Source organism: Rhododendron vialii, chromosome 8a, assembly GCF_030253575.1.
Source record: "Rhododendron vialii isolate Sample 1 chromosome 8a, ASM3025357v1".
Taxonomy (NCBI): Eukaryota; Viridiplantae; Streptophyta; class Magnoliopsida; order Ericales; family Ericaceae; genus Rhododendron; species Rhododendron vialii.
Window position 1 is genome coordinate 6185870 of NC_080564.1, and position 143482 is coordinate 6329351.

General features: G+C 37.3%; 9 protein-coding genes, 1 long non-coding RNA gene, 3 other non-coding genes and 1 pseudogene across 16 annotated transcripts; 8 read left to right on the forward strand and 6 right to left on the reverse strand.

The window, feature by feature from the left end:
- The first annotated feature begins 2817 nt into the window (after window positions 1-2817).
- On the forward strand, window positions 2818-11760 carry LOC131336039 (ABC transporter B family member 15-like). The gene is made up of 8 exons (XM_058371656.1): window positions 2818-3194; window positions 3608-3662; window positions 3810-3988; window positions 4772-5229; window positions 5572-6112; window positions 7958-8203; window positions 8433-9086; window positions 10223-11760. The coding sequence occupies exons 1-8, from the start codon at window positions 2988-2990 to the stop codon at window positions 11606-11608; spliced, it is 3726 nt and encodes a 1241-aa protein (XP_058227639.1). The 5' UTR covers window positions 2818-2987; the 3' UTR covers window positions 11609-11760.
- Window positions 11761-15654: 3894 nt separating this feature from the next.
- Window positions 15655-17064, forward strand: LOC131336041 (uncharacterized). The gene is made up of 2 exons (XR_009202738.1): window positions 15655-16405; window positions 16436-17064. It is a non-coding gene; the product is annotated as an uncharacterized LOC131336041 (long non-coding RNA).
- Window positions 17065-21569: 4505 nt separating this feature from the next.
- Window positions 21570-29710, forward strand: LOC131298512 (ABC transporter B family member 15-like; annotated as a pseudogene).
- Window positions 29711-30673: 963 nt separating this feature from the next.
- On the reverse strand, window positions 30674-34373 carry LOC131336040 (type IV inositol polyphosphate 5-phosphatase 7-like). 2 transcript variants are annotated; one of them, XM_058371657.1, is made up of 7 exons: window positions 34058-34373; window positions 33090-33180; window positions 32882-33010; window positions 32223-32795; window positions 31749-32012; window positions 31052-31240; window positions 30674-30919 (listed from the first exon to the last, which is right to left on the reverse strand). In XM_058371657.1, exons 1-7 carry the CDS (start codon window positions 34158-34160, stop codon window positions 30856-30858), a joined length of 1413 nt encoding a protein of 470 aa, XP_058227640.1. In that variant the 5' UTR covers window positions 34161-34373; the 3' UTR covers window positions 30674-30855. The 2 variants fall into 2 exon arrangements, with proteins under 2 accessions (XP_058227640.1, XP_058227641.1); XM_058371658.1 differs by having other exon boundaries at window positions 32882-32992; window positions 34058-34372.
- Window positions 34374-41868: 7495 nt separating this feature from the next.
- LOC131336102 (uncharacterized) lies at window positions 41869-46691 on the forward strand. 2 transcript variants are annotated; one of them, XM_058371766.1, is made up of 9 exons: window positions 41869-42230; window positions 43143-43220; window positions 43343-43780; window positions 44048-44183; window positions 44413-44575; window positions 44904-45032; window positions 45209-45403; window positions 45899-46021; window positions 46103-46691. In XM_058371766.1, the coding sequence occupies exons 1-9, from the start codon at window positions 42071-42073 to the stop codon at window positions 46193-46195; spliced, it is 1515 nt and encodes a 504-aa protein (XP_058227749.1). In that variant the 5' UTR covers window positions 41869-42070; the 3' UTR covers window positions 46196-46691. The 2 variants fall into 2 exon arrangements, with proteins under 2 accessions (XP_058227749.1, XP_058227748.1); XM_058371765.1 differs by having other exon boundaries at window positions 41871-42230; window positions 43334-43780.
- Window positions 46692-48263: 1572 nt separating this feature from the next.
- Window positions 48264-54652, reverse strand: LOC131336103 (probable prolyl 4-hydroxylase 7). Its single transcript, XM_058371767.1, has 7 exons — window positions 54518-54652; window positions 54283-54415; window positions 53477-53581; window positions 52390-52447; window positions 52120-52295; window positions 51972-52032; window positions 48264-48839 (listed from the first exon to the last, which is right to left on the reverse strand). The coding sequence occupies exons 1-7, from the start codon at window positions 54628-54630 to the stop codon at window positions 48535-48537; spliced, it is 951 nt and encodes a 316-aa protein (XP_058227750.1). The 5' UTR covers window positions 54631-54652; the 3' UTR covers window positions 48264-48534.
- A 4412-nt stretch (window positions 54653-59064) lies between these two features.
- Window positions 59065-61772, reverse strand: LOC131298985 (serine/threonine-protein kinase D6PK). The gene is made up of 2 exons (XM_058324507.1): window positions 60640-61772; window positions 59065-60008 (listed from the first exon to the last, which is right to left on the reverse strand). Exons 1-2 carry the CDS (start codon window positions 61335-61337, stop codon window positions 59147-59149), a joined length of 1560 nt encoding a protein of 519 aa, XP_058180490.1. The 5' UTR covers window positions 61338-61772; the 3' UTR covers window positions 59065-59146.
- A 2272-nt stretch (window positions 61773-64044) lies between these two features.
- On the forward strand, window positions 64045-64134 carry LOC131299337 (small nucleolar RNA U54). The gene has a single exon (XR_009190721.1). It is a non-coding gene; the product is annotated as a small nucleolar RNA U54 (small nucleolar RNA).
- A 108-nt stretch (window positions 64135-64242) lies between these two features.
- Window positions 64243-64337, forward strand: LOC131299338 (small nucleolar RNA R64/Z200 family). The gene has a single exon (XR_009190722.1). It is a non-coding gene; the product is annotated as a small nucleolar RNA R64/Z200 family (small nucleolar RNA).
- An 8442-nt stretch (window positions 64338-72779) lies between these two features.
- On the reverse strand, window positions 72780-78109 carry LOC131298958 (beta-glucuronosyltransferase GlcAT14B-like). The gene is made up of 4 exons (XM_058324466.1): window positions 77269-78109; window positions 76845-76920; window positions 76635-76750; window positions 72780-73789 (listed from the first exon to the last, which is right to left on the reverse strand). Exons 1-4 carry the CDS (start codon window positions 77840-77842, stop codon window positions 73275-73277), a joined length of 1281 nt encoding a protein of 426 aa, XP_058180449.1. The 5' UTR covers window positions 77843-78109; the 3' UTR covers window positions 72780-73274.
- Window positions 78110-88673: 10564 nt separating this feature from the next.
- LOC131298959 (beta-glucuronosyltransferase GlcAT14B-like) lies at window positions 88674-98025 on the reverse strand. Its single transcript, XM_058324467.1, has 5 exons — window positions 97264-98025; window positions 95787-95862; window positions 95576-95691; window positions 89798-90346; window positions 88674-88706 (listed from the first exon to the last, which is right to left on the reverse strand). The coding sequence occupies exons 1-4, from the start codon at window positions 97832-97834 to the stop codon at window positions 89832-89834; spliced, it is 1278 nt and encodes a 425-aa protein (XP_058180450.1). The 5' UTR covers window positions 97835-98025; the 3' UTR covers window positions 88674-88706; window positions 89798-89831.
- A 7711-nt stretch (window positions 98026-105736) lies between these two features.
- LOC131298513 (F-box protein At2g40925-like) lies at window positions 105737-107203 on the reverse strand. Its single transcript, XM_058323994.1, has 2 exons — window positions 106157-107203; window positions 105737-105825 (listed from the first exon to the last, which is right to left on the reverse strand). Exons 1-2 carry the CDS (start codon window positions 107076-107078, stop codon window positions 105737-105739), a joined length of 1011 nt encoding a protein of 336 aa, XP_058179977.1. The 5' UTR covers window positions 107079-107203.
- Window positions 107204-122225: 15022 nt separating this feature from the next.
- On the forward strand, window positions 122226-130122 carry LOC131298957 (plasma membrane ATPase 1-like). 2 transcript variants are annotated; one of them, XM_058324464.1, is made up of 22 exons: window positions 122226-122370; window positions 122518-122595; window positions 122739-122858; window positions 123217-123315; window positions 123654-123791; window positions 123977-124111; window positions 124214-124393; window positions 124662-124868; window positions 124952-125071; window positions 125177-125296; window positions 125461-125583; window positions 125673-125777; window positions 125866-126010; window positions 126321-126485; window positions 126735-126973; window positions 127498-127530; window positions 127685-127766; window positions 127979-128139; window positions 128696-128881; window positions 129029-129211; window positions 129309-129490; window positions 129725-130122. In XM_058324464.1, exons 2-22 carry the CDS (start codon window positions 122527-122529, stop codon window positions 129819-129821), a joined length of 2889 nt encoding a protein of 962 aa, XP_058180447.1. In that variant the 5' UTR covers window positions 122226-122370; window positions 122518-122526; the 3' UTR covers window positions 129822-130122. The 2 variants fall into 2 exon arrangements, with proteins under 2 accessions (XP_058180447.1, XP_058180448.1); XM_058324465.1 differs by having other exon boundaries at window positions 122236-122370; window positions 122496-122595.
- Window positions 130123-130731: 609 nt separating this feature from the next.
- Window positions 130732-130804, forward strand: TRNAA-AGC (transfer RNA alanine (anticodon AGC)). Its single transcript has one exon. It is a non-coding gene; the product is annotated as a tRNA-Ala (tRNA).
- Window positions 130805-143482: the final 12678 nt, after the last annotated feature.

Genomic DNA, 143482 nt, shown 5'->3' on the forward strand with positions numbered 1-143482 from the left:
CCAATCAATCAAGCAAAAGTAAGGAATTGAAACGAAACAACAATGAACACCGGATATACGTGGAAAACCCTAAATGGAAAAAATCACGGGAATGAATCAAGCACTATAAAAAAATATTGTACTGTTAAAATCGAACTTACTATAATTGAAAATCCTCACAATTGACTCAAAAACAATAGCCGAATTCTCGTTCACCGTACCCCATGCTTGATCCTCGTTCACCGTACCCCATGCTTGATTGCCGCCGCCTTGAATCCTCAACCCTTCCAATTACCCTTCCAGAAATCTATTGGAAGCAACTCAACTATAGAGATATTCGAACTTCAATCCCGATGAATATTGCACGTCAAACAAACCTTCTTTTCGTTTCTTCAATATATATGAGCAAGTACCATTGCTGCCTCTTTTTCTCTCTATTTTAAACTTCCAAAAAGAAAGACTTTATAGTGCTGCGCCTTTTTTTTTTCGTTGCCTTAGCAGACTAGTAAATGTGTATATATATAACACGCACACACCGATCAACTGGAAGATCGAATGGTCGATCCATCGGTTTCCCGCCGCACTAGACTGACCGACGGATCAATCGGTGATCCATCAGTTTACTAGTTTCATTTTGCCTTCATCAAAACACACGCTCAATTACAATAAAAAAGATTTCTTCCACTCTAATTCTATACAGACTCGCTAAGCTAAGAAAAATAAAAAGAAATTACAACTCAATAAATTAAGAATGGGATACAAAAAAAAAATGCGTTTTGTCAATGGAATTGCCAACTAAAAATTAGTGCCACTTTTTGGAGCTAAACAGGTCTTTTTCAAGCGTCACTGAAGGAAATTGGAACAATAACTTCCATAAGCAAAAATAAAACTAGGATAATACTTCATATAATTTTAGAAATCTAACCAAGCGGACGTAATGCGGATGTAAATAAATAAATAAAAACCAATCAGACGTAATGGGTGATGATTTTAATTTATTGCACAGTTGGACCTCTATTTAGTGTCCTGAAAATGTGGGAGGAAAAAATTAGACAACTGAAAAGAAAGAGAACAAAGTATCGTGGCCAACTAGCCTATCTTTGCACTTGGACTCCACTTTTCCCTCAAACTAATTCAGCTTTTGATTCTCTAGCAATAAGTGTAATCCTCTGTTACTAAAAAAAGAAGAAGAAGAAGAAGTGGTGTAATCCACTCCAACAAAAAAAGAAAAGAAAAGATGTTATCATACCGATTTGAACCGATCACTTAAAGCTGTTACGACCAAATTCCGGAGTCTTCGTGTATTGATAATTCCACATGACAAAACATATATTTATATCGAGTCGTAATTTTTTATTTTTTATTTTTTATAGGCTAGTAAGCTTGTATAGAATTATAATGGAGTGAGTCATTATTTGTAATTGAGAGTTTAATTGGTGGTGGCCAAGAGATTCGACGAGCAAATACAAATGTGCAAGTTTCCAAAAAGTGGCTCGAGCCCCTGTCGAGCACTAGTCCAGCCTACGGTTCTATTTAGTGAGGGGCTGGACGATTGGCTTAAGCCTCTCCTGTGGATTTCTGCAGCAGTATATAAAGTGAACAACTAGGTCAAAATAGATTACGTTTTTTGGGAGCAGACATGTACGTAACGTTGGAGGCAAAGGAAATTTTTGAGATAGTTTTGTTCTTTTTGTTTCAACTTCAAGAAGTTTCTACAACCCGATTCAAAGCAGTTTGATTCGCTTCTGATGGATTTCTGGAAGAGTATTGAAAGGTTTGAGAAATATTCGAAACGGCGGCAGTTAAGATCGCATGGGTGTGGTGTATGTGTGACTTGAAAGGTGGTACTTAGAATATTGTGAGGATGTATTTCGTTTGGATAGATATATCATGATTATAGTAATTTGATTTCATCCCGTGACTTTTACCTATTTAGGGATTTTCCATGTATATCTTTGCATTATGAGATTGATAAGTTTTTGCTGATAATACTGTATTACTTAGTGATTCGCATATATACTGTTAAGGTTTTTACAAATTGTTAGGAAACTCTGATTTTTCAAAAGTCATCCATTTAAACCCACAAAAAAACAACAAATCATAGTTGTGCATCTCAATCTCAATTGTCTATTTCAATCTTAAAGCCGGACTTAAAAACCCAAAACAATAATATAAAAAAATAAAAAAAACTGACCTGACCAAACTTCTCCAACTAAATTTCGGTCCATTTTCGGTCGGGGTCGGTTCCAGACTTCATTAACCCGAACCAATCGGTTCAATCCCGAACACCCCAAAAACCGAAGCAAACCGACGGATTTTCACCTCTAACCCGAATGCTACAAAGACAAATGAGGGATACAAATCGTTCTATGCACATGAGTTTCACACGATGCAAGCAAGACGTACACTTCAAACAATTTGGAACAAAAGGGTTGGGTCAAGTGGGCACGAGAATGTAATAAGTGTCTGTTCTCTATAAGATCACATGTTAGAATTCTACAAATGACAAACATTCTCAACCTTAGAGTAACTGGAGGATTTTTCCGATCGTTAACTTCAAGACTCCAGAATTAGCTGAGTCGCGCACAAACTACCAAGGACGGACTTTAGTAAAAAAAAATAATAATAATTTGGTTAGAATGATTTGTTCATATTAAATCTGGGAGATGGCAATTGAGGTAGTCCCAATACAAAGTGGACCCCATGACCCACTATCGTGAGTAATGACGATACATGCATGATAAAAATAGTAAAGTCAAATCTTGATCCCCTCTCCCTAAGCACATGTACACTGAACTCTCCTGATTCCAACACTGCTCTATAAATATGCATACATCTCCCTATATTTCCTCACTAGTTAAGTGACAGCCGCTTTTTGAAGCAACCACCGTTAGCTGCCTGAGCTCCCATCCCTTTCGGAAAATCTCAGTACTATTAATTGTTGCTTTAGAGAGAGAGAGAGAGAGAGAGAGAGAGAGAAGGGGAAGTACTACCGAAGTAAGGAAGGCATGGGGAACCAAAAGAAGAGCAGTGGGTCGATTCGATCCATTTTCATGCATTCAGATGGCATTGATAAGCTGCTTATGGGCTTCGGATTCATTGGGTCGCTCGGTGACGGGCTCTCTATGCCCATCATTTTGCTCTTCACTGGCAAAATTATGAACAATATCGGTGGCGCTTCCATCACCAATAACTTCTCTCACAGCATCAACAAGGTTCCCTTTCTCTAATGCGTATATGCATACATCAATGATGCTTTTCCGAAACCAATTTCTAAGCAACGTTTAAAGATTGTTTTTTTTTTTTTTTTTGCCCAAAATTATAGTAGTAAATAAAAATTGTGTGAAATGCACTGGCACAATTCTCAAGCCGAAACAATTATTCGTTTGGAGTCCCAAAACCCCTGCACACGGTCCCTCATAAATTATCTCTATCAATCTCTTTCCATTCATTACTCTTGAAAACCTTTCTCAAAACCTAAATCGAACAAGGTTAAAAACTCCTGTGGCTCGATTGACATGTTCGTATCATTGACTATATATGTTGATTTATATACATGAGATATGTAGGCATTCATATTGTTTTTTGAATAAACATTGACAAATGGGGTTGTCTTTGTCGATTACAGAATTCAGAATTCCTGTGCTTCGTGGCGCTTATGCAAGGGGTATCTTGTTTTCTTGGTGGGTATTATTAGATCAAATACATTTGATTTCGTTTTTGTCTTTTTACTCCTTTTGTGTTTCCCAAATGGGGAATAAGGTGGGGCCTGATGGGTTTCTTTTGTTTGATTTTGTTGTTTAACTTTGTGGGACATTATTGTTTTGAAGAGGGGTATTGTTGGACAAGAACAGCAGAAAGACAAGCGTCAAGAATGAGATCAAGATATTTGAAGGCAGTGCTAAGGCAAGACGTGGGTTACTTTGATTTGCATGTCACAAGCACCGCCGAAGTCATCACAAGCGTCTCTAGTGACAGTCTTGTTATTCAAGATGTTATTAGTGAAAAGGTTGGTACAAGATTTAACTTTTTTTTTTGAAACTTACCAAATACTTTATGAGACGCTTTTAAAAAATTACGACAATTTATCCTTTTCTGGATTTCTTTTGTTTCTAGTGACTTGTTTCAGTAAATTTTTTTTTTTTTTGGGCATTCTTTTCTGGTAATGATAAATCGGGAAAGTATAATATTTACGACAATTAATAACACACTAAGATAAAGGGTTAAAAAAGTTATATTTCAAGAGTTTCAAACAAAGTGCCATGCACCCATCATCTAGTTGTATGAAAGGAATTAATCTTATTTCATATAGTGATGGAAATTTATTTGACTTTTACATTACTATAGTAATCAACATATCTGTAAGTATTCCCTTTTCGGTAAGTATTATTTACCGGAAAAAAAAAACATATCTGTAAGTATTAAGGTTTTTTTTTTTTCATGGTAGTTAAAAAATATGTGAAGTTAATATATAGTATACTTCCGATTTGTTTATAAAAAAAATTAGGTGGGGCCGAGTCATGCCGGTTGCACGAGTGTTCCGCCCCTGATTTTCATACGTAGAATTTCACAAGGATGACTTTCTTTATGAGAATTTTGTTTCAAAATTATTTTTTATTTTGGTTCCAACAGATTCTTAATTAACAAAATTATTGATGATTCATTTTTGGGAGAAAAAAAAACAATGTTTGAGTTCAAGATTTTACATAAATTTCACTGAGATGAGTTACTGTACGAAAGTCTTTTCTTTCTGAAATGGAATGCTTGATTATTTCTAATATCATCAATACAGGTTCCAGTGTTCTTGACGAACTTATTCACATTCATTGGGGCCTACATAGTGGCATTTGCACTTCTACGGAGGCTAGCAATTGTGGCGTTCCCCTTTGTGATATTTCTTGTAATCCCTGGTTTGATGTATGGAAGGGCATTAATGGGAATAGCTAGAAAAATGAGGGTGGAATACAACAAGGCAGGGATAGTAGCAGAACAAGCACTCTCTTCTATTAGAACTGTTTATGCCTTTGTTGGAGAGAGTAAGACTATGAGAAATTACTCTATTGCCCTTCAAGGGACTGTTGATCTAGGGCTAAAGCAAGGGTTGGCAAAAGGATTAGCCATTGGCAGCAACGGCATAGTGTTTGCACTTTGGTCCTTCATAGCTTACTATGGTAGTAGATTGATTATGTACCATCACACAAGCGGAGGCAATGTTTTTGCGACGGGAGCTGGCATCGCCATCGGTGGGCTGTATGTATCTCTACCCTCTTCACATTCTTTCATTACCACTCTATTTTTTTTTGCATAGGTTCATATTAACGGGGTTTTGTGTTTGGCTTATGAAACCTTAATGGGTATATTTGTTATTGTTAAGAGGGAAAAAAATTTCTTTACTTTTACCGTTTTTATGTAGATCTTTGCAATTTTGTGTTTATTTGTACTTTGATTGGGAAGGGCTAGTTAACTACAGTATAATGGGCCTTGCTTTCTGTTTCTCTTAAAAAAGAAGAAACTGATTTGCTGTACCATAACCATCTCTGTTCCATAATGGATTAGTAATTCTTAAAGAATTATCCAAATTTTCTTGATCAGGTCACTGGGTTCTGCTTTATCAAACCTAAAATACTTCTCCGAAGCATCCGCGGCAGGAGAAAGAATATTGGAACTAATAAAAAGAGTACCCAAAATTGATTCCGACAACATGGACGGCCAAATTCTCGAGAGCATTTTGGGCGAAGTTGAATTCAAAAACGTCAAATTCGCCTACCCATCGCGACCCGACACCCCCATTTTCCAAAACTTCAACCTGAAAATCCCATCAGGATTAACAGTGGCACTAGTCGGCGGGAGCGGGTGCGGAAAATCAACAGTGATCGCGCTTTTGCAACGGTTTTATGATCCAATGGGGGGAGAGATTTGTCTGGATGGAGTGGCCATTGATAAGCTCCAATTGAAGTGGTTGAGATCTCAGATGGGGTTGGTGAGTCAAGAGCCAGCACTATTTGCTACAAGTATTAAAGAGAACATACTATTTGGGAAGGAAGATGGTGATATGGAAGACATCATTGCTGCTTCTAAAGCTTCTAACGCTCATAATTTCATTTCTCAGCTGCCTCAGGGTTATGATACCCAGGTTCGTTTGTTCTCTCCTTGTCCTTTACCTCTCATTTTCCTAATCTCTTTCAATAGGGAAACTCTGCTCCAAGAAATGAAGAACTTGTTTTTTCAGACTAAAATTATACTCTGTATCTACGATTTCAACTCAGAAGGAACCGAACTCTGAGAAACCTAAAAATTCAATATATATACACTATTTTGTGTTCGTACATTGTTTTCTTATGGATTCTTGCAAAAAAAAAATGAGCTCAATCGAATACCGATAGGTAGATAAAATAAAAATCGGATACCGAGAGTCTCTTTCAAAATTAGTGCAAAAATTAGCTCAGTTTTGCTCTGCAAATGTTGACAAAGATCTTACTGGTATCCGATTGAACTAGTTTTTTGTTTTTTTTTTGTAGGAACCCATAAAAAGAATATTTTAAGAATAATAAGCGGTTTGGATCATTTTTTATAATTCGAAATGGACCCTACAAAAATACTACTATATCATATGTTGATGATATGTGGACAATTATTCCAAAGTGGGTTTGGATCATTTTTGTATAATTCGAAATGGACCCTACAAAAATACTACTATATCATATGTTGATGATATGCGCACAATTAGTCCAAAGTGGGCTACGCACAACCGTCGATATAGAATCGGTAAGCGGTGAGTCGGTGGCCGTAGCTTTTTCGAAAAAGGAATTCCATTTCCACATGCATGGACTACATCAGTACCGAAACAACAAGAACAGAGGGAACAGGTTCGTATGCTGTAACTGGGAAAGTGGAAATTAATTATCGTTTTGGGAAGGAACAAGAATAGAGAATAGGTTCAAATCCCGAAACAGCATATTCCTTATCATTTTGGGAAGGGACAGGAATAGGTTCACATCCCGAAACACCATATACTAGAATTGAAAATTCCTTAAGCAGACACAAGCGTAATTTTAAACAATAATGCATCACAGCTTAACTAAAAATCATCTTATAATATATTATCTTTTTTAATTTATTATTACAAGTGGTAAGAGAATATAAGCGTTAAATTCCTTATTTATCGTGGACTTTCTTTATAATTTTTAAAGGTGAGAAATCATTGCCACTCAATTATGGTTCCTTCGTTGAGAAGAAAATTAGGGGTCTTTGCTAGATTTTTTGCGTATGCTAAAATTAATGGTCTAGATACTCTTTGCTTTGGTTTAATTTATTTCTATCAGGATGGGTTGTACAAAATGCAAAATGGTGTTGAGTCTATATACCATGGATATGTTTGTTGGATGTTATCCTTAAAATAGATACGTATGGTCGTTGTATTTACTTGGATTGCGAAACAAGTAGGGGTTGATTCAGTGGTGAAAACTCAGACTTTGTTTGAAGGCCCAGCATTGAGTCCCCATAATCTATTATTGGACTAAACACACTTCCTCCACCTACACATGGTGAGACCTTAATTTCGGTCCCAACAGACGTGTAGTGATATACGATACAGATAGTGGTATGAAAGGGCAATATTTCTTGGTTGAGGTAGCGGAGAACCATATCTGCAATTATTAATTTCATGTAAAAAAAATTACTTCCAATTGCCCACTTTAATATCCGATGCATTGAACGGGTTATTGCTAATAGTGTATCAACAATTGTAATTCCAAAGGAGTTAATTTGACCAAGTGGTTATGAGAAAGCAAAATGTGCACCTTTATGAGGTCATATGTTCCATTCTCACGGAGGCCTAACATTTGGCCATTAGAGGTTTGCCTGGTCTTTTTTTTTTTAGGATCCCAAAATTAGTCGATGTGCGAACAAGTTAGCCCAGACATTCGATTATAAAATAAAATAAAAAATTTGTAACAAAAAGTATTATTGTTTCATTTAGGTGGGTGAGAGAGGAGTTCAAATGTCAGGGGGACAGAAGCAGCGAATTGCAATCGCTCGCGCCATAATCAAGGCACCGCGCATCCTCTTACTTGACGAGGCCACAAGCGCGCTGGACTCGGAATCAGAGCGAGTCGTGCAAGACGCACTCGACAATGCTGCTGTGGGCCGCACAACTGTCATCATTGCTCACCGCCTCTCCACCATCCGAAACGCCAATGTCATTGCCGTCGTCCAAAATGGTCAGGTATGAAGAATTTTGAAACAAACCCTAAAACCCCAAGTCTAATGTCAGATAAGTAGTGGGAAGTTACCTTGAATGGTAATAATGATAAACTTCTCATGTGACAGAGTCTCATTATAACGTCCGGAGTCCTTAAGTATTTTGTTAGTCTGGGGTGTTGAGTCATGCAAAACAATTTAATTGGCAAGATGATTACACATGTTATAATATGCTAATAGATATATGCAATCAGGTAATTGAAACAGGCTCGCACGATGAACTAATCTGCGACGAAAACGGCATGTATGCATCCCTAGTCCGGATGCAACAAAGAGAGAATAAGAGAGAAGTTCCATCAAATGGCGATTCAACTTTGTCGAACAACCCAAAAATGGATTCAAACAACAACAGCAGTCGAAGATTGCCAATTCTAAGTCGATCCAATTCAGCAAACTCGGCTGCCCAAAGTCAGAGACTCGACAATTCTTCTAAGGTGGGACTAGACCAAGATTTTCCTGTTCCCTCATTTCGAAGACTTTTGGCGATGAATTTACCCGAGTGGAGGCAAGCGGTAATGGGGTGCATAGGTGCGGTTCTGTTCGGTGCGATTCAACCGCTTTATGCTTTCGCAATGGGATCGGTGATTTCGGTTTATTTCTTGCCCGATCACAATGAGATCAAGTACAAGATAAGGATTTATTCGTTGTGGTTCGTTGGGTTGGCGATATCGTCCCTGTTGATTAACGTAATTCAGCATTATAATTTTGCTTACATGGGGGAGCATTTGACGAAGCGGATTAGAGAGAGGATGTTGTCCAAGATAATGACGTTTGAAGTCGGTTGGTTTGATCGGGATGAGAATTCTAGTGGTTCTATTTGCTCTCGGCTCGCTAAAGATGCTAATGTGGTATGCTCTCTCTCTCTCATTCATAATCACAATTAGTGAATATTCGGAAGCATGATTTCTGCACAACTAATCAATTCATAAAAACTGTTCTGCATGAATTTGCTCTGTTTTTGGCTTTAGTTTAGTTTATTGGGATGATTGCCTGTATTGGTAGTTACTCTGTCTTTGCATTGTTGAAGGTTTCGATTAGAAAATTGGGTATAAGTTAACGAAGTGACAGCTCAGAAAATATTTTTTTGGGGTAATTAATTCATTTAACCAAAAGCACAAAAAGCTACAAAATCACCGACGCATACCCCTGAAAACCAAAACGCAGAAATACAGCAAAGTGTCTCCTATTTTGATCGATTGTCCTTTAGTTCTTGTGACACAAACGTGATACAACGAAGTCACATTTGGTGTTCCGAGTCCGTCATTTTGTAAGTATGCGTGTTTATCATTTATGCAAAAATTTAAGTTGATCAAACATTGGTATCCATTCGAAGGAGGTATATTTATCACATGCACAAAAAATTAATTGTCCATTTCTTTGCTGTCAATATGATATCGACCAATTTTTACGTATGACCGATCAATACAATTTTTCGATGGACAATAAACAAATTGAACCCTATAGAATGAACATTTCGAATTTTCAAAAGAGACCATGTTGTGTCCCATTTGCATTTCTTGAGGAACCACACGAGGTCATCATATGAATGGATCTCGACTCTTAAAATGTAAGTAGCTTTTCACAAACATTAAATCAAGTCTCCAAGAATCTTGTTAATAGTCTAATGTTATTGTTTGTCACATGCTTGACGCATTCCTTAAATATACAAACGTTGTTAGTACATCCAACATATTGCCATTTGTGACTAGAAGTTGCAATTCTGGGCGGCCCTATCATAAGTTGGTAGCAAAAAAGAATAGACGCTACACAAGTGTGGCGCCCCGTTATCCAGCGTCTTGTTGGATTTGAGTCTTACTATCAGTACTAATCTTAATTGTTTCCCATGGTTTCATTAAGGTGTACTTAGTATTGAAAAACAAATTCTAAAACCATTCATTAGAATACAGACCACCAAAACCGGCGCTACAACGGATATGTTTTTGTTGTGAAATCTGATTCCACTTTGGTGTTCACAATTTTGCAGGTGAGATCTCTGGTGGGCGATAGGATGGCACTCCTTATCCAAACCTTTTCGGCAGTAACCATAGCTTGCACCATGGGCCTGATCATCGCATGGAGGCTCGCATTAGTCATGATAGCAGTTCAACCCCTCGTGGTCGTCTGCTTCTACTTGAAGCGCGTCCTTCTCAAGAACATGTCCAAGAAGGCCTTGAAGGCCCAAGACGAAAGCAGCAAGCTAGCTGCAGAAGCAGTCTCCAACCTTCGGACTGTTACAGCCTTCTCTTCTCAGTCTCGAGTCCTCCAAATGCTCGAAAAGGCCCAAGAAGGCCCACGACGTGAAAGCATCCGACAATCATGGTTCGCTGGTATTGGGCTTGGTACCTCCCAATGCCTCATGGCATGCACTTGGGCTTTAGACTTCTGGTACGGTGGAAAGCTCATCACCAAAGGCTACATTACGTCAAAAGCCCTGTTTGAGACCTTCATGATCTTAGTTAGCACAGGTCGAGTTATTGCCGACGCAGGGACCATGACTAATGACCTGGCGAAAGGATCTGATGCAGTCGGGTCAGTTTTTGCTGTGTTGGACCGATTTACGTGTATTGAGCCCGAAGACCTTGAAGGCTACAAGCCCGACAAAATAACGGGCCATGTGGAGCTACGCGACATCCAATTTGCATACCCGGCTAGGCCCGACGTCATGGTCTTCAACCGATTTTCTATCAACATTGAAGCAGGGAGAGCAACAGCGTTGGTTGGACAAAGTGGGTCCGGGAAATCAACCATCATTGGATTGATCGAGCGATTCTACGACCCACTTAATGGCATTGTGAAAATCGACGGTCGTGACATCAAATCATACCATCTGAGATCACTAAGGAACCACATTGCACTTGTTAGTCAAGAGCCGACTTTGTTTGCGGGGTCTATTCGAGATAACATCACTTACGGTGCATCAGATAAGATTGACGAAGCAGAGGTCATTGAAGTGGCTAAGGCGGCCAATGCTCACGAGTTCATCGCGTGCCTAAAAGACGGGTACGATACGTGGTGTGGGGATAGAGGATTGCAGCTGTCGGGTGGACAGAAGCAACGAATTGCGATAGCCCGTGCTATATTGAAAAACCCAGCAATCCTGTTACTAGACGAGGCCACTAGTGCACTTGATAGCCAATCGGAGAAAGTTGTACAAGACGCGCTCGAGCGCGTGATGGTGGGGAGAACTAGCGTGGTGGTGGCCCACAGGTTGAGTACGATACAAAACTGCGACATGATTGCTGTTTTGGATAAACGGAATGTGGTGGAAAAAGGAACCCACTCTTCTTTGTTGGGTAAGGGTCCTGCTGGAGTGTACTTCTCGCTGGTCAATCTTCAGAGAACGCCTAAGGCACTCGACGGTCAATTTTAATTTGTATTTTGCAAATGATGGGGTTGATGTAAGTTTCTCAGAAACATGAGCAGGGGAAGATGCTCCCTTTGTGATTCCGTAAGTAAATTCTAATAATAGTTTGCAATATGTCAATCCGCAGTGGTGATGAATTGAAAAACTTCGATCTAACATCTTACAGAGTACCATTGTTTTGAAGCTTATATTACGACGTAGATTGATATTGGGCCCGTATAATTGGATTGGATTAAATTTTGAGATCCTGTTATAAAGGGGCTGCACAGCCTGGTCCGGACTTGAGAATTACTCTAGGATCACAACACGTTGAACAACATTTTTTGTGGCCAGACGATAGGATGATAGTAGTTACGTTATTAGTGGTTACAACGGGAGTCAAGTGTCTTCTTCACGAGGACTCAAAAGGAGAATAATGAACCAACATTAGCTGGGGTGTTACACAAGCTAGAAACTTTGTGGTCCTGCAGATACAGAGCATTAGCTACGGCCATTTTATGTTACAATGTGAGTCTGAGTTCTCTTATCATCTTACTACCAACTTTTTTGGTTTTCTGTTTATTTGTCATTTATCTTAATAATTTTGGTTTCATTTGATAAAAAATCAATTATTTTACATTCTCATTTCTCAATTTCTTTCATAAATGAAAAATAAACACGTAACAGTTGAAGTAGCCTAAAGAAAAAATACAAAATGACTGGTATACTTTAACTGCATTAGACTAGAATCATTTCAATATACAAATGTAATGTATTGAAAAACAAAAATATTATGATATAATAAGTATACATTCAGATAAAAACATATACGTCTAGTAAGCCGCCGCAATCCTGGCTCCGCCAATCCTTGGAAACCAGAATTTCAATGCTTTTCCAATTGTGAATCTATATTAAAGTCAAAGTCACGAACGAGGAAAGATTGTAAAATTGTGCTTCACAAGCCTTCCCTATATATAGCAGATAACTAATCTATTGCCGTTTGCAACATGTATCTCCTATTTGATTTACAGCCTTTGCGTGTCACTTGGCACATGCTTTTTATCCTTTGCGCTCCATGAGCACAATGTTGGCGGGCGCCTCTTCTTTAGCCTTGTCCTGTGCCTGCCATTATAACTTAAGAAGTTTATCAACTGTTCACTGATATCGCCATCGACCCCATTGTTACACACTCTATTACGAGAGCACAACTTTTGAATGTCTTAGAGAATCTAGACAGAAGCATAGGGCCGGTGCTTACAGTTTGGTACGTAGGAGTTATGGTGGGAATAAGGGGTTGGACAGGATTAAGCCTTGGATTTGTAGACTCCACAACTTCAATTTGTGTCAGGAAAAGAGCAGATACAGGCCGATGATCGAAGAACTTGCTCTCGCTGCGGAGATAGGAAAGTTGCTTCACACCTTTTTCCATACCACAGAATCCTGTCACATCAGCCACCCCAAACAATGTCATCTTTTGGCTATTTTACTAGAGCTATATAAGCAACCAAGAAGACGAGGAAATACGAGTTCATTCTACCATTTACAGCCTGTGTCATGCATACTACTCGTATGACTTGCGGATTAGGAACCTAATCTAGTCCATATGAGAAGAGTTTTATCTAGAACACAACCTTAAGAAAGTGATAATATAACAATTAGCTGTGTTCCATGGACTGTTCTGTTTGTATGAATTATCTGTGTCTCAATGGTAATGGGATGGGTCCCATATTTTAGTGGGACATTCACTTGGGAAGCATATTGACTATTCGAGTTTACCATGGAACTATGCATAAACACCATTTACCCAAGAAACAAAAAATCTGAAACCATGTCAGAAATTATACCGAAACCGGGACATACTGTACGTCTGTACCAATAGAAAAACGGTACCCTCTACCGGTATTCAAAACCTTGTTGGTCACCATAATATATTTGGTCGAAATCGATATATGCCCCTTAATTTACGGTCAATATGCCAAGATATCAAGCTTTCAAGCAATTACTTTGGTGATAGATATAAGGGAAAAACTAAAGTGGCCCTCATCTAAGGTGTCCATTTATGCCTCCGAATGGTTAACGTTATGATTTCGAGTGGTTATGTATTAATGGCATAACATTAATTCAAGGGGGCACCATAATAATAAAAGTGGACGCTATTCTATTTGTGAAAGGAAATTGATTTCTACACTACCCAAATTGATGCACACACTCCTTTTTTCGTATTTTAACAAATGAATTTATGAAACAATCCCTGCATATATACACTTTTTTCAAAGTTTAGCAGGGATTGTTTTGTAAATTTATCCGCTAAAAGACAAAAAAAAATACGTGTTTGCATCAATTTGGGAGGTATAGAAATCAATTTCTTTTTTTTTTGAAAAGTATTATGCCTAATAATAATAATATTATTATTATTATGTCATTTTTTAAAAAGAATTATGTCTTCAATTGGTTAATGTCATGCCTTAAAGTTGTTATGTTACGGTATCCCCAGACAACAAGAAATACCATAGCATTATCCATAAAACATCCCAAAACTCCAGTGTAGTTTATGGGCAAAATGGAAACATCATAGTGTCGTCCCATCGTGGTAGGAGAGGGGAGGAGAAAGACTGAAAGAGCGACTGGAGGAGAGAGGGAGACTGGAGGAGAGGGGAACTGAGGGGTTAAGTTGCAGGAAGAAAAGACAAAGGGGAAACAAAGTTGATTTTGTGGGCTTTTTCTTAATTATTTTAAAAAATACTTGTGTAAAAGTCATGCTAATTTTTTACTTTTCTGATTCTTTTTGTCAAGACAGACCAATAGTACATAAAAATTTAACACAAAACTAACAAATGTAAAAAAAATTAAATAAAGAGAGAACAAAAAATCTGTGGTCTGCAACTTGTTTCTTTTACAAAAGTGTGGTTCTGTTGCACCTTGTTGTCCCCACAAGAATGCTGTTTATGGAGACAATGGCAAAATGATGGAGAAGTTCACGGCCATTAGAGGGACGACCATTTATCGTATCACTGTTGAGATGTACACCTTTCTCTCTCATAGCACCACATCCATTGCTTTGGTCTTTGAAACCCACACGTACGCTGAACAACTTTTTATTTGTGGTTCGGAGAGCCACGCACCAAAAGGAAAAGAAAGAAAAAGGTAACACATCTTGACCTAAAGTCACACAATACAGAGCTAATTAGTGTCACCTATGACCACCAAGAGAAGGTTGTTAGGCAATGCAACGAGAACGTTTATATCATAAGGTGAGGAGATTGTAAGACTCCAAAATCCCACATCGGTGGATGATGAAAATTGACTCTTATATAAAAGGGAATACGTTGAGCTACTATATAACGTGAGTTTAACCTTTTGAAACATATGATCATACTAACGGTCAGCAGATCAGCTGACGCAAATCATTACGATATTCAATACCACTCGAGAGTGGTATTAGCTAGTCTGGACCAGTTGTGTGGCATGATGACGCAAATCGTTACAATATTCAATACTAGCTAGTCTGGACCAGTTGTGTGGCATGATGACGCAAATCATTACAATATTCAATACCACTCGAGAGTGGTATTAGCTAGTCTGGACCAGTTGTGTGGCATGATGTGCTAATAAAGTTGATATGACCATCCCATTGTCCATAACGCGTTGAACTTATTATGAGTTTCAATGTGTATGGACAGGAAAAATTTTCAGTGCCGGATGCGTATCACAAGGTGTCCTCTAGGCGCATCCAAGCCATCCATTAATTGCGTTTTTGGACAGGTCGGATTTGAAGAAAGAAAAATGAGAGGGAAAGTGTTAGAGTGAAAGGAGAGAGAGAGTTTCAATCTGAGCCATCCAAAAATGTATTGGACGGCCCGAATGTACCGAGCGGATATCACGTGGGATATACCCACCCGGCACCGAAAAATTTCTCGTACAGACGTCTTCACTCTTCACAACTGGGAAATCAGTTCGAATCCACAGTTACAAATTCGATTAAAAACCTAACCAATTGGTTTGGTCCCGTTCTACTATATAACCAACGGTTTGGGCAAGATTGAAATCCCTAGGTCTACACTAGACATGAGAATTAATATGTAATTTCTACCCGTCGATGATTGTGTGAATTCTCTCTTGATTCACAACAATTGGTATCGGTGCATTTGGCGAGAGATCCTAGAGCTGTGGTGTTGTGTGTGCGCTTCTGCTGTGAGAGATTCCGGCTATATAAGGCCGGTTGTGAAAGGATGTCGGAGGATGGTTCACGTGCCTCCAGAAGACGGCGTTAACGGCCATCTTGGCGGACGTGCTGTCATGCATCGTCTCAATTATTCATCCTAGATTTTCAAAGGATCTCGCGAGTTATCGCGATACATTGGAGCTGAGCGTGAGCCGAGAGAGGAGGAGAAGCTGAGATGAAGGAAGCAAAGCGAGAGGAAGAGACGAGCTGCAAGATGATGGTGTTTTAGCCAATCAGTGAGTATTTTTGCAATGTATTCGCGGCACGTAGCGATATATTGACTGATGGTAGATATATTGATGGAAAAGTGGATTTATTCACGGTGAATTCATTTTTTTCATGCAATATATTAGCGGGCTAAGCGAGAAGTTGGCAGTTTAGGAGTTCTCAGACGAGATACCGAAGTTGGAGAGAGTGGGCCCAGTGTGGAGTTTTTTCGGACCATCCCTTTTAAGAGTTCTGCTGCAGAAGAGAGTTAGAAGAGTGAAGAGATAGTGAGAGGAGAGAGAGGGTCCTCAAATGTCTAGACAGAGGCGGAAACAAAAAAAAATGAGAGAAAGTTTCCGAAAGAAGTGGAGGATGTAGAACGCCAGAGCACGGTAGTTCTGCGCAAGAGAGAGAGAGAGAGAGAGAGAGAGAGAGAGAGAGAGAGAGAGAGAACAAACCAACACAAGGTTGTTCGGCGCTCAAAAAAAAAAAAAGGAGGAGAGAAGAAGAGAGAGAAGAGGAGAAGCAGTAGAAGACAACGAGATTGTCGAGCGAGCAGAGAAGAGTTGGGACAAAGGATGGAGTCTCGGACGGTAATAATTAAGTTTAAGGGGAGAGTGTTGGAATATTAAACTTAATTATTATTGGTCATGTGTGAGTGTGCAAGAGAAAGGGACAAATTAATGAGGGAGCTAGCTGGTAAATGAGAGTAGGGTTGGCTTGTGATTTGGCTGTGAGACAAAGAGACAAGATGAGAGTTGGAGATTGAAGAGAGGGGCCTAGCCCATCTATATATTTCGGTGAGTTAAGATGCCAGTTGAGAGAATGAGTGGATGAGAGTGTGCTTTGGTTTCTATATGTACGTGTCTGTGTGTTATGTAGAGTTGTGGGATAAGAGAGAGTTAGAGAACAGAGAAGTGAGAGAGATCGGGAAGCCCCTGAGGGGGTCTCCCCCACCAACAGTGGAGTAAATTGTGTATGTGAGAGTTATGTGTATGTAATTTGTATGTTTTCGTTTGAGAAATAAATAAAAGTAGTTTTATGATTGTGTTAATTCTCTCTTGATTCCCAATATTTTTTTAGATTTGTTGATGTCCAGAGCCAAGGGTTTTTAAGAGAGCGTTTTTTTCAAGTTCCGCCCTTGATTTTGAGATAGATATTTATAAGGTTTCCCCTTAGAGTTTCTTGATTTTGAGATAGATACTTTATAAGGTTTCCCCTTAGAGTTTCTTAAAGAACCAGTGTGGGTCGAGTCTCTAACACTCTGTCATCTGGTTTATTGAGCTCCCATGCGGAGGTGATAGACGAAGAGGTGAAAGAGAGGAATATAACTGGGACCTGTGAAGCTTTTTTCCAAGACCTATGCTAAGAAAAAACCATGGTTCAGAAAATCGATGATTCATTAAACTTGGGGGTCGTATCCCAATCAGTTTGGGTTGGGACCAGTTTGGTCCGGTTAAGACTGATTGTGGGCCTTTTTTGGGTCCACAATAATGATCGGAACCGTTCACTTTTTAGAGCTCGTCGAGAACGTTGACCACACCAAAAATCACGTTGATCAAATATCGTTTGACATGTTTTCGAAATGCATTTATCCTCAAATAATTGTGTCAAATGGGTTGCAACCGGCATTGCACACTTTTATTCTTACAAACTTAATGCATTTCGAAATCATGTCAAACTATATTCGATCAACATGATTTTTGATATTATTAATGTTCTCTACGTGTTTTAAAAAATAAACAGTTCCGATTATTTTTGTCGGTCCAGAAAAGACCCACAATCAGACTTGACTAGACCAAACTAGTCCCAACCAAAACTGATTGGGATACGACCCCTTAAACTTGATGCTTCAGAAAATTGATGCATGTTCTCTAAGTCACGGTTCAGAAAATCATGGTTTCTCTTTCGGAAAGAATTTGGAACAATGAAATCTAAAGGGTAGTCGGGCCAAGTGGGCACAAAAATGTATGAGTTCGCACATTAAAATTTCACGGATATCGAACATTCTAAATCTTCGGGCCACTCAAAGATTTTCCCAAACATTAGTTTCAAGGCAAATGCTATGATTTCCCCTTCCCAAAAGGGGACACCGGTTATGCCTCTCAAATGATTTTTGTGTTATCCCTTCAAGTGGTTATGTTATATCATTTTTATAATAATGCCATAACAAGTGTTATGTCATTTTTAAAAAATATTATGTCTTCGAGTTGTTTGTTATACTATTTTTGAAAAAGTATTATGATTTAATATAATAGTATTAAAAAATATTATGCCATTTTTAAAAATGATCTACACAATGGCATAGCATGTTATGCCATTTTGTAATTTGTTATACCACTAGTGATTACAAGGCACGGCACAATACGCTGATAAAAAAAAAAAGAGACACGACACAACACTTTTTTATTACAACTTAAAAAAAATTATCCTTCCCTTCTAGTAATCTTAAAAAACCCAAATGAAAAATTTTATAATTTATTTTTTAAAATTCTCTTCAAATAGACAAATGGTATAAATTGAACTAATTTCTTCTAAGAATAGTTTCACAACAAATAATACCACACTCGTTGAAAAAGTAAGAGCACATACCCAAATGAAATTTGTAATTAACTTATGCACAACCATTTGTTAACAGCTATCACGATCAACCAATACTTATATCACACCTGTATCTAATATAGTTCAACCAACAACTAATCCAAAAAAAAAATGAATAGTTTTAAAACTCCACTTCCCGTAAGTTAATGAATGCTGTTTTTTTTTTTACATTGAAAATAATTCTTGCAACGGAATGCCACAACTTGAGTTTTTCCGCCCTTCAAATCAAAGGAATGCTATTGGCCTATAACTGAGACAAATTATCAAGCACTACTACTTTCAATCATGCGTCCAAGAAATAGGTGAAACAACTTGTTACCAAAAAAAAATAATAATAAGTTTATTCTTTTGTATGAGTAAAGTTTTTATAATATTTTTCTATTGTTACCTCAGTTGATGGAATAAAGAAATTAAATAGAGTTTTCTAACAGATGAGTGGACAATGCACGACATCCCAATAATAGAGTTAAAGATTGACGATAGGGAAAAGAAAACTTGATAATAAAAGGCTCATTGTTAAATAAAGAAAAAAAATATGTTTGTCGGTAGAAATGACAACATTGCCAAAGAAGTAAGGAAAGAGGGAGGAAAGGAGAGGATAAATTTATTAAAGAAGTTGATTAGATGGCTATAACATATTGAAAATTTAATCTGACGGTTGGAGTGGTACTCTTGTTTGTATGTGTACATAAAAATCGCTATGTTTTATTTGTTATACCATTTATAGCTGGTGTCTCCTTTTGAATGGAGGACATCATAGCATTATCCTATAGTTTCAAGATGCCAAAATGACGCAGCAGAATTAACAAAGAGATTAGCTGCGTACTAATTGAACGAATGATAAACTCGAGTCTATGAGAAAAAGAGACAAAATCTGAATAATATTGATCAAAAGTTGCATAACATTAGGTTACAAACCCTTATATTAACCCGAAACCCTAAAAATAAAGTCGAAAAATAAAGAGTCTTGAAATTTGGGGCTTTTGCTAAAATTGAACATGGGAAAGAAAAACAAGACTTTCCCAAAAAAAACCAACTAAAAAAAAATTACGAATTAAGAGTTATTAATGAAACAAAATTTTCCTAAAACGGCAAAAAACGTAAATTGAAAGCCTAAACGAAGGAATTAGGCCAAAAAATACCAGGTCTCACAACTTTAAGTGGTAAGTGGTGAGCCTTGACCGTAGATATCCAATTTAGGCCCAATCGGAGATCGTCCGAAATTTGCCTAATCGGGTAATTGCAATTAAGCAACGTTTGAGCTTCTGAGGCTTCGATCGGTCCATTTGATCATGAAATTTGGCCTCTACATATTTTACATCACAAAATTAGTCAAGTTTCACACAAACTAACACAGATATCCAGTTATAGTAGAAAAATAAATAAATTGGTTAGAATGATTTGTTCCTACTATATTTTAAATCAGGGAGATGGCAGTTGATCGAGGACTTGAGGTAGTCCCAATACAAAGTGGACCCCGTGAGCCAGCCACTATCGTCAGTAATGACGATACATGACCTCCATAACTCATCCGGGTGGATGGATAAGGTCTTGATGTGACAGGTTTCACAAGATTTGGCCCATTTCTTCTTCCTCCATAGCTCATCCCCGGCCCTCCTTATTTCTCTCTCCTTATCCGGCTTTGGGGGATTATTTTTGGATGGGGTTTGAGGTGGCCATATTTATGGAGGGCTAATCTGGATGAATTTTGACCGTTTTACCCCTCCTCATCCCCCTCCCCAACGGCTCTCTCTCTCAATCGGCTACATTAAAACAAAAACAAAAAAAAAAGAAAAAAGAAGAGCAACAACAACAAAAACATATCACAACCACGTACCACCACCACAAAAACACACGCACAGAAGTATGTACATGTAGAGAGAGAGAGAGAGAGAGAGAGAGAGATGTACCTGATTTTGGGGTGGGTTCTATATAGATCGGAGAGAGACGATCGGTGGGTGCCGCTGCTGCTGCTTCTTCTTCTTCTTCTGTCTCTCTCGTCTCTCCCTCTCTCTCTTTCTCAAATATCGGACAGAGGATGGAAAAGGCGGTCGATATTCCCAAAGTTGGGAAAATTATCGAGTACTCTGCTTCTTGCTACTTATTAGTATGTGGAAACCAACCCAAATCAATGGTGAAGAATAATGGAGAGCAATCCAATGGCCACACAAAATTTTAAAAAATAAATTGAGTTTTGAATTATATAATTAATATATATAACGCATAATTTAACTTGGGAGCGTACAAGGACAAAAAAGTCATTTTATTTCTTTTTACATCATCCACCAACTTTATGCCTCCTCATCCAAACCAAAGTTTTGAATACTGTACCGGACATGGTACTGGTTTTGTTATTGGTACGGTACATATCGGTACCGGTGCAGTACTGGATACCGTTTCGGATTTGCTGTTATTTACAAATATGCATTAAAAATTATATTTCTAGTTATAAAATTAAGTTTTATTTGTATAGCCTAAAAAAAGCAGTAGGCTAAAAACAATTTATTTGTATAAATTTTGCAATTTCAATAAAAGCAGTAGGCTAAAAAAAGACAAGAGATGATCAAATGGTGTGCTCAGAATACACACTATATATGTTCAAACAAAAAAAAATGCACAATATAACTTACTTTTCTTCAAAAGTAAAACTCCAACTGGTTTCACGTGATGTTTATCTTCTCAAAGATTCAAACCAGTCTTTTCGTTCTCTCTTCATCTTCCAAAACCAGGGAAAACCACTGAAAATGGAGCGGGAAACCAAAACACGGTGAAGAAAGATCAACCAAAGGTTCAAGAAGCGTGCAAATTTCAAGGTAGAAGAAGACTTCACCCACAGAGCAACCATTTTTTACAGTTCTCTGCTCCGATCTTCTTTTCCTCTCTATTTCCTCTCTTTTTCCAGCTTTCACTACCGTAATAAAAACACAACACAGCCTTCACTATAAATATGCAGACATCTCCCTCTATCGCCTCACTAGTTAAATGACAGCCGCTTTTTTAAGCAACCACCGTTAGGAAAATCTCAGTACTCCATTATTGTTAGTTTAGAGAGAGAGAAGGGAAAGTACCGAAGTACGTACGTTACTTTCTCAGGAATATAGGGGAGGAAGGAATGGGGAACCAAAAGAAGTGCAGTGGGTCATTCCGATCCATTTTCATGCATTCAGATGGCATTGATAAGCTGCTAATGGGCTTCGGATTCGTCCGGTCGCTCGGCGACGGGCTCTCCATGCCCATCATTCTGCTTTTTACCGGCAAGATTATGAACAATATCGGCGACGCTTCCATCACCGATAACTTCTCTCACAGAATCAACAAGGTTCTCTTTCTCTAATGCATACATGCGTACATCAATGTTGCTTTTCCAAAACTAATTTCCAAGCAATGTTCAAAGATTGCCTTTTCTTCTTCTTTTTTTGCCGAAAATTAGAAATAAAAATTGTGTGAAATGCATTGGCACAATTCTCAAGCTGAAACAATTAATCTTCAAAAACAATCACAAAAACTCCTATGGCTCGATTGACACGTTCGTCGTATCCTTGATATTTATATATGTTGATTTATATACATTATATGTAGGCATTTATATTGTTTGGAAAAAACATTGATAAATGGGGATGGTTTGTTGATTGAATTACAGAATGCGAAGTTCCTGTGCTTCGTGGCGCTTATGCTAGGGGTATCTTGTTTTCTTGGTGGGTATTACTGTATTAGGCCAAATACATTTGATTTCGTTTTTGTCTTTCATTTCTTTTGTGTTTCCCAAATAGGGATTAAGGTGGGGCCTGTTGGGTTTCTTTTGTTTCTATTAATGATTGTTTGATTTTGTTATTTTCTGTTTATTGGGGATATTGTTTTTGAAGAGGGGTATTGTTGGACAAGAACAGCAGAAAGACAAGCATCGAGAATGAGATCAAGGTATTTGAAGGCGGTGCTAAGGCAAGACGTGGGTTACTTTGATTTGCATGTCACATGCACTGCCGAAGTCATCACAAGCATCTCTAGTGACAGTCTTGTTATTCAAGATGTTATTAGTGAAAAGGTTGGTACAAGATTTAAATGTTTTTTTTATAAAAAAAACAAAAAAACAAAACTAACGCTTTTAAAAAATTACAACAACAAATCATAGAAATTTATTCTTTCTGGATTTCGTTTGTTTCTAGTACATTGCTTCAGTATTTTGTCTTCTTCGATCTTTTCTTGTTTTTTTTTTTTTTTTTTTTTTTTTGCATTTTTTTTTCTGCTAATGATAAATCGGGAAAGTATATTATTTACGTACATCATTTAATAACACACTAAGGCTCTATTTGTTTGGATAAAAATGGCTTACTCTTGAATCTTCAGTAAGTTATTTTCTCAAATAAACCCGTCACCTTCTTCAGCAATTCTCAGTGTTTAGTTTTCTCAATCGTGACCCACGTTCAATTCTCTTATTCTCTCTCTCATGAATTGAATTCCACTGTTTAATATCTCTCTCTCTACACTATTTTGTCGATTTTTTAAAATATTTTTCATGTGCCAACCAAAGACCGAAAAATGAAAGTTTGAAGTTTATTTTCTGAAAAAATATTTTACATGATTGTAAAATATTTTATATCGAAACAAACAGAGCCTAAGATAAAATATAAGCTTAGAAAATTGATATTTCAAGAGTTTCAAACGAAGTCCCATGCACCCATCATCTAGTTGTATGAAAGGAATTGATCATGTTTTATATAATGATGGAAAGTAATTTGAATTTTACATTACTATAGTAATCAACATAAAAAATATACATTGCCAGATATTAACGACTTACTCTGTACAAAACTAATCATTATAAAAATAAGTCAAGTTTTCTTTTTCTTTTTTTCTGGTAGTTCAAAATATGTGAAGTTAATCTATGTATACTTCCTATTTGTTTTTAAAAAATTAGGTGGGCCTAGCCCTGCCAGTTGCACGAGTATTCCACCCCTAATTTTGTAGAATGTCACAAGGATGACTTTCTGTATGAAAATTTTGTTCCAAAATTATTATTTTTATTTTGGTTCCAACAGATTCTTAGCAAAATTATTGATGATTCATTTCAGGTGGGATAAAAAAACCCAACGTTTTAATTAGTTCAAGATTTTACATGAATTAATTTCACTTAGATGAGTTTCTGTAAGAAAGTCTTTTCTTTCTATAGTGGAATGTCTGACTATTTCCAATATCATCAATACAGGTCCCAGTGTTCTTGATGAACTTATTCACATTCATTGGGGCCTACATAGTGGCATTTGCTGTTCTATGAAGGCTAGCAATTGTGGCGTTCCCCTTTGTGATATTTCTTGTAGTCCCTGGTTTGATGTATGGAAGGACATTAATGGGAATAGCTAGAAAAATGAGGGTGGAATACAACAAGGCAGGGATTGTAGCAGAGCAAGCACTCTCTTCTATCAGAACTGTTTATGCCTTTGTTGGAGAGAGTAAGACTATGAGAAATTACTCTGTTGCCCTTCAAGGGACTGTCGATCTAGGGCTAAAGCAAGGGTTGGCAAAAGGATTAGCCATTGGCAGCAACGGCATAGTGTTTGCAATTTGGTCCTTCATGTCTTACTATGGTAGCAGATTGATTATGTACCATCACACTAGCGGAGGCAGTGTTTACGTGGCGGGGGCCGCCATCACCAACGGCGGGCTGTATATATTTCTACTTTCTTCACATTCTTTCATTACCACTTCATTTCCTTTTGCAGTTTTGCATAAGTTTATATCAACGGGGTTTTGTGTTTGGCTTATGATCTTTAATGGGTATATTTGTTAGGATGATTTACACTTATACTCCATGTACTATTACCGATTTGAAGATACACTTCTTGTACTTCAAATTTAAGCACTTACATCCCTGTACTTTAAAGTGAAAGAATGAGAATTTGTATTTACATCCCCTGTATTTTTACGTATAGGAAGTGTAAGTGCTTAAATTTGAAGTACAAGAAATGTATCTTTAAATCGGTGATAGTACAGGGAGTGTAAGGGCAAATTCCCCTATTTGTTATTGTTAAGAGAGAACAATATATTTCTTTACTTTACCCCTTTATGTGGATCTTTGCAATTTTGTGTTTATTTGAATATTATGGCATGCTTTATGTTTCAGTGTTTCACCCTTTTTTTTGTTTTCTTACGGGTTCTTGCAAAAAATGAGCTTAATCGTATACTGATAGGTAGATTAAAAAAAATTGGATACCGATAGTCTTTTTAGAATTAGTGCAAAAATTAGCTCAATTTCGCTCTGCAAATGTTAACGAAGACCTTACCGGTATCCGATTGAACAAGTTTTTTTTTGCAAAACCTGTAAAAAAAAAAAAATTACGTTAAGAATAAGAAGCAGTTTGGATCATATTTTGTAATCTGAGGTGGGCCCTAAAAAAATACTCACTCTTTCAATTCTAACAGGATAAAAAATGAGTTATATCTTTAAATTGATAATGAATTTTATATCCATCTTGTTGATAGATCTCAATTAATTCTATAAGACAATATTTTCAAAATTACATAAAACATTATTAATCGGTTAAAAGATGACACAAACTTCCAAAAAAAACTATTAAATCCAGACGGATGGCACTGAAAATTTTCTCCGAAACAACATATAGAATTCCAATCATGCTACCTGCACAAATTCTGCACAGATTTTTGTGCACATATAATGCACATACATTTTTGTGGGACCAATTTCGGGTCTTACAAAAATTATCCAAACCACTCATCTTTTTTAAAATATTTTTTTAAAATATTGTTTCGAGGGTTTCTGTAAAAAAATCTACTCCAATATTAGTAAACTCTTTTTCAGAATTGGTAAGGCAAAATAGAATAATTCGCCCTACAATTTCTAAGAAAGCCCTTACCGATATCCATTGGAGGTAATTTTTTATAAAAACCCTCCAAAAAATATTTTATAAAAGATGAGCGGTTTGGATCATTTTATAGGACCCCGATATGGGCCCCACAAAAATGTATGTGCATTATATGTGCACAAAAATATGTGTAGGAATCATTAGTGTAATCCTATTAAAAGTGGTAGGAGAATTTAAGCGTTAAATTCCTTATTTATTGTTGACTTTCTTTGTAATTTTAAAGGTAAAATACCATTGACGTTTAATTATGGTTTCTTCGCCGATAAGAAAATTAGGGGGGGTCTTAATTTGCTAGGTTTTTTTTTCTGATGCTAAAATTAATGGTCTAGATACTTTTTGCTTTGGTTTAATTTATTTCTATCAGGATGGGTTGTACAAAAATGCAAAATGATGTTGAATCTATATAAAATGGATCTGTTTGTTGGATGTTATCCTTAAAATAGATACTTGTGATCATTGTATTTACTTGGACTGCGAAACAAGTAAGGATTGGTTCAATGGTGAAAACTCAGACTTCGTTCGAAGGCTCAGATTTTCAAACCTTGGGGCCATTAGAGATTTGCCCGGTCATTAACTTCAGGACCCCAAAATTAATCGATGCGCGGACAAACTGGTCCGGACATCCAATTATCAAAAATACGATTGTAACAAAACTCATGTACTATTATTTACAGTGCTATAACGAATTTTATTATCACGCGTGACACCATAACTATTCTTTCATTTTAGGTGGGTGAGAGAGGAGTTCAAATGTCAGGGGGACAGAAGCAGCGAATTGCAATCGCTCGCGCCATGATCAAGGCACCGCGCATCCTCTTACTTGACGAGGCCACAAGCGCACTGGACTCGGAATCAGAGCGAGTCGTGCAAGAAGCACTCGACAATGTTGCTGTGGGCCGCACAACCGTCATCATTGCTCACTGGGATCTATTCGGTGCGATTCAACCGCTTTATGCTTTCTCAATGGGATCGGTGATTTCGGTTTATTTCTTGCCCGATCACAACGAGATCAAGTATAAGATAAGGATTTATTCGCTGTGTTTCGTTGGGTTGGCGAAGTCCTTGTTGATTAACGTAATTCAGCATTATAATTTTGCGTTCATGGGAGAGCATTTGACGAAGAGGATTAGAGAGAGGATGTTGTCCAAGATAATGACGTTTGAAGTTGGTTGGTTTGATCGGGATGAGAATTCAAGTGGTTCTATTTGCTCTCGGCTCGATAAAGATGCCAATGTGGTATGCTTCTCTCTCTCTCTCTCTCTCTCTCTCTCTCTCTCTCTCTCTCTCTCTCTCTCTCTCTCTCTCTCTCTCTCTCTCTCTCTCTCTCTCTCTCTCTCATGAATATTCATTAGCATGATTTCTGCACAACTAATTAATTCATATAAGTAAACCCGACTCTATTGGGATGATTTCCTGTAACAAAACTGCCTCCTATTGTGATGAATCGTCCTGTGGTTCCTGTGACACAAACGTGAAATAACAAAGTCCCATTTGGCATTCCGAGTCCCTCGTTTTGCAAGTATTTGTGTTTATCATTTATGAAAAAAATTAAGTTGATTGGACATTGGTAATCCATTTGAACGAGGAATAATTACACTTGCACATAAAGTTAATTAGTCCATTTCTTTGCTGTCAACATGACATCGACCAATTTTTATGTATGACCATGTTGTGCGCACATCCAGAATCCTCAAACCAAACACACACACCCACGAGATTTCAGAGAAAATTTCACTCTATATAAATCACATGTACAAAGTTACAAAAAACTTTCCGGCCGGGAGCCACATCCGGCTCACCACTGGGAGCCACACCGGCTCCCCACTCTACCTCACCCACTCAGCATTCTACATTGCTAGCACACTAAATCAACTGAGTACACCAGTGAATATATAGGCCAAGAGAACCAATTTGTACGTTCAAATTGGTGATAAGGCACACAACCAAAGGGCTCCTTTAATGCTCTGTTTCCTTCACCTGCAGCCGAAAAACCCACCCTTCAAGAAGCCTTATCTCTCAAATTGTGAGCCAACCCTCACAGACCAATCAATACAATTTTTCGATGGACAATAAACAAATGGAACCCTATAAAATGAATATTTCAAATTTTCAAAAGAGACTGTGTTGAGTCCCATTTGCATTTCAGGAGGAACACAAGGTCATCACATCAGCGGATCTCAACTCTAAAAATGTTGCTTTTCACAAACATTAAATCAAGTCTCCAAGAATCTTGCTAATAGTCTAACGTTACTGCTTGTCACATGCTTGATGCATTCCTTAAATATGCAAACGTTGTTAGTATATCCAACATATTGCCAGTTGTGACTAGAAGTTGCAATTCTGGCTGGCCCTATCATAGTTGGTAGCAAAAAAAAGAATAGATGCTACACAAGTTTGGCGCCCCGTTATCGAGCGTTTTGTTGGATTTTAGTCTTACCATCAGTACTAATCCTCTTTGTTTCCCATGGTTTCATTAAGGTGTACTTAGGGTTGAAAAACAAATTCTAAAACCTTCCATTAATTAGAACACAGACCACCAAAACCGGTGCTGCAACAGATATGTTTTTGTTGCGAAATCTTATTCCACTTTGGTGTTCACAATTTTGCAGTTGAGATCTCTAGTGGGCGATAGGATGGCACTCCTTATCCAAACCTTTTCGGCAGTAACCATAGCTTGCACCATGGGCCTGATCATCGCATGGAGGCTCGCATTAGTCATGATAGCAATTCAACCCCTCGTGGTTGTCTGTTTCTACTTGAAGCGCGTCCTTCTCAAGAACATGTCCAAGAAGGCCTTGAAGGCCCAAGACCAAAGCAGCAAGCTGGCCGCAGAAGCAGTCTCCAACCTTCGGACTATCACAGCCTTCTCTTCTCAGGCTCAAGTCCTCCAAATGCTCGAAAAGGCCCAAGAAGGCCCACGACATGAAAGCATCCGACAATCATGGTTCGCTGGTATTGGGCTTGGTACTTCCCAATGCCTTATGGCATGCACTTGGGCTTTTTACTTCTGGTACGGTGGAAAGCTCATCACCAAAGGCTACATTGCGTCCAAAGCCCTGTTTGAGACCTTCATGATCTTAAATAGCACAGGTCGAGTTATTGCCGACGCAGGGACATTGACTAATGACCTGGCGAAAGGATCGGATGCAGTCGGGTCAGTTTTTGCGGTGTTGGACCGGGTTACATGTATTGAGCCCGACCTTGAAGGCTACAAGCCCGACAAAATAACAGGCCATGTGGAGCTCTGCGATGTCCAATTTGCATACCTGTCTAGGCCAAACGTCATGGTCTTCAACCGCTTTTCTATCAACATTGAAGCAGGGAGATCAACAGCGTTGGTTGGACAAAGTGGGTCTGGGAAATCAACCATCATTGGATTGATCGAGCGATTCTACAACCCACTTAACGGCATGGTGAAAATCGACGGTCGCAATATCAAATCATACCATCTGAGATCACTAAGGAACCACATTGCACTTGTTAGTCAAGAGCCGACTCTGTTCGCGGGGTCTATTCGAGATAACATCACTTACGGTGCATCAAATAAGATTGACGAAGCAGAGATCATTGAAGTGGATAAGGCGGCCAACGCTCACGAGTTCATCGCGTGCCTAAAAGACGGGTACGATACGTGGTGTGGGGATAGAGGACTGCAGCTGTCGGGCGGACAGAAGCAACGCATCGCGATAGCCCGTGCTATATTGAAAAACCCAGCAATCTTGTTGCTAGACGAGGCCACTAGCGCGCTCGATAGCCAATCAGAGAAAGTTGTACAAGACGCGCTAGAGCGCGTGATGGCGGGGAGGACTAGCGTGGTGGTGGCACACAGATTGAGTACGATACAAGACTGCGATATGATTGCTGTTTTGGATAAAGGGAATGTGGTGGAGAAAGGAACCCACTCGTCTCTGTTGGGTAAGGGTCCTGCAGGAGTGTATTTCTCGCTGGTCAGCCTTCAGAGAAGGCCTGACGCACTTGACAGTCAATTTTGATTCGTAGGTGTTTGCGTTTTGGCCCATTTTGCAAATGATGGGGTTGATGTGAGTTTCGCAGAAACGTGAGCAGGGGAAGATGCTCCCTTTGTAATTCCATAAGGAAATTCTAATAATGGTTTGCAATATGTCTAATTTATACAGCTAGTGATGTATGATCTTAACAAAAGGAATTAGTCTTGATCACTTGTTAAATTTTCCAAGTTGGGTGACAAAGTTTGAAGTTGGTGCAAAAAATGAAGTGTTTGCGTTGTAGAAATAACTATCCGCAGTGATGAATTGAACAACTTCGATCTATCTTGTATTTGGCCTTTCCGGGCTTTCCCTCACAAACTTGCCAATGCAGTAGATGCTCAATTTGTCAGTAGAGCCTTAGAGAGTATGAGTACTGACTTGCACCGACGTTGAGGAAAGAGTGCTAAGCAGAAGAAACCATCCATTGGCAGGTTGGTTTGTTGGTCTCTTTGCTTCAAAAAACATTGCTCTGTTACAATTTCCATCTCTTCCTTCCGTTTTTTGAAAACCCATGCCAATTATCTAGTCTGTTCTTTTTGCTGATATCTAGAAAAAAAAATGAGTAGTCTGGAACCAAAGTAGGCTACAAGAAGAGCTAAGTGACTTGGAAAGGAAGGTGTCTCCATTGGAGGCAATTACGGATGAAAGCATGGATTGAAATTTAGATTAGATCCAATCCAACTGAATTGCCACCAGATTAGCGTAATGGAAATTAGACCTTTCGAACAGCATAGATTAGACCTTTTGACCACCCCAGGAAGAGTAGGAAAACGATATGGCCGGTTCTGTAAAATTTTTGTTACAAGGAAGTGTGTATGTCCAAGTTGTGATCTGGATAACGTAGAGGCAACGGGTGAGATTCTTCGTGCTAGTGATTGTAGTTATAATGTAAAAGTAGTCTGCCTGGTATCATTTCATCTGAACTGTGTATCAGACTATGTGTTAATAGTGCAATAGCAGAAATTTTGACCCTCACAGCCAGCTAGAAACTTTGTGGTCCTGCAGAGCTTTAGCTACGGCCATTTTAATGTTACAGCGTGAGTCGGAGGAGTTCTCTTATCTTCTTACTACCAACTTTTTTGGTTTTCTGTTTATTCGTCATTATGCTCATTTCTCCTGGAAACCAGAATTTCAATGCTTGGAAACCAGAATTTCAATGCTTGGACATTTATGATACTTGACGTAATACGTATTTTTCCAATTGTAAATCTATCTTTTAAGTCAAAGTCACGGACAAGGAAAGATTGCAAAATTTGTGCTTCACAAGCCTTCCCTATAGCAGATAACTAATCTATTGCCGTTTGCAACATGTATCTCCTATTTGATTTACAGCCTTTGCATGTCGCTGGCGCATGCTTTTTAATCCTTTGCGCTCCATGAGCACAACGTTGGCGGGCGCCTCTTCTTTAGCCTTGTCCTGTGCCTGCCATTATAACGTAAGAAATTCATCAACTGTTCACTGATATTGCCATCGACCCCATCGTTACACACTCTATTAGGAGAGCACAATTTTTGAATGTCTTAGAGAATCTAGACAGAAGCATAGGGCGCTTACAGTTTGGTTGTAGGAGTTATGGTGGGAATAAGGGGTTGGACAGGATTAAGCCTTGGATTTGTAGACTCCACAACTTCAATTTGTGTCAGGAAAAGAGCAGATACAGGCCGATGATCGGAGAACTTGCTCTCGCTGCGGAAATAGGAAAGTTGCTTCACACCTTTTCCATACCACAGAATCCTGTCACACCTGCCACCCCAAACAATGTCATCTTTTGGCTATTTTACTAGAGCTATATAAGCAACCAAGAAGATGAGGAAATACTAGTTCATTCTACCATTTACAGCCTGTGTCATGCATACTACTCGTATGACTTGCAGATTAGGAACCTAATCTCATCAATACGCGAAGAGTTGTATCTAGAACACAACCTTAAGAAAGTGATAATATAACAATTAGCTGTGTTATATGGACTGTTCTGTTTGTATGAATTATCTGTGTCTCAATGGTAATGGGATCGGTCCCATATTTTAGTGAGACATTCACTTAGGAAGCATATTGACCATTCGAGTTTACCATGGAACTATGCATAAACACCATTTACCCAAGAAACAAAAAAAACTAAGGCATGTATGGTTAACACTCGAATAAGGTGAATCTAACAGTTGGACACATATCGCATCTGATACATTTATCTAAATCTGTGTACCTCATGGAATTAGCATCATTCACAAAGGTCATTGTTGAGAAACCATACCATGCTGGAGTCCGTTGCTTCTCTCCAGCTCTGCTTGGAAGACCACCTGAATACCGATTGCAATTTGATGAAGAATACTTGTATGTAGGAGCAAACTTAATGTTACCCTCTTTCCAGCCTTGGAATACTCCACCATCTTGTATTTCCCTCTCCAGCTGATCAAACTCTTGAAGTGCTCTCCAATCTTGCTTCTTTATCAGTTGCCTTGCTAAGTTGTCATCTACATATAGCCTGTAGTTGAGATCCCCAAACCAGAATATCTGACTGTTGCACCACATATTAAACTATTAAAGTCCATCAGCGAAGGAGGATATTACGTTCACTTTGGTTAAGTTTATACTTCTTGTATGTTGTCTTTAGTCAATCTAGTCTCCATCCTTTTATCAAATGATTCGAAATCTACACTGCTAGGGAGTTTTGTGTTCGCTCTTAGTTTCACATGTATAATGTATAGAGGTTGCAAGGAAAACTTACTCATGTCCTAATATGGTTAGAGGATGTGGACTACCACCATCTTGAGCTAATCGAGGGAAAGAAGTCCGTCTAAAAATCTCAGAGACTTGGTTATTCCTTCGCCCTTCATCCCCAATCTTCTCACCAGAAGCCAAGTGAGCTGCAATGAAGCAAAAACTAGTTCCTTCAATTGACATGCTCACCGAAACTGATCCTTTGTTTCCCAAATACCCCATGATACCACAAGCCACGGAACAAACCTTCACAGCCGACACTGAATACCGCCTGAGCAATTCCCTCTTCATCCACACACTTATGAAGACTCCAACCATCTTCTTACTAGCCATGAGCTTGTACCTACTGCCCCTATCCGGTTGATCTCCTATTGGAGTGGCAATTCTGCTGCAAACACTGACTCTTCTTTCAGGGTCAGAAACTCTAGCATATTGGTAATTGTCATTCGTGATTGGTTTCAAGGGGCACCCGTATTTGTCGTTCAGTGTTTTTCCAATAAGTAGGTTCCAGTTTTTTGCTTCTGTTGGGTCTTCAGCTCCTATTACTGTTGTAGCTTTTAGAGGAACAATCTCTTGGAATCTGCAAAATGACTTAAGTTCTCCTGTTAACATATCTTGGATTCAGCTAGTACAACAAAATGTTTTGTTGACCAAAATTTTACTTACCCAAGAACATAAATGTCAGCAGCGTCCTTCAGATTTAGCCATTCATCCACATCTACAGCCAAACTTCCCACAGGAGATCTTCCAGCAACATTCCAAGTACCCACAAAGACTCTGGAATACGTTACAAAGCTATGGTAATTATTCAGAAACCACCATAATTTTACTGATTACCTAACTCTCTTTTTGACAATATACGGTAAGCCCTCACCTTAATTCATTGGTGAATTCGCATCTATCATTCTCCATGGACCGAACACAACTATTGTCTGGGCAATTGTCACCTTCGTCCCCACCCCAATCTGTGAGCAACCAAATTATACCAGAAAAACCACATAAGAAGATTCTCCGCATCTATGTATATATATATCAGTTGGGGAGTTGATGAATTATACTTCTAGAAATGATCAATCAATTCAATTGATTTTTATAGCCAGACATGTCAAAATCCTAGTAGGCTAGTAAATACTCTAAAATCCCTCTGTCATGGCTACGTAGTACATGGGTATACTTGTAGAGTTGTAGGAAATCTTTCTCCGAACCAAACCAAACCGAACCTTAAGTCTCAATTAATTGGAGTCGGCTACATGAATCCGTGTTTTCTATTGAGCTCTATCGAGGGCATTGTGTTCCTAATATCCAGTAAGCCTAGATCCTTGCGCACTACCACTTCTGAGGTCAATTTCGGTTTACCTCTCCCTTAGTGCTATTATCTACCGTAACAATATCACTCCTCCTAACTGCTGCGTCAATGGGTCTATGGTAGACATAACCAAACCACCTTAGTCTATGTTCTACGGTAGACATGACCAAACCACCTTAGTCTATGTAGGAAATCTTTCTCCTGTTACATGAATTCAATGGTAATTTTACATCGATGATATTTGAGCTCGTCCCACATCGGTTAACTATAACCAAAACTAATATGTGAGCCTAAGCGACCTCTCCCTCATTGTCAATTGGTTTCGAGTTGGACGCTTTAACAGGGAAAAGCCGACTGTCCACACGAATGGTTTGGTTAGGATATACCACCATACCAGAGTCTACAGAGCATACAAATTGAACCCAACCATACATATACTCAGATGATAGTTTCATTCATGTATGTAAAACGAATGAAAGTAAGAAGAAGAATTGTAAAAGAGAGAATACATATAGAAAGAGATTATGTGATTAAACCTGCAACTTCACCCACATAAAATGGGTCAGATCTCTTGTCTTTCCTCTTCAACCACTGCCAAAAACTCCTGGGTGTTGACTTTTGGTTGATCTCGTTATCCATAAATTGGTATTGGTCTGAAGAGAGATACAGCCCATGCCACACCTACAGACCGATGCAGTAGTAGAAATAGTGTGTGGGTGTTATTTGACATTCCATAGATGGAAGCTGCATATACCCAACCATGGTTACAATGCTCATTTCTTAGTGCAGGTTTTTTCTGTAAAGGCTCATCGTGTTAATCGCCTTTGTACAAGAAAAGACTAGGCTATATATATGAGGCAAAGAATTTAGCACTGATTACAGTTCACACGACTATACCCAAGATTATTACGGTTGGTTGGTGAGTTTGCTCCACTTACAATTGACCAGGTTCGATTTTTAGGATTAAGCCACAAGAAAGTAATTTTCTGTTAATTGTCTAGTTCCGGCGTGGATGGCCCACCCTAACCGATGAGAGAGAAAGAGAGCGCGCGCCAAGGTTAGAATGGTTAGTTAGTAGGTTTTCTCCCTACACAATTGACTAAGATTCAATTCTTGGAGTTAGGCCACAAGAAATTAATTTTTTGTTAATTAATTACCTAGTTTCGGCGTGAATAGGCCACCCTTAACCGGAGGGAAGAGAGGGGTCAAAGGTGGTTGTAGCTTTTGAGTAGCTTGTATCTTTTTTAATGGTGTCAATTTATTCTCTAGTTAGTAGAGGAAGGAAAGTGGAAAAAGTTATGGTCTCCAAGTAAGGTTCCATGATTTGGTTGATCATTGATATTGCTTTTTTGGTGGTGCTCATCACGTTCTTCTCCTGTGATTTTTCTTGAAATTGTCTATTACTCTCCTGTGACAAGTCTTACAAAAAGAGAAAAAGTAGGTGAATGGAGGGTTTCAACGAAGTGGTCCACCATAGTCTATAGAGAGATTTCTAGATAAACCCCTTCTTCTTTTTTTAAGGAAACATAAACATATTAAACATGTATATTAACAACGAAACAAATACAAATGACAGAAAAGGTCTTAGTACAAGAAAAAAAACAAAGGGAAAAACAGAAAAAACCAGCTCCGGTTTGTCTGGAGAGATTTCTCGATAAACTATGCTGCTGCAAGTTTGGCAAGTTGGGTTATCTATCACGAGTCATAAGTTAGGAAACTCATCCAAAAAAATGGATCTAACCGCACTTCGCGCTTCGCGTTCCTTATGTCTTTTGGTCCGCCACCAGAACTTGGTTGAACCATCAAGATACATGGTAGTTGTCCTCAGGCGTAATCCGACAAAGCCGCTCTGCAATGAATGTGGATGTGTTTTTGTATGCGCACTTATTTGCGGTGCTAAAATGATTGGGGGTGGAAACCCATCACAGTAAAGAACGGCCTAGATTTGATCACATGATGTGGTCCACTGGACTGAATACCAAGAGCAGCTATAATATTCAGACACATAAATAACCCATCAAAACCAGTAGCTTTCATAGGTTGTGACATTCTAACCAGTGGGTTGAGATTTTATATTGGGAGATATATATCAACCTCAATGCCATAATGAAGGGTCTGTACTGTGTACCCTCCGCCCTTCTTTGCTTCAATCTGGGTCGTTGATTCAGTTAGGTCTCGTTCCACTAATGTTTTTATTTTTTAAATACTTATTTTTTATTTTACGAGACAAATCATTCTCTCACAACATATCACCGAACATGGCCTTACCCAAATTCTCTCCACCCCTGCAATTGTATACATCCTACTATATATTTTGGCCGTCCTTTTTGCTGGGTCGGAATTTTTAAAGTCAATCATTTGGGTGGGGATCATTTTTGACCCTAATATAAGTAAGTTAAGTATTTGGCAATGAAATTTCTAGATTTGCCACTCAACTTATTATAATGCAAAAAAACATTAGTCTATACAAATATTGCTTGGCGTCTCCATATTCATGTCCTTTTCACCATTCCATGTCATGAAGCATCTATTTTGAAATACTCAAGATGCAGAATTTTCTGTGACGAAAATCCTAGTGTCTCTGTGTCGAGGAATTTTGCAGCCGTTAGATTTAAAAAATATTAAAAAGAATCACACAATTAATTCAATGGCCGGAAAACTTCTCGACACAGAGGCACAAAAATTTTCGAGATAGAGTGGATCGGACCCCAAATATATGTTCAAATATCCATGAGGAAATTCGCATGACGTGCATAGGATAGGGGCGGACCCACCTTGAGGCATTAAAAAAAAATTCCCGATTTTATTTGTATATATATTATATATGCTATTTTGTGTAAGTTGATAAAGTTTGGCTCAGTGGTAAGAGATAGACCATGGTAAAGGAATGATGCAAGTTCGAGTCCCACTAGGCCACTCCCCTAACTTTTTTTGGTTATTTTCAAAATCCAACTCTTTCACAACCAAGGTTTGCCCCACTCCCCAACATCTCCAATCATTTGTGTAGTACTCAATATGAATTTGCACGTTGTATTTATACATTTTTAGTTCCCGAAACTTGTACTTATAGAGTTAATAATAGAAAAATAGATGATGAACATGTGATAATTTTGTTTTAACGCATATAATCGAAGTGTGCTTGCTCAAGTAGCTTGCTATTAAAATACATATATACTTTAAAATTATTGCATTATCATGAATGCTAATTAAAATTATTTGGGTGTGAATGTGCTTAACTATAACTCATATAATATGACGTTACAAAGAAAATTAGTGTTTCCACTATATCGAATTCTTGGATCCGCCACTGTATAGGATACAGATCCTATCACCATTTGTCCGGATTCACGTATTATATGTAGCAATCTGAACTTTTTTTATAAAAAGATTGACAACCAAAGTCAGACTTTTCAACCCATAATGATTCTGTCAGAGAATTGAGAATCATTGGTTGAGATCTTTACTGTATGTAGATTGTTCGTCTACTGAAATGAATATGTCCATTGTTCTTCGGCTAGTACGTTGCATTATTACTCTTTAGCTTATGTTAAGATGCGGTGTTTTTCGGTGGGAATAGGAATTTGATTGATTCCTAGTAATTCAGTACCGGAGTAATTCTATTGTAATATTTAGAATAATTCAGTAATCCTTATCTAGGAATTAATTATTTGGAGAAAATGTACTATAGTCAAACATCTATTTTCTTGCCAAGGGAATGCGAGGAATTAGATTCTTACTAGTTTGAGAATATAATTCCTGATTGAATGCATCAAGTCAGTTCGAAAAGTAGAAATGATCTTAAAAACATAACATCACATTCTCATTTCTCTTTAAGATTACCGTCCAAATTTTAACTAGGGACCGTTACAAGTGGTTACGCAATCTCAACTTTCAACAGATCATAACATTACCTAAAGGCCAAAAGACATTACCAACGAAAAAGGTAACATCCAAAATTGCATTGCCTGCTCCAGCTGAACAATGAAGGCAATCTGCTTCTATTCGCCTCATCTATCTGAAACCAATTGCTGCCTGAACATGGCAATGAATGCCTCCACTCTCTCATTCAGCTCCTCCTTCGACAGCTGATCCGCAGTCGATTTGGCAGCAGCACTAATACTGTTGCCTCCGCCACTCCTAGGTACCATTGAAAAACGACCGCTGTCGCTGCCATAGTCATCTGCTGCCAGCAACCTCCTCCTACATTGTTTCCTTCCCTTCCCCATCTCATAATTAGTAGTATTGTCTTGTACTTGGCTACTGTTTTCTTCGTGAATGGCTGAAACTTTAGCCGATGTGGAGGTGAAGAGGATGGCTAAGAGCAAGAGGTTTAGTGCGAGGAAGACCCACACGCGCCACTGCTCCACCAATGACACCACCGCGGCACGTTGCAAGCACGCCGCCACAACAAGTGTACTACTTCCGGCCGCGAACCACACCGCGTGTAGGTGGTGATCATCTTCTTTCTTCTTCTCCATGTTAATTTTGCTACGTTTATGTTTATTTGTATCCTTTGGATTAACTTTCTCGATCTCTCTCTATGAATATAGCCTATATATATAGGGAATGAGATGGGAGATTTTAAGGCTTGAAATGAATTTCTAGTCACGATGAATATATTGGCATGCCATAAAAGACAGTGCTCCAGTACTCCAGTAGAAAAAGAGAGTCGAGGTTTGTCATTTTGTTGGGGAGATCAGATCATATATATGGATCTTTTGCAAGCTGTAAAAGTTTTGGCCTGGTGAGGTTGCGGGCGCTGGAGGAGACAACAAGACATTCTCGCCAGCACCTTTGCAGTACCCTATCATTGCTTCCTACGTCCAACTTTTATACATATATACTACTACATGTATGTATATACATAATCGGATGTTCGGGTCTACTCACATCTCGACTAATTCCGGCCTTCTGGGATCCTAAGTTCTATTCTCTTATTTTCATTTTGACAGAAGTGAAATGAATTCAATATTCTATTTTCATTTTTTTATTCATCATTCGGGTTGATGAACTAAACCAAATAGTTATATGAGTGAAAGAAAATGACTTATAAATTCGCAGTAAAAAAAAATTAAGTGATAGAATAAGTACAATCAGAAATCACAAATAAATAATTCAAAAATTGAAACAAAAAATGACTGCAAAAATAAATGTTATTTAGAATAATAAAAAATTATCTCCAACCCTTAATTTAGATTCTTACGAATAAAGATCAACAAAAAAAATGTTAGAAAGAAGGGAGAAACTAAAATTTACACATAAAGATCAAGAAGTCTTAAGATTAAGAGTTCAATTTACTTAAATCACTGTAATCGTATTTTCTTTGAAGACCTAGTTTTTTTTTTTCAAAATTTTAGGAGTATTATTGATGATAAACCAACAGGACAACTTCAAAAAAACGTATCCATCCCTTAACCAAGGATTGAGGGAAAATGATGGCTCAAGACGTGTTTTGATAATAATATTACCCCGCCAAGGATATGCTGAGAATATTTATTAATGCTAAAAGTATTTTTGATAGGTATTAATTATCAAAACATGTTCTTAACCGTCATTTTCTCAAGGATTGAATAGCCACAAAGGTAGATAGGATTCTCAAAGTGGAAACAGTTCGGGCTCCTGAGCTCAAAAGGAGGAATGATTCTCAAGGGAAGGGCCCTTATTAATTGGGCTGAGTTGGGCTTTTAATAGGTTAGAGAAAATGACGGCCAAGGACGTGTTTTGATAATTAATACCCTCCAAGGACATGCTAAGAACAATTATTAATGCTGAAAATATCATTGATGGATATTAATTATCAAAACATGTCCTTGACCGTTATTTTCCCATATTGTGTATTGAGATTTAAGACAAAATATTCGAACCCCACTAGAAGGTACGGTGCCTCAGAGGCACTTAATAATCTCTTGCCCCAAAACGCAAACCGAGACCCGCTATAATCTTTCTCCAAATACAAAATAGTCTCCACGTGTAATTATAAATACCTGTAATGTGATTGTTGCTTTTTAAAAAAATTGAATTTGTAACAAACAGATGTGACTACTAAAGATAAGAATATGTCACAAAAATATTTAGCAGATTTGCTACAGTATGGATTGAAAATGACCTCATATCAAATTCGAATCTCAAAACTTAAAAGACAGACTTGAACGTTCTCCACCAGTATTTGTCATTCGCTCTAGTACAAATTTAGAATGACATCTTATCAAATTCGAATTTTGAAACTCAAAGAAAAAAAAGCTTCAAACTAAAAAAAATCATCCGCCGACATTAACAAACATTAGCAGTCTTATTCTTGATTGTCGGTCTCAAATTGCCGGCCCTAACACGCAGTTACACTCATTTACTCATTTACATGAGTTGGTCTTTTGTGAGTGTGTACACAAGTTTGTGTGTGCACAAGTGCCTTTCATCTAAAGAAACGCCTAAAATAAACATGTCACGTCACGTCATCTGCCACTAGGTTATTAGTCAAATATGTAAATATCTATAAATAAATAAAAATATGACATAGCATAATTTGCAGGAGACTAGTTAACATATTAGTCCAAACGAGATAAATAACTCGTAGTTACGAGCAAACAAGGAAAAGAGAGAGAGAAACTCAGGAATATTATTGATGAAAAAACTAAGGCAAAACGTTAGGTTTACAACCCTTTTATAGGGTGGACCCGAAACCCTATTAATAATAAGCTGAAACATAAAAAATCCCAAAATTTGGATCTTTTCCTAAAATTGAATACGAGAAAGAAAAACAAGACTTTTCCAAAAAAGAACCCATTATAAAGGAATTACGGTACAAGAGTTATTATCGAAATAAAACTTTCATAAAACGGCAAAAACGTAAATTGAAGGCTTAAACGAAGGAATTATGCCCAAAAACACCATCAATCACAAGCCTAGGGTGGTGAGTATTGACCGGAACGCGAAAATAAGTCAACCCACCAAGTTTAGGCCTATTCCGAGCTCGTTCGAATTTTGCCAAATTGGATAATCAAAAATTTAATATCGTTTGGACTTCCAAGGCTTGGCACGGTCCAAATGATCATGGAATTAGATCTACACGTGTTCTACTCAAAATTGCTTAATGTTTGGGTTCGAATCGTTATAGGTGTGTAAATTTTTTCAGAACCTAGCTAAATCCGAATTTCGCATCTAAATTTGCTCCGATAATATACTTATAAATGTCGGATCAAAATAATTGTTGATGACGATAAGATAAGTATCTTGAGGTGATCTAAAATACAGTTCGAATTTTGATGTTTCGGCGGATTGAAATGGGTGGAGTGCACTCCTCGAGAGAAGCTATGTCCAAAGCAGAAGAAAGATTTTGGCGGGCCCTCAGTGTTTCTATGTTAGGCAGGTGGCGCTACTCCATTGAAAACGCCGTGGTCCCTCCTCCCACGAGCTCAGGTTCCGGTCGAGGAAAGTTGGCGTTACTATCTCAAACCCTTTATTTTTTGCAGTCAAAAAACCGCGCCTTTTCTTTTTAGTTGTTTAGACTCTTTGATCAAATTAATAAGTAAATCATCAACGATTAGTTTAGGAGTACTACTTCTGTACAACATCTTTGTGCGTGTGCAAATCTAATCTCTATATACGTTTTTCACACCAAGCAAATGGGAAATTTTTCGGTGCCGGGTGGACACGGTCACATGGTGCTCGTGCGCGCATCCCAGACGTCTAAACGTATTTTGGACGGCCCAAATTTGTTTGGATAATATTTTAGTACAGAATTTCCAAAACACCTCCTCAATCCCAAACAAATTTGGGCCGTCTAAAACACATTTGCAAGGCCGAGATGCGTGCACGGGCACCACGTGACTGTTCCCGCCCAGCATTGAAAATTTTTCTCCCAAACAAATAGATAGTAGTACTAATTTATTATTATGATTCAGCTATCTGGTAAGTTACACGAATCCGATTAATTTTGGAATCAATCTCAACATTCATCAGCATAGTTTAATGGGGTGTGTTCTGCTAATTAAAATAAGTTTTTATTTTTCAAATAAGTACTTATTTTTGAATTAAATGTGATGCAATTATGAAAGAATGACATATTTGGTAAAACGAAAAATAAGAATGTTAACGGAACGGAATATACACCAGAGACACACTCATAACAGGGAACAAAAAAATACGCGTGCTATTCTCTAAAATTAATTTTACCATGTTCTTCAATCAAAGGTGGAGTACAAAGTAGTAGTACGTAATCAAAAGCATGGTAAGATTTCTGGACTATGGTACAGGTTGGGTGAAACAGACAGACTCTATGGTTCTATGTAGCTGTACAAAGTGGAGTTGAGTGGTACTTTGTCATTTCTATATTGAGACTTGACTCGAGAGTATAAATAGAAAGGACAAAGTGGGGGCTCCTAATTTAAGCCGGAGACAGTGGGCATTGAATTCAGCTTAGGTAGGGAGAGTAGTTGCCGCGTTTCCTGATTTTCCAACTCCAAAGAAAATGCTTTTTACTACTTTACTCCCTACATACATCGATCTCCATTCCCACAGGAGCTAGTATGAGTGAAGTGTGAGAGAGAGAGGGAATGGGAATATGTGGGTCTAAACAGAAGGGAATCAAGGGATGCATACGAAAACGAACAAGGAGGAGAGTGAAGAAGAGGAAAATTTCATCTCAAGTGCTTGACTTGGTCGATCAATCCTACCCACTCGATCCAACTTGTTTTTCCAATTCTCCATTCCAAGGTACTGCGTGGAACCGATCATCACTCTCTCTCTCTCGATCGACACTATTATGACCATTGGATTTGTGAATCACCTTAGGCTTGGCTATGATTGCTTTCTTATGGTTTTGTTGTCAGAAAATAACAAAATATGTTGAGGGACAGAGAGAATGGAATTAACTTCTTTTTTTTTAATAACTGCACGCACCTCTTCTAATTCTTGGGTCCTCTGGTTAACGACCGACAAACCTCCGGTGGCCCCAAGGTTTGGAATGTTTGGCCTTTGTGGATTCGAACGTGCGACCTCTTGGGTCAAGCCGGCATTACATAAATGGGAGCACAACATGTTGTTATACGGTGACATAGTACTTGTATCCACAGGAATTACTAGTTCTGTTTTGTGGATTTAGGAATTGCATTTTACTTATATTTTTCTCTCTGTTGTGATATTCAGAATTCAACATATCAGAAAAGATTTGTAGTGCAGGAAAAAGAACAAAAAAGAAGAAGCTAGTGCTAGTTGTGAAGACCTCAATGAGGCTATAACAGGGGCAGAAATTCTTAGAAAACCCTCATAATGAATGCTAAAACATCTTAGTTTTGCGGTATGTTAGTCTCATTATCATACACGTGTTGGGTTTGTGAAGTCTGATTTGTTTCAGATTGACACTTCTGTGACGGGGTTCAACCTAGTGTGAGCCATGAATGTACCCAATATCTAATTGGGGTGTCGTGGTTTTTTCTTTCATGATTAATCTTCGGGCGATTGTATGAGTTGGTTTGGGTCGAATCCACATCGAGACAATGTGAGTAGGACTTCAAATAGTTCCTTAGAAACAGGATTACTCTGGGTATTGTTGTCCCTTCAGTTTTGTCCAGATTTCTCTTAATGTGTTGAACTAACATTTGTTTAAACTATCAATGGTGTCAACAGAAAATGCAGAGTCATGGTTCGACGCTTCAACTACAATTGACTCCGATGCTGATGATGATTTCCACAGTATTCAAGATGGTATGGTATTTGGACTTCAAACAAGCAACCCAAAAAAAATTGCAATTTACTTTGGTATAACTGAGTTTTTCTACCGAACAGACGATCTTAATTTATCTGATACCCGATTTCAGCATTTACAGATGTCATATCTCAACACGACTTTGACTCCGTATCACTTGTAAATTCCGAAAGTACATTGGGAGGAGAGGCTGCTAAGAACGAAGAAAACCTTGATCTGCGTCCAAAAGATGGTGATCTTCAATGGAGATGCAATGATCCCCAAGATGTTGTGAAGAACCCTGATCCTCAATTGAAATGTAATGATCCCCGAGATGACGTGAACCACCACATCAAGTTTGATGAAATTCAGCGCATAGACGAAAGTGATGAAGATGAGCAAACGGGGGGTTTTCACAATTGCGGACTCCTTCCGCATACTTGTTTATCTTGTCTTACTTGTGTTGCTCCTTCAGATGAAAAAAGAAGACCCTTAAGCCCCAGCACCCCGAGCATGAGGAAAAAGGCGGCTCTAAAATTCGCCTTTAGATGGAAGGATGACCAAGCTATTCCTACACTATGTAAGTGTCACCGACTCGTTTCCATTTCTTATGTTAGAATCTCACAATGCACAATTACCACACAATATACAGAAAATTGATAGAATCCATTGGTGAATCTATTTTTGCTCAAAACTGGTGAATCAGACAACTATGATCCTTGCATTTGGCGCTGTGAACTAGCAATCTCTATCCTTTAGGAATTCTTTGGGTACTTCTGTTTTGGATATATCTCAAAACTTAAAAATTAACACAAGCTTCTTATCGTGTGTCATTGCCCCGTTTCAGTGTCACCGAGGGCACTTCTGAAAAGACCGACTGCAGGTTCCCAAGTTCCTTACTGTCCGCTAGAGAAGATAATGTCTGATTGTTGGTCTCCGATTGAACCAAGTACTTTTAAAGTACGTGGACAGAACTATCTTAGGTAATACATGTTAACCATATTCAGGGCATGCCAGAATTCCTTAATTCTCTGCTTTTTGAAGAAGATGAAATAAAGTTTTCCGTGATCATCCTTATCTAGAGTACTAAAATTCTCTTACATTTGTAAAAATGAATCGGTTTTAATTGGTTGAAACTCAAAACTTAACCTTTTTAAGTTTTTTTCTACCAAAGCTGAACTCAGTGTTGCATTGCTATTATTCTTTTGACAGGGATAAAAAGAAAGTATGTGCTCCAAACCATCTTGCATTTTATCCTTTTGGTGTTGATGTATTCTTATCTCCACGCAAAATTGATCATATTGCTCGATTTGTGGAACTTCCCACCATAAATTCCTCTGGAGAAGTCCCAGCTATCCTTGTGGTTAATCTTCAGGTAATCTACTTTCAATATTCACTCACTATGCCTTTCAAAAAAAAAAAATATTCACTCACTATGTTTTCTACTCCATGTCTTATCAAACTTGTGAATCTAAATATCCGATTGCATAAGTGTTACGCCTAAGAAACTTTATTAGACTTCTATGTGAACAACCATGTGTCCAATGGGAATTGGAAGCATATTTCAATATAATTTGGCAGCTTATAAAGCTGACCTACACATATAGAATGAGGAACACATACATATAAAGCATTTGGGATTTTGATTGACAGGCCTCTTGTTTCTCTCTCTCTCTCTCTCTCTCTCTCTCTCTCTCTCTCAGATACCCTTGTATCCTGCTTCAATCTTCCAAAATGAACATGATGGAGAAGGAATGAGTTACGTTTTGTACTTCAAGCTGTCTGGAAATTATTCGAAAGATCTTCCACTTCATTTTCAAGAAAATATCCGGGTAAGACGGACATCTTTCTACTTCATGCTTCACATAGATGTTTAAGGAATAGAAAATGTCCTTCATAAGGACCATTGCATTGTTGTGTCACAAACTAGGAAATACCCTTTTGTGGCTATTACTTGTTGAGTACAAAATTTCCTAATTAGTTTTGGTCCATGCTATTTCCATGACAGAAGTTCATTGATGATGAAGTTGAAAGGATTAGAGGTTTTCCTTTGGATACAGTTGCACCCTTCAGGGAAAGACTGAAAATCTTGGGTCGAGTGGTAAACCTAGAGGATCTTCATTTGAGCGCTCCTGAGAGGAAGCTTATGAATGCTTACAATCAGAAGCCTGTTCTTTCGCGTCCTCAACATGAATTTTACTTGGTAACTCTGTTTTGTTAAACTTCTCAAATACCTTATGTACAGATGAATCTCATGTGTGTGCATGATTAGTAAGTTGAGCTTTTACGATAAGTTGTGGAGTATAAAAAAGCCTCGGTGTCATTGAGTGGTTTTACATCTTTCAATCCTAGTACAAATGCTGTGAGAAAGAAGCCACATTCACCTTATATCTCATGAAAATTACATTTGTCAACGAAAAAGTTGCTTCTTACAGAAGCATAGTCCATGTGTAAAACGAGCCTTTTGCATCACCAATATTTGCTGCTGGAATAATTTGTAGTCGATCTTTGCCTCAATTCCGCCTTATAGCTGGACCAAAAGTTGCCTTTGTTGTCTCCTCTATATTTTATGGTCCTTAAATGATTATCATATCCCAAACTCTAACATGTCAGAGTCTTATTGGAACTAGAAGAAATGCTAGCGAGAATACATTCGATTAAATTGCTGATAAAATCTCTTGTATACATATTCGTTCAGGGAGAAAGCTACTTCGAGATTGATTTGGATATGCACAGGTTCAGCTATATCCCTAGAAAGGGTTTTGAAGCATTTCAGGACAGATTGAAGCTCTGCATTTTGGATTTTGGTCTTACTATACAGGTAAATTTCTTCAACGAGAAAAATCCGTAACCAATGCTTGTTTCATTACAGTTTGTGTTAATTTTCTGACATTTGAAGCAGGGAAACAAGGCAGAAGATTTGCCAGAGCATTTGCTATGTTGTGTAAGACTGAAGGAAATTGACTTCACTAATTACCAGCAACTTGGGTTTTGAGTCAAGGACCTCTATACAAGAATTGCAGGTTTTTGAGCAATCGGGACTCATCAGTTGCGCCATCTAAACCAGAAGGCATGTAGAGGATGAGAACTAGTCAACCGTCATTCTTCTTACTAAAATGTTGGTGCTTATTGCACCTGTTCTTTTTGGTCTTTAATTATTGGACAGTTTCCACACCGAGGAATTGGTCGAGCAGGACCATGAAGCTTGCATCCCCAAGCTCGTGGATTCAGCTCCCACTGCCAGCAAAAATTATTAGACTCACTGAACATTTGTTTTAACTTAAGGGTTGCGGGATTAGTTGAGGTGCGCATAAGCTAGCTCAGACACCCGGTTATCAATACAAAAATATCATTGGATCTATCGAATATCTCTATTCTGTGCACGGAGATGCTTGCACGATTGTACAGTTCTAAACCAAGATGATATACATCACTTTAAAAAAAAAAAAAAACGTAATTTTCTTGAATGTTTTCACATTCACACAAAATGATGATTGATGCATCTTTTCAGCTGTTACCAAATTGTATTTTTTGCTGAAGGTTCAATCTGATGTTTGAATCGCCCTAAGATATTGTCAAATGCATGTAACGTAGATTCGACGACTAAAGAACCCATTTGCAGAATACCATCCTGTATCTAAACCTGATGAGAAATCAGATTCTTCACAGGCTGCGTTTGGATGAATGATTCGCGGAGGGATTCTTGTTGTGGGAAAAGCAAAGACAAGGGTAAACGAATCAAAGTGTTTATCCAAATACCGCCTCATGACAATCAGATGGACAGAATAATGAACAAGTATCAGGATACTGAATAACTGGGTGAAGAAGAAACTTTCAAAAACAAATAAATCATAAATTGTCTGCAAATAGCAACAGCCCATATGTATATGTCTTCATTAAATGGCATGATTTTGCATGACAAACAAAGAATTCATAAAGCAGAGGAACGAAGAATATGTTAATACAACGAAATTGACTCTTCTAACTAGGCAGGGGAACCCACACAACACCGGAAAATGGCAAAAGTGCGCTTACTCTCAGATTTAGGCGGCGGGAGGGGGACCGAAGGATTAACCTTATTCTCTGAAGGCTGTGGGGTGGCGGTGGATGATGGAGGATTGGGAATTTCCCTCTCTGGTTGGCTTTTGTCGAAAGCTATGGAGGTGGCATGGAGCTCACCGGACTTTGGCTGGTGTAGGTTACGGAGCCGATCGTCCCAAATGCGGCCGGAAGAGCCTTGTCTCCGGAATGAAACAGATGATCTCTGCAATGTAGTCATGGATCTTGAATCATTTGAGTCTCTCTCTCTCTCTCTCTCTCTCTCCCTTATTTTTCTTACGTCGTAACTAACTTAACGAGTTTTCTTGTTTAGGGGACTTCGGGGGGTCTTCCCCTTTTATAGTAAACTTTTTGTTTTGGGGCTTGGGTTGATTGGGGTTGGCACTTGCACGAATGCGTTTGTGTTTGTGTGTGTGTGTGTGTGTGTGTGAGAGAGAGAGAGAGAGAGAGAGAGAGAGAGAGATTGATTTAAATTATGGTAATTATTAGAGATAATATTGCAAATGTATGCCAAGGACAACTCATGAGGGTGGCTCAAATCTTGGGCTGTTTCCTAGATCAACCGCAAAATTGGAGAGACAGCTCAATTTGCTGGCAACAAGGTAAAAAAAACATCAAAACCATCAATTTAGTTCCTACAAATGTGGTTTGGGAGGTTTAGGTTTCTGTATAACGTCAAAACCATCAATTTTGTTCCTCATTGACATCCCACTAATCATTTCTTTCCCTTGACAACAAACCAGGGCATAGCATTTGGTCTTTTTATTTTGGGTCTTTCACCAAAATATTTCTAATTTTCAAGATATCATTCATCAGGCGTAGCTTTTTTTCATAACCTATATCTCATCAAGCCAACCTTGAGTCTCAATCTAAAAATTTAGCCAACTTCAAGATATTTCCAACTCAAGTTACTTTGCCGCCCAGCAGAGGAGAGAGAGAGAGAGAGAGAGAGAGAGAGAGAGAGAGAGAGAGAGAGAGAGAGAGAGAAATATCAGGCCACAGCATGTATAATAGATTAATCCTTGATAAGCACCAGTCCCAAAATGTTGGCTGGATTTGGTAATATTAATGGGATAATCTGGTTTTGCTCAAAAAAAAAAAAAAGATTAATCTTACACTATCCCATGGGAAAACATCAGCAACTACAAAAATTCCAACCTGCATAACTTCAAGGACGCCTCCTCTCTCTCTCTCTCTCTCTCCCTCCCTCCCTCTCCCCAAAAATATCATATACATACAACAATGAAGAACAAAAGCAAGATGCACATGGTTCCCCTATGATGAGCACACCTTACAGCTTTTCCTACAATATCCGAGACCACCTGGAGAACCCACCATATAGACTGGATTCCTTTCACACTCCCCAGCAGCAGCCCATCGCGTGCAGTTGTCATCCTCATCGACGCAGTCTCCTTTTGCAGTATTCACAGTTTTGTCGAAAGATCTCACGTGAATCCATTTGGTTGCAGACCACTTTTCGCCCTCAATCACAGGGCAGCTCCCGTGCAAGCTCAGTGCATCCGTAGTTGCATCAGGATGTAGGCTAAAGAACAGCAATGCATCCCCTTTGTACGGTTTCACTGACCAACAAAATAAAACAAGAACCATAAACATGATAAATTTTGGGAAATAATATTGGCACTCCAAAAATTGATGCATGCACTCCAAAATCAGTGCAACTCCAAAGTCACTTTCCTTTGTTTTTTGGAGTGTCTGTATCAATTTTTGGAGTGCCAATATCATTTCCCTAAATTTTTTTGTAAAATATGTTGAGAATTATATGCTCTGCATATTACTTCAGTTTCACAATGGTAGGCACCCAATTCACATCATGGTTTTCAACATATTATTTCCGTAACGCCCACGATCCGTTAACCAACATCAACGTTAACCAACATCAAGGCAACGATGCAATTTGAAACAATTCTCATCGGTGAAAATTACTTGATTTCAACGACGATAGATTCCCAATTCCTACCTCGGTTTTTGTTGGGCTATTTTCAATTCCACTCTAGTCAACAAAAATGAAGGCGACCAGGCAATTCCACACAATTCATAAAACATCGCAGATTCGCATGAATCATGATGACAATAACTTGGAGACATGCATAAACAGAAGGTGATTTTTGAAATTGATCACAAAGAAATCGACTTTACCAGATGTCAACTTAAAGCCATAGTTTCTTGACAAAGCTGAGAAGGTTAAAGTAATGTTAGACCACTATTTTACTGCTTATTTACCTTTTTAGTACCCAATGTATTTATCAAGCATCATTCTCATCCCCAACTTATCAATTGCGCCAATTTGGTCCCCTATGTTTAAATATGGGTCACAGTAGCACCAGCCTTTAACCTATAGGTTTTATTATCCTTTTTGGTCCCCGATGTATGGATTGAGCGTCATTTTTGTCCTTAATGTAGACATTGTAAATAAGCCAATAGAAGTAAATACTTCAATCACTCGATTTTGGAGGGTCATTAAGCCAATAAACTTCCACTCAATGTATTTTGTTTTAGTTCTAGTAGTCTTAAATCCTTTTGACTCAAATAGTATAGTACTAAACTTATTAGAAATAAGGCTTCCTATGATGCACGGACACGAATACCGACACCGACACGGGGATATGGAAATTCTAAAAAAAATGGGAACACGGACACGGCGGGGGACACGCCACGTGTATATTTATCTATATATTTTTTCAATTTCTTTCCAAGTTTAAATGGCAAAATGTGGACAAAACGAAAAATCCATAGTTCCAATACCATTCAAACAAAACAAGACATCCATAAGTTCAATACAACCCTATTGAAAAATTATAGTTTGACCCCTGAAAATTTTTAAAAAATACAATTTAGGCCCCAAAATTTTAAAAAATTTAAAGTTTGAACCCCAATTTTTTTTTAAAATTACACTTTGACCCCTGCGTGTGTCCCCATTGGTGTCCCTGCCGTGTCCCTCTCAAAAATTTAAATTAAATTACGGGACACACCACGTGGCGTGTCCCCACTGTGTCTCCATGTTTGACACTGCAATACGTCGACCTAAAGAGGTGTCGGTGCTTCATAGAAGGCTTCATTTGTTTGGTCTTACAACATTTTCTTTTATTTTCCACTGTTTTGTTTTGCCAAAATAAATAAAACACTTCTAACCAAACCAAACAAAGCCTTATGTCCCAATAAAACACTTCTCAAAAATAAAAAACACTTCCCGTCTGGAAGACGTAAAACAACTTACATCTAACACGGTTGTAAGTTATTTTACCTCACGTTACGAGAAGAGAATACTAATTTGACGGTATAAATTGAAGGTCTCTCTCTTTATGGTACAAGAATCTCTTTCTATAAAAATCATGCATAGATTGGGCTGATTGTGAGGATAATTTAAAGGTGAAAGTACATAAAGACCGCCTCAACTATCACTTTTTCCCACAAAGACCCCCTCACATTTAAAATCGCCCATGCAGACCCCCTCAACTACTGGAAAAAAAAACCCTCAAATTAATAGTTGTGGCTATTGTTGCTATGGCTGCTGTTGTTTTTGCTGTTGACAGCTTTCATGGCTGCCTAAGGGTAGACAGAGAATAACGAGAGAGAGAGAGAGAGTCACGCTGAGTTGGATTTAAGATTGGAGAGAGAGATAGATATAGAGAGAATCACAAACTGGGTTCATATTTGGGGAAGAAGATGCATACAGTACTCGCAAAGGGCATTTTTGTCCCAAAAAAAACTCAAATTACTAACATGTGACCTTCCAACAAACGGTTCTGAGACGGAAGGGTGTCACTTGGGTAACGGAGAGTAGTTGAGGGGGTCTGCAAGGGCGATTTTAAATGTGAGGGAATCTTTGTGGGAAAAAGTGATAGCTGAGGGGGTTTTTATGTACTTTCACCTAATATAAAATCTAGTAATGATTGTGGCTTGAATATATTGAAGCCCTAGAGGTTGACAATATGTTTTAGTTTAATGTCCCACCAACAGGATTATATAAGAATATACTAGTAAAAAGAAATTTTGAGTGGGAACACATGGGGTCTTGTGCCCTTTATAGGTCATCCCCTGATGGTAGGGGTGGTGAGAAGTTGGGGGAATCAACAATGACAATATTGGGGTGGGGGGTAATGGCGGTGGGGAGGGTAACCAAGAAGATAAGAGAGGAAAAAAGAGGGACTGATAGCTGTTGTGGCTGGTAGTGTAGGTTTGTGGTGGTCAGCAATGTGAATATAACTACGGTGTGGTGCAGGTTGCATTGTCGATAGAGGAATGTGTCTAGTTTTCTTTTTTGTATCTATTGGCGTATTTGTAATGTTTTCGTCACGGACCATAATGGCACTCAATCCATGCTTTAGGGATCAAAATGGTAACTTAACATATAAGTAAAACGACCACAAAGCACCTCATTTTTACGGCTAAAATAAATGGCGCTGGGCTAGGAACGACTTTAAAGCACATATACATCGGGAAAGAAATTCGTGCAATTGATAGTTTGGGGACGAAAAATAACACTTGAAAAAAATATTTGGGACCAAAAAAGGTAAACAAGCCACTAATTTACCATACAGCTTCAATGAAGCCATTCTCTAGGTTGGAACATAATCATCATATCTGTCACACAAACCTCCCTAATTTTGCACAAATCTAATGGTTCTTTCCAATTACGAATGTGGTGAAGCAAAGAAAGACTACAGAAAATTCAAACAGAAAAGTAATTGTACCTGCGTAGCCTTTTTTAGCACAGTCAGACCAGTTATCACCCTTCTGTTGTGTATCTTTTGCCTGTAGACAATCAAAAGCTGGTACTCAACTCCTAAGCAGTAGGGGATAAAAAAACTTGAAAGAACTGCAGAATCAACACGTATGTACCTCTGAATTTGGAAAGATAGTTTCTCCACCGTCAGTGACATCAGACAAATACATAAGTACAGTGGCAACTCTGTGCCCACCCAGTTGTTGATTGGCCTTGTCATGAAAGTAGTCAAAATGGGGTTCGTACTTTTCGCCGTGCTCATAGTGCAGTATTTGCATGGCCTCCCCATTTTCTGATCAAAAATCAGGTTATGGTGGGTCATGTGAACTAGTTGCCGTACAGCGAGATATGAAGCCCAATGACAGTATGCATGCTTAGCAGTTTACCTTCAGGGAGTAAGGTCCAGGCGGCAATCCTAGCCTCAATACCGGCAACTACTTCATCCTTGAAAAGTGAAACAAGGAACGGCAATAAGCTTCCAATTTAGACAATTTCCAACTAACTCTTATTTTCCTTCAGTCCTCATATTAGATTCAGAATAGAAATAATGCCTTTAATTGAGATTGTGAACGCGATGTCTTGAAATGGTAATAAAGATAATATTTGATTTAACTTTATACTGCCAATCAGGTGCAAGACATTGTTTCTCAGACAACTGCCATTTCAGGCGGCAAGAGAGCAACATCAACAAATATCATCAAAAAGGTGAAAGTTTGACATAAGTTGGACAGTGGGAAGTATGAGAAAAATATACGCCCACACAAAATCACGATAGTGTGCAAACATTTCTCATTCAATCAGGAGTGGCGCCTTTTTTAGCATGAAAGATCTACTGGAAAAGTTAGTTTTCACATTTCAAGTAAGTGTAAAAATTTTACAATATGGTACACATTCATTCAACCATCTGATGAGTGATGATAGGGGCCAAGGCATAAGCCAAGCAAGACCAGGGTTATGCTTGTCAAGAATTTATTATCTCTGTTGCTATACTCCATGAGCTCATCACACCATTATTGGTAATTATGAGTTGGAGGGAGCATTTCACACTGAACAACATTGCTTCATAGCAGAAACTTCCATTAGAGTCCCCAAAACAGAAAAAGAAACAGAAAAAACCCACTACCGACCATATTAGCAATACATAAATACTTTCCCCGTTATTACTAAATGGAGTCTACCCAGAAATGAAGAGCACGGCGCCAATGATTATGTTCATAGCTCCCTGATTAATTGGCAAGAGCCTACCCCAAGTCAAATTAAGCCTCCATCACATGTGGAAAGAAATTCAATCTGGAGCTAAACATGCTTTAGTTAGATGGAAAACCGGTAACAACTACAAGAATTTTCATACACTACTCCACCGTTATATGTAGCACAAAATCCAATTTAAGGAACTCGACCATGATTCTACTGAGTTTGGAAAAATAACTATTGACTAATTGATAATTTTAGATGAATACAAGCTTCTCTAACCTGGGCCTTCCCTAGAAACATGCCAGAGCTAGTCCGAACTTCACTGGCTATACTCTTTCCCGATTCGTTGTCAGCAACCATTGACTTCTCCAGCTTATCCTTGGCCTACTCAACCAAAGAGAATCACAACAATTCCACAGTCAGAACACGTGCATAAAAGCAAATGCAATGCCTCTAGCCCTATGTTACCAAGTAAAGCTCGAATCATGTTTTGGAACGCACATTCGGAGACATGCTACACCTTTGTTTCAAAACTGTGAATTTTGGTGATCTAAAGGAATCCCCCAATTTTTTTATTCAAAGAGATCAAATGTAAGAAGGTTTATCTAGAGAGATTTGAGTTTTGGCAAGAGAAAATGTGGGGAAAGAAATGGTCACTACGCTCCCACAAATGCATTTGAAAAAAGAAATATGATAAACCATACCTTGTTCCACTAAATGTTAATTGCTTGGAAGTAAAGTTCTGATTTTGCTGTCATGGCGAACCACAATTTGCTCTCGTACCAGTACGGTCCGCGTTCTAGGTAACACAATTCTACCAAAGCCATTTTCCGGCTACCTACTGTGCTAAATACTATTATGTGGGATTGTTTGCATGCCATTTTGGAACAACCTACTCTCACACTGGATTAAATTCAGTAAAATTTTTGATTTTCTCAGGTTCGGCAAACCAGAGAAATAGAGATCGACCGATTCAATATATTCTATTTCCAACATTATTGAGGCAAACAAATAGAGAATAAACCCTGACACTAGATCCATGGTCTAAGATTGCAAAGTATACTGGAGTAATATAAGAAACTAACCAGACGAATAAGATGATCACACTCCTCATAAGTCAAGAAACCCCTGTAAATGAAAGCCCTAGGACGCCACGAGATTTGAGTTACCCTAGAGGGATCAACAACAACGGAAGATATACCCGTCGTCAATCCTCGCCTGTCAATTCAAACAACACAACCAAAAAAAGTACGTGATCCGAGTCCATCAAAATAGCAATATGTAGAACGAGAGAGAGAGAGAGAGGGTGGGGTATAGTACGTGTTCTTGTCTCCGAGCCAATCGGGAAATCGAAGGGCAGAAGAACGCGCGAGATCGGGGAGTAGAGAGAGGAGGAAACAGAGAGAGAGTGAGAGGAAAAGGCGAGAATCCATGAGAAAATGTGGAAAAATCACTGTGCTTCACGATAGGTCATAGGTGAACATGAGAGAGAGAGAGAGAGAGAGAGAGAGAGAGAGAGAGAGGCGAGATTTTTCAGTTGGAGAGAAAGAAAGCGTGGGAGAGTGGGAGTTTCGTTTCGTGGAAAATTCAACTCGGAAAGAAGAAACTGCAGGCTAGTCTTTGATCATTGAAGACTCGACTAAAAACACCGCAATTTTTGCTAAAATGCATTCCATTGTTTTCTTTTTCTGGTTCTCGATATGCACCCAAAAAAAAAAAAAAAAACCCATATAATCTTTGCCAAGAAAACTACTACTACTACTTTTGTTTTCCCTTAAAACTAGTTTTCGGGTCCACATCAAACAATAAATGTGTTTCGATAGCACTTCAAACGATATCCGATTAGCATAATTTTTTACATGCCTAAAGTTCTGAACGAGGTTTAAAATATCAAATATTATCAATAAGTTTAGATCATCAAAACGAATGAGAGAAGGGCTCGTAAACGTCTTGGACAAGTTTTAAAGGATTGGAGACCGGAGAGAATCACATTCCAAAAAAGAAGGAAAATACTTTTCAGGCCAATCTACAGAGGTGTTTTGAAACAACATATAATTTGTTTAGAGAATCATCGAAAATCCCAAAGTACCGTTCCGATAAACAAGGTTTTTAGATTTACTGATTGGCTCACTTGTGGGACTAATTTATATTGGGTTAATTTGATCCCTCTTTAGTAGACGGCAGAAGAAGAAATTAGTTTGATATGTGCATAAACTCTCCCATACAAAGTTACCAAAAATAAAAATAAAAATGTTTATCAGACGAAATAAACATGGACAAGTCACAAAAACCACCCGTTTTTACAAATTACTCATTGTCATGATACAACCGCTAGGAAATTCGACAGAATTTGTGTGACATCATCAAATTCTTATAACTAGGAATGATAAGGATAAGAATTTTCGTGTTTTGTATGCATCGAAAAGACTAATCTGACAGTCTAACTTTCGAGATCACAAATGCAAGTAGATATTGGCATATTGTGATGTTGTCTATAGTGTAGATATTGGCATATTGTGAATTTGTCTATAGTGTATGTATTCCCACGCCTTGGACTCTGTGTGGATATTGTGGCCCAGACACAAGAAGGTCTGGCTATTTTGCCTTCACATGTAGCCCTGGTCCAGAATTCGGATCCTGATGGAACATTCAAACTAGTACTATATGGTTTGTAACCACATGATTGAACTTCCTAGTTGTGTTGTGTTGTGTTTTGTAAGCTTATGCCAAGGGATTTTCCCTCCTCATACTTATGTTTCAAAATTATCCAATTTTATCTTCCAGAAAAAATGCTAGTTACCTGATTTAAGATCATAGTGTAGATTATTTCAGGAGGAAAATATTGAGCATCAACAGATGGATTAGACACCAATCGAGCTGAGCTCGACCTTACAAATGGATTTCAAGACCAAATTAAGTTGACAATTTGTAATAACACACTCAATTTGAAAACAATTGTCGTATAATTATCGAGCATCAACAATCAAACAAAAAGCAGTGAAAACTTCATAGTCTGCCAAGCTTGAAGAAGTTATTGAGCTTTGCAAAATCGACGACTTCGGAGAAATCAGGTCATACCTATTTACAAAAAGCTAAACTCCTATAGTTTTAGTTTCACAAGCTTATTCAAGGCAGCATAGGAACACTAAAACTTGATTAGTAAACAATATAAAATATAAAGTGCCAAGTGAGTTTGTTCACAAGTAAATGAGCGAGGCTTGAAAGAGCTTGTAACGAGCCAAGCTTAAGTCATTCACTTACAACCCACATCTTTTGCAGCTCTAAAAATGAGCAATTTAACTAGTCTTTCTGTAATTCTTTAATACTAGTTATTTCTAGACGAGAAACCAATCATGAGCATTTGAAATAATGAAGTCTAGCACTTATTATACACCAAGTATCATCATGTAATTTTCATGAAGTACGATTGTTAAGTTTGGTTACACCAAACAATACACTTTTATTAAGTACTTTTCGATACACAAGTACACAAGACACAACACAACACTTTAGGACATCTCATAGTTAAACACTTCACTCTTACACTAGATTTTGTGTCTCTACTCTCACATGACACTTAGTACCTTACTCATACTTGTGACCTCAACAATTCACTTAAACTTGTACTCTCCACACACTTATACAAATGAGCTCTCATCCCTTATTCATAGGGTCAAAGGAACTTTCCAAAATAGGATATTCCTAGAATGAATTCTAAGAACTTGACTATACTAACTCTTCAACAATTCTAGAAGTTTCCGGCAAAATTCAGAAGACTAAATCATAATCCATAAAAGTTACGAAAGGTTCTATCATGCTCCAAGACTTTCCAATAGGATCTGAAACCTTCTAGTAGAGTCCGGATCATTCTGAAAATAGTGTGGAAGTTTCTAGTGAAACCCATAATATTTCGGAAGCATCCGTAGATTTCCGGAGAGTCGGTGATGACTCTCAACAACAATATCAAAAACATGGATCTTCTTCATGTTGGGTTCGAAAAAACACATTTAACTAGGTAGTAACACAATGCATGATCTCTGGGGAAAAAACATACTCCATTTTTACATATGTTAGCAGTATATCTAGCCGCCCAAAACCCTAAACTTGTTACAAAGTCGCATTGTTACGTACTTTTTATTAGAACTCAGGTACCAGACCAGTTTACGCTCCACATTGTTAATTACTTAATCCAATAATACTTATTTATATCGATTTTTGGTCTAAGACTTGAATGATTTGGTTAAGCACTTGATAATGTTTCAATTGAGCAAATTTGTTGCGAATTTTTTTTTTTTTGGTGAATAGAGAAAAAAGGTTAAAGCATTCATAAGTGAACTTGGGCTTTGTTTGCTTGGGATTTTCAGAACCTCTCCCTCAACATGGTCCCCAATAAATTTACAAAATTATTATTATTATTATTTCTCTCCCCCCCCAAAATTAGGTTCTATAAAAATGGGAGGATTCATCAAAGTGTGACATGGTGGGAGCCACCCACAAAATGGTTAATGTTTCTCACTTTTAAGTGAGTGAACAAATAGCACTCCAAGGGCTCTTTTGGATGCGGGATAGGAATTGAAGGTATTATTTATGAAGGGAGATAAAATAGTAGGGAGTATTGGTTAATAAGAGATGACCCACGTTGATGTGATGTTTATGGAGGAAGATAAAATAGTAGTTGATTTAGATAAGGTATTAAAAATGGGGGGATAAAATAGTACTTAGTTTGGATGATGAATAAAATGAAGGGATAAAGTTGTTTTGTAGTTAAAATGGAAGATGACGGGGTATTATTTCGGCCTTATCCGGGATATTAAGTAATAACATCCCAAAATCCACCCATAATGAAACCTAATACCCGTGCATTTTTTGGTTACCTAATACCTCTGCATTTTTTGATTGCCAAATCAGGTGATAAACCTGGACCCACGGTATTAGGAGGGGAAAAAACTAATACCCCTCTCAATACCCAATCCAAACGAGCCCCAAGGTTAGCCATCCTTTAAACAAGGGGTATAGTATGTGGGTGAAGCTCTTGCTGTAACTATGTGAATGTGAGCCTGATGGTACAGAGGAATAAAGCAAGATTTGGAACAATTCAAGGAAGCAGAACCAAAACAAGAACTAAAAAAAATGCAAGTGTACAAGACGTAACAAAGCCAGGGAGGGATGATATGACGCTACACTACACTCCACTGCCAAGCATTTTCATTCGACAAAACCATCAAAACTTTTCATGATTTGTCAATACCAATTTTTTTACTTTGTCCATCTACAGTACAAAGGATGCTTTCTATTTGAGGAGGGAGATTGGGGTCCATCCTTTGTTCAAGACAAACAGTGCACGTCGTAAAACAAGTTGTGAAAAGTGATTGAAAACCCCTTCAGAAACTCTAAGAACCCTGAAAAAGCTCAAAGAATAAAGAAGCAAACAGCAGAAAAGTAGGAGTATAAAGATTCTTTTGTTTCGAAGTAAAAGGAAGACTTGCTCTTTCACGTGAATCCAATGCCCTCACGTACGAGAAATTTTGGGGTGCCGGATGGATACCACGTGGTGTTTGTTCGGCGCATCCGAGTTGTCCATTTCAGTTTTGGACGGCTCGGATTTGGAGAGAGAAAAATGAAAGAGAAAGAAGAGAGAGAGTGATGGGGTGAGAGGAGAGAAGGAGTTTCAATCTGAGCCGTCCAACACACTTTTGGACGGCACGGATGGACTGCTTGGGCACTATATGGACACGGCCACGTGGTATCCACCCGGTCCTCACGTATGTTCCAATCACTGCACAAAAGCACACCAGAGGCAGAGACTAAAACAATCTCACAAGTCAAAAAATTACTAACAACGCAAGAACAAAATGAAGCAAGAATCATGAAGTCCAAAATTTCACTGACATTATGACCACAAATCAGTGAGCAAAAATACACCCATTTCAAGGACCGTTACATTTTCTCCTAGAAAAACTCAAATTCCAAATAAGGACCGGATGACCTATCTGATGACCTATCTAAGGGCAAGGGTGACTTGAATGTTTCGTTAAAGAACGTTAAATCAACTGGTTTAGGAATCTCTGGAGGGCTATTACTGCGAATAAGAGCCCAATTAACACTTTCAAAGAAGGGATGTTGTTTGATATCTGTTGCACCTCTTTTGTATCCCAATCTTTTCTGTGGGTCCTTCGCGAGCAAACCCTTGATCAAATCCTTCGCTGCAAAACTAACCGACGATCCCTCGGGAAATTTGAGAGAATGACCAACTACATTGAATAAAGTCTCCCGGTTTCCATTTCCTTTAAAGGGTGTCTTCCCGTATAGCAGCTCGTACAAGAAAACACCGAATGTCCACCAATCAACGGAACTCCCATGTCCATCTCCTCTTATGATCTCCGGCGCTAAATATTCATGGGTCCCAACAAATGACATGGACCGTGCAGCAGTGGGCTCCGCAATTAGCATTGGACGGGAATCCGAATTTATCGAATTTGTTCGTTCCCGTTTCGGTTTAGTTGTTTTCGAATGGAAAATACGGGGCTTAAAGCAGGAGGGTTGGAAACAAGGAGGGTTTGCACATACGGGTAACTTGTATGGCGAATCAATGCATGATGGCTGGATACAGTACGAAGAGATGGTGCAAATCGGTTCGGAGGTGGACTTAATGAGTGTGGGACTCACGTAACACCTTAGCGATAAATCAAAATCCGTTAGCATAATATGACCATCTTCCCTAACAAGAACATTTTCGGGCTTTAAATCTCTGTACACCACACCCATCATATGTAGATACTCAAGGGCAAGCAGCACTTCTGAAGCATAAAACCTGCAACGGAGAAAATAGAAAAACATGTTAAAATTTGAATTCGAACTATGCAGGAGGGTGCTAGAAAGCAATGTCATTAAGTTTAAATTGAGCTTGACCAACAGCTGAGGGAGGAAGTTTTCACAACATAATAATTGTGTACAACAACAATGTTCGATAAAACATGTTTGGAGGATAATATTCAAGGATCCTATTTGGACCAAAATTTGAGATAGGTGCTTTTCACAAAGGCTAATGACTAGGGGATAGTGAGGTTACCACACTCGAGAACTAAAATGTAGATAGGTTTAGCATCTATCGGTCTCTATCATCGTGATAATACAAAAGTAAATGATTTTCAATTAGCACTTGTCTCCATCTTTATTGGAGTAATTACTATACAATGTACATCTAAAATACTAGAACCCCCAACAGCAAATGTATATATATAGCTTCAACTTTCTTTCTCATTCTCCAAACAACCAAGAACAAGCACACACAAAAAACCAAGAAGTTGAACTTCACCAGCTATTTAGGACCATCAAAGATCTTTTTATTTAGTTCTCTAATACACAAATCAAACAAGCGATACACAAAAAACGAAACTACGTATGATGGAAAGAATGCTATCCAAAACTATATATGAACTAACCTTGCAGCTTGTTCAGAAAAATGCTTCCCCGGCTGACGCTGCCGAAGAATATGGAGATCCCCTCCACTGCAAAACTCCATAAGCAAACAAGAAAACTTCTCCGTCTCAAAGTGCGAATAAAGGGTAGGGAGAAAAGGATGGTCCAACAGACCCAAAATGTCCCTCTCGGTTTGTGCTCTCATCAACTTCTTCCTCCCTTCTAACATTGCTTTATCCATCACCTTCATCGCAAACAAGCAACCCAATTTTCTCAACTCCGCCAAATACACACTCCCTATATCCCCAAACCCTAGCTTCTTCAAAAGCCTAAAATGCCCCAAACCCAATTCCCCGTCTTTCGCCTTCACACATTGGATTGCATCCCACCTAATGTCATTACTCTTATGAGGTTTGGAATGAAGAGAGCTTCTAAAACTCGCCTCGTTCGCATCTACGCTATCGCAGAAGCTCACACAACTCAAACTGCTATACTCACTCTCCACACCCTCATCTTTATCCCCTTCCACAATCAAAGAACTAATCATTTTCTCTCCCTCAATAGTACCACTACTCACTTCACAATTTGCACTGTTATCAGACCCATTAACGATACTGCTACTAACATCAATGCTAACACTCTCATTGAAAGTAAGGTCTTGAAAACGGACCCTAAGGGATTGGTTATTACAACGCGGGGCACTGTTGGTTAGGTGGCTCATGACTTGCGGGAGTGGGGCGCCTCAAGGTGTTTGGTGAAATGCCTGAATGAAAAAGTTTGCTTTAAAAGGTGAGGGAAAAGGTGGGTCTAAGGTTGGGTGGTGTGGTCAAATGAAGTTTTTGCCAACGCCGAGGTGGTCAAAGAGGTGGGCGCGAAGTGCACTGGGCCAGTGAGTGAAACCTAGGGAGAGAGAGAGAGAGTGAGGGAGTTTGAATTTGAAATGTGGAGGGCCCAATGAATCTGGGGGACGGGTTTTTTGGGTCGTCTCTTGCAATTCCCTAGAAATGTGAGAGAGAATAGAGACAAGTTGCAGAATACTCCTTTGGAGAGAGAGAGAGAGAGAGAGAGAGAGATTGGTTGGGAAGTACGAGGGCGACAAAAGCGGTTCGGATTTTTCTAAGCAAACGGCATTTAAAAAGCCTGAAGCCAATGCCGTTACTGTGTACAGTATTACTTTGGTTAAAGTCTATGTATTTTTGGTAATACAGGGAATCCCGAGCTATCTTAGGCACACTTTGATTAATTTTTACAATTTCTTCTACAACTATTTCACATGCTCACGCATAGAGACAAGGGGATCTAAGGTGGCCCTATAAATTATTGACAAGAAAAATTAAACGTAACATCTTAAGAAGAAGCAAATTTCTATTAAGTCTGAGGCCAAAACCACTCTGTCAAGTTACTTTGGCCATAATTTTCTGGAGAGAAGTACATTAAGGTGCGACTCGGTGTAATACATTGTGGGTGTCAATAATGAATCTTGGACGTTGATCGGTTGGAACGTGAGGAAATCTTGTGGGTGGTCCATCATAATGTGCATTTTCTAGGAGGGGTTTTTTTTTTTTTCCATGGGTTTTATTATGCTTGATATGGGGTCATTCTTCATGAATGCTGCTAGAATATTCTCTGGTATGTTTTGGTAGTAACACTGATCAACATGTATGTCCATTTTGGTATGCTTGATAAGTATTATGCAATATGAACTCTCTCTTTTTAATGTTACTACCCAAAAACTATTCACTGTATTGTGATTATATATATATATATATATATATATATATATATATACACACACACACACACACATACATATACAGTTATTTTCTAATGAGGAGGTCCTTATTTTAACTAAAATAAGGACCTCCCCATTTCTCCCATTTTCCAATCGAATTTCGATGATCCGAGCCGCTCAATGTGTTCAGAACGTGATTTTAAGGGTACCCGCAAGAAATCGGCAAAAAAAATGACCGGAAAGGGCTTGATTTGAGCAGTTTTTATTTGAACCGTTTGATAAAAACATAACAAAAACTGCTCGGATGAAGTCCTTCCCGGTTTTTTTTTTTTTTTGTTGATTTCTCGCGGATACCCTTAAAATCACGTTTTAAACACATTGAGCGGCTTGGATCATCAAAATTTGATCGGGAAAGGGAGGTCCTTATTTTATTAAAATGAGATGATCCTTAGGAGAAAGGAACTATATATATATATAGTCAGGTTCCGGTGAGAGATCCCACATTTTATTAAAATGCGGGACTCCCCTTCCCGATTGAATTTCGATGATCCGAGCCGCTCAAAGTGATCAGAAAGTGATTTTAAAGGTCCCCTCATGAAATCAGTAAAAAAAATGACCGGAAAGGGCTTCATCCGAGAAGTTTTTATTGAATGGTTCAAAAAAAATTGCTCGGATGAAGCCTTTCCCGGTTATTTTTTTTTCTGATTTCTCGCGGGGACTATTAAAATCACGTTCTGCACATATTGAACGGTTTGGATTTTCAAAATTTGATCGGGAAATGAAAGTTTCGCATTTTAACAAAGTGAGGGATCCCTCACTTGATCCGTGGTGTGTGCGTGTGTGTGTATATATTTATTTATTTATTATGTGGGTTTGGCTGATTAAATCGAATGAGTATCTCTAGCCCTTGGTAGGCGGTAAAAATTATGGTTCTTGATCCTTCTCAAGAACCGTCGTGGGTCTGGAGTCCCTATGATTATATCCAGAAGAGAGTTGCGACCTTTTCAGTCGCCCCTCCTCCACACTTTTTTATAGCAAAAAGTGATATTCTGTTGTGAGAAATAAAAACTTGTCTTGGGAAAAACTATTTCCAATGTATTAAGAATTTGTTTTTTTTACTACTCCACTTTCTAAAGAATCCGTTTAGAGATACCGTAACACTTGTTAAAAGCCAAGACCAGCTGGCCCAGCCTAAAATTTTTAGCTAGATATTTAATGGGCCTCTTCAGTTAGGCCCAAACTAGAATCCTAAACGAGCCTTGCCCGCATTAGGGCTCGGTCCAAAACTGCAAAAATTAGGGTTTCTGTACTTTATAAACTGAGAGAAATCAAATGGTACTCGTCTCGACGTCTCCCATAGTTCTCGACATTTTGTTCTCCTTAATGTGCTTACTTTAGAATTATTTTCAATCGTCTTTTCTTCGATTGTATTTAAGTCTCCGATGATTCTCGTCTATTTTTCATTACTTTTTCTTCAATCAGTTGGTTTTTTTTCCAATCCGAATTCACTGGGAGATATGATGAGTAATTCAATTTGGTCCGTGTTTCAGATTCAACCGTGACCGACAAACCTTAACCAATCTCTGATCTCTTTCATCTGGGTCATTAAAATTTTTTTCAAAAGTATTTTCTTTTTGAAGTTGTGATTGTTTTCTGGTAAATTAGGGTTTTGATTTGGTTTTATGTATGCAGCAGTGGCTCAGTGATTACATGCCTGATTTATGGGCAATATACGCTATTCCGATTGAATACATGAGCAGAGGATTTTTGAGAATGAATGAGAGCTACTGCTTCTACTAGAGCAAAGATTTCTAGTTTTGTAGGGAAGGGTTTTCATCAATTTTCCTCTCTTTTTTTGTTCTTCTGAATTTTGATGTTTGGGGTATTTTTTCTGTTTCTGCTATGATGAATCATGAAAAAATTCACATGTCAGACTTCAGAGATTTGTAAACAAATCTATGAGAAGGAAAATTTCATGTTTCTGAGCAATCTTTTCTTTTGAGTGTTTGCCATATGGATTGCCAAGGGGGTTTGGAATTTGGAATGTGGAAGGTTTGGAATAAAGCTTTCAATTTTTCAGAACCAGAATCAAGCTGCTTCCGTGGCTTGGCATCTTTGTGCAGTTTATAAAGACATAAAACAGTAAGTTAAAAAATTGTCTGCACCTATGTGATCAAGAGTCTGAAGTATATGGAAAGGCTAAAGCTAAATTGTTAGAACGATGACGGTTACAGAAACCAGCCTTTCAATCTAGTATTGTTTAGGGAAGATTCAAATAGACGGAGTAAAATCATAGGTATTTGAAGGTTTATTATACCATATTACCATTGGTGTGATTAGAAAGTTCACATTTTGTTGGACTTATGAGAAGTTGAGAGATTGGCCTTCAGTTTGGGTGAATCCTTGAATGCTGAGACCTGAGTTGATTCTATGACCAGGGAAATCATCCCGAGTACTCTTCATTTAATAGCCAATACTTCCCAGCATGACTGTGTGAGGATGGAATTTACCCTGGTAGATCAGCCTGGCAAGTTGTGAGAACAATGTATTCCTATTTTCCATCGGGACAATTGGTATTTGGTTTCTTCATTCTAATACGTGGCAGACCTTCCTTGGCAGATTCGTTTCAATTGAGGATAGGATTATCAGTCGGGGCATGATCATAAAAAAATAGCCGAAAAATGAAATTACATTACGAAGATTTTCTTGCCTTCTAGAGGAAACGCTAACTCAATCTCGACAAGTTGGGTATACCTTCTGGGCAAGAGTAACATTGGCAGTCTGGCAGATCCCTTCTGAGTTGCCAAAGAAAGTGGATTGGGCCTGTGATCTCAATTGCCAAAGAAAGTAGATTGGGCCTGATCTCAACAAAAGAGAATTCTAGCTGCGACATTGCCTAAAACAAGTTGTCTTTAGCCGCATTGACCCTCCGCTAGCCAGTCAACGGTGAGATTGATTCTTCAACAATACAAGACGCTTTCACGCTTATGCTCAGCTCGCGCACCTGCAGTTGTACGCGAATTATGACTTACTGTATGACTAATAATAATACCTATCCCGAACAATAGAAAACTGTATTGAATTTTTACAACTACAAATTAAGATTGAAATCTTTTATGAGGCAACTTATAGTGGGTGTTTGGTGCAGCTTATTTCACCGGATTATGGCTCATGATTTTGCATTTTTGGAATGTTTGGTGCAGATTTTGAGGATGGATTTTGCCAAAATCACTTCTTAAAATGGATATAAGTAGACACAATCCCGAAGATTACTTTTTAAATATCTACAAAGAAAAATAAGGTCATGTATATAGATAATGAATAAAGAACAGCAAGGGCATCATTGGTTTTAAATAAAATATAAAAAAAAAGACCATTTGGTCATCAAATACTACTTAACACATCCTCCTCAAAGGTAAATTGCGGTCAATATGTCTAATCTAAGTCTATCCCATATAAGATAAGGGTTTTGTGTCCAATATATGTTGCATAGTCTCCCCTTTTCGGTGTAAATTGAAAAATGTGTATTTGTTTTTGGACCCTGCTTCTTAGGAGTCTCTAATCCGGGTTTAATCTGTAGGAAGCAACTACGTTTCAACCGTTCTTTTTTATAATTAATGGTATAAGTTTTTTAAAAAATTTAATCATAAGATAGTTGTCAATAGAACTGTCATTAAATATGGATCATTACAATATTTTTGAAATGTTGTGATTGCACGGATTATCCTCTGTAGTCCAAAAATGGGTTGCAAACTTGCAATGAAGCCGGATTCTTTCTGGTTTTTTGTTAATAAATCTTCATAGATCTCAAAGGTTAGAGAAAATGAAAACCTAGGCTGAGGATGATATAAAAAGATAATACACAAGGCTTCATTGTAGGAAAATATACAAATGAGTTACTTATTAAAAGAAAATATTAATAAGCTCCATCCACATGCTTTGGACTCGATACCCCTTGCACATAGAAAGAATTAAGAATGGTGTAGTCTCAATGGATTTGCTCCCCACACAATTGATCAGGATTCGATTTCGGCGGCCGCAAAAAATAAATTTCTTGTAAATCTTCTAGTCCCGACGTGGATGTCCTGTCTTTGACCGAACTAAAAAAGAGATTAATTGAGATGTTCATAACTGGCCTGGACATCTAAACCGTCAAAACAAGAAAAGTTGCGGAAGCATAAAAGAACATTCCTGTGTAAATGGGGCACGGAGTTGCGAGAGGGACAGACTTCAAGTTACTTTGGTTTATTGTGCATTTGTATATTTCGGACTCAGGGGGCCTGTGGTGACTTCCGTGGCCATTATTCTGTTCAACCTAATTTATAAAGCTTCATTTATCTTGTACTGCTATTGTTTTGGATGTAAGTGTTGACTCCTACTGTTTCAAGTCTTCTCCGACAAAATTTTGGGTGCCGGCAGGGGTACCTATCGGTGATTCAGACCGTTTCAACGTGTTTTGGACGGTTAAAATTTTAGAGAGAAAAAAGAGGAGAGAGAGTGGTGGGGTGAGAGATGAGAGAAAAGAGGAGGGGTGAGGGAAGAGAAAAGAGGAGAGAGAGCGGTGGGGTGAGGGAAGAGAGAGGGAATAAATCTGAACCGTTCAGAACACGCTGGTTCGGACCGTTGACGGATATCGTCACGTGGTACCTGCTCGGCATCTAAAAACTTGCATTTCCTCACTTAATGTTTGAGTTCAAGTCTTCTACACTCACAAAAGCGAAAAAGGTGTATTTAGATTTCCTCGCTTAATGTTTGAGTTCAAGTCTTTGTAGCTGTTTGATGGGGTCAAATCCTTTTTTTTTTCCCTCGAAGTTTAGCGCCCAATGCACGAAATGAGACTTAAAGTTTGAGTTCAAGTCTTCTACACTCACAAAAGCGAAAAAGGTGTATTTAGATTTCCTTGCTTAATGTTTGAGTTCGAGTCTTTGTAGCTGTTTGATGGGGTCAAATCCTTTTTTTTCCCCCTTGAAGTTTAGCGCCCAATGCACGAAATGAGACTTAGCCTGTTCCACAACACTTTCTTAAAAAATAAATATTTATTTCACATTTTCGAACTAGAAAATAATGCAAATAAAAAATAATTTTTTGATTTTTTTTGCACCGTATAAAAGATTTCATCGAGATCTTTCAAACAAGATCCATATTGCATATTCTTAAATTTCAGTAAACCAATTATTTTTTTAACTTGAAATTACCTTCTTTAAAAAAAAGACTTATTTCCCATTATAGACGGGACGTCGAGACCGCAGCTTCGATGTGGATGGGTTGTGTGGTGTCCTACAAAGGATTGTTTGTTGTTGAGGTCAATACTTCCTCACCTAATCGTCACCACAATTCATTTAATGATTCTAGCCATTCATTTTATCGAATTTGATGCCTACATTTATTTTTTTAAAAAGTTATTGGAGATCAATAACGACTTGGTCGAAACATCCATGTTCGTTTTATACGACGATCGCTTTCTGCTGTTAAGACAAATTTTATTCCATCAAATGGATACCGAGATCCAAGCAACTTACAGTAATTTTTTTGCATGGTTCAAATTTTCAGTCACACAAGAGACCGTTACGTGAACGGATCTTACGGGAACGGATCTTGATTGACTCCCTAGTGGTACGTGGCATAGATTTTGTGGATCAATAATTTTAACACCACACTCATTTACACACTCATTCACACACACACACACACTCACAACAAGGGAGAAGCGCACATACACTAGATGTGTAATGTGTGATCTATAATACACATCTCTTAAAAAGTGTGTATTATATGTACCTATTTTATAGTTCATTCATAACATTTTAGTGTGTTTCGTTATTTTTGTTCTAGAACTCATAATTTTCAGCAATACAATTCGTAACATTTTCATTATGATTTATAACATTTCGGTGCATCTTGTAACTTTTATACTAAAAAATCATAACTTTTTAGCATTACAATTCGTAACATTTAGAATTCGTAGTTTTTACACTAAAATCGTGTAATTTTTTAGTAATACGATTCGTAACATTTTATCTATAATTTATAATATTTTGGAGGTGCAGATGATGCATACCCAAATAAAATATGTATATTGTAGTCCCTGAGTGCTATAAAATTTTCTTTGGTCAATTCATACGAGGCTGTCTACGCTTTGTTCACTTTGAGGTTCCCAGAACCAACCCTTCTCTCTCGGCATAATTTCTAATAACTTTTCTTCCACATTATTATTCTCTCTCTCCCTGCATATTATCAAAAAACTTCCCTAGAAAACCTTTACCAAAAACAACCCATAGGGCCAACGCTAGGCTCTAATTAGTTACTACTGTAGTTCGGTGCCATTCCGCTTTCTTTTTAAATTTTTTTTTCAAAAAAAAGGTAATTTCAAGTTCAAATATAATGAAAATGAAAATTAATTTATCAATTTTTTTTGCACCTTTTAAAAATCCTAAAAAATATATATTAAACAATATTCATATTGATAGAAAAATTATTTACGTAAATACATAATTTTTTAATTTGAAATTATCTTTCTTTTCGAAAAGTTCTTTTTTCAAAAAACTGGAACAGGGCTGAATTCCTATTTGGCCCTCATTCCCCCACGGCCAGCTAGGCTCTATTTGTCGTCTTGAATTTTTCTATTGACTGACCTGAGAACCCACCAAACAAGAATGACACTGAAGCAACTACGCCATTTATAACATCACCCTGTTTTTTTAACCCAGTTCAAAAGCAGGTCCATACGAAGTAAATTGCTTTTCCCCCCTCCCCTGACACCACACCCCCCGGACCCCACCGCCTTTTCCCGATTTACCCCCCTCCCCCAACCCTGCAATTCTTTTGCTTATTTAATTGTCTTTATTTAATTTCTTAATTTATTTATTGAATTATAAAATTCAGTTTTTTTGAAAAAATTAAGTGTTCCAAATTTCAATCCGTTTAAACCGATGAAAAGATTTAGATTTTTGATCATTTTATTTTAAATGATCATAATTAAATTTTGTCTCTAAGGCTCTCGTTGATTAGCACTAAAAAAGTTATAGAGTTAAATATTTCTTAGGGCTAATCAACGAGAGTCATAGAGTCCAAATTTAACTATGATCATTTAGGATAAAATGATCAGAAAACTAAAATCTTTCCACCGGTTCAAACGGATTGAAATTTGGAACACTTAATTTTTCAACATCTTTAGACAGTTTATGTATTAAAAAATATGGTTAAAAAATTAAGTATTCCAAATTTCAATCCGTTTGAACAGGTGGAAAGATTTTAGATTTTTGATCGTTTTATCCTAAATAGTCATAATTAAAATTTAACTCTAGGACTCTCGTTGATGAGCCATAAAAAAATCGTAGAATCAAATATCTCTCAGGGCTAATCAACGAGAGCCATATAGTCAAAATTTAATTATATCCATTTAAGATAAAATGATTAAAAAACTGAAATCTATCCACCGGTTCAAGTGGATTAAAATTTGGAACACTTAATTTTTCAAAACCTCTTTAGACAGTTTATATATTAAAAAATATAGTTAAAAAATTAATTGTTTCAAATTTCAATCCGTTTAAACCAGTGGAAAAATTTTAGACAATTTTCCCTTAATATATAAACACTTAATTTTTCAACATCTTTAGACAGTTTTCCCTTACTTTCAAAACTGTCTAAAGAGATTGAAAAATTAATTGTTCCAAATTTTAATCTGTTCGAACCGACGGAAAGATTTTAATTTTCTGATCATTTTATCTTAAATGGACATAATTAAATTTTGACTCTATGGCTCTCGTTGGTTAGCCCTAAGAGATATTTGATTCTACGACCTTTTAGGGCTAATCAACGAGAGCCCTAGAGTCAAAATTTAATTATGACTATTTAAGATAAAATGATTAGAAAACTAAAATCTTTCTGCCGGTTCAAATAGATGGAAATTTAAAACACTTAATAAATGTGGCCTATTATTAGTTCAAAAAAAAAAAAAAAGACCTGACAGAATGAAACAAAGATTTTATTTTTCTGATCCTTTTATCTTAAATAGTTATAATGAATTTTTAGCTCTAAGACTTTCAACGAGCTCCCTAAGAGACCCCTAGAACCAAATATGAAAAGTTCAAAAAAATCTTATGTGATTTTCGATGAAAATTAATGACTTATTAATCTTAAAAAAAATATGTGATTTTGGACTTCCCTTAAAGGAAGAAAGAACAGATTTTTGAAACATGCATCGGACGAAGATACAGGATGGGCGGCTAGTTATGGAACACGTTTGCGATTGTAGTACGAAGTAATGGGTATAAGCGCGCCGGGAGCAGCATTTGGAGGAAATATTGATTAGAATTTGTGTTTTTATGTATTTTCATGTTTTGACAATATGTACTCAATTATAATAAAATAAAATTTTATTTAAATTTATTATTGTTCATTACAAGTTATTTTTATTATTCATTGTTAAGACAAATTAATTAACTAATTAAAATAATATAAATTTATTAAGTATAAAGTAAATTTTAATTGAAAATAGAATTTGAGTTAACGAAAAAAAAAGAAGGGAGGTAAATGGGAAAAGAAACAAAATAAAGAAAATAATTGAAAATTACAAAAATAAAAAAAAAGATTCAAATTGGAAAGAAAGATAAGGAAATAAAGGGAAAAAAAATCTAACCGGAAAAAAAGAAAAGGAAAAAAAGAGGGAAAAAAAAAATTCTAACGGGAAGAAAGAAAAAGAAATAAAGAGAAAAAAAAATAAGGAAAAAAAAGAAGCAAACTGGCAACGGGTTGGGGGTAAGGATGGAAATGGGTGTGGGGTCGGGGGGGTGGGAAAAGCAGGTCTCCCATACGAAACTAGTACTCGTACTCGTACTATTTTACTAGGATTTTAAATGCTGACCTCAGAATGGACAGATGGTTCAACCTCGTTGAACATGTGAACGATGACTTTTCTCGGTTCGCTTTCCGTCTCCATGGGACCTTCCCTTCCTATATGACTTTCTTTAATTAACAGAACAACTGACTAATAAATTACTACTACTAACCAACATTCTAGAGAGAGAGAGTGTGTGTGTGGGTGTGGGTGTGGGTGTGGGTGTGTGGGTGTGTGTCATGTGTTCAAGCACTATAAATATGGAAGTTGACAATGGGTAATGGTATACACATGCAACACAAATACAAGGTAATTGTGCGAGAAAGAGACCGGGAACAGAGTTGATAGAGGTCTCTTGTCGCAGGAGAGATGACACTTGCATTGTCTCCTCCCAAGATGGAAGCAAGTGTCGTCTTTCCTACGCCAAGACATCTTTGCAACTTTAATCGCTTGCGTGTTTCCTTGGTTCAATAGGAAGGTGCTTCAATTACTGTAAGTGCACAAATATGTAGGCCGTTGGGCATATTAGGTTGGCTGTTGGGAACAGAGTTGATGGGGGTGTTTCCACAACTTTTTGGTATTGTTTTTATTCAAATTGTTTTCCCGTTTGTTTGTTTTGCGCAAACTTTTATGAAATATATTGGTTTGTTTCGACAAAAAAAATTGAAAAAATAAAAAATTAAGACTTTTACACCAGTATTTTGAAAAATATCCATCGAAAAGCAAAAACAATTGAATAAAGACGAGATCAAAAAGTTGCGGTCCACAACTTGTTGGTTAGTGGAAACACATACTATTTTCCCTTTCCTCCTCCTAGGCGATATGCTCTGAGATTGTGTCATCACAATGTCTTTCTTTTTTTTGGACATCTTCACAATGTCTTTTTTTTTTTGGTCATCTTCAGAATGTCTGTTTTCAAGTATATACTGTATAAGCTAGCAGATCCATCACTCAAATGCCATATAGCAACTTCAAGTTTCAGCTCAACGAATTCTCGCTTAGACGCCGAAATTAAAACATCATCAAAATAAACTCCACAAGTACATACCTCTTTGATCTTCCTTCTCAGCAGTTTAAAATCAAGATTATTTGTCAGCATGATTTTAGAGCCGTGACGGGGGAAGATTATAGCACTTCAGTCAGTGTATAGCTAGTAAACTCACCCTCAACCCCATGAAATTACAGAAACACAATAATTGCAGAAAGAAAGCCAGTCGTAATATACCAGAAAGATGAAATTGATCAAATAGGCAAAATATCAGAACATCTTTGCAGAGATTGCTGCATATGGTGTCTGGATTGGAAAAGAAAAAGAAAAAAGAAATTGTTGCAATGTGAAGATAAAAAGGACCTGATCAGAGACGGGTTAATGCAACAACAATAATAACAGAACCCATCTATTCTCCAATTATTGATGACATGGGTAGGGGAAAATTGTAAACAGACCTAATCTTTGGCAATATAAACAATGATCCCCCTATACCTCTAAGAACCGAGGAGCGAAAGGGACGTTTTGTTGTCGAACCATACCTCTAAATTAAAGCCAAAAGACATCACATAAGGCAGGCCTAAAGACCCAAATTAATTTCTGTGCAAAATATCGGGTTAATGCATTAAATATAAACTGACGTTAAAAATATATATCATGTAATTAAAGACAGTTCTATGCTACATCAAACTTATTATCAACCAATTCGTAAAGGTTATCGTACAAGAGATATCCCCTAATGTTCTCGATCCTGTCATTCTACCGGGGTTTTCCCTACAGCTTTAGGTCCCCACACAAAATGCCAAAATGCATTTGCCAAAGCCCAGATGAATATAAATTCAGGAAAAAATGGGTGCAAAATGGGCTACACGTAGATACGGAAAAAAACCCAGAGCAGATGCATGTATTCGACTTCACCGCAACAGCAGATTGCCTCAGTTATGTCCACCAATTCATTGCCTCGAGCCTACAAGCCACGGAAATGGGTGACGCTCTCAGCACTCCTTTCCTACCTGCACAAGTACTGACTACCTTATTCTGCCGTCTTCCCCTTTATGTATAGGCCTATTTACATGAGAACTGCCTTTAGAATAGCTATTTGTTATTTGCACTGCCTCGGTCGGAATTTCTCACTTGATAACAGAGAACTTATCAAATTTTCCAGCCGTTTTGCTCCGGCACTAGGACGGATGACTGTAATATTACCCACAACAGAGCAAGGATCGGTCCCATTTTCCCTGCTTCCTATGCACCATCCACCAGGGACCACCATGTCTTTACCACGAAACAATAGTTCAGAATCGATCTTGTCAAGCACCGGATCGTCCATGCGGAATTTTCTAGCAAACGGGGCGTTACTGTCCACCATCTTCGTCATGTTGTCAACAGTAAGGTAGCAAGGGTGCTGCTTGGGAGGGTTGTCCCAAGATATGAAGTGGAGGTCACTATTCACAGTGGTGTTGCGGAATTCTTCAGCATTACAGATGACTGTGTGGAAATAGCCTTCTGGGGAGGATATGAAATTCGCATAGTACATGAGGACTGTTCGAGGTAAGTTGTCCCATCCCCATATGCAATAATCAATGAATGGACGAGAAAGCGCCATCCAAGCAGAACCTACAGAAACAAAGGAGAAATTGAGTTGAGTTTCATCGGCTTAAAATGGCCATTCAGCTTAAGGATTCTTAACAAACACAAACTCTACATGATTCTTGCATTGAATGCTACGACAAATGTAACTCCATGTTTCCATTCGAAAATATCATGCAATATGGCATGATTCTGAATTAGGTATTTCCAAGCATCAGGCAGGCTAAACAGGCTGACTTACACGAACGCACATACACACACATATAGAGGACAGAATGGGAAAACAAGCTGAGAGAGAGAGAGAGAGAGAGAGAGAGAGAAGAGTCACGGAAATCAGAGGACTGAGAGAGGGGGAACCCACATTAACAATGTGAAAGCCTGACTTCAGGAGGTAAAACAAGAGTAGAACCATGCACATAAGAGAGAGAGAGGGAGAACCCACACTAACAATGTGAAAGCTTGACTTCAGGAGGCAAAACAAGAGTAGCATCTATCTTAAAGCCATAGCCTCCTTTCTGAAATGGGAACTCCACCTGCTACTCAAGAGTAGCTGTGGCATTAAGGTGATGCAACAAAAGGACCACATTTTCAATTGGGGGAGGGAATTGAGGTGAGGGATGTTAGCAGCAAAAATGGAATATGTGGGGGGAAAGAGGTTCAGAGATGCTGGCATGCTGCGCAAATGGCAAGTGCCTAAAAAAACTCTGATAAATTCATAGAAGTTCAATAGTTCATGCAAACACAATTAAATGCCAACTTAACATAAATATGTCACAACACAATAATAGACACCAAGATAGTTAGAAATTGAAGGCCCAACCAACTGCAGAGAAATTTGTGGGGCGGGGGGGATCAAAGGGTTCACCAAGAGACAATGCAAACACCAGTAAATACATTGAACAGGAACATAAATTTTTGTTTTTGATTAGGAACAGAATATGACATGCTGAAATGGTTAAATGAGAAGGTTCACAAACAAAGGAGCCACAGTGGTAACGACAACAGGACCCCAGACAAAGGAAAAAGATAAAGTAGAAAGCATTGCGGCACAGTGGGTAAAAAGTCATAGACTTGGTTGTATTTTCCTGTTTTTTCTCATATTTCTTTCCCATTGTCAAGAATAACATCGGTTTGACTTGAATCCAACTCACCTGCTTTATTACTATCACAGCTTTATCCCAAGCCAAGACAAATGTTGGTTTGAGTTTTATTAATTAATCTTGGGCTGTATAGTGCAGGCAACTATACACTTACATCATTTTGTGTGTGCAATTTTACTCCTTTAACATACTAAACTAGCCAAGTAGCCATCTGTTCAAAGATATTACGGTACAAGTACATAGTTGTGTGATTAGTGGCTTAGCTATTAGCTGTCTAAAAGCTACGGTAAAAAAAAAATCCCTTTCGAAAATAAACCACTTAGATCCCGTTCCAGAAACCTTCTTAAAAAATAAGCAGCTTATTTTACATTTTCAAACTCAAACATAAAGTATATGAAAAATAATTTTTCAATTTTTTTTGTGTCGTATAAAAGATCTCATCGAGATCTTCCAAACAAGATCAATATTGCATATTTTTAGATTTCAATAAACCCATAATTTTTGAGCTTGAAATTGTCTTCTTAAAAAATAAAGACTTATTTTCGGTTCCGGAACAGAGCCTAATTAGTACTACCACCGCACTTATGAATATAGAGACTCATGTAGAATCAAGTAATCAACAATGAAAAAAGTTTGTCTTCACATGCATACAAAGCCACAAACTGTTTTAATATCAAACTATAGGGCTTTGAAAGATCCAGCAAAAGAATAGAGCTTCAGATAGTGCAGGAGTTCAAGACAAAAAGATATCGAACTCAAGCTTCAACAACACTTGTAACAAGTAATGTGACTAATAAGTTCAACAAAGTATTATGCAAAAACTAAAATAGAAGGCATCATCTGACAATGCAATTTGAGCTTTCTTCATCCCTCAAAATAAAACTACAATGGTATTTGTGGAGGGATTGATTGCTCTGTTTACTTTGAGTAGACAAGGCCCAACATTCCAGCCTTTATCTCAAGTTGACCAACCACAAAATGAACTTGTTAGTGCCAACTGGCAAAAGATGACCAGAGGGCACGGGCACTCCAATGCTTAAGTCAGTCTCTTTGAGATAGTACTTAACATTAGAAGCCTTAAATATGGAATACCTCTTTTAGGGCTTTATCGCATACTTTATTTATAAAGAGACTTGCTCTCCAACCATTTCGTGTCCAGCTTGCTCTTCTCTTGGCCTTGTGGCCAGGACATCATCATGTAACCGTCTCAAGAACTCCAACACGTCATGCATGATGTTTGAGGACCTCTGCACCGAGCGCATCACACAGCCCAAACAGGATCGGCTTTTGACCAACACCCCCCCCCCCCCCCAGTAGTTTGCAAGCCCACCTGTAGTATCACAAGCTTGTTCCATTCAGCCGACCTGGTAACCCGGATGGGCTGTGGGCTTACCATTCTGTGTTTGGCTCTCAACATTAGGCCTAGTTTCCCAAAAATGCCCAAAGTACTAACGGGGCTTTTAACTAGGCCTACATTAATTTATAAACAGGTCTCAATTAGCGGAGAGACAGGAAAAGACGAAGGTCCAATTCGAAATAATTTCATCTTTCTAGCTCCTCGAGGAATAGACATGCTTACAAGCTACAACAAGCACAAACGGAATAATAGTATCAACAATTAGTTGTCCAACTTCACCCACACAAGCAAACCACATTGTTTATTCGACACAAGACCCATAACATAATATACTTACTAAACAAGAACCAATCTATAGTAAAAAAATTGAAGTCCAAATGATTGGATAACTGATTAAATTATGCAGAATTTGTACCTCCAAAGAGCTTGAAGGCTGTCGGCACGCTTCTTCGCTGCGTAACCCTCAAAATATCAGCTTTCTTTGCCATATACAACCCTGGATCAACAATTACTGGTTTTGCCCTTTGATTCCTACATAATTTAGAAGTACATAAATTTATCTGCACACCATAATTAGTATATAAGAAAGTTTTAAAATTCTATACAAAAAATGGAAATCACGTACTCTTTCCACCCAATATCACTGGTATGATCGAGGAAATTAAGATCACGCGGCAGATACGAGAACGTGTGAAGCAGATCTAATCAAATTAAATCAATCAAAAACACATTAAGAAAAAATATTCACCCATCTACTCGACTAACCAAATTTAATCAAACTTTTTACAGCCCCTTGGATTGTAAGAAAGTGATAAGAAAAACCAATAAAAATATCATTTTTTCCCCCTGCTTTTCTTTTCATTTCTCACCAAATTACTCTACCAAATGAATGATTTCGCAAGAAACTCCAATTCCTTCTTTTCTTTTCTTAACCAATCCCTCAATCCAAATGGGCTGTTAACCAAGCTTAGGTGGCTCAGTTTGAGCGACGTGGAGCAATTTGTGATAAAGTCTAACAAACAAAATCGAAGCAACAAAAAGAAACCCACCATCTTGAGTAACAAGTGGGTAATCCTTGGCACTGAGATTGATAAACCAGTCCCACTCCCCACCGGTCCTCAACAAAACAGCCGCCGCGTGCAGCGTGTTCGCCACCATCGTGGGGCCCCGATACGTCACGATATTCGCCTTCTTGATCATCGCCACATTGCCGAACTTCCCAAAAAGGGTATTATTCTTGACGAAGCTTTCCAGATCGAGCCGCTCCTGAAGCGGGGAATCGGCTTCAAGGTGCACGACGTAGCGGTTGTGGGGGTGGTAGAGGGCCAGGAGGGTGCGCTTGAGCATTGGGCCGTCGCCGGCCGAGCCGGAGACGAGGTAGGCGAGGCGGGGGGGAGGGGGAAGGAGGGAGGCGGGGAGGGGGTGGAGGTTTGCTTCGACGAAGACGGCGGCGGGGGAGAGGGAGGGGGGGAGGAGAGAGAAGGGGAAGGCGGGGGAGATTAGGGTCGTGAGGGAGAGGAGGAGGAGGAGAGAGAGTGTGGAGAAGATTGCTAGTGGGAGGATCCACCTTGGATTCTCCATTGCTTGGAGGGTGTGGAGGAAGAAGGTTTTCAATCTCTTCATTGTGTGTGTAAGCCTATGTATATGTATATGTCAGTAATTTACATGGGTGTAAAGAAACTTTGTACTTAGAAAGAGAGGGAAGGTGAAGAAGGATAGGGAAGGGGAGGGTGAGATTTGGGTAGACAAGGGTATTAGAGAGATGAGATTGGATCAGTTCGTTGGAGAGAGAGAGGATTTAACTGGGGTTCTGCTCTCTCTCTCTCTCTCTCTCTCTCTCTCTGTGCATTTATAAATGCTACTGTATCACTCTCTCTCTGTCTCCCTCTTTGTGTTGGAGGCGGTGTTTGTGTGTGTATTTATAATTACGTTTATCTGTATAATTCATCTGGGGGGAGAGAGAGAGAGAGAGATGGACCGTGCGTCAGACGGGACGACAGCACTAGAGTATGTTCTTGATCTTGATTTACCTCGCCGTGAAGAACGGAATCAAACAGAGTGTGAGTGCTCTACACTGCAAAGACCGTGGAACAAATAATTAAATAAATATTTTGCGGACATGGATTAGGATATAGTATGTCCGAAATTATTCGATGTGTACACAGTGGTCCAAGTGTCCAACCACGATCAAGCAACGGGTCGGGTGTAATGTGGCAGTCCGTCTTGCTGGGGCTCGTATGGGCCGGACGCACGTGGACTTGACGCTCAGTCCGATCATTCGTCCCTTGACGCACGTGGACTTGACGCTTGGTCCGATCGTTCGTTCCTTGGAGCTCATTTAGCGAACCCAACATAGGATCGTTCCTTCCTTGGAGCTCATTTAGCGAGTCTCATTTAGCGAACCCAACATAGGATCGTTCCTTCCTTGGAGCTCATTTAGCGAACCCAACATAGGAGCATAATGGTCCAACCAAAGGATTTATGACCAGCTCGTTGAGAACCAAACAAATCACCCCACCACAGTACATAAGTTTTACATAATGCATGTGGTTTCAGAAATAACTGTATCTGCATATACGGTTCAACATTTGTGTCCGAAACATTTTTAAAGAAACCATTTTTAAGCAATCAAGTTAACTGTATAGGAGGAGAACATTATTAAATCGGATCCCAAGTGTATTGACCGAAAACATCAAATATTTAATCACATTGTTTATATGCAACCTAATCCTCAATTTCGTAATCAAACAAACATGCCCCCAAGAAAAATTGACAACAACACTCGTTAAGTAGTACTAACATTTAACACCACATCATACTTAGAAAACTACTCTTTTACTAAAAAACACACTCTAGATTACATAAAAAACACACTCTAAATTAGCACTTTCTTCATTCTTTTTAATTCATTCTATATTGTGTTGACTTTTTTCTTTTATCAGTCTTGCTCCACCCCCAAATCAGACCTTTTATCAGCACTTTCTTCATTCTTTTTAATTCATTCTATATTGTGTTGACTTTTTTCTTTTATCAGTCTTGCTCCACCCCCAAATCAGACCTTTTATCAACACAAGTAATTCCCAAATCAGCTCTACCCCAATCAAAGCAATATATATATATCTTGCTCTCCACCCCTAAATCGGACCTTTATCAGCAAGTAATTCCCAAATCAGCTCTACCCCAATCAAAGCCATTTTGGGTTCGAAATCACCCCCACAGTCATTGCCTTAATTCAACAAAACTCAACACCATGACCATCTATCTGTACACAACTTTCTTTCTCAGGAACAAAGTGTGTGGTCGTCACTGGAAGTGTGGCTAGTGGTCGCGAATGTGTTTGTGTGTTGATGATGTTGAACTCAATGAGTCTACATTCAGAATAAAACATATAAGCGCACAAATTTTGTAGCACTTGGCTTGGCTAACGATATGTAATAGCCGCTCTAAGGTAGCTTAGAAGATTTTTAGTCAAAATATTTGAGATTATGTCTTTCTCTCAATGAAAATAATCGGAATGGTATAGAAATATGTATCGAAGTTAAAAAAAGTTCAAAAAAATGAAAAAATAAAATAATAATGTATCTTTTCAAATTATTTTTTGTGTTTAGTGAATTTTTGAATTTTTCCTTCTTTTTTTTTTTTTTACTAAGTTCTCTCAGAAGAATAAGAACAAAAAGAAAAGAGATACGTATAAATCATAAAATTTGCAAAAGCAAACAGTAAAATGCTCCCTGTTATTTAGGCCAAAGGCTTAGGAGATTGCAATTTGCAAAGCATGTAGTGAACTCAAATAAAAGGTGCATTTAATTAATTTACTCAAGCTAAATTTAAGGTCATTGGTCATTAATTTCTTCTTCTTTTTTGAAAACATCTTTGGGTCATCATGACAATATGAAATGTAGGAAGGTGACTCCTTGTGAAATTAAGCAAATGCCAGTTGACTAGTGAAATTTTGTTTTATTTTTTTGGTCTTCTTAAAGATAGATTCTGATAATCCCTTCTCAAATATGAATGTCAGCCATTGATTTATAATTTGACCATATAAAACATAAGTTATGCAACTGTGTCTTGAACCATTTGATGCATATGGACCCATATGCATTGAACGGGTCCAACGTAGTTGCATTGTGTTTTAAAGAGGTGAACGTAGCATTACTGCATTAATAATTCAATCGGCAATGAATTTTTATTTGCAAAAGAATAAAAATCTCCATCATAGGAGTCTTGAGAGAGACATGAATATATTAAAACTAAGATTTATCGGATAGTGATACTTGCATAATTCATCTTATGGCTTATTACTTTTTGTTTAAGCAAGAAACTAAAATCATACTAACGGTTAAATTTTCTTAATACACCAGAAAAATGAACCAATTCAATTGATCTACTTTTTCTCTGAATAAGCAACACCCAAATCCCAATCAATCAATTGGGGCAAACTCAATTGCCCAGCACTCTTATATCTCATTAGAAGGTCAGAAATTTGAGTCTCTCCACCTGCGTATGAGTGTTCTTCCCTTAAAGGATTTTTCATTTCTTTCTACCTTATAATGGGCTTATTTTCTTGTATTGGTTGAGTTGTTGAGTTTGGTTATCTCGTGGACTTTCACAATCAACGGGAAATGACAGGCCGGTCCCATTTTCTGGGTGGGGTTCAATGCTAATCCTTTTTTGTCAACGCTATCGTGTCAAGACTTTTTTTAAGATGTTTTTACTATTTTGACGTAAGGCTCGGTTTGATTTGGTTTGGTTTGGTTTACTTTTTACACTCTCAGAATTCACACCTCTCGAGAATTTAGACCCTAAGAATTTACACCCCCAGAATTCACACTTTTTGCAAGAATTCACATCCTTTTGTAGAATTCACACCCATTCACATTATTCAGTATTCACACCCCTAGAATTCATTTCTTTGAAAAAAGACACAATTCACACCCAAATAAAGAATTCACATGTTCGAAAAAGACAATTCACACCTTGAAAAAGGACAAAATTCACATCCCATCTATACCTTTCACACCCTTGAAAAATGAGAAATCAATTGAGAGATCCATGATCTTTAATGAACAAATCAATTGAATCTCAATCACGTCCAAATAAAGAATTCATATGTTCGAAAAAGACACAATTCACACCTTGAAAAAGGACAAAATTCACATCCCATCTATACATTTCACACCCTTGAAAAACGAGAAATCAATTGAGAGACCCATGATCTTTATTGAACAAATCAGTTGAATCTCAATCATGCACAAATTGAACAAATCAATTCACACTAGCTGAAATACAACAATCTATAACAATACAAGAACGAAACGATTATGAGAGAAATCAATTGAGAGACTCATGATCTTTATTGCAATGTTCTCGAACATATTGACGTGCGTAGCTGCAAAATAAAATTTAAAAAACGCAACAATAATTGCAATCAAGGTAATCTTTCAAAAAAAATCCCTCTCTCTAAAAATCCCTCTCTCTCTAAAAGCTAAAAATCTCATCATCGCCGACACAGGGGAGGAGGCCTCTACCTCCCTCTCTTTCCTCCCCCCTCTCCCTTTTTTTGTTGTTCCCTCTCCCCTCTTCGCCTCGCTCTCACTCGGCATTTGACATCCCGTCCTCTCAGTCTGGGTGTCCGTTGTCGTTGGTCTGGCGTGGCCCCCTTAAGACGGCTCCGTCCAACGATCGGTGGTGTCCCACAGTCCGTTGGCCCGCACGATAATTCCAGATCTGTGGTGCTCGGGGCCGACGTCGTGAAATAAGGTGTGCGGTTGTTTTGGGTGAGGGTTTCCTTTCTTTTTCTTTTTTTCGGCCGTTTGGCTCGAGCTCTACCGACTGGTCTCCCCAGTTCGGTCTGTACCGGTCTAGTGCCCTAGATCCGGTGGGTGTTGAGTGGTGGGTGAATAATTTTAGTTAGGGTTTCGGTGGTCTAGCCGGAGTAGAGGGTTTCGGTGGTTCGGTGGCTGTCGTGGGAGAGTTCTGGGGTTTATCCCGGCAGCAGTGGTTGGTGGTGGTTGTGTTGGGATTTTTCGAGATTTGTTCCGATTTTGTTGTCGGCTGCTTCTCTCTGTTTTGGTTGGTGGTCAACATCAGATCCAGCGGGAGGAAATGTTTGTTCTTCGGCCGCCGTGGGCTCGTTGGGCCTGTCGGAGTTCATTCTCGGTGTTGTCTCGGCCCTCACGCCCGGAGCCCCCTAGAGGACTCCACAACTCTGGATTGGGTTTCTCGGTCCAGTTCCGACCGGCGGCCCTTGAGGCATGTCCTTGGTAGCAGATATTTGTTTTCGCTTGTATTCTGTTGTTGTGTGATTACATTCGTGCTTAGTGTTTAATTGTTTGTGCTGGGATTTCGTTTGGTATCTCTCTACCTTGCCCCGGACGGGATTCTTATGTCGACACTTGTGTCGGCTGCTTTTGCAGGGTGTCCTTGAGTCTGTAGCCTGTGTGCTTTATGCAGTAACTCGTGTCTCGAGTATAGGTAGTTTGGTGCATTCCTGTACATTGTGATGTAATCTTTGCCTTCGAGTATTGTTAAATGAATTGATTGTTTTCAAAAAAAAAAAAATTGCAATCAGATTAATTAAGAAAAAGAAACAAATATACGTATATATTTATATCTATATTTACGAATAAGAATTTACCGAGGTGGATTTCTCCGAATGATCCGCTACCGATCTTGCGGCCGAGCTTATATTTGCTGCCGACGATCTCGGCAACTACAAGTTTTCAGTTGCCGGATTTTCCATACACACAGCAAAAATACAAAGATTTTGTGCACAGGTCCGTTGTAGGGTCCACTATGGGTCTCATACAAACGATCTGAGCCGTTCATTAAATGTAAAACGTTTTTGCAAGGGCCCCGCCAAAAATCAGCTCAATCCGATTACCTATAGGTGCTCGATTCAATCATTCAATTCAATCATCTAGATTTTAATTATCCTGAAATTTGAATGATTAAATCGAGCACTTATAAATATCGGATTGAGCTAATTTTTCGCGAGGGTCCTTAAAAAAATAATTTGATTTAATGAACGGCTCGGATCATTTGTGTGAAATCTATAGTGAGCCCCACAACGAATCTGTGCATTTTTGCTGTGTGTGTAGCATTATTGTTTTCCAAAAAGAAGTAGGGTGAGATTAGATGTGACAATTCTAACCCATATTTTTTTAACCCGCCCAATCCGCCCACTTATAACTCAACTCAACCCCCCATATTATATAATGGGTTTATATTGGTTGAATCCATATAATGAGTTTATATAAACTCATATTTATATGAATTTAGATAAGTTAAAAATAGGTTGAATATGAATTGAGACTAAAACTCCCAAAACCCGTTATAAAACAAGGAAGGAAAAACAAAACACGGAAGTAAAGGTCAAGCTAATTACAAAATTGCCATCAATACAAAAGACAGTCACTCGCTCGGGCCTCTCAGTGCTCTCACAAAACACATGCTCCTATTCAAAATTTGATAGACTTTATAAGTATGAAGGAAAAGGAGGGGAAAAAAGGGGAGGGTTATTTTGTTCATTGTCTTTCTTTTTTAATTCATCTCTTTGAATAGAATCAATAATTCATAAAAAATTGACACAGAACGTACAAATAAAAAAATTAAAAATTGGCTTATATAGCCGAAAGACCCCATAGAGTTTTGCCCATTTGTGAACGCGTTTCAACCCATATTAGGGGAAGACAGTAGAGAAGGAAAAGAAGGAAGGGAAACGGGGACAGAGGAGAAGAGAAAAGGAAAAAGAAAAAAAAGAAAGAAAGGAAAACAGGTAGGGTTGGGCGGGTTTGGGTTTGACTTGACCCATATTCGACTCGACCGGTTTCAACACATTTACTATTTGACCCATATTTGACCCGCTCATATTTGACCCACGACCCGTTTTAACCTACCCAGACCCGCTCATTTGCCACCTATAAATGCGATCATTCGTTCGTTTATATACAAACAACATCAATAAAATTAATAGAACCACGAAGAGAAAGCAATAGAAGGAATCATATTTAATTATTCTCAAAGGTACACATTGCTTCGCCTTCAAACCTCGCCTTCAAATAAGGTTGAGAAAATCCCCAAGCGTAGGGCTAGGTCGTCGGTAGCATAATATCCGGAAGTCCGGGATCGTACCCACAGAGAATTCGAATATAGCTTTATTGAATTGTAGGTTTTGTAAGGTGGATTGTGACGTTTAAGACGGCCAACTTGGTTTTGCTTTTAACGGTGAAAAGGCTAAAGTAACAAATTAGATACGAGCTTAATAAACTAAAAGGAGGCAAGTCTAGGGATCGTCTAACCCTTGACAAAGGATGTTACCGGTTCTCAATATAACTCAGGCGAGAGTCACGATCGCGTGCTCACGCCCGGAGGATTTAGCTTTAAAAGACTATGTTTATCGAAAGATGTGATTAACCGGAATTAAATCAACCTATTTTTGCTAATGTATCTCCACGAGCCCTCAATATGCCACTTGCCAAGACCGCTTGACTAAACGACATACTAAGGAGTTAACACCCCTCGCTTAGATCAAAATGGCTAGGTTAATGAAATTTCGAAAATCATGATTTTAAGCTCGAAGGTTTGAGAACCAAATAACCACCTAAGTACTTGGGAAAGATTACCCCGAGACTTGGCCTATCAACTACTCACACATAGCTAAAGCATGACAGAAAGCATAAAAACGAGACATGACTTTTAACCGATAAAAACGAAAACAAACTTGATATTATAAAGGATCTAGTCCGTAGGAACAACTTTAATAAACGAGAAATTAACAAACGAGAATTACTTACTTGAGTTCTAAGAGATTACACTAGAAAAGCTTGAAAGACATTAATGGAGGAAAAATTAAAGCTAATAATTAACTAGATACAAAAGGGAGAGAGGAGACCCCTATTTATACACAATGGGTTTCTCTCTCCTCAAATATCTAAAAACATACTATAAAAGGCAAGTATTCCATAAATGGAAAGCCCAAAAAGTAGCAAAATATTTGGCCGAAAGCTCTCCGTATCGATACAGATTAAGCAAAGTATCGATACCACATCGTTAAGTTGAAAAGGCCAATCTCCCGTAACAATCCCGTATCGATACAGATTATGCCCGTATCGATACGGGACTCTCTGCTTGGAAAGATAACCAACGCGTATCGATACGGTCAAAAATCCGTATCGATACGGAGAGCTTATCTCTGGTTCTTCAAGCCAGCCTCCCAGTCTTGACACCCGACGACCGTTGGCTTGCCCGATGTTTCTCGCCTTCGTTCTTTGATCACTTTGGCACCAGTTCCACCGGGCGATGATTCTTGCATTAACTTGGGGGTTGGCTTTGCACTCAAAATACGTCTTTTAAGGGCGTTTTGCCTGAAACACTTAACAAACTACCTTATGAGCAATATTGAATAAAAACGACAATTAAAAGCTAAAAACACTTCTAACTAACGGACTTAAGCACCACGATCAAGCAATCTTAGGTGCGTATCACACATCAGGTAGGTACCTAAATTATCTACTTGATTAATTAGTTTTTTACATGTCAGTTTAATTAGACTAATGTGTTAGAGCATCTTTATCAGGCTCACTACTTGGCTCTTTAAACTAAACTAACGAGTAAAACCAGTAAAAGCACCACAAAACATCCCTTTATCAGGCTCTCTTCCTCCCTCACTACTTTGAATTTTTTTTAAAATTGCTACAGTTACTCGTTTTCTGTGCCTGGTTACTATTCACTCACTAGTACTTATTAGTATTTCTGGTCCAGAAAGTGGTGTTGGTTTATGGGAGTTTAAAACCAAAGGGGGAAGAGAGTGAGACTTAAATATTTAATTGGGTGGATTTGAATATTTAATTGAGTAGAAAGTAAGAGTAAAAAGCCAGATTTTGTGTAATTGTGAAAAAGTGACCAGCTAAAATAGAAAAGTAGATTTTGAGGATTAATTTGGTCCAAAATCTAAAGAGTCTGATAAGGATGCCCTTAGCAACCATTAACCTAACATTCTTAAATCCACTGAACTGTTAACGTCCTAACTAACTTTAGAAATTAAAGACTAGATGAGAAACCAATTGGAATTAGCTCAGTTGGTTCTCTTAACCAACTGGAGTTAGCTCAGTTAGTTAGGATTCTTGGATCTCACTAGGAGGTCAGGAGTTCGAGTTTTCTCACCTGTGTGTAGGTGTTCTTTTCTTTGTATTCTCTTCTCATTAACAGAATCTTCTTTGTAGTGTAATTGATTGTTTTACTTGCATTCATCTATACTTACACCTCACCCACATCGAGCCTCTTAGTTTACCTACTATATATGTAAGCTCCATCGTTGTTCTTCAATTCCTATATTTTTTTTGCTTTAATTGGTTGGGTAGCAAAACAAGAATTTCAACCTACATAAAACTGTTTGAATACAATAACCCAACTCCTACACAAGTGGCGGGGTTTACTCGTTTTTTTTTTTATCAGAGGGGTTTACTCGTTTACATCCTATATCCGGTTTTTGGGTCCCTCTTTTGGGCCAAAAAGATGGGCCCCAGGTGGTGGCCTCTTGGGTCTTGCTCGCTTAGGACCGGGCATGCTTACTTGATTGAGTGGTTGTAATTATCTTGATCCAAGCTAAGGGTTAACATTTAAGTACATAATTCTTGGAGAAATATTTTTACTTTTTCATCCCTCGACGGTATTCTAGAACTTCCACGTTAGTCTAGTACATAATAATTCTTTCATTGAATCTTCTCAAACATTCCTAACCCATTGAACGCTCTTCAAAAGTCTTTTATTAGGTTCCCCTGCCAAATTTTGGAGGAAAGTGTAATCTAAGTGACGCAGCGGAATTAACAAAAAGAGATTAGTTGCGTACTAATCAGAATGAGATATGTACTCGTAGCCAAAAGCAGTTCTTAAATCCACAAGACAAATAGACAAAGTCTGAGATTTTATTAATGAAAAGTTGTATAAACATTATGTTACAACCCCTTTTATAGGAAAAAGGCGTAACCCTAGCAAAACCCTAACTCAAAAACGAAAATTTCCAAAATTTGGAAAAAATAATAAAATTGAAAAAAGGAAAGAAAAACATGACTTTCCCAAAAAGAATCAACTTTTACGGAATTAAACGCTAGAAGTTATTAACGAAACAAATATTTCCTAAAACAGCAAAAACGTCCAATTGGAGGCCTAATCAAAGGAATTAGGCCGAAAAACACCATCAGTCACGAACTAGGATGGTGAGTATTGATCGCAACGCGAAAATGAGTCAGCCCACCAAGTTTGGGCCCGATCCGAGCTCATCCAAAAGTTGCCAAATTAGGTAATTTGCAATTAAACAACGTTTGGGCTTCCGGAAGCTTCAACCGGTCCAATTGACCATAAAAATGGACCTTCACGTGTTCTACATCACTAAGTTGTTATAGAGTTAAGAGTGCCATAAAAATGCACTCATGGAATAATATACAACCAAATAATTAATCATAGCCGGAAACTCTGATGCAGCAGAAATGTATCCATAGATGTCTAGAAATTCCATTTAAAATAGCTCAACGTCGCTTACATGATTTCATCCAAAGACAATGGCGAAAGTCCATACAACCAACCTAATACGTACACAGAATAATGCAATCAAAAAAGTAGTGTGTTGGGTTATCTTAGGTATGTCTTCACTTAGACGTGTGCCTAATGCTCTATTAGCGCAAAGTCTCATACCGCGAAGTATGTATAAATCAAGATTGGGTAAAGTACCCATCAAGAGTAAAGGCTACAGATTTCCCGAACATTAACTAGACTTCAACCATATTGTGTGTTTTGGTAAATAATTGTGCCAAATTATTTTTTACATTTGTTAATTTTGCGTCAATTTTTTTTTTTAAGATTATTGGCTCGTCTCAATGAAAGAAATCTAATGAGCAAAAAATTATGATTCTAACTAACTTTTTTTGAATAATTTAAAAAAAAATCTCTATTTTCGACTTTACCGCAGCAGCAGATTGCCTCAGTTTTGTCCACCAAAGCCAATTCATTGCCTCGAGCCTACAAAGCCAATTCATTGCACAAGTACTAAGTACTAAGGGTTCGATCGGATGCGAGATTAGATTTGGAGGTATTATGTAAGAAGAAGGGATTGGATAGAAGGAGGTATATGTAAGAAAGGTGGGTCCATATTGATGTGACGATGGGATTAAATAATATTTGATTTGGATGAGAAAAAAAATGGGGAATAAGGTTGTTTTGTAGTTGAAATGAAAGAAAGAGGGGATATTACGAGGGGGGATTCCACAATGCTGGTTCAAACCCTACCCATATGTAAGCCCCCCTCAGGGAGTATTAGGGGGGGTTATGGAGGAGGGGGTATTATCAAATCCCCGGTTTTTGTCTTCCCAAACCATGCCATAGAACCGGCTCCACGGATTAGAAGGGGGGGATTGGATAATACTCCTTCATAGTGTGGCATCCAAACGAGCCCTAATTACTTATTGTGCTGTCTTCCCCTTTATGTACAGGCCTATTTGCATGGCCTGCCCTAGGATAAGCTATGTAAGCACTCGGTCCCGGGCAACCCCGGGCTGGGGCAACCCAAAAAAAAAATTGAGTTACATACAAATAAAAAAAAGTTTTCAATAATAGCACAATCAGCAGTCTTGGTCTGGCGGGGCACTAAGTTGTTCCAATCCCAGAGAACCGAGTTCGATTCCTAAAATCTCCCACAGCTCTTTCTTTTTATCCATTTTTGTTCTACTACTACCTCCTTTTGTTTTTCGAAAATTTCAAAAACGTCCTTGAACTTGTCACGAATTCTCAAAACAACACATGGATTTTACTACTACCTCCTTTTGTTTTTCGAAAATTTCAAAAATGTCCTTGAACTTGTCACGAATTCTCAAAACAACACATGAATTTTAACTAATGACAAAAAAACACATGAACTTGTTATTCCTGCAATAATTAGGCCCCAGTCGTCTCATTCAGTCAATTTGTAACGGATGGAGGTAATAGAAGGCGACACCTTCCCTTTTCTTTTTAATTTTTACTTTCAAAAGTAATGTATAAATGATATGTTCTTACATTTGATTAAAAAAAGTCATAACTAAAATAAATTGAGCTAGCTAACATGGATTTTATTTTTACCTTCGAAATATCAATTCACAAGAAAGATTAAAGGCATTGGTTATGGTCTTAATTGAAAATGAGGCGCTATTCCACTAAAAGCATTTTTGGACATTTGGGATATTTTTTTATAAACTTTTTACGTTTTTCGAGACACGTCATTCTTCTCACATATATTAACTAAAAAGCCCAAAAAAACAAAAAATTAGCGGAACGACCCCAAGTTCTTGGATAAATAAAATACGATGGCTCAATTGAAAACTTTGCTTCAAAAAATGTGAGGAGAATTTATTTTCTTTGAATTGGATTTTGCTAATCACAAAGCACTATAACCGGGGTTTACATTTTGATGTTATTCAAGCTAAAATAAAAATGTAAATTTTATTTTTTTGTACTTGTATATTTCTTTGTATTGTATGACTTAATTGAAAGTGGGCAACAAAGCATGATGTTGTGTTAGGGCAACCCAATTATCGGAACCGGCACTACCTATTTACATGAGAACTGCCTCTGTAGCTATTTGTTATTTGCACTGCCTCGGTCGGAATTTCTCACTTGATAACAGAGAACTTATCAAATTTTCCAGCCGTTTTGCACCAGCAGTAGGACGGATGACTGTAAGATCACCCACAGCAGAGCAAGGATCGGTCCCATTTTCCCTGCTTCCTATGCACCATCCACCAGGGACCACCATGTCTTTACCACGAAACAATAGTTCAGAATCGATCTTGTCAAGCACCGGATCGTCCATGTGGAATTTTCTAGCAAATGGAGCGTTACTGTCCACCATCTTCGCCATGTCATCGACGGTGAGGTAACGAGGGTGCTGCTTAGGAGGGTTGTCCCAAGATATGAAGTGGAGGTCACTATTCACGGTGGTGTTGCGGAATTCTTCAGCGTTACAGATGACCGTGTGGAAATAACCTTCCGGGGAGGATATGAAATTCGCATAGTACATGAGGACTGTTCGAGGTAAGTTGTCCCATCCCCCTATGCAGAAATCAATGAATGGACGAGAAAGTGCCATCCAAGCAGAACCTACAGAAACAAAGGAGAATTTTTTAGTTGAGTTGCGTAGGCTTAAAACGGCCATTCGAAGACAAAAACTTATTTATGAAGGCTTCATAAATAAGTTTTTACAGCACTCAATCTCGCGCGTCCAATAGTGTTTCGGACGATCCAGATTTAAAAAAGAACTCTTTCAGAGAAGAGTTTTTTTTTTTTAAATTCAAACCATTAATTGTCGAGACGAATGGATAAGACTATGTGCTGCCATAAATAATTTATTCACGAGTACAATGACTATTTATGAGGACAATGACAACGACGAAGAAGAAGATGAAGACAAAGACAAAGACAAAGACGAAGACGACGAAGACAAAGACGACAACGACAAAGACGACAACGACGCCGAAGACAAAGACGACGAAGAAGAAGAATAAGGAGAACCATGCACATAAGAGAGACAGAGAGAGGGATACCCCACATTAACAATGTGAAAGCCTGACTTTAGGAGGCAAAACCAGCATTTTGACAGTTTATAAGCCAAAATACAACCCTCCCCCAGGGCAGAAGAAGTCGAGACAAACAAATCAAATCAAAAATTTCTCCTCAACTTAATCGGGTAAATGAGGATACGGGATTTGGCAATGATATGTCGGTTAAACAAGGGCTTCACAACTTAAGAAAGGGATATTGCAAACATATCCAGACATGTCGAAGATCTACAGAGGAACATATAGATCACGAGAACGTAGTTCTTTATGTTCTTCCACAGCAACCTACAGCTTTCAATTACACTATTTCGGCAAACTAAGATATGAATGTCCAGCAGATTATAACAAAATGCTACCACCTTATAGGAAGGCTGATGATGGCATCTGAAAAGGCAAAAAAGACTCTAGACTTAATGTTTAACGCTATGCATTCAACAACAGAAGGCATAGCTACTGAAATCATTGTGATTCTGTGGACAATCCACCCTCGGCAGATCATCTTAAAAATTGCTATCTAAGGTCACATGCAATCCAATCACACCTGCCAATATAAACTTCCTAAGTCCTAACTACTCCAATCAGTGCAATCACATCACAAAATATTATCGGCCCGATGGCCATCTATTGTTACCCCGCCCCCTCTCCGGCTCACCCTGCCACGAGCTGGCTTTGGGACCTCGGCCCATTTGTTTGCAGCCCACCTGGAGTATCACAAACTTGTTCCATTCAGTCCATCCTGATAACCAAGATGGGCTGCCTCTCTATGTTCGGCCCTCCACGTTAGGCCTGGTTTCTCAAAACTGTTAAGGCCCCGTTTGATAAACTTATTAGATCTTGAGATTGGACTACCAATTCCAAGGGATTACCAATTCTTTGTTTGGTAATTCAAAATGGGTTAGGACTATTAGTCTCTTGGGACTAGTAAGATGGGTTTTAGGGGGTATTATGAATACCCGGGGGAGATGGTATTACTAATCTCAACTCAACCCTCAACACATTCTCATTATCAATTCCTTCTATCAATCTAATCTCATCATTTAATTCCATCACAAACAAACATGATATTAATAATTTCATCATCCAATCCCATCTCAAACAAACACTCATTACTAATCCCTTCTCATTATCAATCACTTCTCATTATCAATCTCAATCCTAATCCCATCTCCTTACGAATCTCACCAATTTATCACTGTTATCAAACGGGGCCTAAAAGTACTAAAGGGGCTTTTTTTTTTGTCCTTCACAAAATACAAAAAGTGTAGCGCACCAGATTATCCGACTTTCAACACCCATAATCGGTTTGCATAATGCATGGTTATCGAAACCGAAATAAGGGGGTGTACCCTTTACTATTGTCAGGGGCATTGCTTCGTGAATAGCCTCTACTAGTTCATCTTCATTACAAAAAGAAGTTTCCTTGTCAATTGCTTTCATTCCCACCCTTATATGACAATATGAAGGAGCATGAGCTAGAACTCGATTAGTGTCTTTTAGGAATGCTATTACCTGGTATCGCGCAGTAATCGGTAACCCGTTATTATCTATACCTTCAACTACCAGAGCGTTATAAAGCTTTGGCATCTTGCCCGACGGAAAGTCGATTTCTAGGGTTGGCCCAATCATTTTAGCCTCATATCCGACGTTTTTTTCTACTCTTACAAAATTATTATTTTGGGAAATATTTTGCGTCATAAAAAATCCTTATTTTGTTCTAGTATATTTTTTTCGATTGAATGGCCATTCTAAATTTAATTTAATTAATTAAATAACTCATTTATACAAACATAGTCAATGAGCCCTCTATGATCGATGACCATAGAAATGAAGGGATATTTTAATCCTTACCAACTTGATCTTGTTGCCCATGGCAACAAACATGCGTGAACCATTTTACAAAGTATGTGTCTGGATAGTCCAAAGTCTTGATAGTTAGCTCTCGCTCTTCCGGTCGAAAAACAACGTGGACGAAGGCGTGTAGGTGCACCAAACTTTTGAAAAAAAGTGGAGATCCTTCATTTATCGACTTTATGCGCTACCCCGGAAAAAAAGAAAAGAAAAGAAGAAGCCCCTTTAGTATTAATTTATAAACAAGTCTCACATTGGGGAGGACCGGAAAAGACGAAGGTCCCAATCCAAAATAATTTCATCTTTCCAGTTCCTCGAGGAACATGCTTACAAGCTACAACAAGCAAACCACGTTGTTTATTCGACACAAAGAGCCATAACATAATATATATATATGGAGGAAGCTATGATACACAGGGTATACCGTATGTCTAAATTATGACAATTTGTGATTTTCATTATGCAGATTTTTGGTTTTTTAATGCATATTTATGATTCTAGTTACGACTTGTACATTAAAATTTACCTGTTGAACAGGTCATTAGCAGGTTACCCATAATTAAAAAATATTATTATTATGTAACCATAATTATTCGTTCCAAAATCCATAATACTTGTACCCTAACCAAATATATGCGTACAATATAAAAAATTAAATAATGTTACCCACAAATGTTATAACAACATCATAAATTGGCATTATCTTACCACAATGAATCGTACCAAATTTTTTTGGACTCATATGATATTCCGTAACAAAATCAAAATATGTCGTACCAGAATCAACAATTGTTATACTCAAGCCAAAAATATTTGTAAAATGCCACAAATTTTATAAAATAACCACAATTATTATGACAACACCTAAAATTGTCATTTTCTTTACACAAGGTGTCGTATCAAAAGAAAACATATTTAAATACCACTAATTATATAACAAACCATAATTATTATGACAATACCATAAATTGACGTTTTCTTACCACAATGTGTCGTACTAAAGGAAATTAATTAAAATATTCCATAATAACACATGTCTAAAATACTACAAATTCAGTAATATAACCAAATTTGTTATGACAACATCATAAATTGACGTTTTCATACCCAAACCGTGTCGTATAAAAAAATTCAATCAGAATGTTCAATTAACGATAGTTATAATCAACAGAATATCATACCACAAATTCAGTAATATAACCAAATTTGTTATGAAAACACCATAAATTGGCATTTTCATACCAACAACGTATCGTATAAAAAAAATTCAATCGGAATGTTCAGTAAACGATAGTTATAATTGGTAAAATATAATACCACTAATTATTTTCAATTCCCGCCACATTATTTTTTATAAATTTTAAAATTTTCACCATATTATCTTAATTTTCGATTTCCTCCATACTATTTTTTCAAATTCTTATTTGTCCCTACACAATACCACAATAATTTAAATTAAAAATGAAGTTCTTGCACAAAATTTTCATCCAAAAAATTCACCAAAAAGTAAGTACTATACCCAAATTTTTGAATACTACTACAATTTCCTCTCAAAATATTGTCTAAATCAAATTCTTTCTCTACAAAATTTAATTCAAAAAATCAAAATTCCTTCATGAAAAAATAAGAGGTCACTAAAAAAATAATTATCCTACTGTCTCAAATGCATACACTTTCGACATTAAAATGGAGTACAAAAAAATAAGTGTGAATATCAAAAAATAGAGTGTGAAAATTACTCCCCTTTTTGTAATTGGTGAAATTAATTATATTAATACCCAATCTTATTAATATTCAGGGCGGTGCACTTAACAATTGGCACTATATATTTGACACATGGATCGGTGTCAAACCTTCACCCTATGCATACCAATCAAAATTTAATGGTGGTCCTTGGAACTAGATCGTGGAAGTGAAATCTAAATAATTTTGTAAATTTATTGTCATTGTACTTTCTTTCAAAAAAAATATTATAGTCGATATATTGATTTACACCAATGACATAGGCTATAATATGATCTACAAGTGTAGGCCCAGCACTAGGATGGAGGCATTTGAAATCTCTGTACAGTTTAAATGTCGTTAGTGAGTGTATTTTTGAAATGATCGATCAGGACTGTTAGGATGTTAAGTTATACAATATTTAATTTGTGATATTTTAGACATGTATCTTGCTTGGGTATAATAATTATTGATTGTGCTACGATATATTTTGGTCTTGTATCTAGTATCATTTGATCGATTTTTTTTGGTACGACACATTGTGGTAAGAAAGTGTCAATTTTTTGTGTTGTCATAACAATTGTGGTTATGTTATATAATTTGTAGTATTTTACACATGAGGGAGATGGAAAGAAAGTCAAGGAGGAGAGAACAACCTGTTACCTGCTAAATCCTTTTTTTATTTTATAAATTGATTTAATAAATGGGTGATCTGGATTATTTACATTGAAATCCAAGGGTTTAAAATCATGATGCGTACGGTACATCCCCTAATAAGGAATGTGTACCATAGAACTACACCATATATATATATATATATTTATATATATATACACACACACACACTTACTAAACAAGAACTAACCAAGCAGCCTATAGATGACACACAAAAACTAAATGATAGTGAATCTATAGCAAAAAAATTGAAGTCCAAATGATTGCAAGCATCTCCAACAGGAGATGTCGAAGCTGAGGTGGCATTTCCAACGGTCACTTTTGACATAAATGAACAATCCAATAGATATGTCTTCACTCATGCCAAAGCTGCATTGGTTTTGACACCTCCCACTCCTATGTCAATTTTCACATCTAGCTCTTCACATGCCAATTTTTCAAAAGTCTTATGCGTTCAAAAAAAATTTAACATCACCAATTTAACATCTCCTGTTAGAGAACTGATTAAATTATGCAGAATTTGCACCTGCAAAGAGCTTGAAGGCCGTCGGCATGCTTCTTCGCTGCGTAGTCCTCAAAATATCAGCTTTCTTTGCCATGTACAACCCTGGATCAACAATTACTGGTTTTGCCCTGTGATTCCTACATAATTTAGAAGTACATAAATTTATCTGGACACCATAATTAGCATATAACCGAGTTCTAAAATTCTGTACAGAAAGATGGAAACCACGTACTCATTCCACCCAAGATCACTGGTATGATCGATGAAATTAAGATCACGCGGCAGATTCGAGAACGTGTGAAGCAGATCTAATCAAATCAAATAACAAAACCCATTAGAAAAGAAAATTGATTTTCACACTCCTTTTTTGTCTGAGTGCACTTCATTTTTTATCTTCATTCATGTAGAATTACAAAATTATCCTTCATACATTTTTTCCTGTCACACATGAAAAGGGAAATCATGTAGTAATTTCATATTACTACAAAAAAAATGACTGCATTTGGATAAAAAAGGAGTGTGAAGATCAATTTCTTTCTAAGAAAAACCAAATAACCCATCTACTCAACAAACCAAAACAATCAAACTTTAACTTTTTACAGCCTCTTGGATTGTAAGAAAGAGTGATAGGAAAAACCGAAAAACCGAAAAACCAATAAAAATATCACTTTTTGTGCTTTTATCTCCAATTTCTCACCAAATTAATCTATCTAAATGAGTGATTTAGCAAGAAACTCTTATTCCTCTTTTCTTTTCTTATCCAATCCCTCAATCCAAATGGGCTGTTAAACTCAATAACAACGTTAAATTTCTCCGAGAGTTTCACCTAAAATCAATTAGCCATAGATGAAGTAGCCACTAGAATTAGAAAAATTCAAAATAACCTATGACATTCCACCCAAATCACACAAAGGCACCTGATCTTCGTGAAATGTCGCATAGATACCTGTACTATTTGATAACTCATCAATTTGCTCCTTGCCGTCTCCCTTCGATCGTCTAAAACCAACAAAATGGTTGATATAGATTACACGTGGCCTTATTGAAATTTCAAAATAACACTTGACTTCTCACCCAAATCATACAGAGACACCTTACCTTGATGAATTGTCACAAAAACACATGTACTATTTAATAATTCATCGATTTCTCATCTATCGCCACCCTCAATTTGAAAAGTAATGGAATTGGTGACATAGATTATATGTGGCCGTTTGTTTCCTCCTTTGAACTCCCACCCCCACTCTTTGTTTTCAAAAATAAAAAATTTAGTTCAATTTTAAACAATTTGATCCCCTCCTCCACAACCCAACCCCTTTTCCCCCCTCTTATGGGTTTCTCTCTAACCAATCCACGGCATGAGAGAAATTGATGAGTTATTATAACGTACAGGTATTTATGTGACATTTCGTAAAGGTAAATGTCTCTGTGTAATTTTGTTGATAGGTCAAAGATTTTTCTGAAATTTGAATATGATCATGTGTAGTTTATGTCACCCATTCAGTTAGTTTTTAGAGGGAGGGTGTCGGTAGGGGGGAATTGATGAATTATTAAATAGTACAGGTATTTATGCAACATTTGATAAAGATCAAATGTCTTTGTGTGATTTTGTTGAAAGATTAAGAATAATTATGATTGTAGATGACTCAAACGAGCAAAGTGGGTTAAGTATATAACAAACAAAATCGAAGCAACAAAAAGAAACCCACCGTCTTGAGTAACAAGTGGGTAATCCTTGGCACTGAGATTGATAAACCAGTCCCACTCCCCACCGGCCCTCAACAAAACAGCCGCCGCGTGCAGCGTGTTCGCCACCATCGTGGGGCCCCGATACGTCACGATATTCGCCTTCTTGATCATCGCTACATTACCGAACTTACCAAAAAGGGTATTATTCTTGACGAAGCTTTCCAGATCGAGCCGCTCCTGAAGCGGGGAATCGGCTTCGAGGTGCACGACGTAGCGGTTGCTGGGGTGGTAGAGGGCCAGGAGGGTACGCTTGAGCATCGGGCCGTCGCCGGCCGAGCCGGAGACGAGGTAAGCGAGGCGGGGGGGAGGGGGGAGGAGGGAGGTGGTCCGGAGCGGCTGGAGGTTTGGTTGGACGAAGACGGCAGGGTAGAGGGAGGGGGGGAGGAGAGAGAAGAGGGAGGCGAGGGAGGTTAGGGTTGTGAGGAAGAGGAGGAGCAGAGAGAGTGTGGAGAAGATTGCTAGTGGGAGGATCCATCTTGGGTTGTCCATTGCTTGGTGGGTGCGGGGGAAGAAGGTTTTCAATCTCTTCATTGTTTGTGTGTATGCCTATGTATATGTCAGTAATTTAAATGGGTGTAAAGAAACATTGTACGGAGTATTAGAAAGAGAGGGAAGGTGAAGAAGAAGGATTGGGAAGGGGTGGGAGGGATTTAGGCAGAGAAGGGTATGGGAGAGATGAGATTGGATCAGTTGGTTGGAGAGCTCAGAGAGAGGATTTAACTGGGGTTCTGCTCTCTTTCTCTCTGTGCATTTATCTGGGTATCGAGAGAGAGGTGGATGCAACAGCGACTCCAAGAATTTTAATTCATAAGGTCGAAAATTTTCTCAAGTTTGAATCACTTTGTTTTTTTGGTCAAACGGGAACTTTATTTGAATCACATTCACCTAATGTTTAACATTGTTAATTATTGGCCAATTCAATCTTTAAAGTTTTTCAAAAAAAAAAAAGCAGGGTATTGTCTCCTCAAATCTCTTATGTAATATCAACGGGTTAGACCCTCTGGACATTGTACTAGTTTTAATTGGGCTTAGGTTTGAAACAGTAGGCTTCATATTCAAAACTTCACAGGCATTATCAACTCTTATGGGTTTGATCACACGGAGTATTGTTTTGGCTTTAATTGGACCCCGTCTTAGTGGACGATGGGATTGGATTCCCATGAATTAGTCGAGATGTACGTATACCCTGAATTAGTCATTAGGGTAGGGTCATATCAACTGTTAATGGGTTCATATGCTAGCCAACCGATTTCTATAGCATACTACATATTAATTTCTCGCCATGGGGTACATTGGCCTACCCCGCTAGTTTAGCTATGGCATCGCCAGTGGATACTGGAGGGTGTGTCAGACGGGACAACATCAGTACAACGTATGAGGAGAATATTTTTTTTTACGCGGGTTGAGACAACCAAAAATAAAAAAGTGAACAAATAGATTGGAGCGGATCAGGTAACAATCATTCACGCATTCATGCAAAAGTTTAGGCGCGGTAGTTACCAGATAAAAAGACCATTGGTTACTGAAGAATTTTAGTATAACGAAGCCATGAACAGTTACCTTACCTTTATTTTCAAAGAAAGTTTTGCGTAAGAAATAAATTTATTCATACCACACTCCTAAAGGGATTAGGGTGTCGTACGAATTGATTACCCATATTGAAACTAAGAGACCTTGTTCATTTAATAATTAGAATTCAAAATCCTTAATCGAACAAGGTCAAATTGATCGGATAGTGATACTTGCATAATTTATCTTATGGCTTATTACGTCTACTTTTTTTTTAGCAAGAAACTAAACTAACGGTTAATTAATTTCTTAATAGAAAAATGAATCAGTTCAATTGATCTACTTTTTCTATGAATAAGCAACTCCTGATCAAATTCACGAGTTCTACGTGAACCCCACCTGATCAGTGTCCCTCCCAATGGGCATCCAAAACGAATACTGGAAACCCTGTGAAATCAACCACATAATTGGGGTTTCCTTTTACAATATACTTATGTGTCATTGGCTTCATTATTGTATAGGATGCCACAAGTATAAGCGTTGAGATTGGCTCCCCAAGATTAGTCGAAGTATGCATAAACTGATTCGGATACCTGAGTTACCAAAAAAAAAAAAACCTAATTGAGCTATCAAACATCTTGAACTTATCTTATGGATTCTATTATCTCGTTGACTTTCTATGCCACAAAATTAACTATATGAAAATGGCAGATGCTTGATTGGAGATGTCATTATATTGACTTTATTAATTAGTTCAAGAAAAAATTAGTTACAAGAATTTTAATTAGTAATCAAAATAATGGTTGATAAGAGTGGAAATGATATATATATATATATATATATATATATATATATATATATATAACCGGTAAGAATGAGAAAAAATGACACTTTTCTAACGTTTGGTTAGCATATTAGAAAGTGCTAGAAAGTTAATTTAATTTTGTTGTACAACCCATCTAAGCATAGCCACGCATAGCTTTGACTATCTTATTCAAAATACGAGAATTTTTTTTTTCTTGTGAAAGTAGTTAACTCTTACGAGACTTCCGTTGATTGATATATACCCACTAATTTCCACTCGTATTATAAATCATATTGTATAGAAAACGTAAGATAGTAACAACGAATAATTACTTGCAAGATTCTTAGAGAACTCTTCAATTTAAATAAGCGCATAGAAGAAAATAAGTTTTGCCTTTATTTTGTCTCATTTTCACTTTCCATCCTACTTTTCTTTCTAGTCTCTATATATATATATAGTCCATAAAGAATGATGAAGAGATGACTCATTAAATTGGATGAGTATATCTGATCAGAATCATGCCGCCATCAATGCATCACTTTTTAACTCTTTAGGTAAATCTTGCATTTTTCAATGGGGAGAGAAAGATAGAGAGAAATTAAGAGAAATAAAGACAACTGTATATGAATTTCATGTGTGCAAGTGCTTCTGATACTACAACAATTTATATACGTTCCTGTATATGAAAAACACCGGCCCATTGAGTTAATATTATTTTCAGAACCCAATCAAACAAAAAGCTAACTTATGTTTGTGACCTTATAATTTCCAAAACAAAGTGGAAAGAGAGTGCAATCATTTATTCGTTTATACAAGCAACATCAATAAAATAGACTAATTACCCACAAAAAAAAAAAAAAAAACCATCAATAAAATAGAACTACAAAGAGAAAGCATTACAAGGAAGTAACCATATTTAATTCTCAAAGGTACACATCAGGTACGTAGCATATTTAAATTTCCGCATGACCAAAAAAAAATTTTTTTTGTTTTTTTATATCTCAATTAAGCAAATATGTTAGCAATCTTTAACCTACGTAACATTTTTGAAGTCCACTGAACTGTTAACATCGTCCAAACTAACGTCGGAAATTAAATATAGATGAGAATGTGGGAATTGAGTAATTGATTATATTACTTGCATTCATGTATGCCTAATTACACCAAAAAAAAAAAATTTACACCTCAACGAGTCACCAATGTCAAGCCTCTTTGTTTTCTCTTTTATATCCTATATATACGGTTCTTGGGTCCCTCTCTCTTTTGGGCCAAAAAGACGGGCCCAGGTGGTGGCCTCTTGGGCCTTACTTGCCTAAGGCTGGGCCTGCTTACTCTATTGAGTGGTTGTGATTATCTTGATCTAAGCTAAGACCATCCACAGTGGTATAATCAAAAATGGATAACCAAAAGTTGACACATCAGCTTTTGATTATCCATTTAAAAGGTTGCTAAGCTTAACAATATTGAGGTCCACAATGGTCACTTCTAGTCTATAATCAAAATAAGAGGTTCACTACAATCTCTCTCTCTCTCTCTCTCTCTCTCTCCTTATGTTTTCCACCATTGATCACTTCCCTCCATTACATTTGGTGGCTTTCATCCCTTATATTATGAATTTGAAAAAAAAATCATGTACTCAAAAAAAAAAAAAATCATATGTGCTCTTGAATTTGGAAAAGAATGCAAGATTCTTCATGTACTCAACCACAGGGAGAGGAATGAAAAAAGAATAAAATAGAAACGGAAAAAAAAAGTGAAATACTTTAATCCAGCGACAATGAGTTGAATTGTAGATGATCGAAAGATACGAGCTTCACTTTTGGAGGGAAAGAAAGAGAAACAGGTTGTGGGTAAAGAGAATGAGATATAGAGTAGGCGAAGAAGAAAATACATTTGAAACATGCGTGTAAACAATTTTGGAACCAATTAACTTATATGGTGTTTGATCCACAAATTTTGATTATTGAAAAATGTTGCTAGTTTTGGTTATCCAAAGCCCAAAATTTGATTATTTTTAAGAATGTTGCTAAGTTTGATTATACCATTATGAGCCATTTTTTACACCAACATTGTTAACTTTAAAAATAATTTGTTTTTGATTATACCACTGTGAATGGCCTAAGGGTTTAACTTACTTATTTATTGGGAAAGTATTTTCGCTTTTTCATCCCTCAACAATATTCTAGAATTTCCATGTAGGTACATAATAAATTCTTTTATAGAATCTTCTCAAACATTCCTAACTCATCGAACACTCTTCAAAAGTAATTTTTTTTCCCCTGCTAAATTTTGGAGGGAAGTGTAATCTAAATTGTTATAGAGTTAGGAGTGCCATGGATGGAAAAGATATAGGTACCGACGGATTTCCTTTCGAAATCGTACCAATGGCCTCGCCGGGCCGTTTCTGGCCACCGGACGGCCGATCCGAACCGTCCAATAATTCTAAAAAAAAAAACGGAGGGGCCTTACGCGAGAAACAACGGCATCCAATGTGTGTAGGGTGTTGGATCAAGCACTCTTTTTTTCGTGTATATATGTAAAATAAAATGCACTCATGAAATAATATCCAACCAAATGATTAACCATAGCCAAAAATTCTGATGCAATATAAATATATACATAGTTGAACGTCGAGAAATTCCATTTAAAATAGCTCAACGTCGCTTACATGATTCCATCCAAAGACAATGGCAAAAGTCCATACAACCAAAAAAATAGAGTAATGGGTTTATGTATGAATTGGGGGATCATGCATCTGACAGCTTAGATCTCATCTCGGCAATGTCTTCACTTAGATGCAAGCCTAATGCTCTCTTAGCGCATAGCCGCATATTGCAATGTATGCAGACCAAAATTGGGTAAAGTACCCATCAAAAGTAAAGGCTACAAATTTTCCGAACATCAACTAAACTTTAACCATATTGGGTGTTTTGGCTAAATAATTAAGCCACATTATTTTTTTTTTATCTTTATTAAAAAAAAACTGTGATTCATTTTTGTTCAACTCCATCAGCCATCATACTTCATCCCCAAAAAATCAAGCGTCGTATTTACCATGGGTCTGAATTTTTTCTTTTCATTCTTTTATTTGGGCCATGGTGGCAAAAGTGCTGGACTATTACCCAAATGATTTTATGGCAGGCCCACGGACCAATCCATTCAATCCCAATGTTGAACATTACCATCTCCAAGGGATAATCAAAATTCCATACCAAATGGAGTATATAATTTCCTTATCTATGGGGCAAACTTGAGTCAATAGAAAAAGTCTACTCCAACAGAATCTTTAAATTTATTTTACCATCTATCAATTTATACTAAGATTTAAATTTGTTACTCCCTTTATTTCTTGCAAATTTCAAATACTATTAAACATCTAATATTCATAACACCTCAAGTTGAAGAGCCACTTCTCTCTTTTCATATTTGAAGAGAGAGAAAGCTACACCAAAATAGTCTAGCACCTTTACTTCATTATAGGAGAGAGCAATTTTGCTTACATGACTCTTCAACTAAGGATAAAATTTGGTTTTGAAAATTGTAACAGGTTGATCTTGATCTTTGGCTCAGTAGTCTTTCCTCTTGGATTTGAGTCCTTGGGGTGAGGTTATGGGTTCGAGCTTATGGAGCAGCGGTCGGCTCCTTTGTAGTAATCTAATTGATCCAAAAAAAAAACTTGTAACGGGTCCCAAATAATGATCCATTGGAAGCTTGAACGATGCAAGTTTTGAAGAACCCAGAGTGGATTTATTACCAACATATCAAGAAGCTGAGAAATTTTCACCCTAGATTTTCCAAAGTGTGCACATTAAACTCTTCTCACAATTGATGAGATGCCTGAATTTGTTTTGACAGCATTAAATCCTAGAATGCACGCCACACAAATAAAGCACTCTCTTTTATATAGCCCCTTCACTCAAATGAGTGGTTGTGATTATTCTGATCCAAGTGCTATCATGTGGCTTACATAATTCTGGGAAAAATATTTTGGCTTCTCCATCTCTCGAGAATATCTTAGAACGCTTCACATAAGTCTAGTATATAGTAAAATCTTTCATAGAATCTTCTCAAACATTCCTGACTCGATCATCAGCACTGGAATATAATCAAAATCAGCAATATTTGTTCAAAAAAGTGCTCACATTAGAATAACCAAACTTAGCAACCTATCAGCAACTCATCAAATTTTGGTTTTTGAATAATCAAAACTAGCAATATTTTGCTGATAACCAAAATTTTTCTCTCTCAATCAAGTACACCATCATTACACGAAAACATTTTCCCTATCAACAATGTTTTTCAAAAAATAATTTTTAAAAAACAGTATTTTTCAGATTTTTTTCCCTGTTATTTTGAGAAACTTTTTTTTTTATACAGAAAACTGTTTTTTCAAAATTTTTAAAAAGTGTAAGTAAATAAGGTGTATGTTTTTAAAAAACTGTTTTTTTGGTAAACGGTTTTTGAAATTTCAAAATTGTTTTTTTACACAAAATCTGTTTTTAAATAAAACTGTATTTATAGTTTTTAAATTTTCAAAACTGTTTGTGTAAATAGAGTTCTTTCAAAATTTCTCAAAACTATATTTACAGTTTTTAAGTGAACAATGTATGCTAACATAAACTTTTTTTTCTTCAAAAACCTGTTTAATAAACTGTGTTTTTTTTTTCAAAAACCGTTGTTTTTTAGAAAAATATGCGTGAAATGAAGGAAAAAAAAGTTTAGAGGGCCCATTGCTTTTGATTATGGTCAAAAAAAAATCAATGTAGGATTTAACATTGCTAACTTTAGAAACTTCCAAATGGATAATCAAAATCTGATGTGGTATATTTTGGTTATTCACATTTACTTATAACTATACGCATAGTTGAAAGTCGAGAAAATTTATTTATTATATCGTCACCCGATTTCATCAAAAAGACATTGGCAAAAGTCTATACAACCAACTTAAGAATAGACTGGGTTAACTTAGATGTGACTAGGGCTGTAAATGAACCGAGCCATTTGCGAATTATTCGAGGTTCGGTTCGGTAAGAGTTCGTTCGAGTTCGATTCGTCTGCTAAACGAACTGAACCTGAACCTCAATTCTAGGCTCGTTCCGTAAATGAGCCGAACCTGAGCCTAACGGTATTCGGCTCGGTTAGGTTCGCGAACCTATACTTAAATTTAATTAATAATTCAATAGGGGTCTATTTGTAAATGTAAAAAATTTTAAGGTTGTATATATAATTCAATACTTATTTTTCTCCCAAATTCTATACGATCAATGAGAGAGTTTGGGTTCGCTTGAGTTTAATGAGCTGAGCCGAATCAAACCTGAGTCTTGACGAGCTCAATTCGAGCTTAGATTCAGCTCGGCTTGATTCATTTGAGTTTAACAAGCCAAACTCGAGCCAAGATATTCAAGGTCGAATCGAACTCGAGCCGAATCCGAGCCGAACTCGAGCCAGACTAGTATCTTAATGAACTCAACCGAGCCGAACCCGAGCCTTGAAAAATTTTAACGAGCCGAACTCGAGCCAAATTGTTTAGGCTCGAATCGAACCCGAGCCGAACTCATACCTTAACGAACCCGAGCCGAACTTAACAGGGTTCGGCTTGATTCGATTCGTTTACAGCCCTAGATGTGACCCTCCCTCATGCTCTATCAGCGCGTCATGCATGAATAGACGGGTTAAGTAATCTTTTTTCACTTCTCCATCTCTCGAAAATGTCGTAGAAACGCTTCACATAAGCCTAATATATGGTAAAATCTTTCGTAGACGAATGTTCTCAAATATTCCTCACTCATCAGAAACTCTTCAAATATGTCAAGGTTACCCGCTAAATAGTGGAGGGAAGTCTAATCTAAGTTCTTTTAGGATTAGGAGTGTCATATAATAAATGTGTGCTCGTGGATTATTATCCAACCAGATGGTTGACTATAGCAAAAACTCTAATGCCTCGTAACTATATTCATAGTTGAACGTCGAAAATTTTTACTTATAGTTGAACGTCGAGAAACTTAATTAGTATAACCCAGCGTACGCGATTTCATCAAAAGACATTGTCAAATGTCCATACATGATACAACCAACCTAAAACATAGAATAATGCACGCAAAATAATAGACGGGGTTAACTTAGAGGTGAGCCTCGTACTCTATTAGCGCGTACTGCAGTGAACGCCGAATTTTGGCGCGAATATAGGGCCTTTCAAACCTTAGAAAAACTGGAAAGCGAAAGACAAAAACAGAACATGTGGAAACTAATGACAAACTGGTGTCTTTTTTTGTTCATAAATAGTTTGGTATAGAAGGGTAAAGGGTGGGGAACGATAGGACTATTTAAAGGCAGGGCCACACAGGCCATTGAAAAGGGACGAACTCGTCAGAAAATTCATCAAAACGGTAGGGATAAAGGACTTCGATTTTTCTCTCAGTTTGATCATAAGATATGATCTCATTTGATGATGTGAGGAGAATTATGTGAGGATTCCAAGGGCTAATTGCGATTGGGAAAGGATAATGGTGACCAACTTCGAGCCCGAAATCCGAACCAACTGATTCTGTGAGCCAACGTCCATCGACTAACTTCAACCACATCCTCATCGTCGTCCAAGTAGCTTCCACCCTCGCGTTTGCTCTTGAGAACCCACACCTCAATCGATCCAAGAATGATAAAAAATTGAAGACATCGATTTTGTGTTCCTTCAAAATCCTTGCGACCGTATCCGTCAATTCCCCTGTCCAACGGCAAATTGATCAATTTTACGCGACCCTTTGGATTGTCAGGATTGTATGCAACAACCCGCTTCCCATACCAATCCCACCAGTGAAACACGCCTCCTATAACCTTTGCGGCAGTAAGTTGCCCCAAATAAAATCCCGCCCCGGCCATCACTGTCGATTTGCTCCACTTCCCAGTTTTCGACGAATACGTTTCCACTTCCCGGGTTTTGGCTTCGTTATCAGGCAACTCAACGGGAGGAAGCGTTCCGCCTACACGCACCAGCTTGTAGCTGAGACCGTTAATCTTGCGGCCGCCTGTTTCTTGTTCATGGCAGACAAATCCTACGTGAGCGTGCGGGTAATTTTCAAGGGGTTTGGGAAGTTTGATGTGCTTCTTGGAAACGAGGTCTAAGACGTGGCAAGTATTGTGATTTAGGCTGACTAGAAGGAGGCCTTTGGACGAGGCTAGTACATTGCGGAGGTTTTGCAAACAATCCAGGCTCTCGAGTTCCCGTGTCTCCATTGCGGTAGAGCTGATGAACTTGTTATGCCGGGTTTTCGAACGATGGGAGGGAATACAACTGTAAAAGAAGCCGATGGGAGCGTTTTTACAGTGTCGAGATAGGTAATTCTTGCGGAAAGCTGCAGCCGAGATCGTATCGTTCCAATCCGAGGACACACACTTGAATCTCATGACTGACTTCACAGGCAACCTAAGAAGTATTTCCAAGACGATGTCCTTGGGAAAGTCCATTGCGCTCTCTCGATCGATCGATCTCGACAAGAGCTATCGAGGCCTGACTATTTCTCTACTATAACCTCCCCCTTCCCATCATCATACCGGACTCTGGCTTAATATAGAGTTGGAGTTATACAAGGAGGGGGAGACAAGACTAGACTAGACTTTGGAAACAGGATCGGAATAATATATTTTTTTTGGAAAAGCAAATCCGTGAAATATACCGGGAATTTTGGCTTAAAATGGATTTGGAGCTTAGTCATATAATTTAAAAACCTTTGCTCCCTCTCCCAATTGGCGATCTACGCTCACGCTTTTCTATCATCGCTCTCACAAATTTATGATCTGCTCTCGCGCTTTTCTACACTTTCACACGCACGCGCATTATGTGACTTAGATGTTGAGTTATACAGAGAGTGAGAGACTACTCTAAGTATGGAAACACAATCATTGAATGACTAATTTGTGGAAAAGTAAAGCTTTGTAGTTTCCTTTTCATGTCAAATAAGGAAAACAGAATTCAAAAATCAATAATTTTCCTTTAAAAGGTTTTGGAGCAGAGTTCAACTAATTCCTGATTTCTATGCAAATATAGTAATATTAATAATAATAATAATAAAAATAACAACAAAAAACTACTATAAAAAAAAACAATTACAATAATTATAGTGGAATATTGGAGCAGAGATTAACAATGATTTTGGAGCAGAGTAATTTTTTAAGGGGTTTCAGAAGTTTGATCTGCTTTTGGGAACGAGATCTATGACGTGGTAAATATTGGGATTTCGAATTGAGTAGAAGGGAGGCCTTTGGATGGGGCTAAAGTGCTTTCTATCGTGAATGAACTCAAATCAGATGTAAAACATTACAGTCATGTCGGCGAAGTGTGCAGCTAGTAGTTACACAAAGTTTGCAGCCACAAAGTAAAAGTTCATGGCCATGATGCAATAGTTTGTCCCTTCACGTATATTATCTTGATGCAATGTTTGTGGCCATAATGTACTACGATGTAAAAATTCGCAGTCACGATACAATAGATTGCGGTCACGATGTGAAGTTCATGGCCACGATGTCAAAGTTTGCGGCTACGATGCAATAGTTTGTAGTCATGACGTAAAAGTTCGCGGCCACTATGCAATAGTTTGCAGTCACCCGATGTAAAAGTTCACGGCCACGATGCAATAATTTGCGATCACGCTATAAAAGTTTGCTATCACGATGCAATAGTATGTGACCACAATGTCAAAATTTGCGCCCACGGTGCAAAAGTTTGCGACTGAAAAAGTTGGCGGCCAGAATGACAGTCAAGTAGGGTAACAGAATCGGAAAAAAGAAAAACATTACAAGAAAACTTGAAAAATCTGTTGGAGTTCTCTATTTATTTACAGTATTTTTTTTGAATAGCAAAAATCTGTTGGAGTTCTCTGTATAGATTATTATTATTATTCTTCATAATGCAAGTGAGGTCGGAAAGTACACATTTGATGACAAAATTTTGAAGTACTCCTGTATGAAAGGAGATGCTTAAAAGCGATGTCTTCAAACAAAATTTGAACCAAGTGAATAATTAATTGATAGTACTATCAATCAAGCATTTGATAAAAAAAGAAAAGATATCACACAAGTGAACTTGGAATGGCACCCGGTTGAATGCCACAAGGTCACACCACCTTATTTTGTTGTGACGCCGCAACATGACCCCAACTCCCAAATAATGTTATATTAACATTTTCACAATTTGTGAAACCATTTGGCTCACAAAATTTTTCAACCAAATATGAATCGAAGTACGATCTTATCAGATATTTATACCCGATCAAACAAAGATGATTTAACGCTACGCGAAATTACCACCTGTGACTCTGTGAGTACCTAAGAAAAACCTATTCACGATCCACACGGAGCAGAGCTGAATCAGAAGAGCATAAAAAAGAGTGATCAGACGGGCCGGCTAAGAATAACAAAAACAAGACTCAAACACTACCCACAAAATACAGCAAAGCAATAGAAGTTGGAACATTTTTCGAGAGAGATGAACTCCTGAGCTTCTGCAAAGAATCCAAACTCTAAAGTTCCTCTCTCTTCACAGCAAGCATCAAGTTCTTCATTCAAACGATTGCATAGGAATACAACCGTGATTGTGAAAAAAAAAGGGGGAATTAATACATATACAGCCCCATCAAGGCCCATATTTCCTAGCAACGACCTTCTGTGGGGTTGGTCTCTAAAATTAGTTGAGACTTGTCAAAAGTGACCCAAATACCTGCGTAAACAAAAAAGTTGTGGTGATATTGGTGCTGTAAGAAATTTCACCAATCGTGTTAGGGCTCTGGCTAGCATAGTGTTATGTTCGCAGTAAAGCAATCTCGTGTCCCTTTTGTTTCATTCAGATCAGTGCAGGTCTCATTCAGATTACAGATTGAGATTTTGGGAATTGGGGGATGGTGCTATGCACAGCACCATGCTGCGCATCTCTGAGCCGTCAGATCGTGCATCTGACTGCTCGGATCTCGGGTCGGCAACTAACGACTCTCGATCGTTGGTTGCCGAAATGAGATTCAAGCGGTCGGATGCATGATCCGACGGTACAACGCGACATTATGCCTGATCTTTCAGTTTAATGTATATTGGGATTTAACAGGTACAGTATTATTTTTTGTTACTTTAAAAAACATGATTTTGGCTATAGTAGATTAACTTTTTTGGTGATTTTGGCTATTATGGAATTGGCAATATAAGATGATTATAACGTGTATATTTTTACATAAATCTGCTACTCTCTCGGTCCGTTATTTAGAGTCCAGTATCCTATTTTAGGTTATCCCTTAATAAGTGTCCATTTTGTAAAGTTAGTGGGTAAAAGTGTGTGCATCGTCTTTTTTGTCCACAAAAGTAGATTCTATTTTAAAAAGTTAGTGAGTAAAAGTATAATGATGTTGGGTAAGTATGGAAAGTGGAGGAAAAGTTGATGTAAAAGGTTTAATGATGATGTCTTTTTAATAAGTTGTAATTACGAAGCAAGACACTTAAAAAGGGACGGATGGAGTACAAAAATTTAACCAAAGGGGGAAACAATGTCAATAACATGATTTTAAGCGGGTCGGATTAATGATAAACTATATAACACGTTCAAGGTAACAAATATATTGACACAAATATGAAATGACACGAACACAATACAACATGCCATTATGCTCACCCCTAATGTAAATTGCTCTCTAGTTGGCCCACTTAAATACATTCGGACTCGTCACCGTCGGCCTTTCATGAGATTCTTTTTTTTTTTTTTAGGAGGTGGGTGGGGGGCGGCGCGTGGTGGTGGTACATCATATCATAAAATAAAAACAAGACTAAACTCTCTTAAAATTCAATTTAGTACAGCTCCATGAGGCACATCATATCGCCCACGCAAAAAAAAGACGTTGACCATGGATCTGATTTTAGTGGCAAAAATAATTGAGTCAGCTGGCCCAGATGATTTTTGTGGTAGGCCCACGGACTAATCCATTGTACCCCGAAGCTGACCATCTCCAAGTGCGACCCCTTGTTGGGTCCTGTACATATCAAAAAGAAGCATTAAGTGGAGGATTTGGATGGTCTTTATTTTAGGGTATTTCCAGGCATAATTCATAATTCAATTGCATAATTAAAAAAACATATCAGAAAAAGGGACATTTTATTACTTGATAAGGGTACATTGAGCATTTAATAAAAATTTGGATGACACATCTAATGAGCTGATGGGCCAAGCCCGATCCCAAAAAAACCTTAACAATCGAACCCTAGCGGCCACAACCCCAAAGTGGATAGAAGGGAATGAGACAATCCTAATCCTTGGCCCCGTTCAGTTGCACGGAAAGGATGGAAAAATTAATTTTCCTGTAATTTTCTGTGTATTCAATTACCAGAAAAGTTGTAGGATCCACAGCTTCAATTTTTTCACTCGAAAACACTTTCCTACAAGATAGATAGGTCTTACAAAAAGGAAAGAATTCTTGTTTTTCTATAAGATTTATGGAAAGCTATGGTACATAGGGTATACCGTATGTCTAAATTATGACAATTTGTGATTTTCATTATGCCGATTTTGGTTTTCAAATGCATATTTATGATTTTAGTTACGACTTGTACTTTAAAATTTATCTGTTAAACAGGTAATTAGCAGGTTACCTATAATTAAAAAATATTATTATTATGTAACCATAATTATTCGTACCAGAATCCACAATACTTGTACCCTAACCAAATATATGCGTACAATATCTAAAATTAAATAATGATACCCACAAATGTTATAATAACACCATAAATTGACATTATGTTGCCATTATGAGTCGTAGCAAAAATTCTTTGACTCGTATGATATTACGTTACAAAATCAAAATATGTTGTACCAAAATCAACAATTGATATACCCAAGAAAAAATATTTGTAAAATGCCACAAATTTTATAAAATAACCACAATTGTTATGACAACACCTAAAATTGTCATTTTCTTACCACAATGTGTCGTACCAAAGTAAATTAATTAAAATATTCCGTAATAAGACATGTCTAAAATACCACAAATTTAATAATATAACTAAATATGTTATGACAATACCATAAATTGACATTTTCATATCTACAACGTGTCGTATAAAAAAAATTCAAACAAAATGTTCAGTTAACAATAGTTATAATTGGCAAAATACCATATCATAATTAAATAATATAACCACAATTGTTATAATAAAACCATAAAGTGGTGTTACCTTACCACAACCTGTCGTTTTTTTTTTTTGTGATGATATGTTCCATAACAAAATGAAAATATGTCGTTAACGAGTATGTTTCTAGAATAATTGATCAAAACTATTAGAATATCAAGTTATACGATATTCAATATTGTCACCAACAAGCATAACGAAATCAATGACCTTGATTGTTATTATTGTGTCGTGGTCACAAGTCTATCGTACATTCAGCTACAACAGAGAAATTAGTTTCATAAAAAGTATATTGAATGTACAAATTCTAAATGTTGATTTTTTTAAGGAAAAATTCTAAATATTGTTACCGAGTATATTTATAAAATGATCGATCAGAACCGTTAGAATGTGAAGTCCTACAATATTCAACATAGTCACCAAAATTAGAAATCACGGGATATCAACAAATATGTAACCAAACGACATTTAACATGTCTGAATGCATTAAAGTCTTTCGTTAATTGTGGTACGACATATTCTAGTCTTGCTACAGAATATTTGGATTAATTTCTTTTGATACGACACATTGTGGTAAGCAAATGCCAATTTTTGGTGTCGTCATAAAAGTTATGGTTATGTTATATAATTTGTGGTCATTTTTTGGAGAGGGAGAGAGTGTGAGGGAGGAAAGAACATCCGGTTACCTGGTCAACCCTTTTTCATTTTATTAATTGATTTAATAAATAGGTAGTTCAGATCATTCACTTTTAAATCCGAGGGTTTAAAATCATGGTGTATACGGTACACCCCTTAATAAGGAGTGTGTACCATAGGACTTCCCAAGATTTCTTCTCAACAGAACATACATAGGAAAATAAATTACATTTTTCTTTACTTTACCTCACCTCACTTCATTTTTCTTGAGAACCAATTTATTGCACAACATTCCCTACAACTGAACGGAGCACTGATGAAAGCTTATAGTACCACGTCAAAATGTGTTCTCTTCTTTTCTTTTCGTTTTTGTTTCTCAGCTGAAGATTTTCAGATCCAAAACTTTTGAAAAATTGCAGTCAACAATGTGACTCGACCGATTAATGATCTGCTTGTCCAACATTATTGCATTTTACTTTTGGAAATATGACCAGTGTTTAGCCGAGACAAGTGGTGGGGAGTTGAGAATTTTTCTTCCTTTCACGTGCAATGAACATTTTTTTTTGATAACCAGAGATGTTCGAGACAGTTTGTGCACATCTCGATTAACTCTGGTACTCTGAAGTTAACCACCGGATAAATCCTCTAATGACTCCAAGATTTGAAACGATTAATTTTTACTTACATGAAAAAATAAAACTCTATAATTGATCGCAGCAACAACTTTAGGGATAAACTACGTTCATTTTCCTTCCCGAATAAATGAATCGATCTGATCGCGGATTGCTTGGACTGATCTTACTTTTTCCAAACAATATTCGAAACGAACATATTCAAGACACACGAGTCTATTATTGAAGTGGCCCTTGTGGTCCTGTGGACCGTCTTTTCGCTGTTTGCAAATTCTGCTTTTTGTAAAGGAAAGGAGAAAAGAAGGAATCCTTCGGTTTGGCATAAAATGGAGAACTTTATGGTCGGCCTACCCCAAAGGTTTGCCCAGTAGTCAAAACATGTTGCTTGTACATTTGCCTCCCTCCAAGGTCTCAGGTTCGAAACTTATCAGATACTATTAATTCTTTTGGGCCGGTCTAAACGGTCTAATTAGGCTCCCCGCAAGTAGGTAAGGTGGTGGGATTGGGTGTCTAGAATTAATCCAAGTACACTTAAGCTGACTCGGACACCTGAGTTAGATCCGCAAAATGTTATCTTGGACCACAAACAAAATGGCTTCCCATAATCAATAAAATTGTCCAGGCGGCAATCATCAAACGCCAGAATAATTATTCATAATCCTGAATGGATACGTATCTTGCAATTTTCAGGGTGACCCCCAGTGTAAGATACTATATGTTAGGTAGGTAGTAGTTACTAGTGAGAGCACCAATTTCAAAAGGAAAAGGTAATTGTGATAGTGTAAGAGAACATATTTATGAATACATATTTGAATTTTGGCACATTTAAATTAACGTTTCAAACTGTTGAGACTGTTAAAATAGTTTAGCGATTGAGATGGTAACAGAATAACACTAGGAATAGGTCCACCACTTATATATAGTATTACTAAGAAAATGTTTAGTAAATCTCATCGTCGTTATAAAATTAGAAAACATAAATTACCTATTTTTCTAAGATGCAACAGCAGTCGTACTCAAGTAATTCTTAATCGGTGGGTGGGCATGCAAGCGGGAATGACCGAAGACAAATTCCTTTTTTTTTTAACAATATATGTATCCCGTGGCTGCTTTAAAATATATATATATATCGTAGTGGTGGCACCTTTACAGCAATCTACTGGAGTAATTTTTTTTTTTTTTTAGCTTTCGCGATTGCCAATATAATAGTAATAAGTTGCGCCAATTTCTTAAAACACGTGAGATGGGGATAAGTCCTTCACTCGTTAATTATGACTTTGGTATATCTTTGTTGGGTATTCGGTGTACCTGGAAATCAATTAAAGCGTCTGGAAATAATTTGTTTTTGTAGGATCAGTCTTGTAACAATCATTACACCCAACTACACTGCTCTACTTAATTAATTAATTAGGGTTTATTATTATTAAACAATAATTAACCTAAGAATTGGGTAATGACGTACATTTGTGGTGGGGTTGTGTCTATCTGTTTACTTTTAAGGAAGCAACCGCTAGCCTTCTTATTCAGCTGCTGCTTTTTTATGTAAGCATTCATTTTCGCTGGATGAAAAGAATGCTTGCATGCATGGGTACCAATTAGGCAGTCCTAAACTGGGCAAATGAAAATACAGACGCGTACGCAAAAATATTGTCACCAGAAAGCAGTGGCGGAGCCAGGATTTTTGTTCCGGAGGGGCCAGTTTAATAGAAATATTTTTTATCGGAACATGTACTTATTATATCATCAGATTTTTGCGTTTCAATACATTACATTTGTACATTAAAATGATTCTAGCCTAATGCACCAATCATTTTGTTTTTTTTCTCTAGGCTACTTCAACTGTTATGTGCTTATTTTTTACTTATGAAAGAAATTAAAAAATGCGAATGTAAAATAACTGATTTTTTATCAAATCAAACCAAAATAATTAAGATTATAAATAGTTATATACGAATAATTATCAATAATATTCAAAATAAAGTATATACAAAATAAAATTTTGAAAATTCAGAAGCTTAGGGAGCTGGGGCCCCTCCCAGGCCCCAACATAGCTCCGCTCCTGTCAAAAAGTAAAGACCATGACGCTCACAGCTTAAGGGGGCACAACGTGAGCGCCATGCAAGAAAATTCCGGAAACATGCAATGCGCCACCGAACTCAAGGTGGCGCTGCCCAACACAAAACACAGAGCTAGCCGCTAGGCGAAGTGCTACCTACGCGGCTACGCCAAGGTTTCGCTAAGGGCTTGCTTGCAAGCGCCAAGAGGGGTTATCCAAGGAGGCACTAGCAATGTTTTGAATATCGTACCGGTCAGGGTATCGGTTTTTCTACTGATACGGTACGTATCGGCACCGGTTAAATACCGGGTACCGTTTCGAATTTACCGCAACTACAATATATATAATAATTACATATAATTATAATTCAAAAAAATCTCCCATATCGTGCAATTCATCATAAAATACTTATGTAATTGCCTCTTATCCCACATTGCCTAGTTACAAAACTGTTTTTCCATCTTAAATGACTTTGCACACTAATGGGCTTGTAAATGAGGACCCAATGAGAGGTCTTGTGCGCTCAGAAAAATGGGCCGTGGCTGAAGGCAATTTGGAAAAACTGATTCGGAAACCAGTTAATCAGATGCGCGTCACGGGTTATTCGCGCGCAGGGGGGGTGCAAATTTGGGATTTGAGCCTCGCGCACATACTATGGTTAGCCCACTTGCTAAAATTCTGAACCGGACAACTTCTTTTTTTTTTAACATGACCAAAACAAAAAACGCTCTGCAGAAACAGTTTTTTTTTTTTTTAAATTACGCTCTGCAAAATTCCGGTCTCGGCCGGTATTTCCTGAAACCGCCGATACCGAGCGGTAAGGACCGGTATTGGGGGGTTAGGGTACTGATTTTTTATCAAAACGGTACGGATCGATTGGTACGAAACGGTATTCATAACTATGGGCACTAGTTTCTGATCAAGTGCACATGTCTCAAGTTTATATTGGTCGTCAAAGTTTCTCAAGCTACCTAACCTAACATATTTCACGTATGTCTATTCATATTTCTGATCGTCGTTAACCTGTAATTTTTTTATATGTACGACAAACCGAACAACCTGTTCTCAATCAAATGAGTAAATCCAATCAACTAGATCTCCGGGATGAACCCATGAGGCAATTAGACCAGTAGTTATGAAAACGTGCGAAAAAAACGTGGGGAGGAATCTATAGGAAAAAAAGGACCCGGGGCTCTGCTGCCCCAGGGCGCAGGAGCCCCTATCCACATGCCAAAACGGCCAACGTTTTGGTTAAATAAAAAATTCCAACCACCCATTTGCAATCTTATGAAGCAGAAACGTGATTATGAGAGTTTTAGAAACAAAATTTGATTATGTTTCTTCAAAATAATATGATCAGAATAGTAAAATCTTCACACCCGTTCAAACAGATTAAAAATTGGACCACTTAATTTTTTAATATATAAACGGTCTCAAAAAATTTGTGCTTAAATTTTCACCTCATTTGAATCGGTGCAAAAATATTGTTATTCTTATCATATTATTCTGAAGGGTCGTAATTCATTTTTATCTCTACGGCTCTCATAATCACATTTCTGCTCCATATGGTCCTAAATAAAGAATATATACTTAATATGAGAGCCCTAGAGATAAAAATGAATTACGATCCTTCAGAACAATAGGATAAGAATAATAAGATCTTTGCACCGATTTAAATGGGGTGAAAATTTGAGCACTAATTTTTTGAGACCGTTTATATATTAAAAATTATGGTTAAAAAATTAAGTGGTTCAATTTTTAATCTGTTTGGACGGATGTGAAGATCTTACTATTCTGATCATATTATTCTAAAGAGACATAATCAAATTTTGTCTCTAAGACTTTCATAATCACGTTTCTGCTTCATCACATTGTTTGGTTTGTGTTTTGAAAAGTGTTTTGAAAAATAGTAGGGGTAATAAGTGGAGAGAGATAGAGAGAGAAATGTTGGAAGTAAGAAAAATTTAGGGGAAATTTTTTGAAAAATTCTTTTTGAAAAGGGAAAAGAACAAGGCAAAACGTTGCCATTTTGGCTTGTGGGTAGGGGCTGCGCTCCTGGGGCAGCAGAGCCCCGGGTCCAGGAAAAAAATGGCAATTGGGAAAGTCGATGATTTCTTCCCATGTGGATGCGAAATTCGTTTACGTTGTCAACATCGATCAGGCAAGCGTTGCGTTGGACAGTCCGTACGCAAGTAACTAGTGCCGGATTTCCTGCCGCAAGAAAAATCAAATCCAATCAAAGGTCAAAAGGAAAGGAAGCCAAATGATAAAGACAATCAAGCGAAATTAAAAGCTCCACTGGCAAGTGGCAACCTCACCTAATAGTATTCAAAGAAATAGTAACCTCATCTAACAACCCCTTTCTACGCCCTTTTGACTTCTTGCGTTGCCAAAGTTGAACTCAGATTGGAGTACTTTACTGTATTTTTAGAATGTTCTTCCTAAATATACATCTTTGTTTCGGGTTATTCGGTATTAGTTTTCTTTCCTGAATTTTTATTAGATTCGCATTTTAGTTTTTCAGAATGGTCATTTGTCTCAACGACAAGAGTTTTAAAAGTAAAAAGTTACTACGATCAAAAGAAAAAAAAATCATTAAAGATCAAAAAGTATGAAACAACTTTATTATATCTTTAGTATTGTCTCATATCTTGAACTTTTTACAATTTCGGTCAACATTTTATATGTTTCTGAATTTTTTTTTTGTCAAGACGAATGCACATATGAGGAGAAGATACACAAGTTGATGGAAAAAGTAAATATCATCGAAAAAATACTAGGTACAAAAAATTAGGAGGATTAGGCCCTTCTTTTAAACGTGATCCGTCTATGTAAGAGCAGTATGAACAGTTATAGAACATAACTCTCGACAAAAATCTGTCTGAAGCCATATGATACAAATCGGTTCACATATATCAAACGGTTCAGGACACAGTTGTAAATTAGGATATGTTTTAGCATAGTAAGGGTACAAAGTGTAACTGCTCCACCCAGAAATCAGTCAGAAAATCTATGCCCTACCGCTCTCCCATTGCTCTCAATCTTACCATCCAAAAGTGTTTTGGAGGGTCTGAAATTTTTATAACAATTCCAGAGAAGAGTTTAATCTCTTCCTTGCAAGAGCTTTTTAAAATCCGGACTATTAATTATCAAGACGGACGGTGAAATGTTAACCGCTGGGCGTAGCACCGCTGGAAATCAGTTCTACCATCCTAGTCATAATAACTACTAATCAAAGTGTGATTAAGAAGGATATAGTGGGTCTGATACGTCAAGTGCACCCTTAAAACTGCTGTTGCTAGTTTTTGCTTTTTTGTTTTTGTTTTTTGTTTTTTTTTTTTTAATAAAACCAATTCTATTCTAATTTAGAGGATTGAGAATGGGGTGAGTGGGGTTCAGTTTCTCATCTAATAATGCATAGGAATAGAAGGTGCCGATCGAGTCTGCCGACAATTGAATTACCACTCTACTTTTCCTCAGTTTTGGTTTTTAATTTATATTCTCCTGCAACTGTATCAAAATAAGAGAAAAAAATAAATGAGAAATAAAAGGAACAACTCTTGTGGAAAGCTCAATGGAAATTTCCATGACGACATTTAAACGCCAAACTATAATTAAATATGATCATGACCCAATTGACTGTATATATGTATGATTATGTAGTTCCCATGACATTTGATACGGAGGGACGGATTTTAAATCTAGGGTAGCAAGCACCCTAATTTCCTGAAAAAAAAAAAAAAAACATGCGAATAGTAATTGTGCATTTTGTTGCAGATTTCCTGGAAAAAAAAAAAACATGTGAATAGACGGTGGAATTAGTCCTCAGAATTAATTGAGTTGCGCGTAAGCCGGGCTGAACTTTTGAGTTATAAAAAATAATAAAATAATCAAGAAAAAATGGATCCCTCCCTTCCCTTTGGAGAGAGTACGAGTGAGGAAAGCTACACAATTGTGCATGGACTTGAATAAAGGAGGTCATGAGGTGAGCAAGTAGTTAAGCTAGTATTTTATTTTATTTTATTTCCATTTTTCCTTGACAAAGAGTAAAAGTTTTTCTTGATACTTAAAATTTTCAAATTTTTTTAATATAATTCGGTATCTAGCCCAATGAAACGACTTATATAAGATATTATCGTCTTGTATTGAGGTCTGCGAAAGTTGATTTAGAACTCCATGTAAACTAGTCTAACATATAAATTGATAGCACATGAATACGCCGAACACCCAACCAAAGACTCCTTCAAGATTTGAATAAGATACCACCGTCAAGTCTTTACCACTCCGCCGGTCCGCCCCCACTTCAAAAATTTCCTTCTTTACCAATCAAGGCAAGTATACAGTAACAATAAATGTCACTCACGTCCGTGAGATGCGTGACATTTTAGGAAATAAATCTTCAAACACTTGTGTAACCATCTGTATTACGTAATTTGAAAGCATAATGAATTCGAAAATCGTCAAGAGTATATTAATGGATGGTTGTAGCAAAATGAGCCACCTGGCTTATTTTTTGCCTTCACACAATTTTTTTTTGCATTTTTTAGTTTCGCGTCAATTTTTTTCTGTGAATTACTGGTTTGTCTCGACAATAGAAATCGGAAAAGTAAAAAATTATGGTCCAAACTTAAAATTATTTATATAAAGACAAAAATTAATCGAAAAGCCAAAATATTTACTAAAAAAAATGTTTGGATCACAATTTTTTACTTTTTTGATTTCTCTCGTCGACACAAACCAATAATCCATAAAAATTTGATGCGAAGAAAATTTAAATAAAGACAAAAAAGAAAAAGAAAAAGAAGAAGCCAAGTAACTTAGAGCATCTCCAACGAGAGATGTCAAATCCTACGTGGACATGTTAACGGTAACATTTGACACCAAAATTCAATCCAACCCAACGGCCTTCTTTGATGCCAATTCCTACGTGGATTTGAAGGCAAACCTTCTCATGCCAACTTTGACAACCTCCTTCCTCCATGCCAAATTTCAAAAAATGACAGTTTGAATAATTTAATTTGACACAAGGATTGACACTAAGGATTGGATAGAGATAGCTTGATGTCAAATAATTAGAATTTGGCATAAGGGAGGGCTTTGATGTCAAATTGAAGATGCCAAAATGCCACATCAGCCTTCAAAAAAAAATTGACATCCTCAGTTTGATGTCAAGGGTTGGAGATGCTCTTATTTAGCCAAAACACCTATAAACGGTTAGCTATATATATATATATATATATATATATATATATATATATATATATACACACACTATATCATTATATCCTTCTGCTTTTCTCTTACTACTTTCAAATGTTTTTAAATTGAGATCAATGATCAGGGATTAGGTTCATCCAAAGGTCTCTATCCACCGCCGAAACCAAAAGTCACAACCATTGGTTTTGGTACAGTGATGAAAATTTTGGTACTTTGAATTTCTTGCTCAACACACAAAAAAAAAGAACAAAAATATAGTAAAGAGTATTAACATGACAGTAAGATGAAAACTTACAATAATAAAAAAAAAATTTGTAAGAGGGAAGTGTGAAGGGTACGAGGAATTTCATGGTAAAAACATTACTCATATTCTGCCAATTGGATATGGAGAATAAATATTGTTACTGAGTTCCTTTTCTTTTTATGGTCCATCTCGATAAATTGTTGAATACCGAATTCCTCTTTTTAAATGGACTTTGAATTAAATTAATACAGTTATTCATAATAAAATAATGTATTAGTAAAATTGTAAAAATCAATTGAAATAGTATTCATTTTCCAAATTTGTCTTGATGACGAGGAATAATATATATTTTTAAAATATCAACTAACTTAAAATTTAAGAATAAGACAAATTATATTATATTGTACATTCAGTGAGAATATCTCTTTAAATTCTTCTCATCAAGATGAAGTGACAAAGTAAAATATAACATTTAGCGAAATAAAAGTGTGACTACAAAATTTTTGTATGTTTCATGTTTTTTTCATTTGTACTAATTTTTTAATCAAATTTTCTACTTTTTTTTTGTTACTTTTTTCGATGTATATAACATGCTTTTGCTCAAAAATTCAAAAAATTTGTTGAAATGTTAAAAAAATTAACTAAAGACCAAAGATACCAAACCCATAAAATATTTTTATCTCAAAACCGACAGTCAAATAAGGGCAATATAAATTTGTCCTCGGAGCAAAAGTAGTAGATAAATAAATACAGTAAATAAATAAAAATCCGAAGGACAGGGGCGCGCCTACCCGCAAGATCCTCACCTACGCCACCAACCTCCGTCCGATTTCTCAGTGCCAGAGAGAATTTAAAATATTCCCTACGGATAAACAAGAATAAATAAATAAAAGAGATGCTACATACACTACCATTCATCCACTACACCATTCACTACATTTTTTATACGGCTCACCCCGGCTCTCAAAAAAATACAGAAAAATGTCCATAAATTTTAGAATAATATTTTATGGGGCCCTGTAAAAAATCAGCTCCAAAGAATATCGGTAAGTATTATTTCTTAATTTGTAGGGACAAAACTGTTTAACTGCACCGTTTCACCCCTACAAATCAAGAAATAATATTTACCGATATTTATTGGAGCTAATTTTTTACAAGATCTCATAATATATTATTTTAAAATTTAAGAATATTTTTCTGTATTTTTTTGGGACACAGGATGAGCCCTACAAAATTTGTAGTGAATGATATAGTGGTTAAATATTGTGTACCTAGACTTATTGAATAAATAAATAAACAAAGGTGAATTTTTCGCAGTAAATAAAAGGACCCTGACTGTACCCGCCAAGTACGTGTGATCTTTATTGGGGTGCGAATCCGCAACGAAAGCCGCACACTCAGGGGTGTTCCACTCACTCCGAAAAAGTATTTTTTGTGAAAAAAAGGAGTAATTTTAAATTAAAAAATTTTATATAAATTTTTTTTATTAATATGAATCTTATTTGATAAATTTTTTAAACACGGTAAAAAAATTAAAAATTTATTTTTTATTTTTATTATATTTAATTTTAAAATTACTTTTTTTTTAAAAAGAAAATTTAGAAAGAAAGCTGATCGGGGATTCGTATCCTAAAAAACAGTTAGAGAGAGAGAAAGTCTCTGTGTGTTTTTTTAGAGAGAGAGGGAGAGAGAGAGAGAGGGAGGGAGACGCCATATCCCTCTCCACATCACCTCCCATTTCCCCCATTTTCTGGACTCTTTGCTCTTCTTCATCTACTCCCCTCGAAACGTTGAATTTCACTCTTCTACTCGGTTAGCCTTTCAAATTGTTTTTTCCTTTTCTGTATGTATGTGCTTAGATTTTGTTATATTTTACAAGCATATACTGTACTACTTGTTTTATATCAGACATATATCTGTGTTTGTTGTATCTGTAGTTTATTGGAGATTTTTATGTAGTTGTTCAAGATGAAAGAGACTGAAATGGGGAGTAAAGACGAGATACTGGAGGCTCTGAAGAAGGAAGCTGTGGATTTGGTACTGATGAATCTCTCTCTGTGACTAATCAATCTCTGTTGTTTTTCATTTTAGCTAGGGTTTTTTTTGTTTTTGTTTTTTGTTTTTCTGCTGGTATTGTTGGTTATGAGTATTTTGGGACGAATGGATTTTTGATTTTGCAGGAGAACATACCGATTGAGGAGGTTTTTCAGAACCTGAGGTGTACCAAGGAAGGACTCTCGAGTGAGGCTGCTGAACAGAGGCTTGTTATTTTTGGGCACAACAAGCTTGAGGAGAAGAAGGTGTTGATCTTTCTCGTTCTATGTTTATTGTTGTTGTTTTTAATAACTCAGGTGTCCGGGCCCTTATGCCCACCTCAGCTAATCATGTGGACCAATCCCACAATCTAGGGGCTTGATTAAATCAGGGAAAAACTCCATAAGGACTGGCCCATAGGAGTTGATAAGGTTTCGAATCAGAGACCTTCGGAGGGAGCGCCAGGTCGACCCCTTGGGGTTGTTTATTGTTGTTGTTAGTGGTGCTTTTTGTGTTGATGTTGTTGGTGTTAATGTTATTTGTCTCGCTTGAGACGAGATTTATCTTGGTTTTGTCGGAGTTTGACGCGTTTTTCTTTTGTTTTTGTAATTTTTTAATTTGCAGGAGAGTAAGTTTTTGAAGTTTCTAGGGTTTATGTGGAACCCCCTATCATGGGTCATGGAAGCTGCAGCTATTATGGCCATAGCACTTGCTAATGGAGGGGTAAGTGCTGGTTCTTTTCTCCCCGTTGTTTGGTTGCTGAGAAAAATTGAGAAAATATTATATCCATATGGTATTTGTTTAAGAACTAGCCATGTGGAGTTAGGATGAGATGAGTGCAGGTTCTTTCTCACCCGACCTATCTATAATCAGTTTACTTTAGAGTTTCTTGCTGACACATGCTACTATTGGTAACTGGATTTTAGAACTTTGGTATTCATTGTTTATTTATTGAGTGTGACTGCAAATGCCTCAGACAGGGCATTTATTTATTTATTTCTTATTACCATCATATTGGAGAATTTTACTGATGAACTGAATGTTACCCTCATGTTATGCAGGGAAAACCACCTGATTGGCAAGATTTTGTTGGGATCATTACCCTCCTTGTTATCAATTCTACTATAAGTTTCATTGAGGAAAATAACGCTGGTAATGCTGCTGCAGCTCTCATGGCCCGCCTCGCACCAAAAGCAAAGGTATTTGGATAATTTTGGTGGTTGTTGTAGGCTGGTTTTAGTTTCCGATCTGATTATAAGATATTTAAAAATCAACTTACTTTAACAGCTCTTTTAAGGCTGGATTGATAGCAGCTATCCTAATTCATAGTTATCAAAAATGTCCTTTACTACCGATGTACTAATCTGAAGGGGAAAAATCATAGGTTCTTCGAGATGGGAGATGGAGTGAGGAAGACGCATCAGTTCTTGTTCCAGGCGACATAATTAGTGTTAAACTTGGTGACATAATTCCTGCTGATGCTCGTCTCCTTGAAGGTGACCCGTTGAAAATAGACCAGGTAATTTTGGAGCCTACCATTATTGTTTTGACTGAAATAGGTTGCTTTCGTTTTCCAAAATTCAAGCTATCTTACTGCAATACCTCTATTTGGGCCTTGCAGTCTGCACTGACAGGTGAGTCCCTTCCTGTGACAAAAAGCCCTGGGGATGGCGTTTATTCGGGCTCCACTTGCAAACAGGGAGAGATTGAAGCAGTGGTCATTGCAACTGGTGTCCATACCTTCTTTGGCAAGGCTGCTCACCTTGTGGACAGCACAAATCAAGTTGGTCACTTTCAGAAGGTATGGAGATTCAAGTATAAATAAATTTTGCAAAGGTTTTGAACTATATGGTCTCCAGGAAAGAGAGAGAATAAGTTAAGTGCCACAAGGATGACAAGTAGAAATTGTCCAAGTTGTTCCTTAAGTACGTTTACTTCATTCTTTGCATTCAATTTTAGTGCCCCCAGTGTTGGTTGTTCATTTTTCGTTTTTACGTTCCTCGTCCTTTCGGAGTTTTGTAGTTTGGTACTGATTTTTGTATTCTCCAATTCTCTTTCTTGCTTGGTAGGTCTTGACTGCCATTGGGAATTTCTGTATATGTTCTATTGCTGTGGGGATGGTAATAGAGATCATTGTAATGTATCCAATTCAACATCGGGACTATCGTCCAGGAATTGACAATTTGCTGGTACTTCTTATTGGAGGAATCCCCATTGCAATGCCTACGGTTTTATCTGTCACAATGGCAATTGGCTCCCACCGTTTATCTCAGCAGGTTGGTTGAGTGGTAGTCTAATGAACTAACTTGATTGTGGTCTAGTGTGTTAGTATGTAAGGCCATCATTTTTCCCATTGTAGGGGGCCATAACGAAAAGAATGACAGCAATTGAAGAAATGGCAGGCATGGATGTGCTTTGCAGCGATAAGACTGGAACTCTGACATTGAACAAGCTGTCAGTTGACAGAAGTCTTATTGAGGTTCTTCTTTTTGGTTTTTTAGGAGGGTTTGTTTGCTCCAGTTTGAATTTCTAGATTGTGCAGTGTAGTGGTTGTTCCAACCCTTTCCTGGATGTATTCTCATAGGTCTTTGCTAGAGGAGTAGATGCAGATACTGTAGTTTTAATGGCTGCGAGAGCCTCCAGAGTGGAAAATCAAGATGCGATAGACACTGCTATTGTAGGAACATTGGCCGATCCGAAAGAGGTATGTTGATTATTATATGAACTTTATAGTACATAGTGTTCCAGTAGCTGAAAACAATGCATGTAAATTATCCATTGGATTCTTCCATTGGATAATTTGGTGACCCGTTCTTCACTTAATGTTTACTTTTGTATTTTCTTCGCATGACTTGTACTGAACATAAGGCAAGGGCTGGCATTCAAGAGGTTCACTTCCTTCCGTTTAACCCGACTGATAAGCGAACAGCTCTGACGTACATTGATAGTGAAGGCAAAATGCATCGAGTTAGCAAAGGTGCACCAGAACAGGTACCTTAAAATCTGTCTTTTATACCTTGTGGCTTGTGTGGGGTATCACTTATTGTTTTGTCTAATATCTGCTGTGATATGATTATTAGATACTCAATCTCGCACACAATAAGTCAGAAATAGAGCGGAGAGTTCATGCTGTGATTGACAAGTTTGCAGAGCGAGGGTTGCGATCTCTTGCAGTAGCTTACCAGGTACTATTTTATTGTCATTAGTTTCTGTTCATTCTCTATCCTCCTCTACTCAGCATAGTTGATGGGCTGTTCTTAACAATTTGAATAGGAAGTTCCTGAAGGGAGGAAGGAGAGTCCAGGAGGTCCATGGCAATTCACTGGCCTCATGCCTCTCTTTGACCCACCTCGACATGACAGTGCAGAGACAATTACAAGGGCTTTGAATCTGGGGGTTAGTGTTAAAATGATCACTGGTGAGTATATCGTCAATAAAACACCATTTCTTATGAAATGTGATAGCTTTATAGCTGACTTAAGAATCTTGGTAAAATAGATAAACATATGGCCTATAAGTTAGTAGGCTGCCCTGGAGAAGTTCTAATTCTCGATTAGATATGTGGGGGTTGTGGTTTTCAATATATACAGTAACTTGGTGGTGTTGGTGCTAGTAATGTTTTTCTCAAAAAATTCTTCACTTCCTCGTTCTCCCTATTAATCAGAAGTTGGCTGTTTCCATTGTTCATTTTGCATTCAATCTGCTTGAACCATTTAAACATGTAACAGGTGATCAACTGGCAATAGGAAAGGAAACAGGAAGACGTTTGGGAATGGGAACCAATATGTATCCTTCATCTGCCTTACTAGGGCAGCACAAGGATGAGTCAATCATAGCCTTGCCTGTTGATGAACTGATTGAAAAAGCTGATGGTTTTGCTGGTGTTTTCCCTGGTAATGACTAATTTCTTCTTACATTGTTCTTATTGTGAGACACGTATATTTTTTCCTTCTTTTTGGTGAACTGTACGGTGTACCCAAGCATTGAGCTTAGGTTGATGGCTTGTAGTCCTCTTAAGGAGGGATCTACACCACTTGGCCTGAATAACAATCTTCCATTGGTGAAAATACTGAACTCTTTAGTCCTTCATTGAGAACTTCTGTGGTGGTTGTTTGGTTGGCCTTATTTTATCCGCTGTGCAGAGCACAAATATGAGATTGTAAAACGTCTGCAAGCTAGAAAACACATCTGTGGAATGACTGGCGACGGAGTTAATGATGCTCCGGCACTTAAGAAGGCTGACATAGGCATAGCTGTTGCTGATGCAACTGATGCTGCTCGTAGTGCTTCTGACATAGTCCTGACAGAACCTGGCCTTAGCGTTATCATCAGTGCCGTCCTAACAAGTCGGGCTATCTTTCAGAGGATGAAAAATTATACGGTAAGTTTGGGTTGTATTCATGGAGTAGTTTGACATTTGTTTGCCCTAAAAATATTCCTTAAAAAACAATAAACGTTTTCTTCTATTTTTTGTCTTTGGTTACAGAAAAGTAGTAAATTATTATTTTTTGAATAAAAATGGTTTGTGTAATATCATGGAAAGCCAACTTACCAAGCAAAAAGCAGCACAATTTTGCGCATGGTTTTTCAAATCATGGGCTCAGGAAACTTTTTGGTATGTGCGCTTTGAGGGCTTGGGAGGGTTTGATAATGGTTCCTTGCTGCAATTGTAATAACTTTCAAAAGTAACAACTATATTTCATGGTAAAATGTTTTACATTGAAACCAATGGAAGCCTTGATGGAGGACGTGTTATACTTGTGAGTCAGGCCATGTCATCCACTGTACAATGCACCCACACAAACAATGTTCTGTGGGCCATAAGAAGCATCATGACCTTTTATGACTTCTGTTATGCTACTTACACAACCAGTTTGATTTATACATTGGGTGTTCAATGTGCAGATATATGCTGTTTCCATTACAATCCGTATAGTGGTAAGTGTGTGGAATTGGGACAATCACTGAAAAATATCTTTTCATAGTGATATTTTCACCTTTACTATTGTAGCTATAAATTATTTGATAGGATTCTCTGTCCTGGATCACTGGTTTCCTCTTACACACTTCCTTTTAATCTCTGTTTTGACAGCTTGGTTTTATGTTGCTCGCACTCATATGGCGGTTTGATTTTCCACCCTTCATGGTGCTGATTATTGCCATCCTCAATGATGGTTTGTACTCTGTCTTATTTTGAACATGAAATCCCTAACTTCTCCGGCTACCACGTACATAAAACATATACACGTAGATACATGCATATTTTCCCACACATAAAGCACACGTTGCTAACTGCATAGTTCTTATCAATTTCTCCTCATTGAGTACCATGCTGCTGCTTTTATGCTTGAGGTTCTAAATGCCTTCTCCCTACTGGGCACTTCAGGTACCATTATGACAATATCCAAGGATAGGGTGAAACCATCTCCACAGCCAGACAGCTGGAAGCTGGCAGAGATTTTTACTACTGGAGTCGTTCTGGGAGGTTACTTGGCCATGATGACGGTCATTTTCTTCTGGGCTGCATACAAGACAAACTTTTTTCCTGTAAGTAAATGTAAATTTGCAATGGTCCTGGAACAGTTAATTGCCAAGATACAACTGATAGATAAATGCCAAATGAATATCCCATTTTTTCTTTCTTCTAATTCGTTACCAGCTCATTTACAGTTCTTTTTAAATAGCACCATCATACAAGTGGCTTTTGGCATCCTTCATTCTCGGACCATCTGCATTGTTGGTGCTCTGCACATTCTGATACAAGTCTTAACGGAGCTGTGCATAATTCTTCATCCCTTCTGATCTTAATAAAGATCCTCCATATGTGATCTCTATCACGCTTACATAGATTGGATTTATTTTAGCGCTTAATGCTCATGTAGTTTAAGTGTAGTGTGATCTTCTGAAACTATGACAATGAGTTCAAATTAGATGCCTGCAGTACTCCTACATAACTTCTTGTTTTAATTTGTAGACCAAGTAGAATTGTTTTTGCTTTCCATGATCTGTCAGTGTCCTACTGTCCTACTTGTATGCATGGCATATCTTAAGCTACAAACCTCGTTCTTAATACATTTTTCTCTCCTTTTTGTGTGATTTCCAGCGTACATTTGGGGTTTCAACTCTCCAAGGAACACCTGAAGATGTCTTCAGGAAACTTGCTTCGGCAGTATACCTTCAAGTGAGTATCATCAGCCAGGCCCTAATCTTTGTGACACGCTCTAGGAGTTGGTCTTTTATTGAACGTCCTGGCCTTTTGCTTTTGGTGGCTTTCATTATTGCTCAGTTGGTAAGTGAACTCCTGATTTCCTTATCTATTCTCTATTTGTTTGTTTATTTTAGAAATTTTTTTTGCCAACCTCCATTCAAGTGCCTCATAAATTCCTGATTACTAGCTTGAAGAAGCACCTTGAGAATGTACTCTTTTTTCGAACAGATTGCTACATTGATAGCTGTTTATGCAAACTGGAGTTTTGCTGCTATTGAAGGGATTGGATGGGGCTGGGCTGGGGTGATTTGGCTTTTTAACATCGTAACCTACTTCCCTCTGGATGTTATAAAGTTCGCTATCCGATACGCCTTGAGTGGAAAAGCATGGGATCTGGTTATTGAGCAAAGGGTATGGAAGATATTTATTCTATTAGGATGTTTCAGTGAATACAAATAACATAATTCGTAATTTGAGTATCATGTGATTAAAACCAATGATTTTGCAGATTGCTTTCACGAGGAAAAAGGATTTTGGGAAAGAAGAACAGAAGCTCAAATGGGCACATGCACAGAGGACCCTCCATGGACTGCAACCTCCTGAGACCAAGAAGACGTTTGGTGATCGCAGTAATTTCACAGAACTTAATCAGATGGCTGAAGAGGCAAAGAGACGAGCTGAGATTGCCAGGTATATAAAAGACACACCACGCTCAATAATCTTGTTTGAATCTGCAAATTCTCCAAGTAGAGATGTTTTCCTGCATTTTTACTAGACTGCAGCGCTCTCCCTGCCTGATTCTGCAACAGGAACCATTTCCCGTCTTGTAATAAGATTTAATTTGCCGAATTCTTTGTGCAAGAAACAAATGTAGTGTAACGATTATGTACAGCAACTGAATTCTCTCTCTCTCTCTCTCTCCAGGTTGAGAGAACTGCTGACACTGAAAGGCCATGTTGAATCAGTTGTGAAGTTGAAGGGTCTCGACATTGACACAATCCAGCAAGCATACACCGTCTGAGGGAGATCCTACTTTTTACATTCTGATTTTGGTAGTTATACTCTAGTGCTGCTGCCTGATGTCAGGATTGTTAATTGGGTATCCAATCGACGTGCATCCATTTTTTTTGTTACAATCAACTGAGAAGCTATTAGCTTTGCCTGTATTTGCACTATGTCTTGATATCAACACATTTAGTTCCTCCTCCTCCTCGTTTATCTTTTCAATTGTTGTCGTCGTTCTTATGCTCAATTCTGGTATATACACTCAAAATTCTGTGGTACCAATCAGAAATATAGATTTTTCGTTTCTTTCTTTTGAATCCAGGGATTCTTCACCAAGCTCATCCCGTTGTTTGGGAAACCATTCTGTCTCAGTGATTTTGTGTTATGCAAGTGCCTGCTTGGATGTGTTCTTTAGACATTCTGCAAGGGATAGATTAAATGAATCATATTTTTCATTGACCCCCAAAAGAGTCTACTTTCCATATTTTAAGGCGCATAATCCGTGAACTTTCTGTAATAGTTACCCTTTTTATAGAATTGATTTCAACCATTACCATGTGGGCATGTTTTTTTAGTTGCGACAAAAACAAAAAAAATTCAACACCTCATGTGGCATACTGAATTTGGTGATACATTACAAAAGAAAAATCATAATTGAACTTGACGTAGAGTTTACACAATGAATCAATCATCAATCGTCTTTAAGCCAAAACCAAAAGATACGTATTTCAGAAGAACATTAAGCAACAAAATCTCTTTTTCAGTCCTCAACAAAGACCAAAACACCTATTCAACGGGGTCATAATTATGATTATAAAAAAAAAAGAGGGATCATAATTATATAGTGGATTGGTTTCAAACTCTTCCCCAGAGTTACTGAAAAGATTTTGTTTATATAAAATAAAATTCGCCAAACGTTCACAAATGGGGATGTAGCTCAGATGGTAGAGCGCTCGCTTAGCATGCGAGAGGTACGGGGATCGATACCCCGCATCTCCATCCATCCTCCCTTTATAGGAAGACTTCCTTTTTTTCTTTTCCCTACAGAAATTCCCTCTGTTTCCACTTCCACGGAAATGTTGGATTCTTTTCCTTTTCCTTTTCGCTTTTGTTTTTTCTTTTTCCTAAATTATAGTACTATTATACCAAAGAAACCAGTGGAAAACACGAGGAAACTGAAGAATCAATACGTAAATATTGTATCAGTCCTTCCTGACTTGCTACAAGAAACTTCACCTTTGTTCTCTGCGGATTCTCAAAACCTTTCTTCTTCTCAACGCACGATTTTCAATAAATTTTTCTCCACTTATCCGTTTTACTAAGACAAATAAGTACTTATTTTTTGAATTAAAAGTGATGTATTATGAAAGAAGGGTTTGTCTTGTAAAGCGAAAAATAAGTGCTTAAAAATAGTAAGAACCTTAGCGGAACGGGAACTACTCACATCTTTCTATCTATCCATCTCCACTTATTACTTAAAAAAACCATGTTTACCAAACCACCCCGGTCACGTTTGGTCAGCAACATACTGCATACATAGGCTTAAGGCATACGTCAGCATGCGATAAATTTAAAAAAAAAAAAAAAGTTAGCATGCGCCCACATCGATCAACTCTAAATTTTATCCAATTTTGGAGGGCCTCAGAATTTTTTATGCTCTTATACTTCGGATATACATAAAATGATGAAATTAGTATGCGAGTTTAATTACTAATTATGTATAACAGGAGTATCATTTAAAAATTCGCTTCGAGCCTCCGAAAACTAAATATCGTCCCTAACATTCGATGGATTTTACAAGTTCAATAGGAGGTGTGTTTTTAGTGTCATATATTTCACTTTAATTGGAACAATTTGTGGATAAACTATGCTATGGATGGACATTGGACTGGCCACTTGCTCCATCTCTTCTTCTGGTCATTTTGTTTCATCGTTTAGCTTTTCATGTTGTTTTGCCATCCTCAGAATTCCAATGGTTTCTGCCCATGCACGAGATCGCGATCATGTGAAAGAAGGGGTTCTTTGGACTAAGTTTCAATGTTTTCAGATTAATAATTTTTTATCTTGTACAGATGAACCTAAAAATAGGAAATTACGACCAAAAAAATTTTACTAAAGACGATAATAGTTTGAAATTCGTTTTATCTAAACTGCTTCATCTGATGAAAAAAACCTAATGAAAATCTCAACAAAAGATCATTAAAAGTCACTAATACCGGCTCTCTTGCAAGAAAAATTAGTTTATGTCAAACTCACCCTAAGTATTAGGAAAACATATTTTGTTTAAATATCTTCAATTCCGTTAAATCCGTCATTACAGCAGTTATATGAGCTACAACTACCTAAATCTAAACGCAAGCTTTAACTCAATCAACATGTACTCTGCGTAATAGATTTGGAATAAAAATTGGGGATGGTGTCAGTCAAGACGTAGGAAAAAGAGACCTGATCAATTAGGAAAAGGATAAACCAATTTAATGACAATGAGCACAAACAAAATCAACCAAGATTCTGGGAAAAAAAAATTTGCAAAAGCTCCATAAATGGAGAGAAACACTCCACAAAGGGAGAATTAAGAAGAAAAAAAACAAAACAATTCCTTATTTGGTTTTCGCGGTTCAAAATCGTTGCAACTGTATTTGTTGCTTTGTCGTTTGAACCGATTCCAAAGCCGGTTGAATTTGGAGGCAAGCACTTTGAACCACACTCAATGCGCAAAGGATTTGCGATATGTCATGTGGAGATATGTATCGGTATTGCTCGATGAAACAATCTTTTATCGGCCGATAAGAGACATTACCAACAGAGACACATACATATCAGTACCAATGTCCAAAATATTAGCTACGCCAAACAATACGCATTGGCTTACATTTCATACCATGCTGGTACTATACAAATTACAATCTCTTGGACATTCTTGATTAGCTTTCACACTCATTTCACCTTAAGTTTCCTTTTTGTCTCAATTGCATTTTTGCTGCACCATTTACAATCGCTCAAACCTGGCTTTATTATTATTATTATTATTATTATTATTATTATTATTATTATTATCCCATTCCTTATTTTACAAATCAACTCCACTCAAGGACACTCTCCAACACCACAAAATCATAAAAAACCAAAGTTCAAAAGGCCACTTCAAAGCACAGAAACCTCCCTCTGTTTTTCCGGCAACGATATTCATACCTTCTCCCACACGGAATCATAATACACCTGGACTTTTACCACCCTGCAGGTCACTTTCTTCTTCTCCTGATCTCCCAAACACTCACTATCATCCCAAATCACAAAAACGTAAAACAGAAACACACTGCCCACAACCGAAACTACGTAGAGAGAGTACTCACAAACAGGATCACCGAAAAGCGGGCCGAAATAGACCGAAAATCCCAACACCATGGCCGAGTACAAAACCCAAATGGCCAACTGCAAGAACTTCCTCCGCCTCGATCTGTTTCGCGAAGGCAACTCGTGAAACGCCGTCAAGCAGAGGTCGAGCAAGAGGAACGCGGAGTATTCGAAGACGACGAAGCCGATGGTGTAGTAGTCGCGGCGGGAGTAGGCCCGGTAGATTGTCCCAATGCTGTTCGACGCGAGGATGAAGAAGGCGATTGAGGGGAATAAATTGGAGGTCGCGCAATTTGTGTTTGTTTCGAAGTGATTGGGAGCCATGGGAATTTGAACGTCAACTGTGGTTGATTTTGAACGCAGAGGTGACGTGACTTATAGAACTAAAGATGAATTATGGGTCTTGGATACAAGTTTTTAGGTTTTATAGATATATGGTGCTAAGCAATTGCCCAGAAATTTCAAGATGCGCCCGTCGCCACAGCTTTTTTGCTTGGAAATTAGTATTCTTTAGGGCTACGCATGCCGAGAGCTTCAAAGAAAGTGAAGGGTCGTATTCACGAACCTTCGTTGAGCGTGTATTAGTAAAGTGATGGTCAAAGAAAGGAGAAATTTTTTTGTTGCAAATAGATTGCGGTAGGCTCCGTTTCAGAAACATTCTTAAAAAATAAGCAATTTATTTCGTATTTTTAAATTTAAAAATAATATAAATATAAAATATTTTTCAATTTTTTTTATCGTATAAAAGATTTCGATTCATCAAGATCTTTCAAACAAGATTCATATTGCATATTTTTATATTTCAATAAGTTCATAATTTTTAAACTTGAAATTGCCTTCTTAAAAAATAAGGACTTTTACCTCTTTTTGGAACGGGCTCAGTCCCCTTTCCCATTCAACACGCAAAGCCTATTTTAGTTTGAATTTTGACGAAGCTTTTTAAAAATAATGAATGAAAACAGGTAGATAGAGAAAATTTATTAAAAATTATGCACAGAAGTTTTGAAACTTCCAAATGAACAAGCCCACAGAGTTTCATAAAACGCAAGGAGTAAAAACTTTCGGTCAAAAGGTTTCTCTCTCGCTCCAGTCTCCAGTAGAGGCATGGCAATAGGACCTACCCCGCCCTAAACGGGGCGGGTTTTCCATGTGAAAGCATCCCGCCCCAATATACCTGTCCCGATATTACCCACCCCAAAATATTATTTATATATAAAATTAGACTTTTATCCTAATCTAATTATCATTATACTTAAAATTTTAATATTTTTATCATAATATTATTATCTTTATATTAAAAAAAACTTATATTCTTAACTTTACATATTCACCATTATACTATACTACAACTTTATTTATATAACTATTTTTTTTATTTTACTTAAAAATTAACAATTTTTTTAATTTCCTAAGGAGCGAGGCGGGCGGGTAAACTCGTTTTCCGATCGGGACGGAAATGGAGTACCCAAAAAATACCTGGTTGAGACTGGGTCAGGACCGAGTAATAATTTTCAGGTCGGGATACGACAAAACCCGTCCCGTTGCCATTCCTAGTCTCCAGCATATCCTTCTCTCTCCTACTTTACTCTCTCTCTCTCTCTCTCTCTCTCTCTCTCTCTCTCCCTCCCTTCTAAAACCCATTTACCTCGTTCTTCCTAACAGCCTGTTTGGATGGGGGAGATGACCCCTGATTTGTGAGCCGGCCGGATTTGGAATCCGACTTCTCCTCATCTCCGGTGTTTGGGTGTGAAAACTGAAAGGGGGATTTGAGGTCTTCCCCGATTTCATCTCCAGGTGTTCCCGGATTTGGTTACGACAGGGGGTACCCTATTGTTAGTGAAGCGGGCTGGCATTTTGACCATTTTGCCCTTGCCTCTTCAAATCTATCCCGCATGTATACTCCTCTGTAGACCAGACCAGAGAAAGAGAGAGAGGACTGGTGACTCCATCTCGATCGAGAGAGAGAAAGGACTGGTGACTCCATCTTGACCTAGTCGATCGATCTGTGCAATACAAGAGAGAGAGAGAGAGAGAGAGAGAGAGAGAGAGAGAGAGAGACTTACAGTTGAAAAACTCAACAAATGAGGGGTGATGATCGGCCGCGGACGAAGGCAAAGGATGGGGTCGTGCGTGGGTGAATCCGGTGGTCAGTGGATGGGGTTGTGCGAGGGTGAATGGGGCTGGGGAATGGGTTTGGTATACTGTCGGTATACATATACATACATATATAAAAATGACTTTTAAATTGCAATTATTGTAAATATATATGATAAGTATAATAAATACAATTTTGGGTTTTGAAATCAGGGGCTATGATAATTATATGCAATTAATTGTATTTTAAACATTAAATTTATACACAAGGGCAATTAAGTCATTTGACACATTATCTCATCATATCCAACTCCCAAATCTCCCTTCTTAAAAAATCATTCAAACACCTCATTACAAATCCACCATTCTTAACATATCACCCCTCATTACATATCTACCTTCAAATCTACCCTCATTCTATATCCACCCAAAACAAATCCTCCATCCAAACAGGCCGTAAGACTCTTCTTTCATCATCTCTCAACAACAAATCACCCCTTGCAAATATGTAGCTTAACGGCCCGTTTGGATGGAGGATTTGTTTTGGGTGGATTTGTAATGAGGGGAGATTTGAAGGTGGATATGTAATGAGGGGTGATATGTTAAGAAGGGTGGGCCCACCTCTTAAGAATGGTGGATTTATAATGAGGTGTTTGGATGATTTTTTGAGAAGGGGGATTTGGAGGGTGGATATGATGGGATAAAATGTAGAATGACTCAATTGCCCCCTTTAGTTATTTAATGGACAAAAATGTTAATTTTATTATAATTAAAATAAATACATATTTACTCCCTCCGTCCCATAATATTTGTCCGGTCCGCAAAACGAGGACTATAAAATAATGTATTTCTTTCAAGAAAAAATTCAAATTTTTTTTCATAAGTTTAAAGAACTCGTTAAGATCTAGTAAATTGTTGAATTTTTTCCAACTTTTCTTACAAAAATTGTATTATTTTTACATCTCCGTTTTGCGGACCGGACAAATATTATGGGACGGAGGGAGTATTATTAATTGGGGGATAAAAATAAATTTATTAAATCTTAAAAATGTTTAAACCTCATTTATAAAACTGATTAAAACCCATTGATAACAAAAAGAATGTTTAAACCTCATTAATTTTTTTTCGGGAAAAAAAATATAAAACTGATTGTAAGCATGTGATTTGAAGAAACAGAAAACTACTACGTGTATGGTGTATCAAAGAGGTGGCATCCCAGCCAATGGATCAAAGCCCATTGATAAGAAAAAGAAAGATAACGATTGTATAGGATTAAAATCCAATATTCATTCCCAATTCCAGATCTAAAACCACGACCACAACCCAGTGACCCACAGATTTCGACCGAAGATCAGCAGCTCCGGCGACAAGCGGTAATCTTCTTTGTCTTCTCCTCTCTCTCTCTCTCTCTCTCTCTCTCTCTCCGGTCTGGTTTGAACAGATGGAGTCGTGAAACAAGATAAAAGGCAAGGGCAAAACAGTCTATATCGCCCCCGCTTCACCAACGACAGGGGGCACTCTGTCGTTACCAAATCCGGGAAGAGGTGGAGAAGAATCCGGGAAGAGGTGGAGAAGAATCCGGGAGAGACTCAAATCCCCCTTCCCATTTTCACTCCCAAACACCGGATTTGAGTGAGACCAGAAGATCATATCCGGGCGGCTCCAAATCCGGCTTCCAACTCCGGCATCCAAACAGGCCGTAAGTGAAGATTGAAGGACATTGCTAACGCAAACGGGAACTAACTTTTTATGTATTTATTTTATCAATAGTTTTTTTTTGGTTATATATGGCGCTTTGTTTCCTTTTTCTTTTATCGAAGTTCTGGGTAATTTGCTAATCAAAAAGGATGGATGATTTGGACGATTCCTGGATCAGTCCTGCTATGAGCAGGGATAATCCGCAAGGACAAACGCATTTGGCCTCATTTGGATTCCGAAAAAATTTAGAAAAATATCCATAAATTTTTGAATATTATTTTATGGGGCTCTATAAAAAATCAGCTCCAGTGGATATCGGTAAGTATTACTTTTGGATAAGTAGGGGCGAATTGTTTATGGATATTTTTCTAGATTTTTTCGGGATCTAAATGAAGCCAAACGCGTTTGTCCCTGTGGATTGTCCCTACTCATAGCTTTTTTGATTCTCGGATAACTGATGAACTGATCACCTCGCACAGATTTGAAGACTTAATCGTTTATACAACAGAAAGTCTACACACACATACAATCTGTGCACAGATTGTGCAAAGATTTTATTGTGGAGCCCACCACGGGTCCCACACAAATCATCTGAACCGTTCATTAAATGTAAAATATTTTTTCAAAGGTCCCCGTAAAAAATAATCTCAATCCGATACCTATAGATACTCGATCCAATCGTATAACTTTTCATTATCCGAAAATCTGAATGAAAAGTTAGATGGTTGGATGAAGCACATATAAGTATTTTATGCTCTTACATTTTGGATATACATAAAATGATGAAATTAATATGCGAGTTTAATTACTAATTATGTTCTTGAATACTTGAAACAGGAGTATCATTTAAAAGTTCACATTGAGACATCGAAAACTAAAAATCGTCCCTAACCTTTGATGGATTTTACAGATCAATAGGAGGTGTGTGTTTTTTGTGGGAGGAAGCTATGGTATACAGGGTATACGGTACGTCTAAATTATGACAATTTGTGATTTTCATTATGCTGATTTTTGATTTTTTAATGCATATTTATGATTCTAGTTACGACTTGTACATTAAAATTTACCTGTTGAACAGGTCATTAGCAGGTTATCCATAATTAAAAAATATTATTATTATGTAACCATAATTATTCGTACTGAAATCCATAATACTTGTACCATAACCAAATATATGCGTACAATATCAAAAATTAAATAATGTTACCCACAAATGTTCTAACAACACCATAAATTGGCATTATCTTATCACAATGAATCGTACCAAATTTTTTTTGAATCGTATGATATTCCGTAACAAAATCAAAATATGTCGTACCAGAATCAACAATTGTTATACTCAAGCCAAAATGCCACAAATTTTATAAAATAACCACAATTATTATGACAACACCTAAAATTGTCATTTTCTTAACACAAGGTGTCGTATCAAAAGAAAACATATTTAAATACCACAAATTATATAACAAACCATAATTATTATGACAATACCATAAATTAACGTTTTCTTACCACAATGTGTCGTACTAAAGGAAATTAATTAAAATATTCCGTAATAACACATGTCTAAAACACCACAAATTCAGTAATATAACCAAATTTGTTATGACAATACCATAAATTGACGTTTTCATACCCACAACATGTCGTATAAAAAAATTCAATCAGAATGTTCTATTAACGATAATTATAATCAACAAAATATCATACCACAAATTCAGTAATATAACCAAATTTGTTATGACAACACCATAAATTGGCGTTTTCATACTCACAACGTGTCGTATAAAAAAAATTCAATCGGAATGTTCAGTAAATGATAGTTATAATTGGCAAAATACAATACCACTAATTATTTTCAATTTCCACCACATTATTTTTTAAAATTTTAAAATTTTCACCATTTTATCTTAATTTTTGATTCCTTCCATACTATTTTTTCAAATTCTTATTTGTCCCTACACAATACCTCAATAATTTAAACTAAAAATGAAGTTCTCGCACAAAATTTTCATCCAAGAAATTCACCAAAAAATAAGTACTATACCCAAATTTTTGAATACAACTACAATTTCCTCTCAAAATATTGTCTAAATCAAATTCTTTCTCTACAAAATTTAATTCAAAAAATCAAAATTCCTTCGTGAAAAAATGAGAGGTCACTAAAAAAATAATTATCCTACTGTCTCAAATGCATACATTTTCGACACTAAAATGGAGTACAAAAAAATAAGTGTGAATATCAAAAAATAGAGTGTGAAAATTATTCCCCTTTTTGTAATTGGAGAAATTAATTATATTAATACCCAATCTTATTAATATTCAAGGCGGTGCACTTAACAATTGACACTATATATTTGACACATGGATAGATGTCAAACCTTCACCCTATGCATACCAATCAAAATTTAATGGTGGTCCTTGGAATTAGGTCGTGGAAGTAAAATCTAAATAATTTTGTAAATTTATTGTCATTGTACTTTCTTTCAAAAAAAATTATTATAGTCGACATATTGATTTACACTAATAACATAGGCTATAATATGATCTACAAGTGTAGGCCCAGCACTAGGACGGAGGCATTTGAAGTCTCTGTCTTCTCAAAATTTTAGCCTGAAAATAAAGCCGCTACATACAAGAAAATATTATATAATTAATAGTCTTTAGAATTACAAATTCTCAATTGTGTACCATAGTGATAAAGTGTTGAAATTTGGACATTTATCTAAAAGATCTAGGGTTCAAGTCTTACACCTTTCGTTCCTATTTTTTTTTAAAAGAATGTTGTTATTTTTTAGGATAAATTACATAGTTAGTCCTTAAAGTTTCATACTTCAACAAATCTCGTCGTTTAATTTCAATACAACATTAAAATATAATAATGCACCATTTGAGCCCGACATAAGGTTTTTTTTTTTTGTTTTTTTTATCAAAATCGTCTATCTTTTACATAATATTAATTAGGTCATTCGTACCAAGAATGAAGTTGATGACTTATAGCTAGATACTTAATTGGATGGAAAATATCATTATATTATTCAATTTGCGTGCCGATGATGGACCTTTCTAAACCTGATTGAGACAAAAATTTACGTAGGTAACTTAATCAACAAACATAAAAAATTCAACGGATTTGATCGTCATTATTGTGTTACAGTCGCATGGCTACATTATATTCAACTACAATAGAAGACTAAGTTTCATACCAAATACTATAAATTGACTGTACAGTTTAAATGTCGTTAGTGAGTGTATTTTTAAAATGATTGATCAAGACTGTTAGGATGTTAAGTTATACAATATTTAATTTGTGATATTTTAGACATGTATCTTGCTTGGGTATAATAATTATTGATTGTGCTACGATATATTTTGGTCTTGTATCTAGTATCTTTTGATCGATTTCTTTTGGTACGACACATTGTGATAAGAAAGTGTCAATTTTTTGTGTTGTCATAACAATTGTGGTTATGTTATATAATTTGTAGTATTTTACACATGAGGGAGAGGGAGAGAAAGTCAAGGAGGAGAGAACAACCTGTTACCTGCTAAGCCCGTTTTTTTATTTTATAAATTGATTTAGTATATGGATTGTCCGGATTATTTACTTTGAAATCCAAGAGTTTAAAATCATGATGCGTACGGTACATCCCCTAATAAGGGATGTGTACCATAGGACTACCCTTTTTTGTGTCATATATTTCACTTTTATTGGAACAATTTGTGGATAAACTATGCTATCGATGGACGGTCGCCACTTGCTCCATCTCTTCTTCTAGTCATTTTGTTTCATCGTTTAGCTTTTCATGTTGTTTTGTCATCCTCAGAATTCCAATGGTTTCTGCCCATGCACGAGATCGCGATCATGTGAAGAAGGGGTTCTTTGGACTAAATTTCAATGTCTTCAAATTAATAACTTATCTAGTACGGATGAACCTAAAAATAGAAAATTACAATTAAAAAAAGTTTACTAAAGACAAAAAAAAAAGTTTGAAATTCGCCTTATCTGAGCTGCTTTCCACAAAGGGAGAATTAAGAGAAAACAAAATGGCATTCGCCGTTCAAAATCGTTGCAACTATATTTGTTGTTTTGCCGTTTGAACCAACTCCAAAGCCTATTTTCAATTTGGAGGCAAGCACTTTGAACCACATTCAATGCAGAAAGGATTTGCAATATGGAGGCAATCACTTTGAACCACAGTGGCACAATCATTGCGCAAAGCATTTGCAATATGCCATATGGAGATACGTACCGGTATTGATGAAACAATCTTTTATCGTCCGATAAAAATCTATCAATAAAGACACATATACATATCAGTACCAACGTCCAAAATAATATTATGCAAACAATACACATTGGCTTACATTTCATACCACGTTTTTACAACAAATTACAATCTCTTGGACATTATTGATTAACCTTCACACTCATTTCACTTTAATTTTTCTTTTTGTTTCAATTGCATTTTTACTACTCTTTATTTCATTTAGAATCGCTCAAACCTGGCTTATTATCCCATTCCTTATGTTACAATTAAACTCCATTCAAGGACTTTCCAAAACCACAAAATCATAAACACCAACTTAAGTTCACACTTAGAACATTAAAGGGAAGGCCAAAAGGTTTTGGCCACTTCAAAAGAAATCTCCCTCTGTTTTTCGAAAAAAATCTTCAATACAAAGATTATTTGTAATGTCTTCTCTCATGATGTGGGCCTCATGTATGTGTAGGTCCGACACCATATGAGAGAGGCGTTACAAATAACTGTTACATTGAAAATTTTCTCTGGTTTCCCAGCAACAATCAGACCTTCTCCCACACGGAATCATAATACATCTGGACTTTTACCTCCCTGTTCACTTTCTTCTCCTGATCAAAGATCTCGTCACACCCACTCATACCATCCCAAATGACATAAACGTAAAACAGAAACACGCTGCCCACAACTGAAACAACGTAGAGAGAGTACCCATAAACAGGATGACCGAAATGCGGGCTGAAATAGGTCGAAAATCCGAACACCATGGCCGAGTACAAAACCCAAATGGCCAACTGCAAAAACCTCCTCCAGTTCGTTCTGTTCTGCGAAGGCAGTTTATGAAACGCCGTCAAACAGAGGTCTAGCAAGAGGAACGCGGAGTATTCGAACACGAAGAAGCCGACGGTGTAGTAGTCGCGGCGGGAGTAGGCCCGGTAGATTGTCCCAATGCTGTTCGACGCGAGGAAGAAGAAGGCGATTGAGGGGAATAAATTGGTGGTTGCGCAATTTGTGTTTGTTCCGAAGTTGGGAGCCATGGAATTTGGAACGTCAACTGTGGAGCGAATAGTTTCTGTTGTTTCTGGTTGTGGTAAATGGGGGGCTTAGGTGACGGAAGCAGAGGTGACGTATAGAACTAAAGAAGATAATCGTTGTGAATTGTGGGTCTTGGATGCAAGTTTTTAGGTTTTATAGATGGGAGAAATGCTCGGTACCCGGAACTAATTACCCCGAAGTGACCCAGAATCTGTCGTGGAGTGTCAAGAAGTGCAGGTGGGTCCCTCTCATAAACCCAAAGCCGAACAAACAAAACAAACACCTTAAAGTGGGAGACTGGGGAGAGAAGAGAGTTTTTACGTCTTGTTCTCTTCACAATTCAAAAAAAAAATTTCAAAAAATTTTTTTTAGATTCTTCTTATTTTCAATATTTCTTTCTCTATTTCTCTCCACTTATTACCCCTACTATTTTTTTTAAAAAATTTCGAACTCCAATCCAAACTACGAGTATTTTGTTTGTTTGGCTTTGGGCTTATGGGAGGGATCCACCTACATTTTTTGACATTCCACGGCAAATTCTGAGTCACTTCGGGGTAAATATTTGAGTCTTTTTACCGCCAAATCCATTTACATGTGGGTTGTCCTAAGGACAAAGAAAATAGGTAAAGAAAATACCCTTAAAGTGTACATAAACGATTCAAATTTATTGTATACTTTAAGGGTTTTTTCTTTGCACACTCATTCACACACTCACACTTACAACAAGGGTGATGTCCGCACACATTTTACACCCAGTGTAAATAGGCCCACTCTTGTTGTGAGTATAGGTGTGTGAATGAGTGTAATGTTAGAATTATTGTATTTCTAAAGAGCTGCTTTTCTCACCACCCGGATACCGCCCCCTTTTCTCTCTCTCTTGCCAAGAAGACCAAAATGCCCCAAACTCTCACCCTTTTAACTAATTTTTTTAATTCCTTAATTCTATTATCTTATTTATTTAATTCATTTTTATTTATGTAATTACTTATTTAATTTTAATTTGGTTAACTCAAATAATATTTTCAACTAAAATATGCTTTTTACATTTAAATTTGACTTTATATTTAAGGCTCCATTCTCTTGAACTTAACTTAAATTTGAAAACTTTGTCCTTATTTGAATTTTTTTTTTGCATTTGTTAGTTTTGCGTTATTGATTCGTCTTGACAAGAAGAATTGAAGAAATAATTTTTTTTATTACTTTTACCCAACTATTTTAAGAAATAATTACTTTT

What these genes read in the sequence shown, in the direction of transcription:
- LOC131336039 (XM_058371656.1), top strand. Translation starts at nt 2,988, where the DNA reads ATGGGGAACCAAAAGAAGAGCAGTGGGTCGATTCGATCCATTTTCATG. An exon ending in AAGATGTTATTAGTGAAAAG is followed by an intron (nt 3,989 to 4,771) that starts GTTGGTACAAGA and finishes TCATCAATACAG; the next exon opens with GTTCCAGTGTTCTTGACGAA. An exon ending in CTCAGGGTTATGATACCCAG is followed by an intron (nt 6,113 to 7,957) that starts GTTCGTTTGTTC and finishes TGTTTCATTTAG; the next exon opens with GTGGGTGAGAGAGGAGTTCA.
- LOC131336040 (XM_058371657.1), bottom strand. Translation starts at nt 34,160, where the DNA reads ATGGATAACGAGATCAACCAAAAGTCAACACCCAGGAGTTTTTGGCAG. An exon ending in CTAACCATATTAGGACATGA is followed by an intron (nt 32,013 to 32,222) that starts GTAAGTTTTCCT and finishes GTGGTGCAACAG; the next exon opens with TCAGATATTCTGGTTTGGGG. An exon ending in AAGCAACGGACTCCAGCATG is followed by an intron (nt 31,241 to 31,748) that starts GTATGGTTTCTC and finishes TTGGGGTGGCAG; the next exon opens with GTGTGACAGGATTCTGTGGT.
- LOC131336102 (XM_058371765.1), top strand. Translation starts at nt 42,071, where the DNA reads ATGGGAATATGTGGGTCTAAACAGAAGGGAATCAAGGGATGCATACGA. An exon ending in TCCTTGTGGTTAATCTTCAG is followed by an intron (nt 44,576 to 44,903) that starts GTAATCTACTTT and finishes TCTCTCTCTCAG; the next exon opens with ATACCCTTGTATCCTGCTTC. An exon ending in CTCAACATGAATTTTACTTG is followed by an intron (nt 45,404 to 45,898) that starts GTAACTCTGTTT and finishes ATATTCGTTCAG; the next exon opens with GGAGAAAGCTACTTCGAGAT.
- LOC131336103 (XM_058371767.1), bottom strand. Translation starts at nt 54,630, where the DNA reads ATGGATTCTCGCCTTTTCCTCTCACTCTCTCTCTGTTTCCTCCTCTCT. An exon ending in GTGATCATCTTATTCGTCTG is followed by an intron (nt 53,582 to 54,282) that starts GTTAGTTTCTTA and finishes TTGGTTGAGTAG; the next exon opens with GCCAAGGATAAGCTGGAGAA. An exon ending in CTGGACCTTACTCCCTGAAG is followed by an intron (nt 52,296 to 52,389) that starts GTAAACTGCTAA and finishes ATTTTTGATCAG; the next exon opens with AAAATGGGGAGGCCATGCAA.
- LOC131298985 (XM_058324507.1), bottom strand. Translation starts at nt 61,337, where the DNA reads ATGAGCCACCTAACCAACAGTGCCCCGCGTTGTAATAACCAATCCCTT. An exon ending in TTTTCTGAACAAGCTGCAAG is followed by an intron (nt 60,009 to 60,639) that starts GTTAGTTCATAT and finishes TCTCCGTTGCAG; the next exon opens with GTTTTATGCTTCAGAAGTGC.
- LOC131298958 (XM_058324466.1), bottom strand. Translation starts at nt 77,842, where the DNA reads ATGAAGAGATTGAAAACCTTCTTCCTCCACACCCTCCAAGCAATGGAG. An exon ending in AGTGATATTGGGTGGAAAGA is followed by an intron (nt 76,751 to 76,844) that starts GTACGTGATTTC and finishes TAAATTATGTAG; the next exon opens with GAATCAAAGGGCAAAACCAG. An exon ending in AGCCTTCAAGCTCTTTGGAG is followed by an intron (nt 73,790 to 76,634) that starts GTACAAATTCTG and finishes TTGTTTCTGTAG; the next exon opens with GTTCTGCTTGGATGGCGCTT.
- LOC131298959 (XM_058324467.1), bottom strand. Translation starts at nt 97,834, where the DNA reads ATGAAGAGATTGAAAACCTTCTTCCCCCGCACCCACCAAGCAATGGAC. An exon ending in CCCACTTGTTACTCAAGACG is followed by an intron (nt 95,863 to 97,263) that starts GTGGGTTTCTTT and finishes TGATTTGATTAG; the next exon opens with ATCTGCTTCACACGTTCTCG. An exon ending in AGTGATCTTGGGTGGAATGA is followed by an intron (nt 95,692 to 95,786) that starts GTACGTGGTTTC and finishes TAAATTATGTAG; the next exon opens with GAATCACAGGGCAAAACCAG.
- LOC131298513 (XM_058323994.1), bottom strand. Translation starts at nt 107,078, where the DNA reads ATGGACTTTCCCAAGGACATCGTCTTGGAAATACTTCTTAGGTTGCCT. An exon ending in GACGTTGGCTCACAGAATCA is followed by an intron (nt 105,826 to 106,156) that starts GTTGGTTCGGAT and finishes TTCGCTTTCCAG; the next exon opens with TTTTTCTAAGGTTTGAAAGG.
- LOC131298957 (XM_058324464.1), top strand. Translation starts at nt 122,527, where the DNA reads ATGAAAGAGACTGAAATGGGGAGTAAAGACGAGATACTGGAGGCTCTG. An exon ending in TAGTGTTAAAATGATCACTG is followed by an intron (nt 126,011 to 126,320) that starts GTGAGTATATCG and finishes AACATGTAACAG; the next exon opens with GTGATCAACTGGCAATAGGA. An exon ending in TATTGCCATCCTCAATGATG is followed by an intron (nt 127,767 to 127,978) that starts GTTTGTACTCTG and finishes TGGGCACTTCAG; the next exon opens with GTACCATTATGACAATATCC.